We start from the raw sequence: 103,954 nt of genomic DNA on the forward strand, positions 1-103,954 counted from the left end.
CGTTTAACTTTGAGCTGAATACCAATTTTTCCTTCATACTTTATTGGGCTTAGGACCATCAAAATGTAGAAACTCATGCATAATAATAATAAATTTAAGAGGTTGCATGAAATGTGCGTTAAAAAGAAAGAATAATGATTAGCATAAACGTAATAAAACGTAAACAATGATTAGTATTATGCATACTTCTGCATTAAGGCGTATTTAAAAAATTGGAATCAACTTATTATAATTGCGAAAGTGTGTCTGCCCGTCAATCTGTCTGTCTGTATTACCAGCTAGACGGGACGCGGACGAAGTCATGGGCAACAGCTAGTTATAAATGTATTTAGCATATATAGGTACTTGTATATTGACTATAGTAATCTAAATAAAGCAGTTAGCGGCGAGAAAGTACTCACACTGAAAAGAAACCTTATTCCTGTAAGCATTTTCTAAGCGTGGTTGCAGGAATACTTAGGACTTTCTCTTCAGCACGCGTTAAACTTGTTTTTTCGCACGTCCAAAGAATATCTGGTTCTATTAATGTGATGTGGGGCTGATGCGGGGTGATGTCATATAAGCTTATAGAGATTGTATGGGGACCAGTAGTGCCGCGACAGGACTGTGACAGCTGTTGATAGCACTGTTGCGGCAGCGCTGCTGCGTGAAGCGTGGTTCGGAATCATACCTTTAGCGGATTAATTTGTCGTCCTGTTCCCGTCTTCTGTCTTGTGTCTTGCTTTCTTTCATTCCAGACATTTTCTGAGAAATAACTCACTCTAGAGACAAACCTTACTCTTGCAAGCATTTGTGTACCATGTTTGCAAGAATAAGGCTCGTCTCCAGTCCGAGTTGGCCGATTGTTTTTTGCCACGTTCAAAGAATGGCTGCTGCTTTAGCTGCAATCCGTTGCTTCGTAGATAATACTTCTCCGCTGCGATTATAAACCCACACTGGCGAAAAGCCAAGAAAGAATAAGGTTTTTCGCCAATGTGAGTTCATAATAGACGATTAGAAAACATACTCCCATAAATAAACTTCCCTGGAAACCTGAAAATGAAACATAACGCTTAAAAACATAACTTAGTTCTCCAATGCTAGCCCTCTTCTTTTTTTCGGAGTTTCGCTGAACAATACTTGCTACGTAGATAGCGACAATGCGAGTTCGTCGATCGTTAACTCTTCTTTCTTCATGATTCTCTGCTTCGACGAGAACACATACGGGTGAGGATCTAAGGATAACAATCCTCGCCAGTGTGAGTCCCCATCGACGCTTAGAAAACAAAGTTCTCCAATGCGAGTACTTTTCTTTTTTCCGAATTTCGCTGAATAATTATACTTGCTGCGTTGATAGTTACAGTGCGAGTACGTCGATGGTTTTTTCTCATAGTTCTCTGATTTGAAGAGGACTCACACTGGAGAGGAACTAAGGATAACGATACTCCCCAGTATGAGCCCCCACCAACGCTAAGAAAACAAAGTTCTCCAATGCAATTCTTTTTTTATTATCATTAACACCAACAACTTCCATACAAGTAAGACTTTAAAATATTCACAACTAAGTAAACTTGTATCAATACAAAAATTGAGCAACAGAAAGTACCAACAACATTTAACTATTCACAAAAACCAAGTTACTTAGATAATGAAGAAGTAAAACATTGCGCATAAATAAAAAGAAAAAAACCAGCCAAGTGCGAGTCAGGCTCGCGCAATGAGGGTTCCGTACTACAGTCGTATTTTTTCGACATTTTGCACGATAATTCAAAAACTATGATGCATAAAAATAAATAAAAATCTGTTTTCATGAACACAATTTAATTTTTTTATGTGATGTAACCACAAATTCACGGTTTTCAGATTTTTCCCCGAAAGTGTCTGCTTTAAGACCTACCTACCTGCCAAATTTCATGTTTCTAGGTCAACGGGAAGTACCCTGTAGGTTTCTTGACAGACCGACAGACAGACCGACAGAGATCCTATAAGGGTTCCGTTTTTCTTTTTGAGGTACGGAACCCTGAAAAATGAAAAAAATACATAATAAAATATTCACGATTAATGGTCACCAATTTGATAACAAACAATTGTTTTTTTTTATTTGGTTATTTTTTATGAAAACTGTCAACATCGCTAGCGCCTGACACACAAACGTCTATATAGCATTTAAGCATGCGAGGAACGGGTGAATAGCTACACGATAAGGTTAGCGTTTGCGGAAAGTGAAAGAGACGTTTTTAACGTAATCTTACAGCAAGGCTAGGGATTTTTGTTTGTTCTTTTCCTCGGAGTTTCGTTGAATAATATTTGCTACGTTGATAGTGACAGTGCTAGTTAGTCGATCGTTTTCTCTTCTTTCTTCATGATTTTCTGCTTCGACGAGAACACACACGGGTGAGGATCTAAGGATAACAATCCTCGCCAGTGTGAGTCCCCATCGACGCTTAGAAAACAAAGTTCTCCAACGCGAGTACTTTTCTTTTTCCCGAGTTTCGCTGAATAATACTTGCTGGGTTGATAGCGACAAAGCGAGTTCGTCGATGGTTTTCTCTTCGTTCTTCGTAGTTCTCTGCTTCCATGAGGACTCACACTGGAGAGGAATTAAGGATAACGATACTCGCCAGTATGAGCCCCCATCGACGCTTAGAAAACAAGGTCCTCCAATGCGAGTTCTATTCTTTTTTCCGAGTTTCGCTGAATAATACTTGCTGCGTTGATAGTGATAGTGCTAGTTCGTCGATCATTTTCTCTTCTTTCTTCATGATTCTCTGCTTCGACGAGAACTCATACTGGTGAGGATGTAAGGATAACGATCCTGGCCAGTGTGAGTCCCCATCGACGCTTGGAAAACAAGGTTCTCCAATGCGAGTTCTTTTCTTTTCCCGAGTTTCGCTGAATAATACTTGCTGCGTTGATAGTGACAGTGCTAGTTCGTCGATCATTTTCTCTTCTTTCTTCACGATTCTCTGCTTCAACGAGAACTCATACTGGTGAGGATGTAAGGATAACGATCCTGGCCAGTGTGAGGCCCCATCGACGCTTAGAAAACAAGGTTCTCCAACGCAAGTACTTTTCTTTTTCCCGAGTTTCGCTGAATAATACTTGCTGGGTTGATAGCGACAGTGCGAGTTCGTCGATGGTTTTCTCTTCGTTCTTCGTAGTTCTCTGCTTCGATGAGGACTCACACTGGAGAGGAATTAAGGGTAACGATACTCGCCAGTATGAGCCCCCATCGACGCTTAGAAAACAAGGTTCTCCAATGCGAGTACTTTTCTTTTTCCCGAGTTTGCTGAATAATGCTTGCTGGGTTGATAGCGACAGTGCGAGTTCGTGGATGGATTTTCTGCGTTCTTCGTAGTTCTCTGTTTCGACGAGAACTCACACTGGACAGGAACTAAGGATAACGATACTCTCCAGTATGAGCCCCCATCGACGCTTAGAAAACAAAGTTCTCCAATGCGAGTACTATTCTTTTTATTTAATTTCGCTGAATAATACTTGCTGGCTTGATAGCGACAGTGCGAGTTCGTCGATGGTTTTCTCTTCGTTTTTCGTAGTTCTCTGCTCCGAAGAGAACTCACACTGGAGAGGAACTAAGTATAATGATCCTCGCCAGTATGAGTCCCCACCGACGCTTAGAAAACAAAGTTCTCCAATGTGAATACTTTTCATTTTCCCGAGTTTCGCTGAATAATACTTGCTGCGTTGATAGTTACAGTGCGAGTTCGTCGATGGTGTTTTCTGCGTTCTTTATAGTTCTCTGCTTCGAAGAGGACTCACACTGGAGAGGAACTAAGGATAACGATACTCTCTGGTATGAGCCCCCACCGACGCTTAGAAAACAAAGTTCTCCAATGCGAGTACTTTTCTTTTTCCCGAGTTTCGCTGAATAATACTTGCTGGGTTGATAGCGACAGTGAGAGTTCGTCGATGGTTTTCTCTTCGTTCTTCGTAGTTCTCTGCTCCGAAGAGAACTCACACTGGAGAGGAACTAAAGATAACGATCCTCGCCAGTATGAGTCCCCACCGACGCTTAGAAAACAAAGTTTTCCAATGTGAATACTTTTCTTTTTCCCGAGTTTCGCTGAATAATACTTGCTGCGTTGATAGTTACAGTGCGAGTTCGTCGATGGTGTTTTCTGCGTTCTTTATAGTTATCTGCTTCGAAGAGGACTCACACTGGAGAGGAACTAAGGATAACGATACTCTCTAGTATGAGCCCCCACCGACGCCTAGAAAACAAAGTTCTCCAATGCGAGTACTATTCTTTTTACTGAGTTTCGCTGAATAATACTTGCTGGGTTGATAGCGACAGTGCGAGTTCGTCGATAGTTTTCTCTTCGTTTTTCGTAGTTCTATGCTCCAAAGAGAACTCACACTGGAGAGGAACTAAGGAACATACTCTCCAGTATGAGTCCCCATCGACGCTTAGAAAACAAAGTTCTCCAATGCTAGTACTTTTCTTTTTCCCGAGTTTCACTGAATAATACTTGCTGGGTTGATAGCGACAGTGCAAGTTCGTCGACGGTTTTCTCTTCGTTTTTCGTAGTTCTCTGCTCCGAAGAGAACTCACACTGGAGAGGAACTACGGAACATCCTCTTCAGTATGAGTCCCCATCGACGCTTAGAAAACAAAGTTCTTCAATGCGAGTACTTTTCTTTTTCCCGAGTTTCACTGAATAATACTTGCTTGGGTTGATAGCGACAGTGCGAGTTCGTCGATGGTTTTCTCTTCGTTCTTCGTAGTTCTCTGCTCCGAAGAGAACTCACACTGGAGAAGAACTAAGGAACATACTCTCCAGTATGAGTCCCCATCGACGCTTAGAAAACAAAGTTCTCCAATGCGAGTACTTTTCTTTTTCCCGAGTTTCACTGAATAATAACTTGCTGGGTTGATAGCGACAGTGCGAGTTCGTCGATGGTTTTCTCTTCGTTTTTCGTAGTTCTCTGCTCCGAAGAGAACTCACACTGGAGAGGAACTACGGAACATACTCTCCAGTATGAGTCCCCCTCGACGCTTAGAAAACAAAGTTCTCCAATGCGAGTACTTTTCTTTTTCCCGAGTTTCACTGAATAATAACTTGCTGGGTTGATAGCGACAGTGCGAGTTCGTCGATGGTTTTCTCTTCGTTTTTCGTAGTTCTCTGCTCCGAAGAGAACTCACACTGGAGAGGAACTACGGAACATACTCTCCAGTATGAGTCCCCATCGACGCTTAGAAAACAAAGTTCTCCAATGCGAGTACTTTTCTTTTTCCCGAGTTTCACTGAATAATACTTGATGGGTTGATAGCGACAGTGCGAGTTCGTCGATGGTTTTCTCTTCGTTCTTCGTAGTTCTCTGCTCCGAAGAGAACTCACACTGGAGAGGAACTTAGGATAACGATACTCTCCAGTATGAGCCCCCATCGACGCTTAGAAAACAAAGTTCTCCAATGCGAGTACTTTTCTTTTTCCCGAGTTTCGCTGAATAATAGTTGCTGCGTTGATAGCGACAGTGCGAGTTCGTCGATGGTGTTCTCTTTGTTCTTCGTAGTTCTCTGCTTCGATGAGAAATCATACTGGCGAGGAACTTAGGATAACGATACTCGCCAGTATGAGCCCCCATCGACGCTTAGAAAACATGAATCTCAAATGCGAGTCTTTTTCTTTTCTTCTGACTTCCGCTTAATAATTCCTGATGATGATGGACTCACACTGGAGAGAAACCACGTTCTGGCCAGCATTTTAAGAAACATGGTGGCCAGAAAAAGATTCCTCTCCAATGCGAGTTTTCTTCATTTTTTCTGACTTCCGCTGAATAATTCCCGAAACGATGATGGACTCACACTGAAGAGAAACCATATTCTTGTGACCATTAAAGTACATATGTTTAGAAAGCATGCTCGCAAGAGTAAGGTTCCTCTCGAGTGTCTTCCTGGAAAGCTGAAATTTTATATTTATTTAACTTTTATGCAAGGCTATCTTTAATAAAATCTTTGACAAATATAAATTGTAGGTACATACTTAATATCAAATACCATACATAATTAAGTTGACGATAATGGTAACTAGATTATACTAGCTGCCCTGGCGAACTTCGTACCGCCTAACAGTCGATTCAAATTTTTAAAATTTTTCTCTCCGTAAGAACCATCCTCGTACTTCAAGGAATATTATAAAAAAAGAATTAGCGAAATCGGTTCAGCTGTTCTCGAGATTTGTGATCAGCAACACTTTTAGCGATTCATTTTTACATATAGCGAAAACGTCATATAGGTATGAGCGACAGAGACAACGCTCTATAAAGCCGAAATGTCATTCTAACGGCCGATGTACATTACTTTCTGCCGCGTACTGTAAGTAGTATAGTTTTTTGAAAAATAAATACAAGCATGTAGTTGTAGATCTCCTAGGCCCTAAGGCCCCTATAATAAAACGGTTAAGACATCGGCCTATTCGGGGACCCAGAGTTCGATCCCGGGCACGCACCTCTAATTTTTAGGCGTTTCAGGCAATAGCGTATTTTACACTTTTTGAAAAGTGTCTTAGTTTGATTCCAAGGTGATAAACTACCAAAAATATCACAAATCTTTTATCGATCGACGATAAGTGCAATAAAAATGCATTTAAATTTTGTGTTTCAAAGAATATCGGCAAAGTTCATACAAAATTTTACCTTGAATGCGTCTATGTAGGAAAAAATATTAATACCACACCCGGGTCCATTACTTAAACATAATTACATAATTAAACACAAGATTTTCATTTCAGGATTCATCCAAAAAAAGATATTAATATTTTAATATTTTGAGATTATGAAAGTAACGTAGTGGTTACATACTCTTTGGTTGGTAGTATATGCAAAATTGATGCATTAATATTATCAAGTAAAAACACTTAAGAGTTGTGTGCCCAATTCGTGAGTCAGAGACTTTGACAAGTGACATTTGCAACTGCAAATGCACGAACACGCGCATGCGCACAAAGAGTAGCAAACGAACACAGCTAAGATACTTACCTACTAAACAATGGTCCTTTATATTATGCCATTGGCATTAGCATTGTCTATAAAAGATCTCTTTCAGTATTTAACATGATGTACTAGTCTGTGATTATAATTTAGTTGTTATCACGTAAACAGTTCTGATTTGACAATGGAACCAAGATCCCTATGAATCACGGATAGTTGGTAACTACCTCTTCTAGAAAGGCAATATGCAACCAATCCGGAGCAAGGCTCTCATATTTTGATAGAGCCAAAACACACGAGTAGATATAGACCAGAGAGGAAGCTTGTGATTAAAGATAAACTAGAAACTGGAAAAAAACTGCGAATACAACTGAAATACAAGTCTTGAAGTTGTTATTTAATTTCTAAGTATAAATTCCTTTTAACCCAATTTTTACCATGTTTTATCCTTTAAGGTTTTATCTCATTCAGATGCATATATGCTATCTCTATGTTCAGATGACATTCCAATAATCTATTAAAAATCAAAAGTTTTTATTCTTCTATTAAAAATCAGAAATAAAACCTTTTTCATTTATTCTGCTTTTAATATAAACCCTCATTTAAAACAACAGCGATTATAAATACTTGTCAAGACTTTGTCAAGATGGCAATGGTGTTGCCATTAATTTTATTTTAATTACGACTTACAATATATAAGTTGTTTAATAGCTCTTGGATAATGCTCTATAAGTATAAAGAAAAGAAAATATTCAACTTTTTAGACGTCCAGTAAACTCAACACAGTACCTACGCGGCAGAAAATAATGTACATCGACCTTTAGAAAGAGGTAGCGGTTTTGTAGAGCATCGCCTCTGTCGTTAAGACTGACAAAACGTCACATAAGTATGAGTGACAGAAACAACGCTCTACAAAACCGAAATCTCATTCTAAAGGTTGATGTACATTATTTTCTGCAGCGTACCTACTGTAAATAAGCGGGGATGTAAGTGCGATGGTTTGGTATCTAACAAGTCTAGGTATGCACTATAGTTTTGTATCGGACATTGTGTAGAGATGTTCTGGTAAAATTACGTTGATGCATTTACGGAATATACCTAACCATAATATTATAAATGCGAAACGGAACTACAGGTTGATGTAATTTTTTGCATGAGTATAGTTACACTAGAGCCTAGAGCCGTAAAGCCAGTTTAAGCGCAGACAAATAAACTGTTCCCATTAACCAACCAATACAAACCAACTATTACATCAAAAATTGTTGTAACAAACCCTCAATAATTATTCTTTCCTTGAGTCACGTGGGGGCGAAGCTGCGGGTAATAGTTAGCACAATAATAAATATAGTTTGTAAGCATTGATTTAAAAACAGTTTTATTTATTACTTAATAATAACGAAATACCTATTTTAAAGGTGACTTTTTCTAGAGTGGCAACTCTGGTAATGTTTTGTCATTATAACCAACACCGGATATGAATTTAACTAAATAATTATTTATTAATTTAATAATTTAATCTACGATAAAGTCTTACAAACTAATTTTGTATAAAAAACTATCTAATTAAATTACGTAATTAATTAAGTTAATTAAGTTTTGCATAGGTCACATTTCTAGACACTTCCTAAAACATTCAGGTAATCCCATGCCTATGTTCTTTTCCCCGCGAAAACGCTAGTCGCAATTGTGTTTAGGTTCATAAGCAGTCATGACGTCATACCGATTGATAAACAACGTCATTGGAAAGAGTACATTTTTGGAATATAAAATGAGTAACTTACCTTAACATTGGTGTGCAGTTCCCATTGAGGCAGTTCCTGAATGTTGGAAATCGGAATACTAGTGTTAAAACACCGAACAAATTGTGGATTCAAGTATTAACAGATATAACTAGAAAAACTTGGTTTAAACTTGCACCATGAGAGAACTAGCTTGCCAGGTTTAAGCTATCTCTTAATAGGTACGAACCTAGGTCTTCCATTGTAATAAACAAAATATGCGTTACGAGAACGGGAGTAATAATAATCTATTTTTAAATGTCAATTATATACCTACAATTCTAAACGAAAAAACGAAAACAAAGCAACGAAAACTTAAATTAAATCGGTTAACACACAGACTTATTTTGTTAATTTGATAGACAAGTGCTAGCGTTTACATTACAACCGCAATCAATGTGACGTCACAGTCAGGATTCATCATGGCGGCTACTGCTTAGTGCATTTCGGATATTCGTGGGACAGATAAAAACTGAAATCTTTAAATCGAATTTCAAAATTCATTATAAAATTTTAAAAACTGAAATAAACATTTTTCGTTTGTTTATTGCTAATACTTTATGATTTTCTTTTTATTTTATTATTATTACAATAAAACTTAAAGCTAGCCTTATCTAATTACTATATAAATCATGACCGCGTGGAATGGTGCCAAGAATACTGGCTGCTAAAAACTGTCTAAAAATCGCATTATAATTCTGTGATGGATTCAGGCGGCGCAAGGCGTGGCGTGTGGAAGTCCCTATAAGAGATCTATGTGCAGCAGTGGACGTGTTCAATCGGTTGTTGTTGTTGTTGTTGATGATGATGATGATGATGATGATGATGATTCAGTGCTGCCCCACTAGAAAAGCTATATACCTAAAAAGTTTTTCGACTCTCACTTCAGAAGGTATCCTGTCAGGTTTTTTTTAAATTTGAATATAAATTACTTAATAGGTATAAGTATAGCAGTAACAGGTACGAGAACCTGTGCTTTTCAACGTTACAAATTTGTTTCTGAGTAAAATAGCCTTGGCTAGGTAAACAGGTCCCATCTTAGGCCACATCATCACTTTCCATCAGGTGTGATTGCGGTCAAGCGCGTGCCTATAATAATATAAAAAGTAGATAAAGTATTTTATCCTACCACAAAACAGCTTTCTTTTCCAAATTTAAGAATTTTTTATTATAATTTAGTATATTTACTTCGGCCAGGATTTAAAATGGTTGAGTCCCACACACCTCCCCGGAAGAAACGTGGTCAACTGCGTTGCTTCAGGGGAGAATGCGTAAAAGGATTTCCCAGCGAAAAAAAAATTATTTAAAATGTGGCAACAATCAAAAGTGGCAACATTAAACAGTGCTGCCAAATTGCAAATTGCGACACGCACGAAAAGCTAGCCCTTTTTTAAAATTCCGATTCAAGTTAGCCCTTGACTGCAATCTCACCTGGTGGTAAGTTTTTTTTATTTTATAAATGAATATTATTAGTCATGTTAAATGACTAATATTCCTCTTTCCTCTCCAACTAAGCGTCAAGCTTGTGCTAGGAGTAGGTACGACAATAGTGCAACGGGCGGGGTTTGAACCGTCGACTTGTCGGTTTTCAGTCCACTCCTTTACCCGTTGAGCTATTGAGGCTCTTAAGTCAACGCCTCTAACGGCTCTCGATACAAAACAAATTATAATCGCGAAAATCTGCAATGGCTGCAAATCTGCAAACTTGTATCTGAATACAAATTTTAAAAAAAATTTGACCGAGATTAATTTTCTTTTGTAAAACAATATTTTTTTCCTAACCCTACCTAATCTAATCATATTGAGCTATAACATCACAATATGGCAGCCACGGCGGTCCTTTCTCAAATTGTACATGTTATACATGTTTTGCGTGCACTAAACTTAACAATATTAATAAATGATATAATTGTTACTATACTACTAATAAATACCTGGTATGTCCGAATCTCGTCATGACTCGCGACCGCTATGGGGTCTCGTTCTGGTGGCGCTACCTGCAAATAAAGAACAAACGGCTCAACTCAAGACAATATTTTGATATTTTTAGGGTTATGTACCAAGACAGACAAATCAACTCTTATGGTGCAACTTCATCTGTGCATCTGCCTCAGCTTATTTCAATGACTACAAAAGATAAAAAATTGGATTTTGCTAGAGTTTTAGATAATGCTTGTATAACTTTGGCTAGAAATCTCGATTGGGACGATTTCCGGATAAATACTATCAACGGTTTGAAATTAACAGATCTTCTTGTTTTGATATCTAACATCCAAGTTATGCTCCAATAGCTGGCTGACAAGAGCAGCTAAGAGAAGAGTAGATTGTCGCTATAGTTACGAAATCTCATAAGAAAGCTCAGAGTCACTCAGTGGGCGATGGAGAGAGCTATGCTTGGAGTTTTTCTATATGTTCAAATCAGAAATAAGGAGATCTGTAGGAGAACTAGAGTAACCGACATAGCTCAACGGGTTGCGAAGCTGAAGTGGCAATGGGCAGGGCACATATTATATCGTAAAACCGATAGACGTTGGGATCCCAAGGTGCTGTAATGGCGACCTCGCACTCTCAATAACGTCATAAAATGCGCAGTCCCTTCAGTGTCGTTATATAGTTTACACAATATGTTCAATCCCCATATTTTAGGTTAGTTTTATGTTGTTTAGTTATAGTTTAGTTTAGTTTACATGTACATAGATTCGAAATTTAGCGGCAGATCGGTATCGTTAAAATTTTGAAAGGTTTCGGGTAGATTGAAAAATATATAACCAGTGCGGGTAGATGCCTGCCGCTCACTGACAGAGTCGCTCACAAGTCTCGAAAGACGCCGCACGTTATCTGCGCGTCTACGCCCCAAACCCACCACCCTGGGGCCACCTTATAGTGCTGCAGTGAAGTGGTAGTGTCGGCCGACCCAAGAGGAGACCACGACGACGTCTGGTGAGTCGGTTTGTTATTTTCTCCTCACTGGTGTCGCAACATACTTTCTAGAAATCATACAGTCCAGCTCTTTAAATCAAGAAGCGATTCAAACCCCCGACCCAACCGAGCTGGCCGGAGTGAACACAGTATAATATATTAGTTTTTAGAGTGTGTCCACAAAATTACATGGAGTTTGAATTGTTAATATTCAAATGACAATCAGACTTGTTGTTGTTGACAGAGATGTTTGTATGGTCCGAGACAGAGAAACCGCCCATTAAAATAGGTACGTTGACATACCGCGATTCAGTTTTTCAGTGTGTTCATTAAAGAGTTACCGGGAGCACGCCGACCGCGCGACGCTAAGTTCGTTAGCGAGCGATTAAGCTCGTTAACCTCTGGTGCTTTTACATCAATAACACCGATAATCTGATATAGCTTAACTTTGGACTATACCTACTATATCAACCAGCTATCATTATTCTGTGAAGAGGAGTAGCAGAAATGTAATATTGTAAAATTACTACTAAATAAGAAAGTGTGTTTGTTAGTTTATTGTGTTAAGTGGTAATAGTAAAATAACATTCGGCTGAGTTTGTTGCAGGCTCTTGTCAGACCTGATTCTTGAGCCGACCCAGGAATCAAATCCAGGACCTAGTGTGACCAGGACATCTGTAGTTGAACATGCTAACACTAGACTAACGAGGCTGTTGCCAAAATTATAGAGGAGGCTCAATAGTAAAGAGAGATAGAAAAGAAGTAAATAGAATGTTGCCACAAAGAAATGCAAGGGACTCTGCTTGCACCGCGTCGCGAGTACATTCCCTTTGAAAAAAGACCCCGAAACAAGTCGGCTTATCTTCGACTGACCAAGTGAGTACAGCTGGTATTAGCTATATGTGGCAGTGCCCCCGCCAAGACGAGCTAAACTAAAGGACGGCGCACTACGTACCTTTTCTAGGAGCGTTACGTCGTATTTTCGGGCTGTCATATATCTTCGGTATGAATGATGCTAGAAAGCTGAAATTTTCAGGATAAGGTGCCCTCAGCAAACTCGACATATCAATTGAAATCCATCAAAAGATTTTCTGATCAACAGAGTTACATATACAGGGTTACAGGAATATAGGACACGATCCCGTTAAGGGGTTATAGTACAGGACATTAGCTATCAAACAACCCCTAAAGTGATTATGCAAAAGTGTATTGTTTTCGAGTTATTCATTTTTTTCTTGGTAAAGGGGTGTTTGCCACTTTAAAAATTAATAAAAAACAGGAACAATGTATTTAATCAGATTTTTTTTTATTTCTCGCTAGTTCATATCCTTGCAAAAAATAAACAGTTGTTTCACAAGAAAAATCTTCAAGCATTTTAAAATTACAGCCCAAAAACTGTACAAAATTTTGATTTTTAAATTTAACTCTTTGCAAATTTTCTGTAAAAATTACTATGGCACTTATCCTGCGGATTATTTTAAAAACATCTACATTTTGTTAGCTATCCATTAGTACAAAAAAATTACAGAAAAAAACATAAAATCAAGAAAAAAAATTTCTAACAAATGCTATTGCCAAAGAACCACATCAGGATCAATGTAAAAACGACTTTAATGCAAAATCTTTGAAGATTATTTTTCAATGAGGTCAACAGGTAAAATAAAATTGGTCAAGTGCGAGTAGGGCTCGCACACGAAGGGTTCCCCAGGGCGCGGATGGATGGTCGATGGAAGAAGGGGGAGGGTAGGGGTGCCCCCCCACTTCTACCACCAGGGGTTGAAGTGAAGGGGGTGGCACCGCCGCCCTCCCCCACCCCTTCCCCCTGCCAAACGATTTTAACCGATAGTAATAATTAATTATTAATTCCTAATAATTCTTAAATACCTATGTCATACATTATACGCGTTATATGACGTAGGTATTTAGGAAAACCTACAGAACCAAATTTGTCAACTTTCCAACTAGATAGTTATGTCTACCTTACCACTACGTTTTTGTATAGGCTGCATTGCACCTTTTGCAACACCAGAGCACCTCTTATTAAAAAAAATTATGCAGGTAAATGATCTAATTTTGAGGTTAGACCTACATGTTTTTTTTTTAATTTTTCAGATATGGTGATTGCCCAGTTACAAGAGTGGTGGTGTGTGCTAAATGATTGTAAATTTTACTCAAGAAAATGTATGAAATCTATCATTATAGATAGAAATAGTAAAATTATTCACATAACCTAAGTGCTCACCTGCAACAAGTTTCTTAACATTATAGCACAGATTAATATAGATACTAAGGAAATAACCAAATCTAGAATCATAAACAAGTGTGGTTGGCTATGACATATTGTTTTCGAGAATACGTTTTTTTTTTGTAAAAAAAAAAAGTTTCTGAAATCCTAAAAATAGCCATGAGCTGAGAATAAGAGATAAATCAAGGTAAAATATACTTACTGGCCACACGTTGGCGAGCTAGGCGGTGCAGAAATGTCCATCCTGCGTGATAAAGCATGGAATCTTAACGAAAATATACCACCTTGCCACCTCTTAATACGTGCTGTGGCAGCAAAGTAACCACAAAATGATCACGAAAATATCTAGGCACGGCACTATCGCGATCTGAGATTTGTATTTTATGTAAGCACAAACACAACTTTGAATGTAGATTCGATAGGTTAACAAATTTTTTATTCAATTAACTAACTGCACTATAAGTCGACTTGACGACTACACAAACGCAAGGCCCAAAAGCAGATACTGTAATTTATACAAATATTGTTCACTTGATAATCATTATTTTTGTCCTTAGATAAATTAATTATCATTACGATTATATTGTGGACTTTTCAAGTCTTTTCGAAGTAATCTTCACATTTCACAATTCATCAGCCTAAAAGTAAAAATACAGTATACACAATACACTACACAGTACACATCACCTACACTGACCTACACATAGACATGCAGACCAATCTCCTATAATCTGTGCCAATCTCAGATTAAAATAGTTAGGTAGGTAGTCCACGAGTTAGTCTGAGAGACCAATGCAGAATTTTTTTTTAATCTGTCATTTTGTAAGGGGCTTTTACAGATAATTTATATGCCAGCCCCATCGTTACAAACTAAATTAAAATCAAACTAACTAACTAACTACATATAACTAATTAAACCTAAAACTATATCAATTTGAGAGAATCACTAACAAATTTATACACTTGCATTGCCGAAATGCTCGAAGGTTTGTTCAAAATACAGTTAAAAATACCAATATTCATAAAATTTAAATTTAGTTCACACGTTAGTATTTCTCTCAAACTGTGATTGCGAACACATGCCAATAGTAAGTGCGAGACATCTACCTTACCACATACTTCGCAATTGGGAGAATCCCTTTTCCTCATTAAATGTTTAAACTTGCCTAATGGCATGTGTCCGGATCTAAGTCTAAATGCTATAAACTAATTTTTTTTTTTAATTTCACTATTTACAAACCAAGGTATCAAACTATGACAGTTCCATTGCATAATGTTTAAAGTGAGCCTATTGTTGTAGCTATCCATTATAAAATATACTGAAGAAATGTTTTAAAATGTCATTATCTTTAATTAATCCAACTACCAGCGTTTTAATCTCCTCTATGACAACTTTGAAAATCAATTTCATTTTATTCTCCAAACTTGTTTGTGAAAAGCACACTACCTTAATTTTTAATAGCAATCTTACAAAGTCAAATCTGTTACCTACGTCTCTTCTTATATTCTTCTTTATTTTCTCCTTGATGTCGATGTGTCGTCGTGTTATAAGTAGGTTATATTTATTTTATGTATTATTAGATGATGCCCGCGACCTCGTTCGCGTGGATTTAGGAGTTTTTAAAATCCTGTGGGAACTCTTTCATTTTCCGGGATAAAAAGTAGCCTATGACCTTCCTCGGCATGAAGAGTACGCGGCCGAAAGTGGTGAAAATCGGCCTTTAGAATGACCTTTCTTCTTCGTAGAGCGTTGTCTCTGTCTCTCATACTCATATGACGTTTTGTCGGCCTCAACGACTGAGACGGCGCTCTACAAATTTGCTATCTCCTTCTAAAGATCGATATTCATCACTTTTGGCCGCGTAACTGTAAGCTAACTTTGTCCTAAATTTCATCAAAAATTTCATTAAACTGTTGGGCCGTGAAAAGTTAGCAGACAGACAGACATACAGACAGACACACTTTTGTATTTATAATATTAGGATGGTTTATATTTATTACGGATCCAAACTAGGACCTACTTTACCTATCATAAAAATTATAGTAGTCCACCAAATTGAGTTAACACGGTTACTCTAACTAAGAAAGCACAGGAAAGGGACGCATTGAAAAACAATTTTACTCTTTCGGCTCTCGTTACTGGCCTTAGAAGACTTTCTAGTTGTACTACGAAGTAGTACATAAAAATTCTTTGGTGCAGACATGACTCTGAAGTCTGACCATAGAAGTGTACGTAGTCATTGCTTGGCACCTAAAATATCAATTCACCAGCAAAACTTTCGAAATCCACACGGCTTAGGAGTTCCTTGCACCTTGCAGCATCAGGATTGAAGAGTTGGGACTTGAAATTTGATAACATAGTCTATGTTCGGCATTTACCAGGAACAGCTTTTGAATCTCAATAGTTTAGGAGTGCTGTACCATGCATCATCAGGCTTGAGAAGTTCGGACTTGGAGTGTAACTTGTGGTTCAAATCTCCTCCGAAATCCCAGACGAAAGGATTTTTTTGTTTCCAAAAATTCCGTAGGAACTTTTACGGGATAAAAAGTGACTATGCATGTTTCCAGTGTGCAAACTTTCTCTGTAGAGTACCTAAAAAGATAGACCGTGAAATGTAACAGTTTATAGGTTAATACAAATATTGACTAAACAATGGTAATAATTGTCGAGTTATTCATCGTTACGACGTGCTATCGCTATCTTATATGTGGTTACACCATAGGTTATAAACCTAGTACTTTAATCTACCTTTATTACTCAATCTACGAGTAAGAGTCACATTAGGCCTACTTTACGTATGGTCTATGGTTTGAATAGTGTTTATACTCTTGGATTAGGTTTTACGGCTCTGGGTTCTAGCTCTTTATAGCCTTTTATTTTTCACTTTCGTGCTCAGCAAAGAGTAAGTAATCCACAGATTACAGATATGCAACTAGCGTGGCTATAGATAGTCCCTCTCACTGAAGCAGAGGTAGATATTTGTGAAATGTTATTCTATTTTACGTTCGCTTCGGTTATTGTAGCCTATACAAGTAGTATACTGCAACCCACCAATGCACCATAACTTCAAAATCTAAATAAATTATTTCTGGAAAATACTTGAGTTACCTACTACTTACTTCACGTTCTAGTAAAGCTTAAATGCATTTAGCTATCTCGTTTTAACAGTAAGTCACAATAGGGCTACTTCTACAGGTTTAGGCATTGACTTATTATTCTGAGATGTAATCACTATGTCCGTGCGCAGCAAATTACTTTGTTATGTGAATTGATATTGTTTTTAAATAAGTAGACCGTACCTACTGTGTTTTAGCAAGTGTCTCAAAATACTTGGGTCAACACAACCTCACTCACACTTCACCTTATTTGTCAAGATCTCACGTACAAATACATCTTAACAAACTAAAAAAAACCGGCCAAGTGCGAGTCAGGCTCGCGCAATGAGGATTCCGTACTACAGTCGTATTTTTTCGACTTTTTGCACGATAATTCAAAAACTATGATGCATAAAAATAAATAAAAATCTGTTTTAGAATGTACAGGTGAAGACCTTTCATATGATACCCCACTTGATATAGTCACTCACTTCGAAAAATACTAATTATTAGTTCATGACCACATTTTTTTTGTGTGATCTAACCCTAAATTCACGGTTTTCAGATTTTTCCCCAAATGTCAGCTATAAGATCTACCTACCTGCCAAATTACATGATTCTAGGTCAACGGGAAGTACCCTGTAGGTTTCTTGACAGACAGACAGACAGACAGACAGACAACAAAGTAATCCTATAAGGGTTCCGTTTTTCTTTTTGAGGTACGGAACCCTAAAAAGTGGCCACGGTGATAAGAACAAAAAGTCATTTTGTCACGTTCTAATAAGAGCTTTAATGCATTGAGCTATCTCGCTTTAACAGTAACAGTCACATTAGGGCTAGCTACTTCTACAGGCTTTATTCTGAGACTTACGGGATACTTTCCAAGTAGAAATGTCGTTCAAGAGTCCAACACTTCAACAACCAACAAACGTCGATGGCGTGGAGCCAATCAAAACAGACTCTTCAGTCTCCACACATACGTTGCAACCTCATTCACTATGAGGATATTGAAGTGATAGGTGCTTCTGCGCTATATATACCTATGAGTAATTATAATTATTTTTTACAAGTTTATCATCGTCATCGTCATCAATCTTCTAGGGATATCTTGTAGGGACTTCCACACGCCACGGTCTTGCACCGTCTCAATCCAGCGGCTCCCTGCGACTCGCCACTGGACAGGTCCAAAGTTACAAGTTTAAAACCGACATACAATCAAAAAACCACGGCGAAAACGAAAATGGTAGGTGTTAACTGCTAAGTATAGTATAGTTAAGCACCGATTCTCCTTCATATAACTTCAAAAACAAGTCATCATCATCATCATGATCAACCCATCAACGGCTCACTACAGAGCACGGGTTTCCTCTCAGAGTGAGAAGGGTTTTGGCCATAGTTTACCACGCTGGCCATGTGCGGATTGGTAGACTTCACACACCTTTGAGAACATTATGGAGAACTCATCAGGCATGCAGGTTTCCTCACGATGTTTTCCTTCACCGTTAAAGCAAGTGATATTTAATTAATTAAAACGCACATAACTCCGAAAAGTTAGAGGTGCGTGCCCGGGATCGAACCCCCGACCTCCGATTGGAAGGCGGATGTCCTAACCACTAGGCTACCACAGCTTAAACAAGAGTACGGTATCGTTAGTCTCTCTCTCTCTGTCATGATAAAAACAAATTGGCGCGAAATGATTTTCAGCTGCGGACGTAGTATGCACACGTCTCGCCTGAGTGAAGCGATCACAATGATGTGAAATCGAGGATAACCTATGGATTACGATTTCACGTGCGGATAACACCCTCCGGCAGGAATAATAGTGTTCTGTGATTACACCTGTCAAAGAAAGATGAAGCAGTGAACAGCAAATTTGCTGAGTTATATTAGTACAATTTTGATATGAAAGTTTTATCTCAGTTTGAAGTTGTTTTTAAGCAACAAAAGTTTTTTTTAACTGTTTTTTTTTTTACCCTGACCACTGACTCTACATTTGTACACTAGGCTAGTTATAGTCCGTTCATCGTAACTTGACGCGTGAGAATATGTTGGCGTCATTGCTTTGTTTGTTCAATTATTCCTTAGCTCTTAAAGTTTATAATTGTGTAATTTGCAATGCTGCCAATATATTATTCCCACGCGTCAAGTTACAATTAAGTAAGCAAATAAAACAACATTCAGGATTAAAAATAATTTAATAGATTTGGCATTTCTATTGGCCCTAGATGTAAAATTTCGCAAAGCGGAAACGAATTAATATTTTTGGCCCACAAGATCAAGCAAGATTAACAAGTGCAATAGAAAACTAGTTTTGGTCTCAATGTTTACACATGTTTATTTTATTAACTAATTTTAAAAAAAATGTAATTGACGTAATCATTAATGATTATGCAAAATTGGACCCAACCCACAAAATATCCATTTATGAGCTATGGTCGTAAACGGTATAACTTTTTTACACCAAACATAATGAAACAATAATATACAGAAAGAAGTTAATATCCCTTATTTTAGAAATATGTAAAAGCAAACTATGACCTTGTTTATATATGCATGTTTATCCATGATTTATGTATATAGTTTGAATTCTTTAAGTTCTTGAGTTCTTTAAGGCCTCCTTGTCGTTTTAAATTAATATATTCTGCAATAAAATGGTTTAAATTAATAAAAATATCAATAATTTTACTAAAACTTCAATACTCAAAACTGTTCATTCGGGTTGGATCTATTTTGCATTTAAATTATGTCCAATTTATACAAAGCAAGTTTTAATGTGGCCATAATCTAATTGAGTGACATACTTGAATACTTCCTAACATAATGTACTTAGTTATTTGTGCATAAGGACAACTTAGTAATATCTTAAACTTAGAATTATTATTAAGTGATAACGGTACTAATTCTGATGGCCATTAAATTTTAGAGTATTTGCATCTTTTTCTTACCAATGTAATAAGAAAAGGACAGACAAACTTATTTTTAATCATAACTGTCATAGCTGTGCTTCAGGTGCCAATCTTGCGCAGTGTACAGAGTAGCACTAAATTTTATGTTGTTAATCTAAAATCCATTTTCTGTCTCTTTTCAGCAATATTCAAAAGAAAAAGATGCACTCACAACAGACGGAAACGTTTAAGTGCGGAAACCAGCCCAGAGCGAAGAAGAAAAAGATACAGATATTCTTTAAAAGAAAGACAACAGGATTGACGCCATTGGTGCCAATTCTGTTGTCTTTCTCTAAACTGAATTTAGAAAGTCAGCATCTTTTTCTTTTTAATATTGCTAAAAAAGGACGGAACATGAATTTTACATTCAACGACTCTACCTTTTAGTGCACACTACAAATTTAAACAATAGGCTTGCAACTGGCAGCTAAAGGCCCGAGCTTTGACAGCTCTAAATTAAATTTAAAACTGTTAAACTTTGTCTGTCCTTTTCATCTTACATTAGTAAGAAGAGGATGCGAATACTCTAAAATTAAGGTGCGCTCAGAATCAGTACCATTGGCTAAAATGTATCATTGATGAACAAGTGAAATAAAATAAAGGGTATTTGTAGTACAATATAGATAAAACTCATTGACTTAACAGTACCCGGCAGGAAAGATTACACATGAAACTTACATGACATGTACCTAGTTATAGTAGTCATTAAAAATAGGCTCCAATGATTAATCTAAATATATAAAAGAATTGACTGACTGACTGATCTTAACGCACAGCTCAAACGACTGGACGGATCGGGCTGAAATTTGGCATGCAGATAGCTATTATGAGGTAGACATCTGTTAAGAAAGGACTTAAAATTAAGTCGTGTAATATCAATAATACGTGTAAATTAAAGGCTTAAGGATAAAAAATACATTAGATTTTTAAATTATTTTTGTGCGATAACAGTCCTAATTCCTATTGTAGTAAGTTTCAATTTTATTTTAAGAGCCAGTTTAATTTTACCTTCTCATACTTTTACATACAATTTTGGTTGCTCAAACCAACACAGAATTAGTTTTGATGTTCAATTTATAAATTTGTTTATGGGTGTTGGTTCTTTTTGCGTTACAACTAACAACGTACAATTTTTTATGATAATATCATATAACATCTTTACAATATAAGATTATCTTATTAAGCAGAATAGATTTTTTTATTTCATGATTTTAGTCAAGTGGGTCTCGTTACAAATTACAATCATGGAATGATTAAATCTATTCTTTAGTATGATATTACAAATTTTACAACATATAATTTAATACATATAATTTTATGTTCTCGAATAGTTTTATCGGGTAGCATGGTTTTCGCAAGTAATTTGTTAGGTTTATCAAAATCAACAGTATTAATTCATTTAAAATTTTAAAATCCGTTGCCTATTATAAGATTAAAATACTCCATACTTATCGCAAAAAAAATTTAGTACTTACCTATATATATTCATAAATAGCAAAAATGATTAAAATTAAAAAATAAAAGCACAGAATCTAAGTAAATATAAAAGACATAAGTTTTAAATACGAAAAAATTGGCAGTCAGTATCGACAGAAGTGAAAACAAAACTGTGGTTAAAATTAGTTTTAATATCAAAAATTAAAGTTTCATGATAAGTAAATGAAAACCATTAGTTTAGTTTTTACATCTAGCGGCACTCCGAGCACTCTTAACATTAGCATGTCGGTGACGCGACCTTAAAGTTTTTACCCGTCCAAACATCGCCCAACGAGCCTAAAGAGGTTTTCACTTTATAAAATCTCAAATTCTTATAAAAGAGCTTGTTAAAAATAAAAAGTATAGGCAAAAACAACTTTCTCCAAAACTACAGATTAAGGGATGATTTATGCCAGCACGTGGCGGGCGTGAGACACGCGCGGACGAGGCACAGATTCTAAATATTACGAATATTTTATATGAAGCTGTATATGCTTCACCGTGTGGCGTCCGTGCACGGACACGGCATGGTGAAGCATAAACTACTGGCACGTGCTGGCATAAATCATCCCTTAACTGCAATAAAAATATATAGTTAATTTTCTGGAAAAAATGACAATGATGCTTAGTTAATTAAATGCTAAAATAATGACAAGTCTTACAATAAATACAAAAACTTACAAAAACGTTTATAATGTTACATATTACACTAAAAATAATTGCATTAAAATAATGGAAAAGGATTTGAAAGTTTAAAATTTATTTAAAAAGCATGGAATCGGAATTGTACTTTAAGGAATAGCAAGCAGTATTTGTTTTTAAATGGGTCCCAAACAAAATTATAAAATTCTCCCGAAAAGCTAAGATCGGCGGGAAGTGAAGAAATATATAATGCATTGGGCGAAGATGCCTATTATTCAAACTGAGCCCAAGAGATTCCGTGTGCGGGTACAATAAGTGTAGAACTAATTTGAAAAAATCGAACAAAATAATGCTAAATAATTAGCACTTTTCTAACGTGTTCTTTTCAACGCACCAACGCATGGAACAGATTTATCACGCAGCGGCTAATTTTCGAGGGGTTACAGACTAGCGTTTTATCGCGTATTACATTTCTTTGGCATAATATGCGCTTACACGCGTGACACATTCAGCCCTACAATAGAAGTCGGTTAAAAACAGATGCTCGTACACGCGCTCATTCCGGCGTGTTCGCCAGTAGATTAGTTTTGTCGGATCTACTTTTTTTATACCGATACAAGTCAACCCTTATCTGCGATCTCAACTGGTGGTAAGTGATGAGCAGTGTAATATGGAAACAGGCAAACTTGGAACATGTATGGAAGTTTCATTACACCCATACGATCACTGGTTTTTACGCATCGTGCCGGAACGCTAAATCGTTTGGCGGCACGACTTGCCGATTTTTTTTGAAATACGCTCATACGAGATGCGCGTGTGAAAAAAAGCGTGCGTTCGCGCCGTACAAAAACGCATGTACGCGCGTTTTTTAAAAACGCTAATATGAAACCGCTCTTAATCGTATTTGGCTTGTGCGTTTTAACGCACTTAAGAAAAGTGGCCGTGTTTAATGTGGGATTTATGAACTGGTTGTTGTCCACAACATCTCACACGATCACATGGATCTCTCCATACCGTATGGATAGAGATCGTGGTTATAGCATTTGAATCCTTTGGCTAAAAAGAGCCTTCAATTTGATCATCTGTATGTAATATAAATTAAAAATATATATTTTTTTTGTTGTATTGACCTGTAAATTTATAATTAAAGTAGGAACTAAGTAATTAGTAAGAAAAAAAATTTACAAACTGATCGAATATTAAAATAAATAAAACGTTTATTTTTCAATCATCTAGTTACACACATACATGGATTTGATCTTGAACAAATTTGCGTGCTTGTTGACATAAGCATATACAATATTAAATTAATAATATAATTAATAATACAATTAATCAAATAGTCTTCTACTCTGATATTCTCTTTTAAAATAAATAGCATGAGTGCGTTTTATTTTGATCATTTATTGCTAAAATCTAAATATATAAAAGAAAAAGGTGACTGACTGACTGGCTAATCTATCAACGCACAGCTCAAACTACTGGACGGATCGGGCTGAAATTTGGCATGCAGATAGCTATCATGACGTAGGCATCCACTAAGAAAGGATTTTTGAAAATTCAACCCCTGACGGGGTAAAGCAAGGGTTTGAAATTTGTGTAGTCCACGCGGACGAAGTCGCGAGCATAAGCTAGTTAAAAATAAAAGTGTCTTTTAGTCTGATAACCTCTTGCTATAATTAAAAACAAGTGTGTTCTATCCTGATAATCTCTTGCCATAATTAAAAACAAAAGTGCCTTGCAATGCAAACTCGAACTAAGTGTACAAGGGGGAGAGGGAGAGTGATCGGGGAGGGGGGGGGGGGTGTTGTTGTTTACAACAAAGCGCCTTATTTGCCATTCTTTGAATTCGATGGCTTGTTTTGAGACGCCTCTTTTAACGGGATCTGAAATAAAAATCAAACTAATTAAAATAGAAAAAGATTTTTTTTAAATAGCTAAGATAAATCTGTATATATAAAAGAAAGGCTGATTGACTGACTGACTGTCTGCTCGTAGCGTGTAGAAGTCAAGACACATATGTCCAGCAGTGGACGTCTATCGGTTGATGAAGACAATATACTGATGAAGTGAGGTAAGTACTGATTTTGCAGCACTGGGGCAAAATTTGAAATACTCTAAAAAGTTTAAAAGGGCAAGCTGACTGACTGACTGATCTATAAACGCACAGCTCAAACTACTGGACGGATCGGGCTGGAATTTTGCATGCAGATAGCTATTAATTATGGCGTAGACATCCGCTATGAAATGATTTTTGAAAATTCAACCCCTAAGAGGGCAAACTGGGGGTTTGTTTGTTTAGTCTTAGAACTTATTTTGTTAACTTGGCCTACCCTTAGGCGTGTAACTGACAATTCGCTAATTGCAAAATAATCGATGTTACTGCTGTTCAGGTCAGGCTGAGATCTATAAAGCGCACTTTGACTTTGCTCAGACTTAAACGAGATGGATTTATGTCAAAGTTCATTTCAAAGATTTGTCATATCTGTCTCGTTTTAACTCTAAGTTTGAACAAAGTAAAAGTATGCTCTATAGATCTTAACCTAAGCGTTTTAAAAAGATACATACGCTCGCCCTCTGGTCTTCCATCCGGCCACCCTGGGCGCGCATCAGGTTGGCGAAGAACTCTTCTTCACCAACTGGCTGGGGTCGGGACTCTTCGGGCTTGAGGCGCGGCAGCTCGGACCGCTGGTCGTCGAGGCGAGTCGACCCCTGGAACGTGATCACATACACACCTCATATAATCCATGCAAACTAAGAATAGGAATGGCTTTTCGCCATATTGTGACATCTCAGCTAAATAAATCTAGCGATATAAGTCCCGCAAATTGCTATTGCGCTGGAACCATGTCTCATTAACGTGGAAATGACGTCATTTTGACGTTTATTTAAGTAAAAATATACCATCAGCTCAAAACTTTAGTCTAGTGCTGACGTTACTAAAATGGCAGCCACGCGCATTAGCAATTTGCGGGACTTATTTTAATGTTGCACTATACTCTGATTTTTAATTCGGTGGAAATCTGACACAAGTCATTTTAAACATTGGGTGGCTTATTTGCTAAGACCATAGAGATATAAACCGCCGCAAAACTAGCTGAATAATCTTTGACTATCAAATCAATGGTATAAAATATTGCTAAAGTCAAAACCGTCCAAGACCTGCAGGGCGATTGTCTAAAACCTGCATCAATCATTATTATAATCTCAATTGTTCTGATTGGCTGAATTTGTGCGATTCTTGTTGCAACAATGCATTGTGGCCAATAGTGAGCGAGCATTAACCAATCAGAGATGATTGCGATCGTGACATTGTAGCTGTCAAACAACCGCGGTAGAGCCACTGGGTATTAAAATTGACGCTAAACTATCGATGAACGAAAATTTGGAAGTCGTGGCGGACAAAGCCTACAAACAATTAGGATTCATTAAACGAGTAACACATACTTTCAGCAATATAGAATGTATAAAAACCCTGTATTTTGCATATGTTCGTAGTATTCTCGAATATGCATGCAACATTTGGTCACCCAATTATATTATACATACTCAAAGACTCGAATCATTTCAAAGAATTCAAAAAATTTAACAGTTATAAAGAAGCCTGTACTCATTACAAAATTGACTCCCTGGAACTAAGAAGAAACCAAAGTGACATGCTGCTGCTACAAGCTATATTGACTGGACAAATTGACTGTCCTAGCCTGCTGTCAGCTTTCTCTTTCAATGCTTCCTCCTTTAGGCCTCGAAAACCTCAGCTATTGTGTGTACCGAAATCAAATACAACCTACGCCCAAAATTCCGTAATTTTACGCCTGGCGCGAACCTATAATAAAATTTACTCAGACTTTGACCTTTCCCACCTGTCCAAAATGCAATCAAAAAAGGAAATAATTAAACTGCATCGGAAAAATAATAATATGTAACTAATAATAATTATACTAGTATCTATAATAGTACATAAATTCGCATAATATCATAACCCACAAGCACGCACTCACGCATACTCTCTGACGTATTCTCTCTCTCCCAAACACAAACACACATACACTCACACATGCATATGTTGTGAATCACCTACTAGGTATTTTTACTAGTTAATTGACTTTTATATTTTCATATTATTATATTGTAAAGCTTGTTTAAATTATTTGGTCTCTTGAAACGTACTGTTATAAATTTATAATTAATAACTATTTAAGTAATCTGTAAAACAAAATTGTAATCCTATTTGGCCTTATTTTCAGACTGTTATTATGTAAAATTATATTGTATGTATCGCTGTTGATTGCAAACAAACGAATAAATAAATAAATAATAAATCATTCATCCAAGGCTTACAGCGATCTCATACTCATCCGATCGGAATCCGGTAAAATACGGATATAAAAAATATCTACGACATAATATGTCATACGCTACCATGCAAAACAAAAAGGAACGTATTTTCACGGACTCAGATCGGATGATTGCGTAACCGCTGTAAGGAATTGAATGTCACTTGCTTTAACGGTGAAGGAAAATGTATAATGTTCTCAAAGGTGTGTGAAGTCTACCAATCCGCACATGGCCAGCGTGTCATGGTCAAAACCCTTCTCACTCTGAGAGGAGACCCGTGTTCTATAGTGAGCCGGCGATGGGTTGATCATGATGATGATGTTTTTGTGTGTTGTTTCGGATTGACTATGCTGCGTAGGCCCTACTGGCCGCTACAGCGTCACCGGGGGGGTTGGCGAGCGCGAAGCTCCGCCTGGGGGTGAGCCCTAGGGCTCGAAGAAATAATTCGAGAGGTCGGGGGGCAACGTCCTCCTAAGGGCGCCTCCTGTGAGGCTCGGACCACGGCTTAGGATGACGTTGGGATGGGTGGAGTTGTTGGACTACTGGTTAGTCCGTACGCCCCCGAGGCCGTGGCGTGAGCCCACGTCCGGGTGACGTTAGAAATCGGGGACCTCGTCTTCGCCGGCGAAGACGCTGTGATGAGGTTGTATTGTGTAGCCCTACAAGATAGGGAGCATTGTCGGTCATGATTTGATCGTCGGGATCGTTAAGGACGTGCTTAGGGCGTCTTTTATCGGGGGAGTCGTTTCGGTCAGGGATGTATGTCGCTGCCTCAACTATTAGGGGGTTGGGGTGTCTAATGGCTTTCTCAAAATAGTTTTTGGAGAGCTGTTTAAAGTAATGAGCTATTGTCGGGAGTTGGAGGTCTCTGTGAAGGTCCACGTTGCGCATGTACCACGGGGAGCCAGTGGCCATACGCATAAACTTATTCTGTAGGACTTGGAGAGGTTTGAGAGAGGAGGGCGGCAGGTGTGCAAATGCAACACAGGCATAAGACATTATTGGGCGGATGCACGTTTTGTACAGCGTGACTTTATGTCGAAGTGACATTTTGCTTTTTGCGCAAATCATGGGGTAGAGACGGGAAAGCACATACGCTGCGTTCTTGCGGACTCTACGAATGTGCGCGGCGAAGCTCATCTTGTCATCAAAGGTTACACCCAAGTACTTGGTATTAGTTTGCCAGGGAATGGGGCGGTCGTAAAGAGTTATTTCAGTCTGTCGAAGTTTGTATTGTGATTTCCTTTTGGACTTTTGAAAGAGCACTGCTGCACTTTTTTCCGGGTTAACTTCTATCCTCCAAAGGCGGAACCAGTGGCCTAGGCTACTGACAGCCTTTTGGAGTCGAGCTTTAACGTTCCGGTAGTTTAAGTCGGAGCTGTATAGAGCGGTGTCATCCGCGAACTGGGCTATATGAACATGAGGGGATCTGGGAATGTCGCTGGTGTACAGCGCGTACAAAAGTGGCGAGAGCAGGGAGCCCTGAGGGACTCCTGCTTGGAGAGGTCTTGGGGAGGATAGGGTCCCATCCAGACGGTAGCGAAAAGTTTGATTGGTGAGAAATTCTCGTAGTAAACGTACGAGTCTTTCGGGCACGCCAAGATGGTAAAGCTTGTAGATCAAGCCGGCGTGCCACATGATGATGATGGTGGGCAATTTTAATTTATACTAATGGGCTGCGTCTAAAACGGATAACGGTTGGAACTTAAAACTAAAGCTACGAGGGTTCCAAACGCGCCCAGGTCTGAAAAGAATCCACAACAAACTATCGCTGGAAATATCCCGCTCTATCTCTGTGCATCGTATTCCTCATTTCAAAGGATCATGACCCCTTTCAGTTATTTTAGCGAAAAAAGATCATACAACTTTTGACAGTTAACAAAATTGCTAAAGTCACACATCGGCAGATTACAGAAATTAATTATTTATTCATTAATTCGCCCGCCATAAGAGAACGAGACTCTTAATAAATATAAGAACCTAAGCTCTTATATTTCTTAAGCGATTTTAGTAATAATAAAATCGATCGACGGCCTAACGTGCTAAAAATATAATATTCTAATTTAATATTTATACTGACAGACTACGTCGTCGCTTAGTCGTTTTATAACCTATTTCTGAGTTTTCTGTTCAACTGTAGTGAATTGAGGAGTTGGCGGACAAAACGATGTAATGGTATGAAATAACTTTTTTACAGGAGGAGCAAAAAACTGAACGATGTTTACTGTAATTGTACAGTTTTTATCGAAATCGCGAATTTTGGAATCAATTTATTTATGTACAGTTTTAAGCCGTTTTGTTTGGAAACGAGATTTTGATTCAGATTTGCATTCAGTGGGCCAAATACATCTTGATTAAAGAAATAAAAGTATTTTGATCAGAATTACACCGTTTTGTTCGCTATATCCTCAAGCGTGACAGTATGTCAAAGCACTAAGGGTAATAGAGGATTAATTTCAACTTGCAAAAATTTAAATTCAAGCCTATGTCCATCTTCAGGTAGTTTTAAGTTTTGCCTTTCGTTGACAGCGCGCAATAGCACTTACCTGTCAAGTCGCAAACAAACAAGGGTGCCAATTCACACGGCATGTCTTATTTTGTAGTAGAACAATGAATAAGGAACGAGATTGTGTAGTTCCTAAACATACAGTGATCTAAACTTCTACCCTCTAACAAATAAACCTGGAATAGCGGTGGAATAGTTATACTCTGTTTTGTCTTTCTCTGTCATCAGTAATTTGACATTTGAAGAAAAAAGACAAAACAGAGTATAACTATTCCGCCGCTATTCCAGGTTTATTTGTTAGAGGGATAGGTGTAGAGCTAGCAGGGTTGACACTCACTTGAACCCTCGCTATCATGTCGAGGAAGTCGTCCTCGGGCTTGGTGCTGGTTGTATGCGTTGGACGGAGTCCCGGCAGAGACGTCGCTTTTGTCTCCTTGGGGGACTTAGTGATGGGACGTAGCTCCGCGCGCTGCGAATCCATACGCTCGGACTGTAGATCCGAGATCATTTTCAGCATTGGAATCATAGTATTGGGGCTGCAATGAAAAAAATCAAATTAAATTAAGTCACTTGCAGTGCCATCTTATACCACTAGTGACACAACAAGACCTGGCGCACTTTAGGCAGCCCAGTCGGCGCAGCCATGGCCGTAGCGACCCTTCTTAAATGTTAACCGCTGGCAAAATCAATTTAAATAAATAGAAGGAAAAGCTGACTGATCTATCAACGCAAACTCAAACCAATGGACGGGTTGGAATGAAAGGTATGCAGATAGCTAAGAAAGGATTTTTGAAAATTCAATCCCTAAGGGTTTTGAAATTGGGTAGTCCACGCGGACGAAGTCGCGGGCATAAGCTAGTAAATTAATAATATTAGATTACGGGTAGGCAGATATTAAAGATTGTTTATTAATTATTATCAATGTTATTTATTTCACTTTATGAAGTCTTTTTACGATATTTATAAAACTTTAAGCGCATTACCTCCAATGGGTAATAATAATTAAATACTCGTGTTGCACTCGCACATTATATGCTTTTATAATAAATACATTTATGATGTAAAATGTAGAGCGAATTATGAGCTTCGCAGAAGCAGGGTATTCAAAATATGAAAGACTCTTTAGAGTCTTTAATACCTCTCCACGGAAATGCTTAGTAAAAGACGAAATATTTATACATTTTGAAGGTACAAAGCTATGTTGTTTTTGATGTTGATAGTGGTAATTTTAAGTCGTTATGATTTTTAGGTATTTCACTTCATTTCTTTTACAATATTAAATGCTTAGTAAGTGATTTTATTCCTATCGGTAGGTTATTAAAGGGTCATATTGCACAATAATAGAAGATTTGCAGTTATTTCTAAGAGCGCTGAAGTAGACTATAGATCTGAAGTAGATCGAGTACCTATAAATAGTTGTATGTGAAGGAAAAACTGCCGCTGCCTTCATAAAACGATGATCATTACGGATGAACGTAAAAAGTCAGGATTACAACATTTTAGATTTAACCGAGCCTTCGTGGACGCACTAACAATATTCTCGCACTACGAGAGACAACACAAACTACCTTCAACAATGACTACAGCAACCCTCACTAACTATGAGTCATGACACCGACGTCTCCAATGAAACTAGCCAATCCTAACTAACCCTATCTAAATCCCTACCTAGACCGGCTCCACCATCCCCTACACCAGTCCCAGACCAACCAATATCTAACTATTACAACCTCTCACTAGGCAACAACGACAACAATAATAATAAAACTACAGTACGACACTCACAGTGTCTACTGAGAAGTGCTCTCGGCGAGATCCACGCGAATAATGACTCTTTTCAAACACCGCGTCAGATTTTAGTCTCACGACAACGGTGGGGACGATGACGCAATGTTCAGTGAGCCAACTGTTTACAACTAAAAACCGGTGCTGCCGTCATATGCAATTAAGAATTTCTTTAACGGATGCTATATTACGTATTTTCAACTACTGCATTACTGCGGAGCGGTGATTCGGCCTAATAGTAGGCTCCTGGGGGCTCGAGGTTCGACCCCGGAGACGCGTCTATAGCTTTCGGAGCTATGTGCGTTTTAAGCTATCATTTGCTTTTTTACAGCTAAGGAAAACTTACTGAGAGAACCTCCCAAAAACGGTAGAGCCATTATGTGATTAGAGCCTCAATAGCTCAACGGTTAAAGAAGCGGACTGAAATCCGGAAGGCGGTTCAAACCCTACTCGTTGCTCTTTTGTCGTGCCTTACTCCTAGTACAAGCTTTACGCTAAGTAGGAGGAGAAAGAGGAATATTAGTCATAATAAACATGGCTAATATTCTTTTAAGAAAAAATACTCACTGAAAGAACCTCCGAAAAAAACTACCACTATGTCACACCACACTATCAACCGATAGAGGTCCACTGCTGGACATAGGTCTCTTGTAGGGACTTCTACACGCCGCGGTCTCGCACCACCTAAATCTAACGAATCCCTGCGACTCGTCTGATGTCGTCCATCCAGCTAGTGCGGGGTCTTCCTACGCAGCACCTTCCGGTGCCATTCCAGCACCTTGAGACCCCAACATCTATCGGTTTTCCGAACTATGTGCCCTGCCCATTGCCCCTTCAGCTTCGCAATCCGTTGAGCTTTGTCGCTTACTCTAGTTCTCGTACGGATTAGCAGATTTCTGATTTGATCACGTAGAAACTCTAGAGTATAGCTCTAGAGTTTCTACGTGATCTACTAGAGTATAGCTCTCTCCATCACCCGCTGAGTGACCCTGAGCTTTCTTATGAGGCCCACAGTTACCGACCATGGCTCGGACTATGTTTTTGTGTGATAGACAGAAATTATTCGGTAACGACACAAAGGGAAAGCTAGACAGGGAAAATACATCATTGCCGGTAGGCTACGCACAGGCGACCCTGTGCGTAGCTTTGCTACATTCCGTAGCAACCAGCTACAATACCAAAGCTTGCTCTGCTTGGATGGTTTTCTAGTAGGTATAATTGTCCGTTCACTATGAACTTGACGCCTAACTTTAAGTTGGCACTATTGCATTGCTTTGTTTGCTTTATTCCTTAGAACATAGGGTTTACTAGTATGTGATATGCAAAAATTTAGACTATATATACAAAAGGTTAGACGAATATATAAAAATCATGATTTTATAAAAAACGCGATTTTTATTTATTTTTAAAATAATTACTTATTAACGTCACGCTGTACCAAAAGCGATTAATGACGTCACAAGGCGTAAAAGACAAATATTTTTCCATTTTTAACAAAAAATATTTTCCCGCAGAAATTACTCTATTTTATGTTTAAAAATTTTAAAAAAAGTCTTACGCGTTTTGTGACGTCATTATTCACCTTCCGTACAGCGTGACGTTCATGATAAAAATAAATAAAAGTAACTACCGCTATACAAAAAATCACATTATTTTATTACTACAGTCCAACCCTATTCTCGATACAGTGTGGTGTATAGAAAAGGTATTAGACGCACTAGACGCCACGACAAAGGCACATCGAAAAATTTGAGTTCAAAAATTCGATGCGGTCTGTGAGACCAGTGGTAGGTAGTTAAGGGTTAAAGTTACTTTACGGTTGCGGACTGCGGTTCAACTCTCTTACCGTCAATGCACAAAATGCACAAATCAGGATCTGTTAAGTTAAACCTTTGTTCTTAACTAATGGATACCCGTCGTGTACTACTACGCTAAATTAAAAAAAATCACTCTTAAACTATCTTCTCATTATTGCCTTTCTAATGACACCGGTATGGAGCACATCGGTTGGATGTTTTTGAAGTCTATAACGGATGCAGCTAGAAACATTTTTTGTGTTTTATATGTATATACATCGCGGACATCAGCTAGTGTGTACACTAGCTGATGTCCGCGACTTCGGCCGCGTGGATTTAGGTTAGTTAGTAGGAAAAATTCCGCAGGAACTCTTTAATTTTCCATAATAAAAAGTAGTCTATGTTACTCTCTGTCCTTTAAACTATCTCTATGCCAAAAATCAAGTGGATTGGTTGCTTGGTTAGGGCGTGAAGGGAGGACAAAAAACTTGTATTTTACAACAACAATTTACATTTATAATATTAGTACATACATATTCTTAATCATGGATCATACCCCTCCATACAGTCTGCCGACGATTCTTGGTACATTTTACATAATTGTACCATGCGGCCATGTGGCATGCATGCCTCAATATCACACCAGGTTTTGGCGTAAATGAAGCCTTTTCGAAAAATCGATCAGAAACATTTAATTAAACCACGGCTATTCACAACAAAGTTGACAAACCAAACATGGCTCTCGTTCATTTACAGGCTACGACTCGCAACAAAAAATATACTGTTTGGAAGTTTAGATTGACCAATGTATTGAATACAACCTATAGCCGTAGAGATAGCAATGCCTGCGGCACGCTACGGTGGCGTTATTGCAGATTATAAATGAACTAGCTTATTCCCACGATTTCTTCCGCGTGGACTACACATAGGATATGGTCACTCCCCGATACATTGTTTGCCCCAGTTTGCCAAAAAGTTTATGTGTCACGATGAAACCTTTACCTTTGGGTTGGGTTTCGTGTTTAAATTAATAATAAATAGTATTTTTGACCCTAGATAGTGGGGTTATTGCGTATTGAGTACCCTAACATCTCACTCCAATTACATTGTTTGCCCCAGAAAAAAAGTTTATGCGTCACAATGAAACTTTTACCTTTGGGTTGGTTTTCGTGTTTAAATTAATAATAAATTGTATTTTTGATCCTAGATAGTGGGGTTATTGCGTATTGAGTACCCTAATATCTCATTCTCAATACATTGTTTGCCCCAGAAGAAAAAGTTTATGCATCATGATGAAACTTTTACCTTTGGGTTGGTTTAGCTATGTAAATTAATAATAAATAGTATTTTTGACCCTAGATAGTGGCGTTATTGCGTATTGAGTACCCTAACATCTCACTCCCAATACATTGTTTGCCCCAGAAAAAAAGTTTATGCGTCACGATGAAACTTTTACCTTTGGGTTGGGTTTCGTGTTTAAATTAATAATAAATAGTATTTTTGACCCTAGATAGTGGGGTTATTGCGTATTGAGTACCCTAACTTCTTCTTCTTTGTCGTATCACTCTTGGCAGAGCGGTCGTGGTCATCACGAAGCAACGTCTTTGAGGGCAGATGTCTGATTGTATTTCCATGATGACTTTCTTGGGAAGATTAGTTGCAGTGGTTTCCCCTTGCCTTCTGCACCAGACCTTCTGAGGATTATTTAGATCCCTAGGCTGCTGAAGCCTCTTCTGACAGGTTGCCCCGCCAGGCGTGAGTGGTTATCCCGCCACAGCTCGGTCGCCAGTGCCTCGTCCGTTGTCTAGCAGGGGGTACCACGTGCAGGTGAGGTTGACATTTGGGGCCGACTAGATGTTGATGTACCCTAACATCTCACTCCAATTACATTGTTTGCCCCAGAAAAAAAGTTTATGCGTCACGATGAAACTTTTACCCTTGGGTTGGTTTTCGTGTTTAAACAAATAATAAAATTATTTTTGACCTTAGGTAGTGGGGTTATTGCGTATTGAGTACCCTAACATCTCACTGAAAATACCTACCTAAAAGGTTGTGTAAGTGAAAAATATTCTGCTACAGATCATTTAGTTAACAACACAAAGTACAATTATTATATATGTCTTTCAAAATACTATTTGTAAATTTAATTTTAATAGATTTATATAGTTAGGTCTCTTGGTATTTTTTACTTTACAAACTTGAAACGACTCTGGGGCAATTTTGAGCCATCTCCTTTCAAATTTCTATTTTACCCCCTTTGGGGGTAGAATTTTCAAAAATCCTTTCTTAGCGGATGTTTACGCTATAATAGCTATCAGCGTGCCAAATTTAACCTCGATCCGTCCAGCAGTTTGAACTGTGCGTTGATAGATCAGTCAGTCAGTCAGTTTATCTTTTTTTATTTATATGGATGAATGAAACATTCTTTATCATGCACAATAGTAAAAAGGGTAAAGCATAAAAGTTCCATGTGTGACCCATTATTCACGAAAAGAATCAAGTGTGAGTCGCACCTATAAGTCAGTTGTAACTAGTAGCTATTCAAACAGTTAGGTTAAAACAGACTTTCTTAGATAAAAATGTAACATAATAATATATTTAATATTCATCCATACTGCATTCATGGTCATCGCTGCCGCTATCGGGCAGTTTTCATTTTTCAAGAAATATGGGATCGTAACTAGTAGCTATTCAAACAGTTTGATTAAAATAGACTTTCTTTGATAAAAATGTAACATAATAATATATTTAATATTCATCCATACTGCATTCGCAGTCGCCGCTGCCGCTATAGGGCTGTTTTCAATTTCCAAGAAGTATGGGATTTTTCCATAATAATTTGTTATACGCTTCAGGGAGGCTACACAACATAATATATATACAAAACATATAGGTAAGGCAATTAGTAAACTTTACTCCATTAATTTATTCACATTGACATAGGATATATTAATTTAAGTTTCTTCATGACAGTACCCAGTGGTTTTTAACGCAAAAGTCATCAGTCATCATGATCAACCCATTACCGGCTTACTACAGAGCACGGGTCTCCTCTCAGAGTGAAAAGGGTTTAGGCCATAGTCTACCACGCTGGCCATGTGCGGATTGGTAGACTTCACACACCCTTGAGAACATTATGGAGAACTCTCAGGCATGCAGATTTCCTCACGATGTTTTCCTTCACGGTTAAAGCAAGTGATATTTAATTAATTAAAATGCACATAGCTTCGAAAAGTTAGAGGTGCGTGCCAGGGATCGAACCCCCGACTAACCTAACCACTAGGCTATCACAGCTTATCAAAGGCAAAGTTATCAGTGGTTCATGATTACTCATCATAATAACATATTTACTGACCCCCATGCCACGGGTTAACCTAGTTTAGGGGTCAAGAGTAATTTTAAGCAATATCGTATTTTACTTTTTTTTGGATTAAATAAAGATTTATTATATTTTACAATATCAAGTACATCAATAAAAAACAAAAGAAATCAATACTAAATTTATTTTCGTGTTAAATTTATCTTCTTCTTCTTCTTCAAGTGCCATCTCCTACCGGAGGTTGGCAATCGTTAAGGCTAACTAGATCTTGTTTACTGCTGCCCTAAACAGTCACCTTGTACTCATTTTAAACCAATGGCGAAGGTTCTTGAGCCAAGATATTCGTCTGCGGCCAGGTCTACGTCTGCCTTTTATCTTGCCCTGTATTATAAGCTGCAGTAGATCGTATTTTGGGTTGCGCATAACATGGCCCAGATATTCGAGCTTTCTCCTTTGCACACATTTGAGTAACTCAGTGGACTTCCCCATTAAATAAATTCCCCGTTAAATTTATAGACATACGATAAATAATAACTATACGACCATTGCGACGTAGATACTTGATGCCACTTGACGACACTATTCCTACTATTAGTACGCGACAGGTCGAGATGGCAATCGAGGTGGGGTCGCTCTCGAAGCCCGCACAGCCCCCACGCTAACTCGGTGCTGGTTTTATTTTTAATTTTTTTATTCAGATACAAGTTAGCCCTTGATTGCAATCTCACCTGATGGCAAGTGATGATGCAGTCTAAGAGGAAAGCGGGCTAACCTGGAAGGGGTATGACAGTTTTTATTAAACCTATACCCCTTTGCTTTCTATACGGCATCGTAACGGAATGGTAAATTGCTTGGCGGCACGGATTTGCCAGTAGGGTGGTAACTAGCTATGGCCGAAGCTTATCACCATACGACCAAAGAAAATTAAATCTAAAAAATTCCAAATTTCCCCTGTCGCTAATCAAACCTGTGACCTCCCACTAATAAGACCAGACCGCTCACCTTTACACAGGGGGGAGGGGGATGTCTTAACAAATCCCGTGGGAACTCTTTTGTTTCCCGGGATAAAAAAGTAGCCTATGTCACTCTCCAGGTCTTTGACTATACTCATGCAAAAAATCACGTCGATCCGTTGCGACGTGATTATGACGTGGTACTGATAGTGATGACTTAAGTAGCCACCAAGCTACGACTTAATGATTAGACTTTAAGTCCCAACTCTTCTTTCCTGATAATGCACACCTATAATTTATTGTTACAATTATCACTCCTAAACTACAGGGATTCAGGAACAGTTGCTGGTGAAACCTAATTTTACGTACCGAGCATAATTATACGACACGATTGAAATGAGTCCAGGAACGGTTCTTACGACAGCTTTCTTTTCGGTTAACGAGTAGATTAAACCTTCACAACTACGAACACAGACTTACTTTTTAGGGTTCCGTACCTAAAAAGGAAAAACGGAACCCTTATAGGATCACTTTCTTGTCTGTCTGTCTGTCTGTCGGTTTGTCAAGAAACTTACAGGGTACTTCCCGTTGACCTAGAAACATGAAATTTGGCAGGTAGGTCGGTCTTATAGCTGACATAGGCGAAAAATCTTCACAAAAAAAATTAAATTGTGCCCATGAACTAAAAATTAGTATTTTAAATTTTCAAAGTAAGATAACAATATCAAGTGGGGTATCATATGAAAGGGCTTTACATACCTATGCATTCTAAAACAGATTTTTATTTATTTTTATGCATCATAGTTTTTGAATTATCGTGCAAAATGTCGAAAAAATACGACTGTAGTACGGAACCCTCGTTGCGTGAGCCTGACTCGCACTTGGCCGGTTTTTTTTTCAAGTAACATAGCCTTGAGGATAGTAGAAATTTAATAGCCACGTCACTCTTGTTGAAGCTGTTTAATAACAAAGTTGATTGTTCTGAGCTGCTTTATAGATTTGTGATTAAAGCACCACGCATGAATTATCCGCGCCACCCTTGTAATTTGTAATATGGCAAGCGTTGCAGAACTTAGGTAAACATTCCGCCATTCATCGAATCTCTGATCTCTACATATAGCAACAGCGTGCGTCAACAGAGTGAAATAGACATATTCTCTAATAGCTATGCTCAGTTTAGGCGAAAATCCATACTATATCCATACTAATATTATAAATGCGAAAGTGTGTCTGTCCGTCTATCTATCTGTCTGTCTGGCTGCTAGCTTTTCACGGCTCAACTGTTCAACCGATTTTGACGAATTTTGGTATAGAGATAGCTTACATCTTACATGGCTACTTTTTATCCCGGAAAATTAAAGAGTTCCCACAGGATTATTAAATATAAATCTACGCAGACGAAGTCGCATGCATCATCTAGTTTCTAGATATATTATGTAATACGAAGTGACGATTAAAAATAATTAAATAAACAAATATTTAGATAATTATGTAATTATGTTTTGAGTCTTTTGTAAATATTGTATGATAAATCTCGTAGGTAAACAATTATAATTAATCTGTATTTAATATGTAATTTATATTAATTTTGTTACATGGTTGTAGGAAAAGATGGGGTAGAAGTGGGGTAGGTGGTAGATGTGGGGGAATAGTGGAAACATACCTCAAAATTGCTACGTTTTCATTTAGTTAGGTGTAATTACCCAACAGAATCGTGAACAGAGTCACATCAATATTTTAATGAATTAATCATTGTTAACGAAAGTGACTCTTACTCATTACCTCATTACTTCTTCTGTAGTACGGAACCCTCCGGTATTTTTACTTTACGTGGCATTGCGACACATGCCAAGTACAGCAAGTATATATTAAAAAAGTCTGTTTGATATTTTTTAAATAATTTTCTTTTAAGTATACAAACCATCCTGACAATAACGAACACAAAAAAAAGAATTATCCAATTTGGTGCAGTCGTTTGGAAGCACATCGGAAGTTATGAGCATACATATATTTCGCCAATTAATTGTTATTTATGCATAGATAGATTGTAACCCTCTAACAAATAAACCTGGAATAGCGGTGGAATAGTTATACTCTGTTTTGTCTTTCTCTGTCATCAGTAATTTGACATTTGAAGGCAAAAGACAAAACAGAGTATAACTATTCCACCGCTATTCCAGGTTTATTTGTTAGAGGGTAAGTCTCTACTCATGTTTTGTCATTAAGTACGTAACGTGTAACATTTCCGGTACTTTTGATTTTGACGGGTTAATCATTTTCGACGTTTTAATCACGTTGTTCAAGAATATAACTACCTCGGCCAGATCATACAACTCGTTAAAAACAACTTAAACAAGAAAGCTGACAGAAGAATTCAGCTGGGTTGGGCAGAATTTTCAAAGCTTCGACAGGTCTTCGAATAATCGATACCGCAAAGCCTTAACATGCCTTAAGATATTAAATAAGACATCGACATCCACTAAGAAAGCTCCTATAAAGAGGTAAAGCAGGGGTTTGAAATTTATGTAGTCCACGCGGAAGAAGTCACGGGAATAAGCTAGTTAAAAACATTTCTAAAATCTCACCTAACCGGACGCGGTGTGGTCGATGGTGTCGACCAAGGTGCAGCATGGCACCAGCTTCTCTCACAGCAGTGCACACAACAGCAAAGCATCGTAAACACTAGTCCATATTTTAAGAGCACTCGACGCGGGGGCACGCTAGACCTATGTAGCTGCAACTGCCCGAATGACGCGCCCGTTCTAGGTGCATCCCGGTAGCGCTGAAAACCTATGGACTAAGAGCCAGCGCGTGTCAAACCTTCATTATTTTATTAAAGCTGAAAGTTTCTCTGCGTATTGTCCCCAACACAGGGAGGAACGATCAACGACTACGAAGTTTGGATCATAAAGTTTAAGGGCGTCTGGCAGGGGGTTGCCACAATACTAATGTTTGGCAATGCGTGACGTGATTTCTAACACATTTTTTTTCCGAATAAAATGTATAAAATTAGACTTTATCCTTTGACGTAAGATTTTTTACACTTTTATTACCTGTTATCTCCCAAAGTCACCATGATCCAAACTTCATAGTCGCGGATCGTTCCTTTCTGTGTTGGGGATAATACGCAGAGAAACTTGCGGCTTTTATAAATTAACGAAGATCTGGCACGCGCTGGCTCTCTACTATTTTGTACATAGCGCTTCGGAGAAAATTTCCCATTCCCTTGTATGGGGTATTGAAGCCAGTAACGTATTCCAGGAATAAGCCCTATTCAAGTGATTAAAACCGTATAATGCACCCAAATATTCTAATTAATTTGGATAAAATTTACTTGGTAATGTAATTTCATATTTTGTGGTCTCATGTTAAATATTTATCAAATAATAATATATTATTCATATGACTAATATTTATTTGGTAAATTATTTTGATGATTCTAAATCACTTGTAAAAGATTATTTGAATAAAATATATTGTACTAGGTTATTCTCGCGACTTCGTCCGCGTGGACTACTTGTGTAGTCACGAAACTGTGTGTCGTACACACACAAACAAATACACTTGTGTTTCAAAACCCATATTTTACCCACTTAGGGGTTGAAATTTGAAAAAAATCCTTTGTCAGCGGATGTCTACGTCATAATGCACGAATGCATACAAGGACGAACGAACGTACACACAAACATTAATTTTTATCATATAATATATGTATGTGTGCATTTATATTCTTTATTGCACCTATAAACACAAATGACAGGTTACAAAAAAGAAATCTTAAAAAGTAGGTACAAAAAGGCAGTCTTATCGCTAAATAGCGATCTTTTCCAGACAACCTTAACGCTAGGGAGAAAACAAACAAGTGGACAGTGGGAGGTGGTGTATATAATAAACCTAAATACTAATAGCTTAATAAACTAAACCAAATAATAAACCAAATAAAAAAATAAATATAATGGACATACATAAGACTACACTGCTATATACATGTAGATTTAAATAATAAACTATGTCGTCATTGATGATAGCAAAGGGATGGAATAATCTTTGACGTCTATTTAATTTTATTAAGGGATTCAGCACGATGAATTTGCGAGGGAGGCTCGTTGCATAAACAGTAAGCCTTGACCGTGTAGGAATTACTAAAGTGTTTTGTCCGATGTGTAGGATAGGAGGTTGCTAGAATGAGTTTTCCCGCGGAAAAACTCTACCTGGTCTGTCATGACCAAGAAATTTAAAATTTTCCTTTGAATAACTTGGAGTCAAGGATTGAACAATAAACAGTACAGAAGAGAAACAATATGCAAATTCCGGCGAAAGCGAATGGGTAACCACTTGAGCTTTGACCGAAATTCGGAGACACGGTCGTATTTGCGCAAGCGAAATGTAATTAATGTAATACTTAGCAATGTTTTGAATTCGCTCAAGTTTATTAAATTGGTCCTCGGTTAAATCAATGTAGCTTGCGTCTGCATAATCGAGAATGGAGAGGAGTAAAGATTGTGCTAACATAATCTTAGTAGATAGAATAAGCTGTGATAGCCTAGCCTTAGGACGTCTGCCTTCTAATCGGAGGTCGGAGGTTCGATCCCGGGCACGCACCTCTATCTTTTCGGAGTAATATGCGTTTTTACTAATTAAATATCACTTGCTTTAACGGTGAAAGAAAACATCGTGAGGAAACCTCTTTCTTCATGTTCTTAAAGGTGTGTGAAGTCAACCAATCCGCATATGGCCAGCGTGGTAGACTATGGCCAAAACCCTTCTCACTCTGAGAGAGAGAGAGAAAGAAAGGTTTCGCTACTGAGTTCTTTTAATTGATGAGACCATGAGACAGTTGTGTCTAATTGGACATTGAAATTTTTCACAGTGGCACTATAATATCTATACTAACTGAAAGTACTTATAATAGGTAAGGTATTTGACAACTAGTCAAATCAGTGACTTAGTATGCGAGATTCTATGAAATGAAATACTGGAATGTAACGTCACATCATGACGTACTTTTTAGGGTTCCGTACCTCAAAAGGAAAAACGGAACCCTATAGGATCACTTTGTTGTCAGTCTGTCTGTCTGTCTGTCAAGAAACCTACAGGGTAATTCCCGTTGACCTAGAATCATGAAATTTGGCAGTTAGGTAGATCTTATCTGTCTATTTTTTTGTCTGTCTGTCGGTCTGTCAAGAAACCTACAGGGTACTCCCCGTTGACCTAGAATCATGAAATTTGGCAGGTAGGTAGGTCTTATAGCTGACATGAATTTAGGGTTAGATCACACAAAAAAATTAAATTGTGGTCATGAACTAATAATTAGTATTTTCAACTCTCGAAAGGAGTGACTATATAAAGTGGGGTATCATATGAAAGGTCTTAGCCTGTACATTCTAAAACAGATTTTTTTTTATTCTTATGCATCATAGTTTTTGAATTATCGTGCAAAATGTCGAAAAAATACGACTGTAGTACGGAACCCTCATTGCGCGAGCCTGACTCGCACTTGGCCGGTTTTTTAGTTTAATCGATAATTTAAAATGGTTATTACACTTAAAACTAACAAAGGAGGTGAATTTTACTTATTTTGGAAGATCCTCTATTTAATAATCACTGAGAAATAATTTATTTTTGATAAAGTCAAATACCCAATTTACTATTTGAAACACGTATTTCTTTATTTCTAACCGAAAGCCTCAATACATGCTCAATACCAATTTTCGTGGAAATAGCTTGAAAAATGACAGACCATGACAGACTTTCACATAGACTGAGTTCTGTTTGTTTGCAGCATAGACAACTTTTGCCGTCGTCCGTGCCGCTATTTATTTATTTTATTTTTATTTTTCATGGACCGAAGCTATAGTCACAAAGTAATAATAAATAAAGTTACATTGGAAATGCTTATCTCTAAACAGATATTTCTCCCTGATTCTCCCAGATTGAGCGAGAGGGACCATAGGGACCACGCTAGTTGCATAGATCGTAAACTTATTGACAAATCCTATTGGAACCCTCGTAGCTTTAGTTTTAAGTTCGCGTAAAAATTATCACCACTATATCATCATCTTACAAATGCAAACCGACTATCAAAAAGCGTAATTTTTTTACCTACTTAGAATAATCATTTTGACTTTTTGGCGAGAACTTTCTCAAAATTTAGGCACTAGGTATACCTAACCTTTTTTTCTATTAAAAATAGCACATAATGAAACGTTCAGAAACGCGGTTTGTCCTTACTATTACTAGGTATTAGTGATCTGTTGGAACAGTTTGTTTTTATTTTTACTACTATTGAATAAATAGCTACCTAGAAATACCCACCTACTCCGTTTCAGCTTTGTTGAATTTAAGTAACGTAATACTTTCTAACGAGAGTTGATTGCACAATATAGGCGAGTTCGATAACAAGAATAAATTTTGTTCCAAGAATTTCAAATTTAAATTCAGAACGCACCGGAAAAATAATAATCATCTACATATACAGGGTTACAGGAAAATAGGACACGATCCCGTTAAGGGGTTATAGTACAGGACATTAGCTGCCCTGGCGAACTTCGTTCCGCCTAGTTGATTCAAATTTTTAAAATTTTTCTCTCGGTAAGAAACATAGACTTATTATGTAAGAACCATCCTCGTTTTTATATACAGGGTTACAGGAAAAGTGGACACGATCCCGTTAAGGGGTTATAGTACAGGACATTAGCTATCAAACGACCCCTAAAGTGCTTATGCGAAAGTGTATCGTTTTCGAGTTATTCATTTTTTTATTTTTTTCTTGGTAAAAGGGTGTTTGCCACTTTAAAAATTGATAAAAAAAGGAACAATGTATTTCAGCAGATTTTTTTTATTTCTTGCTAGTACATATCCTTGTTAATAATAAACAGTTATAAAACTAAAAAAAACTTCAAGCATTTTAAAATTACAGCCCAAAAACTATACAAGTTTTCGATTTTTAAATTTAATTCTTTGAATAACTTGCAAATTTTCTGTAAAAATTACTATGGCACTTATCCTGCGGATTATTTTAAAAACATCTACGTTTCGTTAGGTATCCATTGGTACAAAAAAATTACAAAAAAAATCATAAAATCAAGAAAAATTTTACACAACAAAGAGACCAGGTAGAAAATTCTAACAAATGCTATTGCCAAAGAATTAAATCAGAATCAAAGTAAAAACGAGTTTAATGCAAAATAGTTAAAGATTATTTTTAATAAGGTCAAAAGGTAACATAAAATCAGTCATGTACGAGTCGGGCTCGAACACGAAGGGTTCCGTACCATCGTACAAAAAATAACACTTTTAAATTATTTTTTAATTTTTATGGCAGCCATTTTGTAATTTTTAGTATTTATTGTTATAGCGGCAATTAAAATACACATTCTGTAAAAATTTCAAGTCTCTACGTCTTAGGGTTCACGAGATACAGTCCACTGACAGACAAACGGACGGCCGGACAGACAGACGGACGGACGAACGAACATGAAATTTTCACAAAATGTGTATTTTTATGGCCGCTATAACAACAAATACTAAAAATTTCAAAATGGCTGCCATAAAAATTTAAAAAACATTAAAAATTGTTATTTCTTGTACGAAGGTACGGAACCCTTCGTGTGCGAGCCCGACTCGCACTTGACTGATTTTATAGTACCTTTTTACCTCATTAAAAATAATCTTTAACGATTTTGCATTAAACTCGTTTTTACATAGATTCTGATTTAATTCTTTGGCAATAGCATTTGTTAGAATTTTCTACCTTGTATCTTTGTTGTGTAATTTTGTCTTGATTTTATGATTTTTTTTGTAATTTTTTTGTACCAATGGATAGCTAACGAAACGTAGATGTTTTTTAAATAATCCGCAGGATAAGTGCCATAGTAATTTTTACAGAAAATTTGCAACTTATTCAAATAATTAAATTTAAAAATCGAAAACTTGTACAGTTTTTGGGCTGTAATTTTAAAATGCTTGAAGTTTTTTTTAGTTTTATAACTGTTTATTATTAACAAGGATATGTACTAGCAAGAAATAAACAAAAATCTGCTGAAATACATTGTTCCTATTTTTTATTAATTTTTAAAGTGGCAAACACCCTTTTACCAAGAAAAAAATAAAAAAATTAATAACTCGAAAACGATACACTTTCGCATAAGCACTTTAGGGGTCGTTTGATAGCTAATGTCCTGTACTATAACCCCTTAACGGGATCGTGTCCACTTTTCCTGTAACCCTGTATATAAAAACGAGGATGGTTCTTACATAATAAGTCTATGTTTCTTACCGAGAGAAAAATTTTAAAAATTTGAATCAACTAGGCGGAACGAAGTTCGCCAGGGCAGCTAGTCTTCTTTTATATATAAAAACCGGCCAAGTGCAGTTGGAACTGGCTGTAAACTAAATTGTTTATATTTAAATATGTTCTTATTTTTATTTTTTCTAAGAGTTTTGGTTATTTGTTTTACATTCGATGACATATTCACTTACTTCAAATATATATCTCAAACAGGACGTCCAAGTTTTTCTTTTTACTAATATTTTTCCTATATAATCAAAATATCCCAACACTCAGCACGAAGCTCTAGGAGAGAATATTAATGGAACAGTATCGATGGGAAAACTGGTGTTAATTGTCCATTGTTGCTGTATTTGTTGCGTACATCGATGGTTGTGAACAAGAAAAAATTTTCTTTCCTACTTGGAAGTTTAAAATGCGGAATTATTTCCTACATGAGTGGTACGTGTTGATGGGTATCCAGAAGGAGATACGACCACACGAGTAGATATACGACCGCTGCATCAATTGAGGTGATTCTGTTCGTCATGCTTTCGCCCTGCGGTGGATTGTACAGTGTACATAGTTGATTGTACTGTGAATATTCCACCTAAGATGATTAGTGAAGATATTGCGTACGAGGTGCACTCTGACCGTCTGAGCAGGTATCAGCTCTGGCATTTGGTTAGGACACTTATGTCGCATATGCATGAATCAATTGAACTTGAAGAATCATCAGGTTGTTTAAGTCTTAGTTTTTTCTCATGTAAATTTTTTTTCTTGTTCCTGTGTGTTAATATTTTATGTTAAGTTTTTTTTGTAAGACAATTTAGTTTAAAGGGGGATGTTGGAACTGACTGTAAACTAAATTGTTTATATTTAAATATGTTCTTATTCTTATTTTTTCTAAGAGTTTTTTGTTTTACATTCGATGACATATTCACTTACTTCAAATATATATCTCAAACAGGACGTCGCAAGTTTTTCTTTTTACTGATATTTTTCCTATAAAATCAAAATATCCCAACAAGTGCGAATCAGACTCGCGCACTGAGGGTTCCGTAGTACAATCGTATTTTATCGACATTTTGCACGATAAAACAAAAACTATATAGTAGATCTCGTTCAAACTAATTTTCGGTGGAAGTTTGCATGATAATGTACATCATATATTTTTTTTAGTTTAATCATTCTCTTATTTTAGAAGTTACAGGGACACATTTTACCACTTTGGAAGTGTCTCTCGCGCAAACTATTCAGTTTAGAAAAAAATGATATTAGTAACCTCAACATCGTTTTTGAAGACCTATGCATAGACACATATGGGTTTGATGAAAAAAAATATTTGAGTTTCAGTTCTAAGTATGGGGAACCCCAAAATTTATTGTTTTTTTTTCTATTTTTGTGTAAAAATCTTAATGCGGTTCACAGAATACATCTACTTACCAAGTTTCAACAGTAAGCTCTTATAGTTTCGGAGAAAAGTTCATACGGACGGACAGACACAGACAGACAGACATGACGAATCTATAAGGGTTCGGATTTTTGCCATTTGGCTACGGAATCCTGAAAATGAATCGCTGAATGTGTTGTGTGTTCTTTTTTCATAATATTCCTTGAAGTGCGAGGATCTTACGGAGAGAAAAATTAAAAAAAGACCTGAAAAAAAAAATCGACTGCTGTACGAAGTTCGCCGGGGCAGCTAGTCTCTTCTCTATAATATAAAAATGAATCACTAAATGTGTTGGTCTGCGCAAATTTCGAGAACCGCAGAACCGATTTCGCTAATTATTTTTTTATAATATTCCTTGAAGTACAAGGATGATTCTTACGGAGAGAAAAATTAAAAAAAAATAGAATCGACTGTTAATCGGTACGAAGTCACTGGGGCAGCTAGTTTGAAAAAAAAAATCGTGTACAGTTTGCATAATTTTGGTACGATTTTCTTCGCTATTAGTGAAATGAAAAGTTGTGCATTTCGCACGGCTGCATATTATTTGCGTCTCGTGCTATAATGTTTGTATCTCCATTGAAGTGCTTTAATCTTCGTCAATCATTTTTAGGTCTCACTGTGTTATCAGTACCCTTATTATAAATGCGAAAGTGTGTTTGTTTGTTGGTTTGTTTGTATGTTGTATAGAAGCAGGCGTTACTTTGCGGAAGTCCATGATATACAATGAACCAAAAGTTTAATTTGCTGTAATCCGCTGAAACAGGTCGAATCTGTATAATGTAACATGCAGCATGCGAAATGCACCACTACCACGCAGCACCACACAAATCCCAAAACACACTCGACGCACGTTTCGTCCCAACACCGGAGCATCCTCAGGAGATGTAGACCTTACAATGCACAATTGCAAAGCAATTGTTTTTTTCTTTTTGGTGGTGCGTATTGCTTGCCGAGTGGCTGCTTTACCTGCATGGTTAGGAGTGGGAGGGCGGGCGGTGCATTTCGCATACTGCATGTTGCATCATACAGATTCGACCTGTTTCAGCGGATTACAGCAAATTAAGCTTTTGGTTCATTGTTCGTTTGTTGGTTTTTCCTTCAATCACGTCACAACGGTGCAAGGGATTGACGTGATTTTTTGCATGGGTATAGATAAATACCTGGAGAGTGACATAGGCTACTTTTTATCCCGGAAAATCAAAGAGTTCTCACGGGATTTTAAAAAAACCAAACTCCACGCGGATGAAGTCCCGGGCATCAGCTAGTTTAGTATATTTATCTACACCCATGCTTTAAATCCTCCATAAAAGATTCTGAAACAGTTAGCTTATTGCCAACATTAATACACCCAATATCTTAATAACCATTAAAGCATCCAAACGAGTGTTATAATGTTGTACTGAATTTCATTATAACACTCCTGTGAAAAAAGAGACCACGCTATACTGCTGGCATAAATCTGTCTTAGATAATTTATTATTATTATAATAGATACCACTCACCTAAAAAAACTATGTTTCATTTGAATAATCTATCAGTAACATGTAATTAAAGAACACAATTTTCACTTTTTTATTTATTTTTTTGTTTAATTTAAAGTACATAATACTAATAACCAGGACTTCCCTCGTTTGGGCTCGAACAGAAAACACAACATTCAGCTGAGTTCGGGCCTTTTCGTTGGCACGACACATTGTAGACACTAGGTAGGTACCTATTTGTTGGATTAGCTTTTAAGGAATGTTTTTTGTAAATATTTGTGTTTATCGTGTGTTGGATCAACCAATAAATGTATTTCTATTCTATTCTATTCTATATAATGTTTTGGGCGAACAATATCATGTAGCGGAGTAATTACGTTTCTACGTATGGAGGAAATATGACCAGCTCGCGCAGCCTGAGATTCTGCACAAAATATTTTTCTAGATTTTAACAAAAGCTTTTACGGATTCCAATTCGTCAATTAGCGCAACTCTATATTTCAGGTTTTTTTGCTCCGAGATACTTCGTTATTTTTGCTTGAATATTTGCTGATGTATGACTGTGTGAAGTCTGCCAGTCTGCTTTGAACTAATGAGCCAGGCTATCGCCTATACCCATTGAAATAAAATGCTCAAGAAATGAAATCAATGCTTCAAATGCGGCCCGAAAAATATCAGCTACAAAGCTTATTTTAAATGACAAGAGGTCTTAAATATAAATATTATGCAATCGTTATTTTTATATACAAGTGTTAAGGTTTGTAAAAAACTGAAGTTGTTGATATTATAAATCTTTTTTCTACGTTTCGTAATATAGATGTGTGTAAACTGGGCCACTTGAGTGATGTCAATTCGTCCTACCTACCTACCTACCTACTTACCTACCTACTATTTGCCAATGCCTATACCCTTCTCACTCTGAGAGGAGACCATGCTCAGTAGTGGGGCGGCAATGGGTTGATCATGATGATGGTTCTTTACTCTGCGATATCGATTCAGATATGACGAAGTTATGAGCAACGCCAAAAGAAAACGTTAAAGAAAAACGCTTTTCTCACCTTACAGTTGACATTTAAATAAACTATTTGCTATTCACGTATCACTAAAAGTTTTTTAAATATAAGTAAATATTACTGGTACAATGGATATTATACTTGTAAAGTAAACTTTTCGCTGAAGTTACAGATTTACAATGCAGTTCAAGCAATGCAACCTACATTGCGAACTGGAGTGAATAGTCAAGTACCTTACGATATTATGCCGGCGCCTGCGTTATAGTGTGCACTGTAATCAATTATCGCACGCGGTTTTGGAATAGCTGAACACATCAAATAATTACATACGTACATTACGCAGTGTGTTTGGGTTTTTTTTTTAAAGAATATTAGCCATGTTAAATGACTAATATTCCTCTTTCCTCTCCAACTAAGCGTCAAGCTTGTGCTAGGAGTAGGCACGACAATAGTGCAACGGGCGGATTTTGAACCGTCGACCTTTTGGTATATTTAGATATGCATTGTTATATTCGTTTTACTAAACGAATTTGAGCTTCTTTCAGCTTTCTGCAAATTCGGTTTTCAGTCCACTCCTGTACCGGTTGAGCTATTGAGGCACAATATTTGATGTGGCTTTGATCTATACTTTATTTTTGATAAATAAAATTGAAGTGTCAGTCTGTAATATCGAAATAATTACCACAAATTAAGCTCATATGGTTATTTGAACTGTACCATTACTGAATCATACGTTTTTAAAATTTTTGTCTGTCTGTCTGTCTGTTTGAACGGGCTAATCTTCGGAACGGCATAACCTATTTTGACGGATTTTCACAGACAAGTAGATTATTAACCAAGGAGTAACATAGGCTACTTTTTAACCGATTTTCAAAAAAGAAGGAGATGTGTTTTTCTACCTATGTACACCGAAATCTCCGAGATTTCTGAACCGAATTGCGTATTTTTTTTAATCGATAGAGAAACTTTGCGATACTGTCTCACAAAAAAAATGGATTCCAACTCTTCAATCCTGATGCTGCAGGGGACTTGACCACCAAAACTTATGGGATATAGCTAAACTGTCGGTTATAAATTGATATTAGAGGTACCTACCTACGAAGTAAAGACTTTATCGTTGAACTCGAAGACCCAGCTCCTCAACCCTGATGCTGTAAGGAATTGGATTCAGAAATCGTGATGAACCCACGAAATATATATATATATATATATATATATTTTTTTTTTTTTTTATTATTTTTTAATAGATACAGCGAGCAAGCGAGCAGGCGGGTCACCTGATGTTAAGTGATTACCGCCGCCCATGAACATTTGCAGCACCAGAGGAGCCGCCGATGCGTTGCCGGCCTTTTAGGAATTTGTTGGTCCGCCCCTTGAATAACCCCATGTTATAATCTAGTGGAAACACCGCCGATGGGAGTTGGTTCCACAGTTTGCACGTGCGTGGAAAGAAGGATCTGGCGCAGCGGACGGTCGAAGTGCACCAGACACCCAGATGGTGAGGGTGAAATTCCTTACGGTGGCGCGCGGTGCGGTTGTAGAAAAAAGAGGGTGGAATGAGGTCAAAAAGCTCTTCAGAGCAAAAAATATTTAATCCGCTCCAGTTTCACTCGAGTGGAATTTCGAGCAATCCTTAGTGAGGTTAATAAATTTATAGTATGAACTGAAATTTGCACCTTCTTAAATCGTTTTTTTATTATTAAATGGTTTTACTTACATGAAAATAGTAAAAACAATATCGCAACGCTGAAGATTACAAAGGAAAAAATCTGATATAATTAGACTTGATAATGTAAGAGGTTTATGTTAAGATTATAGGAAAAATAAAATGACGTCTCTATTTCTCTAACTAGCACAATTTTTTATTAGTAATCTCAATGATATTATATGAAATCATTAAAAATCTGCAACAAATCTTTACAAACAAACTTAGGTTTGCGGTCCTAAATAAAAGCGATTTGTTTTTAAGAGCCAAATAACTTCGCATATTTCTTTCCAAGCTTCGGAACCCTCGATGGGTGTCTTGCGTCGCTGTTTTGTTTTTAATACGTCACTGAAAAAAACCGCTAGTGCGTGTACTTATACAACGTTAGTTTTAGTTGACGCAAAAACCGAAACACGTCAAATTTTTTTACATAAAGAATATAATATACAAAATTTCAAAAATATTTAATGTAAATTTACGAAGTTATAAGCTTGTTGTGTTGAGTCGTTGTCCTCGAAAAACATAGTCACTCCAAACGAGCGGCTGTGAGCGAGCGGGACGGCTAGCGTCGATCGTGCGCGCTCCCGCTTGCGCGGCTCGAATCAGCTGGTGCATGCGGTCATTCAACTAGGTGTTTAAACTTGCAGGATTTTTAAGGTTTTTTGGTCAAAACATAACCTGTAGTAAAAATGATTGCAATCGATTCTGTTACTGATTCTGAACAAAGTACTTTCAAGTTTTACGTAGACTAAAACTAAGAAGCCGGCACATCCAATCGCGTGCGTTTAGTCTCAGTGCGTGTTGGGCCTTAGTTATAATCTGAGCGATAAGGTAAAGATGTCACGTGGCGTAAGATAGCATCTTGTTTACGCATCACAATGGATATGGATAAGTTTGAACGTAGATTCGATAAGGGCAGAGTGAACTAGAATAGAGAGGGGACCTTTTGGTTTGATACTGAATCTCCACGGGATTTTAAAAAAACACCTAAATCTAGTCGCGGGCATTATCTAGTAAAAAATAATTTTAAATGACTGTGGATCAGTCATTTTTGAACGTCTAAAATCACTTTCAAAATATGTGTTTGTAGCGATGTTACTATAAGTTTTTGATTGTAATGAATAACATTTTTACATTTTAAAAAAGGTGGTACAAATTTTACGCTCATTTTATTGCGTACCAAAAAAAATTTGGATATCGATTACCCGGCATGCGATGTCACCTCACTAGTAAATTGCCATCTCGACTTGTCTCCCAACAATAAATGCAGTGGAAAACTAATTAAACCTGTTCCTAAAATACGTATTACATTCTGTCCTAAATATTGCGCTCAAAGTGAATATTCTAATTCTAATATTGCGCTCAAAATGAATATTCTAATTCTAATATTGCGCTCAAACTAAATTGTTATGGCAGTGCAAGTTTCAATAGTAACTAATGGAAATTTTAGTACCTGGAAACTGAAAATGGACACACCAAATACGCACGATGTTTCAAAGCGAATAGAGCACTTCAGACAGACAGTATTTAGCTTTGTAACAGAGTCAGCATTGTTTGATTAAGGTTTAATTGACTTGGGCCGATTTTTAGGGTTCCGTACCTCAAAAGGAAAGGAACCTTTATGGGATCACTTTGTTGCCTGTCGTGTCTATCAAGAAAACCTATAGGGTACTTCCCGTTGACCTAGAATCTTGAAATTTGGCAGGTAGGTAGGTCTTATAGCACAAGTAAAGAAAAAAATCCGAAAATCGTGAATTTGTTACATTACAAAAAATAAATTAAAATGTGTTCACGAAAAAATTAATTTACTAAATCACATATACGTCGTCATTGACTTGCAGTGCGTAAGTTTACATAAAAATCTTAGGTATATCTTGTACGATTCTACGGAACCCTTCGTGGACAAGTCCGACTCAAACTTAACCGACCGGTTTTAGAGGAACCAATAATTGAAATTGGATTTGTCAAACGTCGACTAGTATCGAACTGCGACGCGGCGCCCAAGGGCGTGTGGCCCATTGTATGAAGACCTCGGACAGGTTCAAAACTAGTCGGATATACTCCGACAAATATGTGAGTTTAGTCAGTTATACATATATATTTATACTGAAGTAGCTTATGCCCGCGATTTTGTCCGTGTGAACTACACAAATTTTAAGCCCGTCTTACCCCTTTAGGGATCGAGTTTTCAAAAATCCTTTCTTAACGCATGTCTACGTCATAATAGCTATCTGCATGCCAAAATATCAGCCCGATCCATCAATAGTTTGAGATGGACGTTGATAGATCGGTCAGTCAGTCAGCTTTTCCTTTTATTTATACGTGCCAAGAAATATTGTCAAGCGGTTGTCTAGAGGTAGAACAACACTACTTGTTTGTCCTTCAATCACGACACAAGGGAGCAACGTGATTTTTTGCATGGGTATAGTTTAAGACCTGGAGAGTGACATAAGCTACGGTATTTTCCACGGTGTCGCGGGCATCAGCTAGTCTAATAACAATCTATTCAGATCTTCTCTCAAAAAACGTAAATAGGTCTCGCCATTTAAGCGGTTGGGTCACTACGCTCACCCGATTTAAATTCTATCGTTCTTTTTTGTCTGGGGCTACTACAAAGAGATAGTGTACCTAAAAGAATTAAGAAACGTAGAGAAAAGTTGAGACAGGCCGAAGACAATAAAAAATAACAAGGTAGCATTTTTAAAATTAAAAGAAGCTTTTATAGAAGATGTAGATTATGTATTGAGCACGAAGATAGACATTTTTTTAGGGTTCCGTAGCCGAATGGCAAAAAACGGAACCCTTATAGATTCGTCATGTCTGTCTGGATGTATGTCACAGCCACTTTTTTCCAAAACTACTCGTATAAGAGCTATACTGTTGAAACTTGGTAAGGAGATGTATTCTGTGAACCGCATTAAGATTTTTACACAAAATGCGCACTGCGCACTCTATGGATAGGTCTTCAAAAATGATATTGAGGTTTCTAATATGATTTTTTTCTAAACTGAATAGTTTCCGCGAGAGACACTTCCAAAGTGGTAAAATGTGTGTGCCCCCCCCCCCCCTCCCCCCTGTAACTTCTAAAATAAGAGAATGATTAAACTAAAAAAATATATGATGTACATTACCATGCAAACTTCCACCGAAAATTTGTTTGAACGAGATCTAGTAAGTAGTTTTTGTTTTATCGTGCAAAATGTCGATAAAATACGATTGTACTACGGAAACCCTCAGTGCGCGAGTCTGATTCGCACTTGGCCGGGTTTTTTTTGTAAATACAATACATAACTATTATTATTTATAGTTTTATTAAGCTCACCCCTATCTCGGTTCCCAGGTCGTACGTTATCTTTGGATAGTTACGCTTTGAGTCAAATTTTAAGTATGATACCATAGAGATAGCTCATTGTTTATAGGGTTAATAGAATAGATGATAAAATAAGCAAGTTTTTAAAAAGGTCTGCACAAAATTTTTCTGTGACTTTTTTTTAATCACCTTCGAAAAACTTACGTATGTTTTGAATTTTTACTAACATGGGATTCAACTTTTTTAATGACTTATCGGTATCAGATCTGACCAAGTCATGCTATTTTATAATATTAATATTATATTATATTTTTTTGTGTGCAAAGGCACTGATATTCACCTAGCTAATAAAAAAAACCGGCCAAGTGCGAGTCAGGCTCGCGCAATGAGGGTTCCGTACTAAAGTCGTATTTTTTCGACATTTTGCACGATAATTCAAAAACTATGATGCATAAAAATAAATAAAAATCTGTTTTAGAATGTACAGGTGAAGACCTTTCATATGATACCCCACTTGATATAGTCACTCACTTCGAAAGTTGAAAATCTCTAATTATTAGTTCATGACCACAATTTAATTTTTTTTGTGTGATCTAACCCTAAATTCACGGTTTTCAGATTTTTCCCCAAATGTCAGCTATAAGATCTACCTACCTGCCAAATTTCATGATTCTAGGTCAACGGGAAATACCCTGTAGGTTTCTTGACAGACAGACAGACAGACAGACAACAAAGTGATCCTATAAGGGTTCCGTTTTTCCTTTTAAGGTACGGAACCCTAAAAATACGAAAAAAAATCATAACTCAAAAACTACGCAAAATCGCAGAGCATACATGGGAGTGATTCTGGTAGTGTTATTCTATCGCTGGACAACCGTTTGACACTATTTCTTGGGACACCTTGTATTAGTACACCTTTATATATTAATAAAAGGGTATTACATTAAGAGCACTCGAACTTCAAAATGAAATAAAATAAAAATGTAAGTGATTTTTATCACAATTTTTATTTTATTTTAGGGGACTTTAAATTACATTATGTCTAAATTTAATTTCAGCAGATGTAGATGGTGTATCCTGGTGGACCAATTTTGGTTGGCATTTACGCATTTCAATGGAGCTCAATCAAAATCCATACCCGTGTCGTTTTTGGAGCGTAGATGCACCTGATGAATCTCCCATGGATTTTCATCACTCCATTTTACAACTGTAGCCAACTGCTCACCACGGCATTCTCAAAAAAAAAATGTCGTAGCCGGATACATTTCCGGGGCGCTTCGTCAGAGTTTGTAACGTTGTCTAATCATAGGAGACGTTGGTGGCATGACCCATAAGTTGCTATAGTTATTGTTGAGGATAGTTCGTGTTGTCTCTCGTAGTGCGAGATTATTGTTAGTGCGCCCACGAAGGCTCTGTTAATCTAAAAGGTTGTGATCCTGACTTATGCGTTTCATCATCATCATGTTTTGAAGGCAGTTTTGTCTTCAAATACTTAAGATTCTAGAGACAATATGGACACAGATTTATAAATGATGGAGATTTTAACGCGAACAATATTTTCTGGGGCCCTAGATTAACAACAATGTTGTCGCACTTGTAGTTGCCGCTTTTTGAAACGAAAGTCACGTGATCTTGATGCAATTGTGTAAATGCGTGTGGTTGATAGTTTTTAAGCCAGTCTCGGCCCGACTCGAGGCTCGACCGACTATTAAATGCTTTTTGGGTTTAGGTCGCCATCTTGATTGAGTGGTTGCATTAGCAATTCATCATCATCATCATGATCAACTTATCGCCGGCTCACTACAGAGCACAGGTCTCCTCTCAGAGTGAGAAGGGCTTTGGCCATAGTCTACCATGCTGGCCATGTGCGGATTGGTAGACAATAGCAATTATTGTGCCCTAATCAAGTTAATATTGCAGTTAGGTTATTATAAAAGGTAAAACTCTGGATAAGCCTCTGCGCGTTGTGATTGATATTTAATTTCACTTCTGGTATGTTTATAACAAGCAGCAGGAAGCAGTGATAGCCTAGTGCTTAGGACGTCCGCCTTCTAATCGGAGGTCCGGGGGTTCGATCCCGGGCACGCACCTCTAACTTTTCTGAGTTATGTGCGTTTTAATTAATTAAATATCACTTGCATTAACGGTGAAGGAAAACATCGTGACGAAACCTGCATGCCTGAGAGTTCTCCATAATGTTCTCAAAGGTGTGTGAAGTCTACCAATCCGAACATGGCCAGCGTGGTAGACTATGGCCAAAACCCTTCTCACTCTGAGAGGAGACCCGCGCTCTGTAGTGAGCCGGTGATGGGTTGATCATGATGATGATGATGATGATGTTAAACAATAAAAGGTAAAGAATTGTTGAGTGCGATCAAAGACTTAAGACGCGACGTGATCAGTAATGGTATGTTATTGGCCAATTAATCTTCAAAAACCCCAGATCTGACAGATTTTTTGTCTAAGAACATCTCACCAAGGTACCTAAATATTGAAGGAAGACACGACATGAATTCGGACCATTCACCAATATTGTTAATCTTCTTTTTATTATTAGGGTTCCGTACCTCAAAAGAAAAAACGGAACCCTTATAGGATCACTTTGTTGTCTGTCTGTCTGTCTGTCTGTCTGTCAGTCAAGAAACCTACAGGGTGCTTCCCGTTGACCTAGAATCATGAAATTTGGCAGGAAGGTAGGTGTTCCGTACTGGAACAGGATATATTTCAAAGTCAACATAATTTGGAGGATTTTTTCTAGCAAATATATCTCATATTTATTTTCGTAATTGTTCATTGGGTTGGTTTGTCGAGCGCCCCCTAGCGCCGATGCAACGCATGTCAATGCGTTCTTCTGATTGGCGATTCGGCGCCATCATATCTCTCAGATCGACTGCAATAATCGATAAGCACGCGTTCCATTGCAAAAACAAATTAATTTCTGGAATCTGGACTCTATCGACGTGTTGTTTTTTTTTTTTTATTTATTTATTTATTCAGATACAAGTTAGCCCTTGACTGCAATCTCACCTGGTGGTAAGTGATGATGCAGTCTAAGATGATAGCGGGCTAACCTGGAAGGGGTATGGCAGTTTTTATTAAACCCATACCCCTTTGGTTTCTACACGGCATTGTACCGGAACGCTAAATCGCTTGGCGGCACGGCTTTGCCGGTAGGGTGGTAACTAGCCACGGCCGAAGCCTCCCACCTGACCAGACCAGAAATTTAGAAATTATAAAATTCCAAACCCCTGCCAGGAATCGAACCCGGGACCTCCCACTCTTAAGACCACAGCGGTCACCACTGCGTCAGGGAGGTTGTGATTGTGATTTAACTAAAACCAGTGACCACTTTATTTTCAAGACAATATATATGTGAAAAATAGGGTGCTATCGACACAGAAGACCTGGGCCCAGGGTGTTATGCTGCAGCTGGCGCAAAGGGTAAGTGCTCGGTATATCATTCCCTATTGAACAGTAGGTCTTATAGCAGACATGAGGGGAAAAATCTAAAAACCGTGAATTTGTGGTTACATCACAAGAAAAAATTTTAAAATGTGTTCATTTCAATTCGTTATGCGGGGTATGAGGCGAGGGACGTCCCCGCACACCCGCACGTCACCCGCACTAGATCAGCGCGGGGACTGTGCGGTTGTTCGGGGCGTTGCCTCCCCGAATGCCAGCTCGACCTGTGGCGTACTATACCGTACGATTTGTATGTAATGTGTAAATCTGATTGCTGCGAAGCGTTAGTCTATAAATAAATAAAAAATCACTCACGGGTTTTTGTTCGGGCCACTGGCGGCTCGCTGCAACTTGCTTCGGGGGCGGTTCTCCTTGTCCAGCGAAGCTCGCTGCTCGTCCATCCGCGCCGATTGACAGCGTGCTACCAGCTCCATGAACATTTCCGATGGGCCCTCTGTTTCTTCAGACTCCCCTCCCATCTCCCTTTCCTGTTTCTCTTCCCCCTCTTTCTTCTTAGCGTCTGGTGTTATCTGGAGACAATAGAAATCATCAATATCCTATTTTTTTGGTGTCGTTCTCTGTGTGCTTAGTTTCGTTTATCAACTACTAGATGATGCCCGCGACTTCGTCCGCGTGGATTTAGGTTTTTAAAAATCCCGTGGGAGCTCTTTAATTTTCCGGGATAAAAAGTATGCCTATGTCCTTCCCCAGGATGCAAGCTATCTCTGTACCAAATTTCGTCAAAATCGGTTGAACGGTTGAGCCGTGAAAAGCTAGCAGACAGACAGACAGAGAGACATACTTTCGCATTTATAATATTAAGTATAGATAGTACGCGACTTCTTCTTCTTCTCGAGCCGACGGTCACCTCAAACACGGGCAGCCCAAAAAGCCGCAACCGCAAAGGTGGCCATCGTGGTGAAAAGATTAGTCAGCCTAGGTACTGGTTTTTAGGGTTCCGTAGTAAACAAGGAACTCTTATTTTTAGGGTAGCTGTACATGTAGTACAGTGGGGATGTTTTTTTTCTCGTCCGTTTGTAAAATATGATATTTTAAAGTGCTAATTTTTATTAGAGTCAAGTGCCCCCCATTTATCAGCCCAATGGTAGTATATAGGAACGTGAAAAAATTTACAGCAGTAGAATATTATAATCAATTTTAAAGGAAACTATCATGGCTAAGTAGGGTTCACAGGTTAAGGAGTTATATATGTTTTTCGAGTTTAATTGTGACTACGGAACCCTACAATGCGCGTGGCCCTCCACGCACTTGACCGGTTTTGTTTGTATAGTGCTGCTTCCAGGGACGCCGGATGCTTGCGGTGGTTAACTAAGCACCACGTGAGGAGGCTCTTTTCATCTCCCCATAGTACGCGACAGGTCGAAACGGAGTTCGAGCTGGGGACTCCCCGCACACCCCCTGCTTTAACCCGCTGCGGGCGTGCGAGGCGTCCTCCCGTTTCATACTCCGATTGCAAACTCGACCTATCGCGCACTAGAACATGGCGTAATTTTTGAGCTTGGTTTACATTTCTTTAGTTTCGTTATTCGCAGCCTCTACAGCATCTATACTCTATCCATAGAAAGAAGTTAATATAGCGCTCTCTCTGTTATGTAATACGATAGAGATGACAGAGCCAAAAACATCAGTGGGCGTTAACCAGACGTTAGAGAACCAACCAATCTCAAACATGTTTTCAAATACATTCGAGATTCAATTCGAAAATGTTTTCAAAAAAACATTTGAAATTCAATTCACAAACATTTGTTTCGTTTGTGATTGGTTGGTGACTCAAAACTGTTAACGCCCATTGAGCGCTATACTAACTTCTTTCCTTGTATAGTAGTTTTAAGTGGAAGATAAACATTGGAACTGATTTTGAGCTAAACTAAATTTTAGAATATTCACATCCTCTTCTTACTAATGTAATATGAAAAGGACAGATACAGTTTGACAGTGTTAAATTCAATTTAGATATGTCAAACGTCATGACTTATGCTGCCAGTAGCGAGAAGGTAGCGAGTCTATTGTTTAAATTTGTCATCATGATCAACTCATCACCGGCTCACTACAGAGCACGGGTCTCCTCTCAGAGTGAGAAGGGTTTTGGGTAAAATTTAGAGTCTTTAAATGTAAAATTCATGTTCCGTCCCGTTTTAGCAATATTTAAAAGAAAAAGATGCAGATACTCTACATTTAGTTTAGAGAATGACTAGCTTATGCTCGCGACTTCGTCCGCGTGGACTACACAAATTTCTAACCCCTATTTCGCCCCTATTAGGGGTTGAATTTTCAAAAATCCTTTCTCAGTGGATGCCTACGTTATAATAGTTATCTGCATGCCAAATTTCAGCCCGATCAGTCATCTTTTTCTTTTATATATTTTTAGATAACAGAATTGACGCCATTATATACCTGTATAAGAGATAACTGCTCCATACTCTGTCGCCTGACTCGCAGCGCGTTGAAGGGCGTACGCGGCGCGGGGGCGTCTTGCGGTTGAGCGGGCGCCGCGTCCACGGGGAGCCCTAGGACTTTGCACAGGTCTCCGATGTTCATCTGCGCCGTGGCCATACCCAGCACATCGCCGAGCTGTGGAGAGAAGGATCTCATTACTGTGACTGACTTTTAATCCATATCCATACTAATATAATAAATGCGAAGGTGTGTCTGTCTGCCTGTTTGTCTGCTAGCTTTTCACGGCCCAACTGTTTTACCGATTAGCTTACATCTCGGGGCCGGACATAGGCTACTTTTTATCCCGTAAAATCGATGAGTTCCCACGGGATGCTGAATGACCCATGGTTTTAACGGATTTATATGAAATTCGGTACAGAGGTAGTAAGCGTCCCAAAAATTGATATAGGCAATTTTTTATCCCGGAGAATCATAGGGTTTAATCCTTGTTTCGTTTTGAAATATGGAACACTAATCATCATCATCATCATCATGATCAACCCATGCCGGCTCACTACAGAGCACGGGTCTCCTCTCAGAGTGAGAAGGGTTTTGGCCATAGTCTACCACGCTGGCCATGTGCGGATTGGTAGACTTCACACACCTTTGAGAACATTATGGAGAACTCTCAGGCATGCAGGTTTCCTCACGATGTTTTCCTTCACCGTTAAAGCGAGTGATATTTAATTACTTAAAATGCACGTAACTCAGAAAAGTTAAAGGTGCGTGCCCGGGATCGAACCCCCAACCTCCGACTAGAAGGCGGACGCCCTAACCATTAGGCTATCACAGCTTAATACATGGAACACTTATGGAACACTAATATACCGGCATCTTAACGGGGCGTGTGAGAAACGAACAAGTGAATCGTGTTCACGCAATGTCGATTAATTCGGGGTGAAGGCTTACGAGGGGTTTAAATAAATTAATAAATAATCATTTATGTGCAAGCACGTTGGTACAAAAAAGATGGAAGTATACAATAAGGTAAGTTATTAAACATTATCAAAAAATGAAATTATTAGCCTTATACAGCATTCAATGAATAAAATGTCACAACATATTAAAAGAATACAATACAATTAAAATTAAGTAGGTCAGTAATCAAATTTATCTGCACTTATTAAGTGTTATTATTACCAACTGCAACGACTCCGCTGTCTGAATCGTTTTGATTTTAATATATACTCACTAACAAAATACTGGAATATGTAAATATTTGCTCCTCTAGTAATTTAACTCTTACTGCTTAGACTTCATATTTTATGTACGTATAAAAAAGTCCTTTGAGAGCGGAGCTTGTAATATTGCATAGATGAAACAAATTTTTAAAAAGCATAACATTTTTTGTATGTATAAAAAGTATACATTACTTAAATACGGTTAGATGAACGTCAAAAGACATGAAAAGGAAAAATGCTGAGGAAAGATGATATTTACATGGATGTAGGAAATAAACTTAGATACTATATTTATTACTTAGGTACGGTAGGATGAACGTCAAACGTCGGAAGGAAGGACATACATATTAGGACAGATATGAGTACAGTGCGCGGCAGAAAATAATGTACGTCAGCCTTGAGAATGACATTTCGGCTTTGTAGAGCGTTGTCTCTGTCACTCATACCTATGTGACGTTTACTCGGGCTCGACGACAGAGACAGTGCTCTATAAAACAGCTACCTCTTTCTAAAGGTCGATGTACATTATTTTCTGCCGCGTACTGTACATACAAAAGCTGTGATAGCCTAGTGGTTAGGACGTCCGCCTTCTAATCGGAGGTCGGGGGCTCGATCCCGGGCACGCACCTCTAACTTTTCGTAGTTATGTGCATTTTAAGTAATTAAATATCACTTGCTTTAACGGTAAAGGAAAACATCGTGAGGAAACGTGCATGCCTGAGAGTTTTCCATAATGTTTCCAAAGGTGTGTGAAGTCTACCAATCCGCACATGGCCAGCGTGGTAGACTATGGCCAAAACCCTTCTCACTCTGAGAGGAGATCCGTGCTCTGTAGTGAGCCGGGGATGGGTTGATCATGACTGTACATACAAATCTGTGAACCGGTGTAAATTTAAAACTAGTTATGTTTACGGAAAACTGACAAACAACAGACTTAGATATTAGTTTCTAGAAAGTGTCTACAAAATTATATCCAGTTTGATTGGTTAGTATTCAAATGAGAAACAAACTACGGACAACTATAGAGCGAGTGACGGAGAGTCCTTTGTTTAGGATAGGTACCTTAAGCTTTGATGGTAAAAATGCTGTGTACTTCCGAAAAGCGTATTCTAATATCTATATAATATGTATATTGTATTATATTTGTTAGTATGTTAATCAGTAATATGTTGGCGTATGTTGGTGTGTGTGTGTGTTGTGTGTGTGTGTGTGTTCATGAGCGTGTGCATGCGTGTATAATTGTATCGTATAAATGTATGTGTGTGTATTTATGTTTGTAGTTGTGTTTATTTGTGTGTTAGTAAATTAGTAATTTACATATTTATATGTAAGTATATTTATATGTTTTTTGATAAGGATCGCTCATTGGGTATAGGTCTCTTCAAGTTAGTGCCATTTTTCTTTTTTTTCTTTTTTTTATTCAATTACAAGTTAGCCGTTGATTGCAATCTCACCTGGTGGTAAGTGATGATGCAGTCTAAGATGATAGCGGGCTAACCTGGAAGGGGTATGGCAGTTTTTATTAAACCCATACCCCTTTGGTTTCTACACGGCATCGTACCGGAACACTAAATCGCTTGGCGGCACGGCTTTGCCGGTAGGGTGGTAACTAGCCACGGCCGAAGCCTCCCACTAGACCTTTGGCCTTTTTAAACCAATTATTTCCTGCTACCTGTGCTATATGCCGAAAAGCGGATATTGCCGATGAATATTGAATTTGCTATTATGTATAACGTACTTTGACCTCCTAATCACGATTATCATAACGAAAAATTGGCAAAAAAATAAACAAAAAGTTCTTAAAAACGTGGGAGTGGCGCCCCACAATTTCTAATCTCCGCTGTACACACACACATAAATCGGTCTAAATCAGTTAGGAATAAAATACAATAGAATATGTTTTATTCAAGTAAACTTTTTATAAGTGCTTTTGAATAGTCGGGTAGTTTAATTTTTACCACTGGTTCGGAATGTCGTTTGCACAGCGAAAGAAAACAAGTTCTCTTTCGTTTTTCGTATATTGAAAATGGGGTTTGCGTTAATTTTCGTAATGATATTCGTGATTAGGAGGCCAAAATACATTGTTATGGCTTTCAGATTTATCAGCAGTATGCCCACACTGCGCTGTAGTAGCCGCTCGAATCACACGCGGGCTCGATCGCACTGCAGCGCCTCACCGTACTTGACACCATACTGACCAGTGGTCACACCCTGCGACCTGCGACTACAGGCGACTTTGCAACCACTGAAGAGAGCCAATGCTCTGAGCAGTTACCACAGGACCCGCAAGGGTCCGCGTGGACGAGCAGTATGCACTTTCGGAATTTTAACCAAAATATAAAAGAAGAAAGTTGAACTGACCTCTTTAGAAATGTTGTAGTGTTCTTTCGCGTAATATAACGCTTTCTCGTGGTTTCCCAGCGCTGCGTGTGCGTTGCCGAGGGACCAGCAGGCCCTGCCTTCGCCCACTCGGTCCTGCAGCTTCCTTGCTGCAGACAAGTGTCTTGCGTGGTACTCCTCAGCCGTGCGGTACTCTCGCAGCAAGGTATACGTGTTGCCTAGAGAGTAGCAGGCTTGGGCCTCCACCGCTGCATCCCCTAGCTCTTCAGCCAGAGCTAAGGTTCGCCTGTAGTTATAACAATTATATTATAGTTTTCATTGTATATGCTGAAGCTTCAACATTAAGGGCGTCGACAAATTTGTCGTAAAGTGGCCACGCTGCTTTGTGAATCCATATAATTTTAATCTTTTCACGGCCCATCCGTTAAACCGATTTCGACGAAATTTGGTACAGAGATAGCTTGCATCCCAGTGACGGACATATGCTTCTGGCATTTAATATAATAAATAATTCCCAACTTTATTTAAAAACAATCCAAAGTATCATCTACTCGGTACAGCAATAGATATAGGACATAGATTACTTTTTATCAGGGAAAATCAAAGACTTCCCAGTGGATTTTTTAAAACCTAACTCTACACGGACGAAATCGCAGGCACCACCTAATCTTATACAAATATTTCGTAAAATATTGGATAGTGCCAACAACAACTGTACAAAGTTTCAACTCAATCGCACGAAGAAGTCACGAACGCATACGTAACGAACGGACGAACACACAAACTTTAACATATATATAAGATTAACGTTTAAGTAAAGTCACCGAAAATAGTCACTCAAAAACTTATACTAAAACGGCACCTAAACTAAAAAAAATTGCGTAAATATTTTTCGCCACAAAATCAATTTTTTTTACTTAGACACATCCACACTGACTACCGATTGTTTTTCTACGCAGTGATTTTTGCAGGCATATGGCATAGTCGATAAAATTGATGACACAGCTTAGCCTTTCAACAGAAGTGATAAGACGATTGTCTTGCATTCCCTAGTTGCTTCGCAAATTGTGTGGCCTGCAACAGTCGTATCGCTCCACACACTCGCACTAACCCGAATGGTTGGCACGTAAATAGGGGATTTTGAAAATCCCGAGGGAATCATTGTTTTTTTACGGGATATATCTAATACACAACAGGGAGAAATATTGGCTGTTTTAGAATAGGGTATTTGACAGTATGTAAAATATAGGATCTATTGATGGTATCCGTATCGAATATGAATTTTAGATACAAACTGTTTACTCAGTTAAGAAAAATACGAGATATTTTAAGAGAAAATCGACAAAGAAAATTGTTTTCGATGTCTACTTTAGTCACGTGATCGTAAACAGCTGTGATTGGCCGAGTGGTTCAGTGGATAAACCTGTCAAATACCCATTAAATACCCTATTTTGCACCTGCCGGTTTGCCAAACTTATTTTAAATTACTTAAACTTATTTTAACTTAGGAATTCATCAAAAAAAAACATTCGTCGAATCCCGAATAGGGTGGCCAGTGGATTTGCCGAATGCAGAACTCTCGTTAAGTTCAAACTCGAATCATTTGCCAAATCCCGATAGTGCGGCAGTACCATTAACCGGTGACTTGAAGATAAGGTGACATGTGATACTCGTACATTAAACAAACTGTAGACGCTTAGGTAGTTTTGGATTACATGGGATCGTAGCTATATAACAACTATTCACTAATGAAATATATACTCCATACAAATCAATACTAATATTATAAATGCAAACGTCTGTCTGGTAGTTTTTCACGGTCCATCCATTTAACCGATTTTGACTAAATTTGGTACAAAGATAGCGTGTACCTCAGCCACTTTTTGTACTAGAAAGTCAAAGAGTTGCCACAGAATTTCTAGAAAATCTAAATGCACGTGGACGGTCATCTATTTGATGCAGAGATAGCTTGCATTTTAGAGACAGACATGGGCTAATTTTTATCCCGAAAAATCAAAGAGTTTCCACGGAATTGTGAAAAATTTAAACCCACGCAGTCGAAGAAGCAGGCATCAGCTAATTTACAATAAATTAACAAAATTAACATTGAGTGAATAATTGTAATAAAAAAGTATAAAACCTTAGCGGTCACTAACTTTGCCGAGATCACCTTAAGATGACCTTATGGACTAAGAGCCAGCGCGTGCCAGACCTTTGTTATTTTATAAAAGCTGAAAGTTTCTCTGCGTATTGTCCCCAACACTAGGAGGAACGTGTCGCGTAGCTCAAAGTATAACTTAGGCTAAAATATTATTCGCAATGCATGACAATCATTTCGATTCAGTTATTTATTATTGGTGGCCAAATATTATCTTTTTTTAAATAAATATATATATATATTTTATGTTAGTATAAAATTTTGCGTTTGTAAGTTTGCATCGTTCATTCGATCGTGTTAAAATTCTGTTCAGTTGTTGTTGACACTTGCGTGAAGGTTTCTGACATAGTACCGCAAACCTATACTACAATTTCATGCCCAAAGAGGCAAATAAATGAAATAGCTTTATTTCACTTTGCATAAAATACACATAAATTTGTAATAACGTAGCGTAAATTATCGTAATAACAAATGTAACCATATAAACAGTAATATAACTGATTGACGGACAAAGCGCACACTTGTTTTAGAAAAAAAAAAAACATTCATCCAAGGATATAACTTTACAAAAAGAATAAAATTTTAATAACCAATTTAACCATTTATGACAGTACTGTGATTGACTGAAGGGCAACTCACAACTATTTCAAAATAAATTAAATAACTTGAAAATACAAATGAATTAAATAACAGTAAATCTGAGATGGGACAACGCATAGTCTTGTTTCGAAATTAATCAATGAAATGACTTGTAAATACAAAAGGAATTGTAATAATTAATCTAAGCACATAAAACAGTACCGTGATTGACTGACGGACAACGCACAGCTTTGTTTTACAAATAAATTAAATAAATTGAAAATACAAGAGGAATTTAACTAACCAATTTAAGCACATAAAACAGTACCGTGACTGACTGACGGATAACGCATAGCTTTATGTTTTACAAATAAATTAAATAAATTGAAAATACAAGAGGAATTTAACTAACCAATTTAAGCACATAAAACAGTACCGTGACTGACTGACGGATAACGCATAGCTTTATGTTTTACAAATAAATTAAATAAATTGAAAATACAAGAGGAATTTAACTAACCAATTTAAGCACATAAAACAGTACCGTGACTGACTAACAGATAACGCACAGCCTTATGTTTCGCAAATAAATGAAATAACTTAAAAATACAACAAAATTGTAAAAACCATTTAAGCACATAAAACAGTGCCATGACTGACTGACGGACAACGCACGGCCTTATGTTTCGCAAATAAATAAAAATATCTTGAAAATGTTAGATACTGTGACTGACTGATGGACCGCCCATAGCGTTATGTTTTGCAAATAAATAAAATAACTTGAAAATACAAGAGGAATTTAACTAACCAATTTAAGCACATAAAACAGTACCGTGACTGACTGACGGATAACGCATAGCTTTATGTTTTACAAATAAATTAAATAAATTGAAAAATACAAGAGGAGTTTAACTAACCAATTTAAGCACATAAAACAGTACCGTGACTGACTAACAGACAACGCACAGCCTTATGTTTCGCAAATAAATGAAATAACTTAAAAATACAACAAAATTGTAAAAACCATCTAAGCACATAAAACAGTGCCATGACTGACTGACGGACAACGCACGGCCTTATGTTTCGCAAAACAATAAAATAACTTGAAAACACAACAAAATTGTAATAACCAATACACATAAAACAGTGACTGACTGACGGACAACGCACATCTTTATGTTTTACAAATAAATAAAATAACTTGAAAATACAAGAGGAATTTAACTAACCAATTTAAGCACATAAAAAGGTACCGTGATTGACTGACGGATAACGCATAGCTTTATGGTTTACAAATAAATTAAATAACTTGAAAAAAAAATATAAACACTAATCTAACCATACAATATTTGTACCGTGACTATCTGACAGACAACGCACAGCTTTATTTTTCACAAATAAATTAAACAATGTGAAAACTCAAAAGGAGTTGAATAACTAATCCCAGCAATTAAAACAATACCGCGACTAACGGACAACGCAAAGCCTTGTTTCACAATCAATAAATGAAATAACTTGAAAACACAAAAGGAATTGTAATAATTAATCTAAGCACATAAAACAGTACCGTGACGGACTGACGGATGACGGACAACGCACAGCTTTATGTTTTACAAATAAATTAAACTATGTGAAAACTCAAAAGGAGTTGAATAACCAATCCCAGCAATTAAAACAATACCGCAACTAACGGACAACGCAAAGCCTTGTTTCACAATCAATAAATGAAATAACTTGAAAACACAAAAGGAATTGTAATAATTAATCTAAGCACATAAAACAGTACCGTGACGGACTGACGGATGACGGACAACGCACAGCTTTATGTTTTACAAACAAATTAAACAATGTGAAAACTCAAAAGGAGTTGAATAACCAATCCTAGCAATTAAAACAATACTGCAACTAACGGACAACGCAAAGCCTTGTTTCACAATCAATAAATGAAATAACTTGAAAACACAAAAGGAATTGTAATAATTAATCTAAGCACATAAAACAGTACCGTGACGGACTGACGGATGACGGACAACGCACAGCTTTATGTTTTACAAACAAATTAAACAATGTGAAAACTCAAAAGGAGTTGAATAACCAATCCTAGCAATTAAAACAATACTGCAACTAACGGACAACGCAAAGCCTTGTTTCACAATCAATAAATGAAATAACTTGAAAACACAAAAGGAATTGTAATAATTAATCTAAGCACATAAAACAGTACCGTGACTGACTGACGGACAACGCACAGCTTTATGTTTTACAAATAAATTAAATTGAAAATACTTAAAGAATTATAAACACTAATCTAATCATACAAATTGTACCGTGACTAACAGACAAACAACGCACAGCCTTATGTTTTACAAATAAATGTTGTTTCGTTTCGCTAAATCGGATTAACGATGCGTGAACGCATAGGTGACGAACATGCAAACATTAATTTTTACGCGAGAATTGGTTGACGGCGTAGTGTTACTTTGGTTTGGAAAACTCAAGCGCTGCCTATAATGGAAATACTGTACAATATTACACGTTGATTATGTCAGAATTTACAGTGGCGTGCAGGTCATAGAGGCATAACTGCACTGCTTACCCCAGTTGAATAGCTCAATGCATATTTTTCATAATGACCTGCCAGTAAACAGGCTCCTACTTAACTAGTGCCAACCCTGGCTTCAAACCTTGTGCACGCCACACTCAGAAACCTTTTCGCAAGTGTCAATTTCGATTAAATCGGTTGAAACATGCGCGTTGGCACGCTTTTACGTATAGTACCTTCGAGGTACAGAAGGATCAGTTCGCAAAGATGTTTAAATAAAAACCGGCCAAGTACGAGTGAGGCTTGGGTAACGAGGGTTCCGTACTACAGTCGTATTTTTTCAACATTTTGCACGATAATTCAAAAACTATGATGCATAAAAATAAATGAAAATCTGTTTAAGAAAATTGAAAATACTAATTATTAGTACCACCACCACCACAATATATATTTTTTTGTGTGATGTAACTGCAAATATACACGGTTTTCAGATTTGTCCCCTAATGTCTGCTATAAGGCCTAACCTACCTGCCAAATTTCATGATTCTAGGTCAACGGGAAGAACCCAGTAGGTTTCTTGACAGACCGACAGACAGACAACCTAAGTGATCCTATCAGGGTTCCGTTTTTCCTTTCGAGGTACGGAACCCTAAAAAGCGATTTATCCGTTTCATAACGTGCGCTTCGCATTCGGAGTTTACAATTGAATTTTTTTTATTCAATTGCTTTTTGTGAAGAGGAATAAATCAATTGTTGCAACTATCGCCCATCGCTAGGTTATATAGATTTTCTTCCAGAACAATGATACTAACTTGTAATGTTCCGCCGCGTTCTCAAACTGGCCGAGGAAAATGTGTGAATTGCCAAGGTTGCTATTGGCACGCCGTTCAGCCGCGCGGTCGCCCACCTCCTGCGCGATCCGCAGCCGCTCCGTATGGTATCTGATGGCCCGAGTAAAGTCGCCCAGTAAGTAGCAGGTATTGCCGAGGTTGCCGCACGCTCGCCCCATGGCCTGACGGTCGCCCAGGCTTCGCATTAACTCCAAGTTCTCTCTGCAAATAGGTAACATCAAAACTTAAGAGGTAGGAAAGACTGCGTAGACTCTAGGTGCTTAGATTTCATTCTGGTTTTTTAAAAGACTATATCTACTCGATTCTATGATCTTTTGTAATATTTTTAATATCGCTGCTAGAGGGGCGCCTATGAGGTGCTTGTCTAGGGCACTCTCGACATTTAATCCGCCTCAGATTGTACCAGTCAAATAGTTACTAAATACAAAAGAAAACTCACTCATAATAAGCGACAGCTTGCATGAGACAGTCGCGGACCTCTTGGGGAAACTGCCCGGGATCGTTTTGCCCCACTCTGCCCAACTGTTTGCCTTGGGCATGGTACACGTTGCCCAGGTTGTACAGGGCTCGGCCCTCGCTCAGTCTGTCTCCCAACGAGCGTGATATCTCTAGGTGTCGTTTACAACACTGGATCGCTTCATTAAACTTGCCCATCACTTTTAGCGTGTTCCCCAAGTTGCCAGATGCCTTTGCCTCGCCGAGTTTGTCGTTCATTGTTCTGTAAAAAGGTGATTTCATATAAAAGTTATTTATCAATCACAAAATTACTTACTCAGTATTTATAAGGTCTGAGAAGGTAAGGAAAAAGGTTAAAGGGAGGTAAGCGTTGATTAATAGCAACGCTTACCTCCCCTTCAGCCCAGCTTATGATTGCAGAAGCGCTGAGGGTCCTTTTAGAGCTAGACTGAGATTTGCATATTGCCTATATCACAAGCATAAAAAATGTCTCACCTTGCCAATGTCAAGTTGTACTGCTTTGCCTTATTGTAGTCACGAGTTTGTGTTGAGGGGAGGTGAGCGTTACTAAGTTGACTACAAACGCGCTGAGGGTTCATCACTAGACTGAGCATTGCCTATTGCCTATATCACTAGTATAAAAAGATGTCTCACCTTGTCAATGTCAAGTCGCACTGTTCGATTTATTGTGGGCACAAGGTTGTGAGAGGAGGTAAGCGTTGCTAAGCTGACTGAAGGTTCATCACTAGACTGAGCTTTCCATATTGCCTATATCACTATTATAAAGAAATCTCACCTTGCCAATGTCAAGTCATGTTTATGATACTGCATCGCTTTATTGTAGTCCCCGAGGTAGAAGTATGCATTGCCCAATTGGCTGTAGATAGCACTGAGGGTGCGAAGGTCGTCAGTGCCTGCTTGGATGGCAGCCTGAAAGAACGCGACGCCGGCGCGGCAGTCGCCAGCCTTGCAGAGTCTCTCCCCTTCCAGGGCAAGCTCTAGGCACATTGATCCGCCATCGCAACTCTGGAAAACATATGAGAATTGTTTTAGTAATGTCGTTCTCCTCCATACTTATTATACTAATACTAGCCTGAAGAGATCACACTAATATTATAAAAGACGAAAGTTTGTATGTGTGTGTGTGTAAACAGCACACCACTATGGCACATATATCTCAGGAGATTAAAACCTACTAAGTTTTAAAATAATAACAACCTCATAATATTAGATCAGGAGGAAAATTAAGTAGTCAGCTAAAGTAGTAAATCATCATCATCTCAATTCATCGCCGGCCCACTACTACACTAAGTACGCCCATAGTTCACGACGCTGGTCACTGTAGATCGGCAGTCTTCACACACCTTTGAGAACATTATGGAAACATCGCAGCCATGCAGGTTTCCCCATGATGTTTTCTTCCACTGTTAAAGCATGTTATATGTGAAAAATGCACATAACTCCTAGAAGTTAGAGGGTCCTGCGCGGGATTGAACCCCAGACTCCCCGAATAGTAAGGGGGCCGAAGTCTTAACCACTAGGCTATCACTATTTGAAGTAGGATATTGGATAATCATTTTAAATTCATATTTCAATGGATACTTATGCAATAGTAACATTTGAAATGCGAGCTGCTGCTCATTGGATATGCATTAGTGGCGGCGAGGTGTCATACCATAATATACTAGAGGCTAGAGAGAGATAAATAATCATAATAGAGTAGAGATAATAGTAGAAGACATAATATGAGATGACATTCTCAATGCACTGACTACAGTCGAAGTGATACAGGGAATCCAAGGACTTGCACAGCCCCAAAGAAGTAACAAGAAGAAGAAGGATAGATCTATATATATAAAAGGAAAAGCTGACTAACTGACTGACTGATCTAACAAACTATTGGACGGATTGAGCTGAAATTTGGCATGGAGATAGCAATTATGACATAGAAATCTGGTAAGAAGGGATTTTTGAAAATTCAACCCCTAAGGGGGTAAAATAGGGGTTTGAAATTTGTGTCGACGAAGTCATGTGCATAAGCTAGTACCTATGTAAAAGAAAAAGCTGACTGACTGACTGATCTATCAACATACAGCTCAAACTACCGAACGGATCAAGCTGAAATTTGGCATGCAGATACCTATTATGGCGTACACATCTGCTAAGAAAGGATGTTTGAAAATTCAACCCCTAAGGGCGTAAAATAGAGCCCTATGTTGAAGAAAGTCATGGTCATCATGGAACAGCATGTCTCCTTTCAGAATGTGAAGTCATTTTGAGAAGACCTGTCCTCAGTAGTGGGCCGTCGATAGGTTTATGATGATGAGTGGACACTTGGCTTTAGATGCCTGTTGTTTGAAGTTTGCACCTCCAATTATAACATCTCTCTGCATTGGTGATATAAGATATTGCATGCTCATTGCACATTTATAAAATTTCTACCACCTGTCGGATTGCAATGTTACATGGACATAGGTACATAAATTCAGCTCTATATTAGCTTTTATTTAAAGCGGTGATAGCCTAGTGGTTGAAATGTCCACCTCCTAATCGGCAGGTCGGGAGTTCAATCCCGGGCATGCACTTCTAACTTTTCAGAGTTAAAGTATGTTTTAAGCAACTAAAATATCTCTTGCTTTGACGGTGAGGAAACCTGAGACTGTGAGATGCCTGAGAGTTCTCCATAATGTTCTTAAAGGTGTGTGAAATATGCCAATCACCACTTGGTCAGCGTGGTAGACTATGGCCAAAACCCTTCTCACTCTGAGAAGAGACCCATGCTCTGTAGTGAGTCGGCAGTGGGTTTTTCATGATGATGATGATGATGACTCAAGTACGTAATATAGAATTAAATGAATAGTTTCATCATAAAAATATCTGTTTTCTATATTTTTGAATACAGTTTTATTTTAGTTAACTAGTGTCAACCCTAAGACCATTTCACATAGGGTCAATTTTAATTCCCAGGTAAGCAAGATAGGATGCTTCGAATGAGCACAAAAATATAGCTGTAATTTTGTATGGTGCATATCTTCCAGTGTACTTGTATATGTCCATTTCAGTAAGCAAAGAGGGTTTGCAAGTTTTAAACTAATCATAAAAGAGATTACAACTTTTAAACTTAGCATAGGAGAGTTTCTAAGGAGTAGGACTAAAAACAATAACAAGATTATAGTATGCATTCAATTTTAATGCTTCAATGAGATGATAACCTCACGAGTAGAGCGTTGAATAACACACTAACAGGAATGAATTGCGTACAGAGCAGCTAGCTTCCGTGTTAGGGTCACTACGAGTGACTCATTCCAAACGTCCTGTGTAGTTATAATGAGGATTGATTCTAAATACTAATATACTTAATCAGAAAGGCACGCAAATATAGTAAACCCCTGAACCTTCTGTTATAATATTCTACGTTCCAAATTCTAATTACAGTGGTCTAATTACCATTTTATTAACAGAACTCACCTGGGCATCGGTTGAAAGGTTTTCAGCACTAGCACTCACAGTAGTCATTATATTATCTGGGAACGACTTATCAAAACAATAAAAACAAAAATAAAATGTATACAGATTTGTCAGATAATTCTCATAGTTGTTGCTTTGTTGTGATTTTAATGCGATGGGCGTACACGACCGTCACGGTCTATCACAGAACTTTAGCGTAATTAACGTAATATAGGTATACAAGTATATACTAGTACAGTTAGCTTTGTTTTTTTTTTCGCAACCAGTATTGCCAGGTCTCACTCCATTGAACCGAAATAGGAACGAAATTGTATTGTATACTAGCTGCCCCGGCGAACTTCGTACCGCCTAACAGTCGATTCTTTTTCAGGATTTTTTTAAATTTTTCTCTCCGTAAGAACCATCCTCGTACTTCAAGGAATATTATAAAAAAAAAGAATTAGCGAAATCGGTTCAGCGGTTCACGAGATTTGCGATGAGCAACACATTTAGTGATTCATTTTATATTATAGATATTAATTGGATAAACTTAGTCTAGCTGATGCCCACGACTTGGTCCGTGTGGATTTAGGTTTTTAAAATCCCGCGGGAATTTTTTAATGGTCTCAGATAAAAAATAGCCTATGTCACTCTTCAGATTTTTAACTAAGTATAGGTATCTATGCAAAAAATCACGTCGACCCGTTACTCTGTTGCGACTTGCGTCGTGATTGAAGGACAAACAAATCAATAAACCAACAAACGAACACACTTTCACTTTATTACTTCTGAAAAAAAATGCCATGAATAGGTTCGTCACTGTTGAAGGGAAAATTTTAAATTTCGAATTGGTAAAAGCAGCAACATTGATCATTACCACATAATTGTTACCAGCCTAAAAAATAAAGTAAGTAGTACATATAATTTATTAATTTTCCAATATTTAAATATACTTTTTAACTACACCCCATATTATTATCCATAATATAATAACAATAATAATTAATTATATATTTTGGATTTTGGGGGTTTGTGTAACTCTGCCATCTATTAAACGAGTCAGGAACTCTGAGGGGAGAAGAAACTCTGGTGCTACCATGGTGCTACTTTGTGTTAGCATCAGAGCTTTGTAATTCCTTACTCGTTCAATAGATGGCAGTATCTAACTACCATTTACCACAGTTTTACGATGTACCTACCTATCGTAAAACTGTGCATTTTACACACTACGCAGTGCTATTACACAAAAGTACACAAAAGTCAAATTTATAAAATTAATAAATTATTATGACTAGATGATGCCCGCGACTTCGTCCGCGTGGATTTAAGTTTATAAAAATCCCATATGAACTCTTTGATTTTGAAAAAGTATCCTATGTCCTTCCCCGGGATCTAAGCTATCTCTGTACCAAACGACGCAAGTCCCGCACCGGGTTAGCGCGGGGGCTGTGCGGGTGTGCTTGGCGTCCCAACTCTGATTGCAATCTCGACCTGTCGCTTACGTAATTAATTATAATCTACATACTTAATATGTAACTTCTTGTTAAAATAAGTGGCGTATCGTCTAATGATGAAATCCTTACTTAATATTATTTAAATATTGTGTGTCTGTGTTGTGCGAAAGTGTGTCTGTCTGTCTGCTAGCTTTTCACGGCCCAACAGTTAAACCGATTTTTATGAAATTTGGTACAGAGTTAGTTAGCTTACATCCCAGCGAAGGAATGCTACTTTTTATCCCGGAAAATTAAAAAGTTTGCTGCTTTTAGCTGCCCGGAACTAATACTTACCTGTAGATTTAGTCTAATAGATACGTATTAATAAGTATCTAATGATGCCCTTAGGTACATGGGCAATTTTTTCAAAATCGGTTAAACTGTTGGGCCGTGAAAAGCTAGCAGACAGACAGACAGACTTTCGAATGGTATAAGTTTAAATACATTATACTTACCTATTTATTTACAAGGTATTGAATTCTAAAAATAATTGAATGCTGCTATAGTTTTTACTTTTGACTATTTATTTTATTTTTATTCAATTTAATTTGATTTAAACATTATTTTATTATATTGTACGGTGTATTACATGCTGGATTTTTATCTTAAAGATTATTATTATTATTATATGAGTAGGTACGTACCCACTTATTAGGAAGGTGAAAATGCCTATAGTTAGCTTCAACCCCCCGGGTAAAGCCGGGCAGCTCGTTAGCTATGCAAATATGCCGCTCATCCGATCCTATCACCACGCCCCATCGGCGATACATAGAGCAAACCCTTTATTACCCTGCAGAACCTCAATTTTTAGGGTTCCGTGTCTCATATGGTAAAACGGAACCCTTATAAGTAGAATCACTTTGTTGTCTGTCTGTCTGTCTGTCTGTCTGTACTCTGTCTGGCTGTTTAGAAACCTACAGGGTACTTCCCGTTGACCTAGAATCATAAAATTGGGCAGGTAGGTAGGTCTTATAGCAGACATTAGGTGGAAAAATCTGAAAACCGTGAATTTTCGGTCTCCCCACCTTATACCCCAATTGCCATCTGGACCTGTCGCGTAAGGGTATTTGACACTGTTGCTAATTTAGCATTTTTATCCATATTCATTTAAATAAACTTTTAACCCTTACAGCCCGTTTCTACTTGTCGTCTGTCGGGCCCGGATTTTAATCGGTTGTTCCAGTCGCAGAACATTTTAACACAAAATCGGTTTCAGGCAAGTGTGAATAGCATGTAAAATAAAACATCCGATTAAAATCCGGTCCTGACAGACGACAAGTCACAAGTAGGACCGGGGTGTAATCCCAGGCCTGGGAAGCCTCGAAGGGAATTTAAAATAAAAATACTTAGTTAGCAACTGTTTTATTATCTTTCGCAATTTCCTAAGTGGCCAAAAATCCTCAGTGGAGCTTTCGTTTTTTAATATAAAACAAAGTATTATAAAAGATTTACCAAAATTACTATAAATTGCGAAAGATAATTAAACGGCAACAGTCTATTTGAATTTTGCTAAACAAAACAAAATCTTTATATGAAAAACCCAAAACTTTATTTTTAAAACCCACCACCAAAAAATAATAAAAAACTAAAAACTAAACATGGGAACAGAGCGGGCAACTTAATATAAAAACACCTTATAAATGTACGGAAGTGTATTTTGCCGTAGTGAGCACCAAAAAATAATAAAAAACTAAAAACTAAACATGGGAACAGAGCGGGCAACTTCATATAAAAACACCTTATAAATGTACGGAAGTGTATTTTGCCGTAGTGAGCACCAAAAAAATAATAAAAAACTAAAAACTAAACATGGGAACAGAGCGGGCAACTTAATATAAAAACACCTTATAAATGTACGGAAGTGTATTTTGCCGTAGTGAGCACCAAAAAAATAATAAAAAACTAAAAACTAAACATCGGAACAGAGCGGGCAACTTAATATAAAAAACACCTTATAAATGTACGGAAGTATTTGTCATCATAGTGAGTACCAAAAAAATAATAAAAAACTAAAAACTAAACATGGGATCTAGTTATAATACTATCTTAGAATTATTCTTAAGGGAATAATAAAAAGATGTCGTATATAACTATGGCGAAACTGATAAAAATATTCTTTATATTAAGTTTCAATAATAAAAAGATATTTTCTTTCCAGATACGAGTATAGGCGAGCAAGAGTACCTACTGTAACGGATCAAATTAATTTTGGAGGCAAAACTTAATGTAATAATTATTAAAGTAGCATTTCTAGTTTAAAATAATAATAATAGACCTATGAAAACTGATGAATGAAAAAATTTATCGATTCTCGTTTTAAAAACAGGGATTTTAGTAGTGTGCTAGTTGTGTTGTGTTGTTCTCACCTGAAACAAATAAGAAAAAATAAATAAGAAAAGTTTACCCAATAGTTTTATTATCATCATCTTCATCAGAATATTGTTCGCATCCAATATTAATCTAAAGAGTCTTGCGCTTGCTTTACACAATGATACTCCGTACGGGATCTGACCAAGAAGCACTTTGATTGCCTATTTATTAAGCAAATAATAATTATTTACTTACTTAGTAGAATCCACGGCGTCCATGTGACGAGTCGCTGCTCTGTGGGCTGCTGCAATGAGTGAGCTCGACATTGCGGCAGTCTACAGATGGATGAAATTATCGGGTAAATCTGGAACAAAAAAATCTATGTAGGTAGGTAGGTAGGTATATCTTTCAATATCATTAAATGTTCAGTCGGAAAGTATTTCCGCATGCTCTGTGGCATCATTCCTCTAAGACATTCTTGCCAAAGAAAGTATAGGTACCAAGGTACGCACTATATAATAACATAAAAAAATCTAAACAATTACAAAAATAATTAAGAATATAATATAATAAAATTAAACAAAATTTAATAAAAATACAAAGATAATTAAAAATATATCTAACATAAAGTAGACGATTCCGAGCAAGTGGGTGAAAATAGTAGATTATTAACCAAGGGGATAAAGCAGTGACTTCTTTCGCGGGTGACGATTTAAATCGCGAGCGTAACGAAGGACTCGAGGTTTACTCCCGAGCGTAGCGAGGGTGTTAAAAACTTAAATCACGAGCGAAGCGAGGGATTTAAGACGAGTCCTGAGTGTAGCGAGGGATTTAAGTTCACCCAAGACTAAGACAGCTTTATCACCGAGGTAAATACTCTACTTTTCGTACCATTTGCGAAAAAATTAACACAATAATAATATGAGATAAGCATTTATTAAACGTATTTTTAGAACATTAACTTATTTATAAAAATAAATTAAAATAAACTTAACGTTTATTTGAAGAAAACAAAAACGCGGCAAATTCCTAGACTAATATTTTTTGTCGGAAAAGCAAAGGCATCAAGCTCATAGGGCCTCGTCGGTTTTCGTAATTTTATGTAATAATCATAACTGCATAATAAATGCGTATTCCTTTTTCAAAAATATGTATAATGCTTTATATACAAACTCAATGGTGTAAACACAGATGTAGTCTGTCTGTCTGGTGGGAGGCCTCGGCCGTGGCTATTTACCACCCTACCGGCAAAGCCGTGCCGCCAAGCAATTTAGCGTTCCGGTATGATGCCGTGTAGAAACCAAAGGTGTATGGGTTTAATAAAAACTGCCATACTCCTTCCAGGTTAGCCCGCTCCCACCTTAGACTGCATCGTCACTTATCATTAGGTGAGATTGCAGACAAGGGCTATCTTGTATCTGAATAAATAAATAAAAAGAAATAAAAAGTTCAGTATAAATTTCGGTACCTAAGTATTCCAAATTTAAATCACATTCTCTCCCTAGGGGATGAATGAAATTCACTACAATTTTCCTTCCCTGTTTTTAACAGATTAAAAATGACTATTGTTATGTACGCTTTTTGTGGCATTGAATGTCACTTTTTTGAGCAAGTGGTACGAAAAAATATTTACAAAACTCACATGGTATATCGACTCGGTTTGCTCGTGGATGGATGTGGAGCAGTTCTTCAGCGGTACAGCAGTGCCGGGGGAGCGATCGCGGCGCCCGCTCCACCCCGCCGCCGCTGCATCGCTGGCTACTTACCGGCCGCCGACGAGGAGACCTGCACACATCAACAAACGTATCAATTCACACTGATTAATAAAGTCTAAATAAGAAAGAATCACTGAGAAACAAACGGGAAGATCCTCGGAAAAAATATAGGCCATCCTAGACGAGAATATTTCAACTTAGAAATGTACCCTACCTACCTACGTACCTACTTCTTATTAAATAAACCTACATTAGGTAGCTGCATACATCAAATATTAAAATCCCGACTAATATTATAAAGGCGAAAGTTTGTATATGTGTGTGTGTGTATGTTGACGGATTTGGCTGAAATTTGGAATGGAGATGCATTATACCCTGGTTTAAGACATCGGCTACTTTTTATCCCGGAAAATCAAAGAGTTTCCGCGGGATTTTGAAAAACGTTAATCCATGCGGACGAAGTCGCGGGCATCAGCTAGTATAACATAACGGAATTAACTCTTGTGAAGTAAAACCAAATAATTTGTTTTAGTAATGTGAATAAAAACGGGACACTATTTTACAGGAAAACCTAGAAAGCGTAAAACGAAATAGCGTTGTTTCAATACCATAACCATAAATCAAAATGGCCGACTATCTATTTCAATACAGAAATTTCGAAATAGCCATAAAAATGATCTAAATTATTCTCTAGAATATTTGCTGCTTCGCTTTTATTTCACTGATAACACATTTAATAGCTTCTTATGCCATTATAAATCACTAAGAAAATATTGTAGAAGTCGCCAAAAATTTTGTTTAAAAAATACGATAGAAAACTGAATGCTGTCTGAAGCACGAGAAACTTGCTTCATTTTATTCCACTGAGAACCACGTGTCCAAATTACCTACAGAATGCCTACAGATTATTTCGTTAAAAAAATTAAAAAATCGCCATAAAACTATAGCTAACTATAAACTCAAAATAACAAAATAAACCCGAGGAAAACGGTTGCTTACGTCATTTTATTTAGAACATTTCGAAGAAAACCACGCTTCTGATTTACCTTTACCTTTGCAAAATGGCGGACCACGAGATATCGACTAGAAAGTATGAAAAACACCCAAAAAATTACCAATAATACCTATTGTTTTAAAACATAATTAAATAAAGTCGCGAAAAGCACTAAACATGTTCCTAAACTCAAAAAAATCAACTTACCCCTGTCAGCGGCCACGTGGTCTGTTAAGTATATTTCTTTTCGAATTTCTGTAAAACACAAATTACACGTGTTTAAAAAAATATTAGACCCGACGTGTTTAAAATTCACTGGACAATTGACTAGAAACTACACAGTTTGTTGACAAAAGGGGGCTAAAGTACTACGCGTCATGAAAATTTGCACTGAAATGCTAAAGGACTTAAAAATATCAGTAAAAACTTACATTTCAAGTCAACGTTGCGCGGAAAAGAGGCCGAGTGTACTTGTCGTGCCATTTTATACCGGCAAGCTCGCGGTGGGGTACATAGGGATGTGATTAAGTAATTTTCATTTTTTGGATTTTTCTTTGCCAATTATTCATAGAATTATTTTACAGCTCAAACTACTGGGTCTAGAAACTATCAGGTTAGTTGTTAATTGGGTTCGGTTAGGATAGTAGGTCCTCTTTAGTAGAAACAGTATCCTGAAAATCCTTTCTTAAAAGATTTCAATGTGATCCTGAAAATCCCCTAAATCCACATACAATGTCGAGGAAAAACAAGTACCTACCTACTTGTTTGAATTTAGTTATGCAGTTCTTCATCCTTGTGGATTTAGGTTTAAAAAAATTCCATATTCGAGTATAATAATTCAAAATTTGATTTAACATTTTCCGGGATAAAAGTATCCTATGTTCGTCAAAATCTGTTAAACGGATTTGGCCTTAAAGGTAACACTTTCCATATATTATTTAATAGAATATTATTATAGTAGGTAAATACCTAGAAATGTATCGGTATCAAATGAAACGAAAGGTATCTTTGTGTAACTTCCAAATAAAAAATATTTATACCTACCAGCTATAATGTTCGGCAAGCGTTGTAGTGCGACTCAGGTGCCCCCTGTTACTATTACTGTGTACCTACTGTATGAGGAACCATCCCGCAAGTCCCAACAACAACTACATACAGTTTCAACTCAATAGGAAGTATGATGCGCGAACGCATAGAATATAACGAGCAGAGGACAAACGGACAAACATTAATAATTTTAATATAAGAGTATGTTAAAATATAAACTGCTCGTCTTTCTTGACTTAATTCCTTAAAAGTTATTCCCCCGCGGGAAGACTTTGATTTTCCGAGATAAAAAAATATCCATCCCCGAGATGCAAGTTACCTCTGTGAACTGAAAATTGGTTGCACTGATGACGGAGGTTGTGAAAAGCTAGCAGACAGACAAACATACACAATTTCGTGTTTTTAATAAGTACATGTATTAGTATGGAATTATGGATACACCGCACACCACGGTGCAACAAATGCCATGATCAAGAATAATTTCCTATTGATAAATTGTAACTGAATGGTAATGTTTCACATCCCTATGCTATGCTATGACTTTGTTACGACCTTCAAGTTTCTGAAACACGAATGTAATTGTACATTCACTTTCAAGTTTCATATACTTTTCTAAAACTACCCTCATTTTGACATTTAACCGAAAGACACACACACGCGCAATATGATTGACAAGCTAAGATGGACAATACTATCGATCGATTGTATAATGCCTGTGTATAAGGCCAACTACATAATAAGTTCTTGTTATTGATATTATTAAGCAGCTGTAATAGCCTAGTGGTTAAGACGTCCGCCTTCTAATCGGAGGTCGGGGGTTCGATCCCGGGCACGCATCTCTAACTTTTCGGAGTTATGTGCGTTTTAATTAATTGAATAACACTCTCTCTCCATTCCAAGTCTAGCAATTCGCACATGGTCAGTGTGGTAGACTATGGCCAAAACCTAATTCACTCTGAGAGGAGACCCGTGCTCTGTAGTGAGCCGGTAATGGGTTAATCATGATAATGATTGATATTATTCACATTGTTTACAATAATGTTGTGGGTATGCGGCTTGCAAGAGGCCCAGCGGAATATTGTTAATTCTAAAAAAAAAATTGTGTTTTAGGGTTCCAAAAAAGAAAAACGGAACCCTTATAGGATCACTTTGTTGTCTTTCTGTCTGTCTGTCGGTCTGTCAAGAAACCTACAACAGGGTAGGTACTTCCCGTTGACCTAGAATCATGAAATTTGGCAGGTAGGTAGGTCTTATAGCAGATGTAGGTAGCAGGTACCGAATTTCGTCAAAGTTGATTGAACGGACGGGCACGCACAGCAGTAGACAGACCGACACACTTAGGTATATCATGAATAGTATGGTTTCTTACAGAATATTATATTATTATGCTTACAAATAATACTGCGGCCGATTATCAAAACCAAAAATGCACTGATATTGATACCTCGAAGTTGTTTTGTAAAAGCGGCTGCTTCCCGTAAGTTTCACGCTAATTTAAACTTTATAGCTATTAGCAATAGAGGCGACGGTTTTGAAGAGACGTTCGAGCAGTGACTTGCAGAGGCTTGGTGGTCCACAACACACGCCGACCACTAGATACATTTTTAGGCACAGGTTAGTTTATGTTCAGAGGTTAAGGAAAACATATTTATTTTAATCTACAGGGTTACAGGAAAATAGGACAAAAATAGAAAATAGGAATAGAAAAAATTATAAAATCAAGAAAAAATTACACAACAAAGAGACGGTAAATAATTCTAATAAATGTCAAAGAATTAAATCAGTATCAATGTAATAACGACTTTAATGCAAAATCGTTGAAAATTATTTTTCAATGAGGTCAACGGTAAAATAAAATCAGTCATGTGCGAGTCGGGCTCGCACCAGAAGGGTTCCGTACCATCGTACAAGAATTAACACTTTTAATTTTTTTTAATTTTCATGGCAGCCATTTTGTAATTTTTAGTATTTTTTGTTACAGCATATTAGACTGCATTATCACAGATGAGATTACAGTCAAGGGCTAACTTGTATCCGAATAAAAATAAAAATAAAAATCTCTGTAGCGTAGTTACCCTGCGCATATCGGCTGGCCGACATGAAAAGGCCGGTGTCGGGGTCTGGATGATGTATAGAGAGGCTATGACGTGCTGCTTTGATGCCATGTCAATATCTGCTCATTGCTATTGGCTCAAGTGACCTCAGTCTCATAGCGTGGATGAGGTATGTGTATAGGGGCTCAAGTACGTACTCATAGATAAAGCATTAGATAGGTACACTTGATAGTTAAACCAGCTCCGAACAAAATTTTAGTCAGTTATTGGTGCCGATTCTGTTATCTTTCTCTAAACTAAATTTAGAGTAAGAATCTGCATCTTTCTCTTTTTAATATTGCTAAAAAAGGACGGAATCTGAATTTTATATTCAAAAACTCATTTAAACAATTGGCTCGCGACTCTCAGCCAAAGTCAAGAGGTTTGACAGCTCTAAATTAAATTTAAAACTGTCAAACTGTATCTGCCCTTTTCATATTACATTAGGAAGATGAAAGCGAATACTCTGAAATTTAGTTGTGCTCATGAATCAGTACCAACGTCGCGGCTAATAACTGATGAATTTCTTACTGACGTCTATTGTATGGTTCTTTTTTTTTTAATTTATTGATCACGTAAATTTCAAAAATACATTTTAAAATAAACAGTTCGCCAACCTCTAGAAACTGTTGAAGTTTATGTGAGGATGGCGAGTTCGCGTTATACAAATTTAATAAAATATGGGTAAAAAACTGTTATATAAATAAAAGCTGTTAATTAATGCATATTTGTACATATAAATATCGTTACATGAAACACTTCCTAGACCTAGACTAGGTATCCAAAGAGGCACCTAGATCCAGGAAGTGCCTCTTACAATTTCTTATAAAAATCGCTCTTCAAACTATGTTCTATACTTTACAATCTATACTCATTGCTACTCCAGATTCGCAGGCCCAGAAGCTATGTCAGTTACTCTGGCTCGTCTCGGATTTCTTCACCTCCGATTTGTCACAAGAAACACCGTCCATATAGCTATATGGACGGTGTTTCTTGTGACAAATCGGCTCTCCATATCGCTCGCTGAGTGACTCTGAGCTTTCTTATGAGGCCCAACATTGTAGTCAGTTATATACATAACTTATACTTAAGATATCCATACTAATATTATAAATGTGAAAGTGTATTTGTCTGTCTGTCTGATAGCTTTTCACAGCCCAACAGTTAAACCGATTTTAATGAAATTTGGTACATTGTTAGCTTTCATCCTGGGGAAGGACCTAATCTACTTTTAATCCCGGAAAATTCCCACGAGATTTTCAACGAATGAAGTTGTGAGCATTATCTAGTCTTCTAAATATATAAAAGGATTGACTGACTGACTGATCTATCAACGCACAGCTCAAACTACTGGACGGATCGGGCTGGAATTTGGCATGCAGATAGCTATTAATTATGACGTAGGCATCCGCTAAGAAAGGGTTTTTGAAAATTCAATCCCTAAGAGGGTGAAGTAGGGGGTTTGAAATTTGTGTAGTCCACGCGGACGAAGTCGCGAGCATAAGCTAGTATTATTATATACTTTCATTCTATTTACCTCCTCCATTCCGTATAAGATTGTAAGATCGTAAGATCGTAAGATCGATCGATATCGATCGTAATACTCGTAGGTATGGGCTTGGGCCAGAGGTCGACATTCCTTCGTGAGGGGTAAAGAAAACCCCGTTGCCTTTTTCAACCGCTGTCAACCCTGTTGGGATATTTTGATTTTATAGTGTTGGCAACACAGAAAATCGGCCATCTGTCACCCGTGAGTGGAGGTGTGACAGCGCGCGGGAGTAAAAATAGGGACGATATAAAAGTAATTAAGCGAGATATAAGTACTAGGTGATTAATTAAGCTAGATATAAACTAAGTGGATGTGACAAGTGTACCTGAATATAAGACTGTGGAACTGCGTTTGATTCATATAAGGGTCATCCCGAGACTAATAAACCCGGATTGGAGGTTAAGTTGTTTATAATAGGAAAAATATTAGTAAAAAGAAAAACTTGGACGTCCTGTTTTTTTTTTTTTTTTTAATTTGTATTTATAATTATATTAATATAAAAATATAATTTATAAAGTCTATCTCTAGTTTGAGATATATATTTGAAGTAAGTTAATAAGTCATCGAACGTAAAACAAAGGATTTTAGAAAAAATAAGAATAAGAATATATTTAAATATAAACAATTTAGTTTACAGCCAGTTCCAACAAACCCAATGGGACAAAAAGTAAAACCAAAAATTACTACTTTTGTATGACTAAATTTTGATAATAATATCAACGAGTGACTCACCTCGGCCTCGCATGGGTCCTATGTCCATGGGAACTATGTCTCATTAACATCGAAATGAAGTCGTTTTGACGTCATTTCACGTAAGTATATTTAAGTAAAAATATACCACCAGCTCGAAACTTCAGTGCTCTTCTTCGTTCTAGTGCTGACGTCACTAAGGTGGCGGCCACGCGCATTAGCAATTTGTGGGATTTACACAGCACTGAGTATCTAAATGCTAAATCCGGATGGTTCCGGTGGATCACGATACCGCTAGGCGGTAGCTTATTTTCGCAAAATGTTCATATCATAGGTAACCTTAGATGAGATGAGAAAATGTGATTCTTTTTCTATTTGTGAAAACTGTATAACAAGATGTACAGTAGTTTCTGAGATCAGCCCTAACAAACACAAAGACTAAAATACTGGATAAAACCCGCGGGCGATAACTTCACCCGCGTCGTGGTAGTTAAAAATCCCATAAGGTAGTAGGACGAAACCTACTTCTGTGCCAAAGCTCGTCAAAATCAGTTTAGCAGATGGGCCGTGAAAAGGTAACAGACACTTTTGCAATTATAATAAAGTATAGCTAATTCTCGCGACTTCGTCCGCGTTGACTACACAATAAAGGGATCCCTATTTTATAAATCCTTTCTTAGCCTATCTGCGTGCAAAATTTCAGCCCGATCCGTCAAGAGGTTTGAGCTGTGCGTTGATAGATCAGTTAGTCAGTCAGTCGGTCAGCTTTTCCTTTTATATATAGATAATATTATTGATAGGTATGGATTTTGAAAACAGCGACGACTTATTTCAATTCACATCACAAAACCTCTCCTTCCCAAGTTATTCATCAGGCCCTATTCCAATTCAGGAATCGTAAGCTGATTAGTAACCAATGATTATCCAACGGTGTCACGTAATTCGGCGTGCCACGTGCCAGTGCCGCGAGAGCACGTGCCGGCACAGTGACGTCACAAAGCGGCACGCGTCTCCCAATACGCCTGATCGCTTCCTTCCTGCAATGCGCAACGCCTACCTTTTTAAACTTATTATCATCGCTCCGATAGGTTTCCGAGGGATCCCGTATCGGTTAAATCGTGCCCAGATTTTTTGCTGTGTCCGCTTTTAGGGGTGTTATACTTAGGTACTTCGTTTTAAAAATATAGACCTTTTGCTTCTTTTGTGCCTTAGGGATTTAGAGAGCACGTTCTAAGACATCAATCTCGGTTCGATGGTAAGTAAACGTAAAACCTTTAAACTTAGAGTCAAAATCTTGTTCTCTCAGTTTACACTCACAGAATGCTTAAAAGAACCTTCTATATACAAGAGGATCACTCCGCAAATATGTTTAAATACATGCGACTCTTTGTTACGCAGTAAAGTGCAATTATTGAATTCGCAGTGTGATGCGGTCTTAAATTAAACGAATGCCTCTCTTTCCAACTTAAACTCTTATATTTTATCTTACTCGCCGAGAAATATAGGTATTACTGAGGGGGTGGCCTTCCAACATCAATGGTACCTATTATACCTATACCTATACCTAGATTTCTCAGCTCAGGTGACCACTGTTTTTATTCTATCAGTGAAATGTTGGCACATTAGGTTAAGTTGACTTATATATAGATGTAGAAATTTGAGTTAGATTTTAATAATAATTAATCGATGACAATTAATATATCATAACATTCATAACATATTGCATGCTATAATAGGCAGAATTTGGCTTTACCTTCTTGTTTTTGTAACATCTCCACTGTTTACCCATATTCGCAATAAATAATTTTGAATTAAATTTGAATTTGAAGTAGTAAGACCTATACTCTATTCACGGAGAGAAGTTAATATAGGACTGTCTCTGTAAGGTAATCCCATAAAAATAACAAAAACAAAAAAGTCAGTGGACGTTAATCATTTTGAATGACCAAAAAAAGAACTATATATATAGTATATACATACAGTAAAACTTATCACTAAAAAAATTATAGGTAGGTATTTACAAAAAATATACGCCGTCCAAATGGTCATTTATGGGCATTGTGCCCAAAACACTGGCGCTATTACCACGCTGAACGGCAAGGCTCAACCGTTGAGCGAAATAAGCACCAGCTCTTGGGTCACCAGACGCGTGGATCAGCTTTTGGGACACGACTTTTATAAAAGCTTTCGTGTCCGATGACCATGGGCCCAGAGTCTCAAACGCAAGCACCGCGAATACATAGTCCTTACTGAGTATTTACGGCGCTCAAGCTCTTGAGCAGACTCGGCTGCTGCAGCCGCTTTTTGGCACGTGCCCGATAGCCAAAAAATGTGTATAAGAGACTTCGTTTACTAGACGCAGAAAAAAGACACTGAACGAGGGCTGATATTCCCCCATTGTAACGCAATTTGCAACTACAAACACTGATATGCGGGCGTCTGCGAGGAAACTTGTACAAAACAAACCTCCGTTGGCGCCGATTCCGTTGTCTTTTTCTTTTGAATATTGCTAAAACGGGACGGAACATGAATTTTACATTTAAAGACTCTAAATTTTAGTGCACGCTACAAAAAGCAATAGCACAGAATATATAATAGTACTAAGCAATAGGCTTGCGACTGGCAGCTAAAGTCTAGTTTGACAGCACTAAATTAAAATTTGAAACTGTCAAACTGCGTCTATCCTTTTCATATTACATTAGAAAGAAGAGGATGCGAATACTCTAAAATTTAGTTGTGTTCTGAATCATTGTTTATACTTTATAGGATGATTAGGATAATCATTTGGAAGTTAAAACGCATGTACCTAGCTCCGAAATGTTAGAGTTGCTTGCCAAGCCCGAGATCGAACATCAGATCCCACAATAGCTCCCTATTCGACGGGTCTGAGGCACCTAAAACTTTTATCCACTACCACTGGACTTTGGCCGCTTCTAGTCCAAAGTTCAGGTTACTACGCGTATAATGATCGCCGACTTAAGTAAGAGGCACGTGACAAACCTTTGACAACGTTAACCACAGCTGGTTGCTCGCTGCACGCTGGTTCTGTTAAAACCATAAACCAGGTTGTTCCGGGTTGTTGCCAAAGTTACCAATGGCAGTCGGGTTGCTGGTCAATTAGAACGTAGGTTGCACGCGGTGTGGTCCCGACAATCAATGGACTCTAAATAAGCATCACTTTAGGTCACGCACAGTTTAGGTTGCTGTAATAATCGCCGACCTTAGTTAGAGACACGTGGTAATCCTTTAGCAACGTTAACCACAGCTGGTTGCTCGTAACCTTGTCTAGTTGGTTCCTGGTAACCTTGGCAGTCGGGTTGCTGGTCAATTAGAGCGTAGGTTGCAAGCAGTGCGGTCACGACAATCAATAGACTCTAACAAGCATCACTTTTGCTGCCGCCGCTACATAATTATATATGAAGCACGCGTCACTGTGCGCAACCCTTGTTTGATAGGCTTGAACAATCTTGATACTTTAATCATAGTGCGTTATAAAAGTTTAAAAACCGGCCAAGTGCGAGTCAAGCTCGCGCCACAAGGGTTCCGTACTACAATCGTATTTTTTCGACATTTTGCACCATAATCCAAAAACTATGATGCATATAAATAAAAAAACCTGTTTTGGAATGCATTAGTGAAGCACTTTTAAATAAATAAAAATCTTTTTTATTCGAATAAACTTTTACAAGTACTTTCGAATAGTCGGATGCATCTACCACTGGTTCGGAATGCCTTTCCTACCGAGAAGAACCAGCAAGAAACTCGGCGGTTGCTCTTTCGTATGATACCCCATTTGATATAGTTACCTATCTTACTTCTAAAACTAAAAATACTTATTTTTAGTTCATGATCACAATTTTTTTGTGATGTATCCAGAAATTCATGGTTTGCAGATTTTTCCCCTTATGTCTGCTATAAGACCTACCTACCTGCCAAATTTCTTGATTCGAGGTCAACGGGAAGTACCCTGTAGATTTCTTGACATACCGACAGACAGGCAGACAGACAGACAACAAAGTCTATAAAGGTTCCGTTTTTCCTTTTGAGGTACCGAACCCTAAAAAAGTATCAAACCGTTTGTGTCGCGCTGCTGTACAAATGACAGTGAGCAGTGATTACACAGGCCTAATTCGATAAATAGGGCTCCGACCCTCCACGCGCGCGGGCGGTGTTTAACTGAATTTATTACTTGATTGCGACGCTTGTGTCGCACTCCACTACACGCGCAACCCCTGCAACCCGCAAACTCTGACCTCCCTGGCGCAGTGCTAAGCGCTGTGGTCTTATAGTAGGGGGTCCCAGATTCGATTCCTGGCTTTGAATAAGCCTAAGCCTCAATAGCTCAACGGGTAAAGGAGTGGACTGAAAACCGAAAAGGTCGGCGGTTCAAATTCCGCCCGTTGCACTATTGTCGTACCTACTCCTAGCACAAGCTTGACGCTTAGTTGGCGAGGAAAGCGATTAGTCATTTAACATGGCTAATAATTAGTATTCTTTAAAAAGAAAGAATTTAATAATTTCTAAATTTCTGGTCTGATCTGGTGGCTTCGGCCGTGGCTCGCTACTACCCTACTGGCAAATCCATGCCGCCGAGCGATTCAGCGTTCCGGTACGATGCTGTGTAGAAACCAAAGGGGCGTGGGTTTAATAAAAACTGCCATACCCCTTCCAGATTAGCCCGCTACCATCTTAGACTGCATTATCACTTACCATTAGGTGAGAGTGCTGTCAAGGGCTAACTTGTATCTGAATAAATAAATAACTGGGTGCGATGACGTAACTCCCTGCAATCCAATGACTTAAAAAGTCGTAAGCGCCACACTTTTGCCACCGCATCACCCTATGACAGCCCACTAATGAGCATGGATCTCTACTCAGAATGAGAAGGGTTAGGCCATATTCCACCATGCTAGCCAAGTGCGCATTGGCAGATTTCACATGAGAACATTAGAAATCTCAGGCATGCTGGTTTTTACTTCAATGCAAACGAACATAGCTCGAAGAACAACGCAATACCTAATTATTTTGATCCCGACTCGGGAATCGAACCTGTTACCTCGTCATCGAAAATGCTAACCACTTAATCTACGATTCTTAACCAACTTAACCATTGGCCGATCAATAAATCTGCTGTGTGTGGGGGTCCTTATTGTTTGACGGCGGAATTGCACAATGTTGTGACAGAGTGAATGCTCTCAAAACCGCAACTTGTAATTATATTAATGCCATTGTTATGAGATGAGGGAGACAGGTGGCCTATTGGTTTTTATCTCGACGGATTTCGTGATAAGGATTTGTTTAACTCAACTATAGTCCGCGACAGTTCGAGATGGCTATCGGGGTATGGGGCGGGAGGACGCTTTGCACACCTGCACGTCACCCTCGTTCGCCCGCACTGGTTTAACGCAGGGTGTTTGCAGGGCGTTCCCACCCCGATTAGCATCTCGACCTGTCGCGTACCTACTATAGGTATTTTGAGTTTTGACGTGAAACCGTCTAATCGATCGTTAAACACCAGTGTAACTTTCTTGTGTTAAAAAATACGCGTAGACGCAAAAAAAGACTATAGAGCACTTCTGTACAATGTAAATATTTATTGTGTAGTATTTGATGTGGAGTGGTTGATAGCGTGTGTGTGTGTGTGTGTGGTTTTAAGTAATTAAAATATCACTTGCTTTAACGGTGAAGGAAAAACATCGTGAGGAAACCTGCATGCCTAAGAGTTCTCCATAATGTTCTCAAAGGTGTGTGAAGTCTGCCAATCCGCACTTGGCCAGCGTGGTAGACTATGGCCAAAACCCTTCTCACTCTGAGAGGAGACCTGTGCTCTGTAGTGAGCCGGTGATGGGTTGATCATGATGATTTGATGTGGCTGTATGGCGCCATTTGCAAAGACTGATGATGATAAGGTATTCGTTTTTTGGCAGCGCAATCATGTCAGGTAAAATGGGGGTTTGAAATTTGTGTAATCCACGCGGACGAAGTCGCGGGCGTAAGCTGGTTATTGCTATACCGATTTGAGATTTCTTGTTCGATGGTGCGGAACCTTTTGTGAGCGAGTCCGACTCGCAATTCAGAGCTTCTACGAAATAAGCTACTGATATTACTGGCCATTTTCAATACAAGTATTGCTATTACAGTTTCTAGGAGGAATCTAATAAGATACGCGACACAACAATATCCCATCAAGTCGACACCGGACTATTTCAATAAATAGGAATAATAGTTGGGCCACGGCTTTCAGCGAAGGACATGCTATTTTTTTACGGTTCCTTTATAGCATCACTTTGTTGTCTGTCTGTCTATCGTGTCTGTCAAGAAAACCTATAGGGTACTTCCCGGTGTGTTATCTATGCTTCCGGGTGTCCTAGAACTCCATGAAATTTGGCAGGTAGCTAGGTCTTATAGTACCTACAAGTAAAGGAAAAATCCGAAAACCGTGAATTTGTGGTTAGGTACATCACAAAAAAATATGTGTTCACAAATTAATAATTAATTTAATAAATCCAGGTTCTTTGGGAACGGAGACGAGTGCTAATGTGGGACCCAACTTGCGTTGACACATTAGCCACGTGTCATATCAGGGAGACAGCATCAAGACCGGGAGCCGGCAAGCGGCGCAAGTATGCCTCTCTTATTAAGAAATAAATAAATAAATAAATAAATAGTAAATTTATTCATAAGAATGCAGGTGACATAACATGGTTATAAAATTAGTTGGCGAGCCTTATGCATTCTACCTTAGAATATTGGTGTATGAATATTTAAATATTACATTACAGTTAAATTTTTAGTAAGTACATATAAATTACAAAATCTTTAAAATTATATAATATTCAAAAAGTAAATTAATTAAGTCATACAAAAACAAAAGAAAAAATAGAAATAAAAACAGCCATTTAAATTTTACATGTCATACAGAGGGGATACCTAACTATTGCACTACAAGACCATAATTTATTTCAGTCATCTAATCTAAGTCATCAGATTTACATTATTTAGATATTATTTTAGACAAATTATTTGAGCTCATCAATCAAAAATTCCGAGATGTTGTAATAACATTTATTTACAAGTTTAAGAGTTTCATTTTTGTTCCGTTTGTCGTGGAGACCCTGTGGCCATGGAGTTTTAGTGGAAAAAAATTACGAGACATTTCACCGCGATTATTAGCCTCATCTGGTGACAGAAGGGCTGGCTCATTTTTTGCAGACTGGATCAGCCGGTTGTCCAGCGCGGAAATGCAGCCAGTTTTCTTGCCACCATTCGACGTGGGCATGATTTGTTTCCTTGTTGATTCAAGTGGGTGGATGAGGAAGGCAGAGGATCGACGTGTGTGGTGGCGCGCTCTAGGGAAGGCCTATGTCCAGCAGTGGACACAAACAGGCTGATTGATTGATTGATGATTTGTTTAGTAATCAGATAAGGCTAGCTATAAGTTTTATTGTTATATTTTCATTTAAAAAAACCTAGCGTCAAATAAATATAATAACAATTACTAAAAGGTAATATTTGACGCCTGCTAGTGAAGGTGAATTCTCGATGTTTTGTTAGAAGTTGCCTAACTGTCGTGAACTGTGGGTCAGCCGCCGCTTACGACGATGCCGTGGCCCTGCGGTGAGCAGTCAGGAGCTAACTGGGAGTCTTTGCCTATTGAGAATACCTAACTGCCTTAACATGCAATAGTAACTTAGTAAGGAGCTGTTTATTGGCACTATGGCTGGTATAACCATTTAGTATTACGATACCTACCTTGACAGCTACTTTAGGTACCTATAGTACGTAACAGGTTGAGATGGCGATCGGGAAATGAGGCGGGGTGATGCCCTGCATACCCGAACGTTACAAGCGCTTGCCCGTACGGAGTTAGCGCGGAGGCTTTGTGGGTGTGCGGGATGGTCCCTCCCCGATTGCCATCTTGACCTGTCGCGAACTATAAATACCTTGATGATAAAAGGAGCTGGAATAATAAAAGGAGGTGATAAGCGTACTATAACTGCTTTTCATGCTCTAGTGCATAAAGTGTTCGTATACAACCTCATTATAAAATTGCTCGAATTTCACTTTAGACATGTATCAGTACCCTTATTAAAGTGTGTTGGTTTCTTGGTGTGTCCTACAATTACGTCGCAACGGTACAACGGATTGATTTTGTGATTTTTTGCATGGGTATAGATAAATACCTGGAGAGTAACATAGGCTACTTTTTATCCCGGAAAATCAAGGAGTTCCCATGGGATTTTTAAAAACCTAATTCTACGCGGACAAAGTCGCGGCCATCTGCTAGTTTATAATAATATTATTATTTCATTTCCTCGCAGTCGAAGTGAAAAGCAGAATGTATAACTCGAACATAAAACCCATTTTATCATCGACTTATATCTGCCCTCGCCTTCGGCTCGGTATAAAAAGGGCCTGTTTTATGCACTTGTTGTACAATCTATTATGTTGTGCAGGCTATCAGTCAGTATTGAACACTGAGTTAGCGAATCACCCGGCAGGTCTCGTTATATACTTAGATAAGTAAATAAAGATTTACATAAACAGATTGTCTGTTAGGAAATCCGGGTCCACGGTCCAGAAATCGATTGGGCAGGGTCTTATCTTCATTTTAAATCATTACGCCCCAAGTCAAGCTCGGTCAAACAGATGACTATCAGCTGTGTGCATGTTACGGACAAAGTGATTAATCGGGCTTTATAAAATAACTAGCTTATGCTCGCGACTTCGTCCGCGTGGATAACATAAATTACAAACCCCTATTTCACCCCCTTAGGGGTTGAATTTTCAAAAATCCTTTCTTAGCGGACGCCTACGTCATAATAGCTATCTGTATGCCAAATTTCAGCCTGATCCGTCCAGTGGACTCGACTCTCCGTTACTGGCGAAACTTCAAAATCTTGATCACCGCCGCAAGGTTGCCGGCTTATCAGTGTTTTATAGGATATATTTCGGAGAGTGTGCTCAGGAACTTTTCGATCTTGTCCCCCCTTCACCATTTTACTACCGAACCGCAAGACGTCGGGCGAGTTTCCATCCTTATGTCGTCAACATTCCATCTACACGCACGAAACGTTTTGCGTCATCCTTCCTCATACGCATGGCTAAGGTTTGGAATACTCTTCCACCATATGTGTTTCCTACCAACTACAACCCGGGTATCTTTAAAACAAGAGTGAATAGGCATCTTCTAGGTAAACGCGTCCCATCTTAGGCCGCATCATCACTTTCCATCAGGTGTGATTGCGGTCAAGCGTTTGCCTATAATGAATAAAAAAATAAAATAAAAAAAAACAAAAGTGGTTTGAGCTGTGCGTTGATAGACCAGCCAGTTAGTCAGTCAGACAGTCAGGTTTTTTCTTGTATATTTAGATATTGTATAAAATCAGGCGTTACATTACGGAAATCCATCGTCTACGGTGGCTAATTAAATCTCCTGAGGGTGCTCCGGTGTCGGGGCCAAAGTCCAAACGTGCGTCGAGTGTGTTTTGGGATTTGTGTGGTGCTGCGTGGTAGTGGTGCGTATTGCTTGCCTGGTTTTTCCTGCATGTTTAGCAGTGGGAGGGCGGGCGGTGCATATCGCATGCTGCATGTTGCACCATACAGATTCGAACTGCAGCGGATTATAGCAAATTAAGCTTTTGGTTCATTGTACATATTTAGATAAGTAAATATAGGAAAAAAAAAATGTATTTAGATAAGATAAGACAAGATTTATTTATTTGCTTTCATGTACATTTACATTAATTGATGGTGGGTGCTTAAAGCTAAATATAAGCAAGTAGTAGATGTTTTTTTTTTTTTTTTAATTTCCCGGATATTATTTATGATGTCCTCAATGATCACTTGGCTCGTAACACGTGGGTCTACTTATATTTTAGCCCGAGGGTCATTTGCGAGTTGTATGGGATACCTTCAATGCTCCGTAATAATTCACACCCTGCGTAATAGGTTTTTACCAGAGGTACCTACTTGTTTGTTTTAAAATATTGTTATTGTTTATTTTATTCCATTTAATTGGTTTTAGGATTCCGTAGCTAAAGAGAAAGAAAGGAACCCTTATATAGAATCACTTCGTTGTCTGCCGTGTCTGTCCGGTCAGAGGAATCAAAATCTACTTAAGTATAGGATACTTCCCGTGGACCTACATGAATCATGTATTTGACTGATAGCAATGTGTGTTTATAGCATTACTAGCTGATGACCGCGACTTATTAAAAAGAGCAACCGCCGAGTTTCTTGCTGGTTCTTCTCGGCAGGAACAGTATTCCGAACCAGTGGTAAATTAAAACTACCTGACTATTCATAAGCACTTGTAAAAAGTTTACATGAATAAAAAAACATTATATTCTATTCTATTCTACTTCGTTCGCGTGGAATTAGAAACAAACCAACAAACCAATAAACCAACAAACAAACACACGTTACGGATTTACAATAAGGGTACTGATTATTCATCACCCTAATGCTCAAATACCTAATATTTGACACGACGTTGATTCAGGATCAAACCGAGAGCTCACTCACTCTAGTTCACTCTGTCGCAGTCGAGTGGGATTAGCTCAGGAGTCGGGACAACTGTGACTTAATATGACATGTCGACAGTCGCAATCAGGGCCCTTGTGCTCTGCTCCTCGACAGCACTCCACTGGAGAACATAATTTGGGACTTTCGCACTTTATGCCGTTTTGGGGTCATCGGCTCAAGACCGAATAGGTAGGTTATATTTCCCAACGGAGAAATTATAGGTAAAAGGTATAAGTACTAGGTCTAGAAACTTGAAATTTTACCCAAAACCAAAAGAAGGGTTATGATTTTGACAGTCTATGTATGTACCTATGTATGTTTGTATCTATGTGTGATCCACTGTAGAGGCTAAACTACTGGGCCGATTTTGATGAATGAGGTGTCCATTGATTCGTCGTTATGGTCCGGGTGACATAGGCTACATTTTATACACAAACAACAAACTCACAACCTTGAATGGGAAGCTGGAAGAAATCTCTGTTTAGAGATAAGCATTTCCAATGTAACTTAATTTATTATTACTTTGTAACTACAATTTTGGTACATGAAAAATAAAAATAAAATAAATAAAATAAACAAAATCGATCTGACGGATGTTACGTCCATAAAAGTGGAGGGTCTTTATAATTTTTTTTGGTATTGTATCGAGTGGGATGTCAAATAAAGGAGGAAAAAATACTGAGTACTGAGTAGTAGTAATGAGAACACTTTTTTTTTGTGATGTAACCACAAATTCACGGTTTTCGGATTTTTTCCTTTACTAACTAGGGGCAGAATTCCTAACTACCTGCCTAATTTCATGATTCTAGATTTGGGAGTACCCTATAGGTTGGAGTAGGTACCCTATATTAGGCTTTGATTCCCTATTCTTGATAGACACGACAGACAGACGGCCACACAGACAACGAAGTGATCCTCTGGGTTCCTTTTTCCTCTTGAGGTAACGAATCCTACTTAGTTATACTTAGTCTGCCATTTTTTTGCTCTAATCTATTTTCATCATGCCCTGGGTCTTTATTAAATTACTTACTTAGGTACACCGAGGCTTAGGTAGGTATAGTCCATGACAGGTCGAGATGGCAATCGGGTAGGGAACACCCTGCACACTCACACAGTCCTTGCACTAACCCGGTGAGGCCGAGCGCCGGTGATGTGCAGATCATCACCCCGCATCATACCCCGATTGCCATCTCAACCTGTCGCGTACTATAGGTACCTACGTATCTTCCTGCTGCGTTTCGCAATACAATAGCAATGTAAACAACTATTGTTTTAACAAACCGTAGTATCATTCGAGTCACGTAAGGTCCGTGGATGCTGAAATAAACAGCGGGAAAAATGCCTCGCCAGAGGAGGGGGGGGAGGGGGGAGCCAGGGAGGGACGTCCTCTGGGGCGCCAGATTAGATTACCTGCCCCTCGGTGCAAACAGTTCGTTACGAGCGAGTAACGAACTGACTTGAAGAACATCGGTGTATGTTTGTGTTACTAAGATACTTTGAGTGTCTCGTTGGTTTAATGGTGAGCTTATCCGGCTGCGGATCCTGAGGACCCGGGCTCGAATCCCTGGGGTCCAAACAGATTGGGGTTTTCCATGAAATTATGGGCCAGCCATCTCGACCTGTCGCAGACTATAGGGTGGTGTAGGCTGTTTACACACCACGCGATTTATTCCCGCCCGCCGTAAATAACCACGCGCTCAGCGCGGACAGATATATGGAGCCCCTTATTTACTGCAGTCAGATACATTTACAGACAGAAGAAAAATATTTATATTTGAACTAAGTAAGTAGAAAGTGGCGATTCTGATGTCTTTAAACATCGAGGACATAAAAAGGGCGAAAAATGACACACTATGCTCCAGACCGGCATTTAGTCATAAGGTCAGACAGTTTAAATTTGAATTAAGTTTTTGTCCTGGTGGGCGATTCAACCACTCAGTGCTCACAGAGTGATACGCTATCAGTCCACTGTTCATGAAAGCTGTCTCTGTACCTGGGTCAATTTCAACGAAGCCGTATATTTTTTGAATTTCGGTGGCCTTTTTTATAGTAAAAAAGGCCACCGAAGTTAGTAAGTTTTTCATATGTGAACTATGTTTATTGTTTGTTCTTCTTGGAATGGCTTCAAAATATTATTATGTCTTATAAACTCATGAGAGTACTTATTAAAATTTTCATGCCACCGAAATGATAAAACTAGCCACTGAAATGAGATAAACTATCCACCAAAATTGAAATCTACTGAATGTATATAGACAGGCTTAAATATCACATAGTACTGAGCAGCCTCAACCATACATCAATGTCATAATGATCAACCTATCACCGGCTCACTACAGAGCACGAGTCTCCTCTCAGAGTGAGAATGGTTTTGGCTATTGTCTACCATGCTGCTCAAGTGCAAATTGGCAGATTCACACACCTTTGAGAACATTATGGAGAACTCTCAAGCATGCAACTTTCCTCACGATGTTTTCCTTCACCGTTAAAGCAAGTGATATTTAATTTCTTAAAACACAATTAACTTCAAAAAGTTAGAGGTACTCTCTCTAGGTAAACGCGTCCCATCTTAAGCCGCATCATCACTTTACATCAGGTGTGATTGTGGTCAAGCGTTTACCTGTAATGAATAAAATAAAAAATAAAATAAATATGGAAGTATGGATTGTTGCTTATTGTATGACAGTTGTTTTTGTGCACGGTACACGAAGTCGCGGTTTTTTCGCGCAGCAGCCAAGTCCAGCCGCTGCAAAGGCTTTATTGTAATATTTCGATATTTAGTAGTTGTGCATCGAATAAATTATGCTTAATGAAAGCGAGTTTTTATCACCGAAACCATTCAGACTTCATCCACGCCCGATGCCTGAGTTATGGGTAGGGCTGCCATCCCAACCAGGGCGGTCTACTTGGCTTCTGGAGCGAGCTTGGATGGCTGGAGTGAAGACTTCAGCGGGGAGGGGCGATGCACGCACAACAGACGGAAACGTTTAACTGGAGAAACCAGCCCAGAGCGAAGAAGAAGAAGAGGGCAGCTTCCAGGATTGACCCTAGTTTGAAGGCCGTCCGGTGCCTTGCAACGTCCGTGTTTTCGAAACAAAAATCAAATTAATAGAAAAAATCCTTATTGCGCTTATATTTTAGAAGGCGCGAAGGATTCAATACAATTCTCAGTGACCTTAGCAAGTTAGCAGAGCTTCTCAGCAATGGGCCTAAAAATGAATATGAGTAAGACGAAAATCATGTCTCATGCTTTATGTCCGGCCCCACCCAGTAATCATTGAGACCTCTACACTCGAAATTGTAGAGATAGAAAACTTTATGGAATAGATAAACGGCGCATAATGACCAGTTAAGTTTAAACGGAGTTTATCTTGCATTGCGTTGTTCAGAAACGCACTGTCTCGAGTTATCGGACTATGCGCTATTGAATAGATAAACCGTCGTTAAAAGTACTTCAGAAACCGGGCATAAACCGATTAGAAATTCAGAATATATCTATAGTACGCGACTGGTCGAGATGGCAATCGGGGAGCCCGCACAGCCCCCGTGCTAACCGGCTAACCCCCCCCCCCCCCCCCCCCGCCGCCTCATACCTACAATGATTGCTATGTCATCTCTACGCTATACATTTTATGATAATATATCTCGGAAGATCAAAGAGTTCCGGCAAGATTAATACCTATTACCTACCTAATTAAATAAAGTTATTAACTTGAGTCTATTTATCCAAGATCAGTGATCTTGTTGGCAGCCCTAGTGACGCGAGTTATGTCCGAGGAATATTTTACCATATTCTCATAATCAAATTTTGATTTACTGCTCCTCGAGTTATTAAATCCTTTTAACGCGTGCCCGCCCGTTTTGGAGGTCCCTACTTCTTGGCCCTCGATCTCCGTTGTCTAATACTGATCGCACATAAAGGCGTCCTCCCTGTCGGAGGGTTGGGACTTGACTGCTATGGTGGTATGCTTGAACCGGACCAGGGCCCGGCTGAAATATATGCTCTTGTGTACATAGCATATAACATTATATAAAAAGGCATGTACAACATTCCAGAGACCTGAAACAATTTCGAAATAATAAATTTCTAAATTGCCCCAATTGTTTTTGTAAATTCAACACCTAACGGGGTAAAAGAGGGGTTTGAAATTTGTGTAGTCCACGCGGTAGAAGTCGCGGGAATACGCTAGTCTTATTTAAAGTTCTGTAGCACTTAGGTAGTAGGTACTAATGCCAGTCTAATTCTCATTAGATAAGTAGGTACTCTTCGTAATGGAACGCCTTGCTAGGTGGGAAATTGCGACTCGTGCGGCGTGCTGTGATGTGCGAACAGTTCTAATGTCCTAAGCTCGAGCGTCACAATGAGTTATAATTGAAAAAACGATTGTTGCGGGATTCGCCGCTGTCCCCGTATAAGGCGTATAAATAAATTGTCCTTAGTATTCAGTAAGTATTTTTTTAGAACACCCTATCAAGTCTCCAAAAATAATATAAGATTAGGAATAAGAAGAATATATCCCATGATCCCGGTGAGACCAGGGCGCGTTTGGAACCCTCGTAATAATTCTATAGTCAATCGACGTCAAGTGGGACGATCTATGTACGTACGCGACAGGTCGAGATGGCAAGCGGGGTATGAAGCGGAGAGACACCCCGCACACCCGCACCGAGTTATGGGTTATGCGGACGGGTGTGCGGGGCGTTCCTTCCCCGATTGCCATTTCGACCTGTCGCGTACTATAGGTATAGTGGGGCGGAGGACCGTAGGTAGGTAGGTATGTGGTGGTGTGCTCTCGGGTAGGCCTAAGTAGGTATGTGGTGGAGTGCTCTCGGGTAGGCCTAAGTAGGTATGTTCAGCAATGGACGCAAACAGACTGACTGACTGATTGATTGAGATTAAACTAGGGTACATGAGCTAACAAAGCTGTGATAGCCTAGTGGTTAGGAGTTAGGACGTCCGCCTTCTAATCGGAGGTCGGGGGTTCGATCCCGGGCACGCACCTCTAACTTTTCTGAGTTTTGTGCGTTTTAATTAATTACATAACACTTGCTTAAGGACACTGCACACTTGGTGAAGGAAAACATCGTGAGGAAACCTGCATGCCTGAGAGTTCTCCATAATATTCTCAAAGGTGTGTGAAGTCTACCAATCTGCACATGGCTAGCGTGCTAGACTATGGCTATAAAACCCTTCTGACTCTGAGAGGAGACCCGTGTTCTGTAGTGAGCCGGTTATGGGTTGATCATGATGATAACATGAGCTAAACCAAATAAGGCATAGGTACCTATTCATGATATTAAGCTGCTCACTGCATTTCGTTGGTTTCTCCTCGCGTCAGGAGTCGGCAACATTTGGTGCGTTAAATTGGTGCGTTTGATCAGCCCTTTGTACGCCTTAAGACCATTAGGACAACAAGATTATACGGACACAGCGTGCGCAGCCGACCGCAGCAATGCGATTAGCAACCCCGCACCCTTGTTGCCCGCATCGAAATATTACACCCCCTTTTTTAAAAGGTTGAGAAAACTGGATATATGCAAAGCTAAAACCCAGTGCACGGATCTCTTTAAATTCATGCGCAATTTTTCGAAGTTTATGCCTACATTTTAAGGGCTGTGTAACCTACCTTTTTTACCTCAAAAGTAAAACGGTTTTTTTTACTTTTGAGGTAAAAAAGGTAGGTCAAAAGTAAAAAAAACCGGCCAAGCGCGTGGCGCGCCACGCGCAGTGTAGGGTTCCTTAGTCACAATCCTCGAAAAACAGATATATATAACTACTTACTGTGAACCCTACTTAGACATGATAGTTTTCCTTTAAAATTGATTATATATAGGTACTACTGCTGTAAATTTTTTCACATTCCTATAATACCTACTACCATTCGGCTGATAGAGGGGGGGACACTTGACTCTAATAAAAATTAGCACTTTAAAACATCATATTTTACAAACGGATCTCTAAATCGAATAATGATGTTCCCACACGCACAATATTTTGAAAAGACCTATTCAATACACTAGGGGGTAGACGAGAAAAAAAATCCATCCCCACTTTACATGTAGGGGAGCTACCCTAAAAAAAATACCTATTTATCAAAATTTTATTTCAGCGCATTGTCGGCGTGATTAATAAATAATAAATAAATAAATAAAATGTTTTTATTTCGACCAACAAGGATCATATTGGTGTTAGTAATTACACGAAACTTAAACCTAATTGTTAGTAATTATTAATATTAGTGTTAGTAATATATTAGTGCTAGTAAGTAATAACTTAAACCTATTTGTTAGTAAAAAATCTATAACTATTTAAATTAGGACAGGATCGATTTGCCAGCACGTGAATCATACAACAGTGATTCAAGTACTGGCAGTCGAATATTTAAACCTATCCCAAATTACAGATTTCTAGCACTAATAGTCTCTGAGATTAACCGAGGACGGACGGACAGACGGACGGACAGACAGACGGACGGACATGGCGAAACTATAAGGGTTCCTTGTTTAGTACGGAACCCTAAAAAGGAATCCTTTTAGGATCACTTCGCTGTCTGTCGTGTCTGTCAAGAAAACCAACCTACTTCCCTTTGACCTAGAATCATGAAATTTGGAAGGCAGATAGGTCTTATAACACAAGTACCTAAAGAAAAAATCCGTGAATTTGTGGTTACATCACAAAAAATGTGTTCATGAACAAATATTAGTATTATCAATTTTCAAAGTAAGATAACTATACCAAGTAGGATATCATAATAATATGAAAGGGCATTATCTGTATACATTCTCAAAGGAGACCTTTTTTATTTTTTTTATTCAGATACAAGATATCCCTTGACAATCTCACCTGGTGGTATAAGCGATGATGCAGCCTAAGATGGAAGCGGGCTAACCTATAAGGGGTATGGCAGTTTTTATTAAACCCATCTACCTACACGGCATCGTACCGGAACGCTAAATAGCTTGGCGGCACTTCTTTACCGGTAGGGTGGTAACTAGCCACGGCCGAAGCCTCCCACCGCAGACCAGAAATTTAGAAATTATAAAATTTCAAACCCCTGCCAGGAATCGAACCCGGGACCTCTCACATAAGACTACAGTGCTTACCACTGCGCCAGGGAGGTCGTTAACGACCTGTTCTCAGTGGGTTGATCATGATGATGATGATGTACCTAAACATTTAGCACTATTACACCTTTTGGCCAATTTGGCCTTACAATATAAGCTGTGATAGCCTAGTGGTTAGGACGTCCGCCTTCTAATCGGAGGTCGGGGGTTCGATCCCGGGCACGCACCTCTAACTTTTCGGAGCTATGTGCGTTTTAATTAATTAAATATCACTTGCTTTATAACGGTGAAGGAAAACATCGTGAGGAAAGCTGCATGCCTGAGAGTTCTCCATAATGTTCTCAAAGGTGTGTGAAGTCTACCAATCCGCACATGGCCAGCGTGGTAGACTATGGCCAAAACCCTTTTCACTCTGAGAGGAGACCCGTGCTCTGTAGTGAGCCGGTGATGGGTTGATCATGATGATGACACCTTTTGGCAGTAACTCGGGGGTGCGTGGAGCAAAGTATCAAAACTGGATTATGTTCCTGGGGGACTTGTTAGTGTAACTAGTAGTTTGCGATTGTCGCTGTTATTGTTTTTAATACGCCCTCCCAAGGGACGGGGTCCACTTCCCGCGGGGAATTTGCCAAATATAGTACAGTAATCATCATCATCATCATCATTATTAGTATGTGGACGTCCACTGTTGGACATAGACCTCACACATCGTTGTATCTGTTCGTTTACCTCACACATCGTTGTGCTGCCGATGTCCGCGTCCGCAGCACGGCGACAAGGTCACGCGTAGGTATACACAGCATTTCTAGTGCCTTATTATTAGGATTTCTGTAGTCTACGCCAAGTTATACCTACCTACCTACCTATAACATTTTCTAATAAGCTCACCATTAAATTACTCAAATTCTGTCAGAACTATCTCACGAAGTGCAACGTGTAAATCAATCGGAACCCAGCCCCCATGTTTACAATGTCCGCTTCAGAATTAAACAAATCTTTTTATTGTGGAATTAACCACTAAACATACTGCATCTCTTTT

The 103,954-nt window shown here is 38.2% G+C and overlaps 2 protein-coding genes, 2 long non-coding RNA genes and 1 other non-coding gene across 6 annotated transcripts; 1 reads left to right on the forward strand and 4 right to left on the reverse strand.

The window, feature by feature from the left end:
* Positions 1-2,227: 2,227 nt before the first annotated feature.
* On the reverse strand, positions 2,228-5,716 carry LOC138404543 (zonadhesin-like). Its single transcript, XM_069508803.1, has 9 exons — positions 5,675-5,716; positions 5,169-5,340; positions 4,666-4,761; positions 4,470-4,564; positions 3,876-3,959; positions 3,478-3,561; positions 3,082-3,165; positions 2,685-2,966; positions 2,228-2,569 (listed from the first exon to the last, which is right to left on the reverse strand). Exons 1-9 carry the CDS (start codon positions 5,714-5,716, stop codon positions 2,228-2,230), a joined length of 1,281 nt encoding a protein of 426 aa, XP_069364904.1.
* A 5,800-nt stretch (positions 5,717-11,516) lies between these two features.
* Positions 11,517-15,354, forward strand: LOC138404575 (uncharacterized). Its single transcript, XR_011238466.1, has 3 exons — positions 11,517-11,648; positions 12,235-12,503; positions 13,740-15,354. It is a non-coding gene; the product is annotated as an uncharacterized lncRNA (long non-coding RNA).
* A 3,790-nt stretch (positions 15,355-19,144) lies between these two features.
* Positions 19,145-73,650, reverse strand: pins (G-protein-signaling modulator pins). Of its 2 annotated transcripts, XR_011238462.1 has the most exons (11): positions 73,454-73,650; positions 70,782-71,011; positions 69,969-70,247; positions 69,491-69,730; positions 63,421-63,685; positions 59,837-60,013; positions 57,737-57,951; positions 29,213-29,411; positions 24,600-24,743; positions 19,430-23,917; positions 19,145-19,397 (listed from the first exon to the last, which is right to left on the reverse strand). XR_011238462.1 is itself a non-coding variant. In XM_069508975.1 (10 exons), exons 1-10 carry the CDS (start codon positions 73,499-73,501, stop codon positions 23,861-23,863), a joined length of 1,854 nt encoding a protein of 617 aa, XP_069365076.1. In that variant the 5' UTR covers positions 73,502-73,650; the 3' UTR covers positions 19,145-23,860. The 2 variants fall into 2 exon arrangements, 1 of the variants encoding a protein (XP_069365076.1); XM_069508975.1 differs by having other exon boundaries at positions 19,145-23,917.
* Positions 29,958-30,073, reverse strand: LOC117995930 (U5 spliceosomal RNA). The gene has a single exon (XR_004675595.1). It is a non-coding gene; the product is annotated as a U5 spliceosomal RNA (small nuclear RNA).
* Positions 73,651-76,451: 2,801 nt separating the features above from the next.
* LOC138404498 (uncharacterized) lies at positions 76,452-80,438 on the reverse strand. The gene is made up of 5 exons (XR_011238420.1): positions 80,376-80,438; positions 80,152-80,199; positions 78,878-79,020; positions 77,491-77,599; positions 76,452-77,291 (listed from the first exon to the last, which is right to left on the reverse strand). It is a non-coding gene; the product is annotated as an uncharacterized lncRNA (long non-coding RNA).
* Positions 80,439-103,954: the final 23,516 nt, after the last annotated feature.

The sequence above is a fragment of the Maniola hyperantus genome, chromosome Z (assembly GCF_902806685.2).
Source record: "Maniola hyperantus chromosome Z, iAphHyp1.2, whole genome shotgun sequence".
NCBI lineage: Eukaryota > Metazoa > Arthropoda > Insecta > Lepidoptera > Nymphalidae > Maniola > Maniola hyperantus.

Bases quoted from the DNA above. Each gene is read 5' to 3' on its own strand.
- LOC138404543 (XM_069508803.1), bottom strand. From the start codon at position 5,716: ATGTTTCTTAAAATGCTGGCCAGAACGTGGTTTCTCTCCAGT. The intron at 3,166-3,477 runs GTATTATTCAGC...ATTCCTCTCCAG, and splicing joins TGTCGCTATCAAGCCAGCAA to TGTGAGTCCTCATCGAAGCA. The intron at 2,967-3,081 runs GTATTATTCAGC...CATCCTCACCAG, and splicing joins TGTCGCTATCAACCCAGCAA to TATGAGTTCTCGTTGAAGCA.
- pins (XM_069508975.1), bottom strand. From the start codon at position 73,501: ATGACTACTGTGAGTGCTAGTGCTGAAAACCTTTCAACCGATGCCCAG. The intron at 69,731-69,968 runs GTGAGTTTTCTT...ACCTATTTGCAG, and splicing joins CAAGCTGTCGCTTATTATGA to AGAGAACTTGGAGTTAATGC. The intron at 29,412-57,736 runs GTGAGTGATTTT...TTTTCATTGCAG, and splicing joins AGTGGCCCGAACAAAAACCC to CCCCAATACTATGATTCCAA.